Source organism: Triticum urartu, chromosome 2A (assembly GCF_056163025.1).
Source record: "Triticum urartu cultivar PI428250 chromosome 2A, HENAU_Tu73, whole genome shotgun sequence".
NCBI lineage: Eukaryota > Viridiplantae > Streptophyta > Magnoliopsida > Poales > Poaceae > Triticum > Triticum urartu.
The window spans coordinates 485,320,995-485,465,173 of NC_141874.1; the positions used below are offsets into that span (position 1 = coordinate 485,320,995).

At 46.5% G+C, this 144,179-nt stretch overlaps 1 pseudogene; it reads left to right on the plus strand.

Moving 5' to 3' along the window:
* The first annotated feature begins 12,814 nt into the window (after positions 1 to 12,814).
* LOC147985557 (uncharacterized) lies at positions 12,815 to 112,304 on the plus strand (annotated as a pseudogene).
* Positions 112,305 to 144,179: the final 31,875 nt, after the last annotated feature.

Consider the following 144,179-nt stretch of genomic DNA (forward strand, 5'->3'; position numbering starts at 1 on the left):
CTTGGGCCCTTGTGGGGGGGGGGGGCACACCAGCCCACCTGGGGCTGGTCCCCTCCCACACTTGGCCCATGCAGCCCTCCGGGGCTTGTGGCCCCACTTGGTGGACCCCCGGGACCCTCCCGGTGGTCCCGGTACATTACCGATAAAACCCGAAACTTTTACGGTGACCAAAACAGGACTTCCCATATATAAATCTTTACCTCCGGACCATTCCGGAACTCCTCGTGACATCCGGGATCTCATCCGGGACTCCGAACAACATTCGGTAACCGCGTACATACTTTCCCTATAACCCTAGCGTCATCGAACCTTAAGTGTGTAGACCCTACGGGTTCGGGAACCATGCAGACATGACCGAGAAGACTCTCCGGTCAATAACCAACAGCGGGATCTGGATACCCATGTTGGCTCCCACATGTTCCACGATGATCTCATCGGATGAACCACGATGTCAAGGACTTAATCAATCCCGTATACAATTCGCTTTGTCTAGCGGTACGATACTTGCCCGAGATTCGATCGTCGGTATCCCGATACCTTGTTCAATCTCGTTACTGGCAAGTCTCTTTTACTCGTTCCGTAACACATCATCCCGTGATCAACTCCTTGATCACATTGTGCACATTATGATGATGTCCTACCGAGTGGGCCCAGAGATACCTCTCCGTTTACACGGAGTGACAAATCCCAGTCTCGATTCGTGCCAACCCAACAGACACTTTCGGAGATACCCGTAGTGTACCTTTATAGCCACCCAGTTACGTTGTGACGTTTGGCACACCCAAAGCACTCCTACGGTATCCGGGAGTTGCACAATCTCATGGTCTGAGGAAATGATACTTGACATTAGAAAAGCTTTAGCATACGAACTACATGATCTTGTGCTAGGCTTAGGATTGGGTCTTGTCCATCACATCATTCTCCCAATGATGTGATCCCGTTATCAATGACATCCAATGTCCATGGTCAGGAAACCATAACCATCTATTGATCAACGAGCTAGTCAACTAGAGGCTTACTAGGGACATGGTGTTGTCTATGTATCCACACATGTATCTGAGTTTCCTATCAATACAATTCTAGCATGGATAATAAACGATTATCATGAACAAGGAAATATAATAATAACTAATTTATTATTGCCTCTAGGGCATATTTCCAACAAAAAATCCGTGGCTCTAAGTGGGCAGCCATCCCAGCCTTCAGATTCGGACCCCCGCTAAGGCTCACATCCTGGATCGACAAGGGTCCGGACTGGGGGTCGGTCAACGAGGTGGTACTGCTGCAGAGGCGCATCCAAGGCATGATAGCGAAGGACATTACCCTCGCTGATGTGATCCAAGTGATGCTGATCCACCGAGCACTTCCCTGCCAGCGGCGGTCCCTCAGGATGTGGGAATTCAATCCAGAAGGGTCGTGGACCCTACAACGGTTCTACAACACAGCACATAAGGGGACCTGGAAGCTGCTTTTCAAGAAGTAGAAGTCATGGCGAAAGTCATCGGACGACACCGACCTCGACTGCAATCATCCTGCCTCCGAGGTAAATTCTAAAACCTCCGAACACCAATTGGTGCATCCATCCTAGGGAGAAGTATTGAGTAGTCTATCTCCAAACAGGTGTGGACCAAAAGGGCGGAGCATATAAGAAGATCCTCCCCACAAGGGGAAGAAGAGGGCGGCCTCCGAAGACCTGGAGGCCGAAGCATCCAAGAGGGACAAGATTACCCTCTCCGATGACTCGGAATCAGATGACGAGGCCATCCCGACGCACCGCCGCCGGACCAAGCCCCAAGCCGACTCGTAGGTAGTCCATGATTTTTCCACATACATCAATCTCTATGGACTGTGATGATAACTCTTAAGTTCTATCTTTTGTTAGTCCGGCCCACAGTCTCCCCCAGCAATCCTCATCCTCGGAGGATCTACCGCCAAAGATGATGGAGAGCGAATCGCCTCCCCTAGCTTCCACGCTGCCTAGGGCGGATGACACCGAGCTTTCATCGCATAGGCCCTCCCCGGGCCTCGAAGAGATGCGGGGGGCAACTTAACGGCGCCGGAGGGCAACACCTCGGCTGCCGAAGGGCTGGGGGTACGGCCCCCACGAAGACCGGTGATGGGGGCCCCGGTCAATCCGACCCAAAGCCGCATACTACTCCGGAGACCCATACGGCTCTGGAGTCTAGTGAGCGACCCCCTGCAGGGGAAGGGGGAGCGGCGTCCTTTGTTAATCTGGAGGTACCGAATACCACGGCAGACGCACTGTAAAGTGCATCCATCCTGGATGAGCACCGCATCCTGATGGGAACGGTGGCTGAGAAGATTCGGTCCGCCAAGAGCGGGCTGAACGAAGCCTTCTCCAGCCTGCTAGAAGGCTTCGAGGTACGCAATGTAATCTTTTTGATCATTTTTACGAGAAATATGCCTGTATATAGACAGTAGCCCCTGAGACTCTGTTCGGTTCTTTGAAAGAAAAGCGAGCAGAGGATCAATAGTCAGTTGTCAGGTGGTAACATGCTATTTTATTTGGATTAAAACAGGCCTCCCTGTTAGCAGCGACTGCCCAGTCAGCGAAAATTTCCAAACTCAAACGGAAACTAGAGCGAGCTGATGAGGATCTAGTCCTTGTCAACAAACGGCTCGACCAGCCGCAAGGTATGAGATACTCTTATTTTATTCCTGTTTATGTCCGTATTCTATGGGATTTCCAGAGCTGCAATGTGTGTGTTTGTGCAGATGGTGCTGCCGCGATTGAAACCCTCAGGGTTGAGCTTACCCAAGCCAAGGAGCAAGCTAGGGTAAGCAAGGCGGTCGCTGCTAAAGCAGCTGCGGACTTAACGGCCGAACAGGCCGCTCGGCGCCGTTTTGAGGAACGGGTGACCGAGGCGGAGCAGAATCTCAAGGAAACCGCCCGCAAGTGCGAGTCCTTAGAAGAGGAAAATAAGGCGAAGGGGACCGAACTCGCCAAGGCCCTACAAGATGCCAAGGAGGCATGGTCCGAATCCCACACGATGCGCAAGGAAATCCGTCAAGCCGGACCGATAGCGGCTGGTAAGCCCTTTCCGTTAGAGGCTAAATTTGAGAATCGGGGGTATGCATTGCTTAATCGACTATGGAGTTCTCCAGACACATATGCGGATCTGCCAAAGAGTGCTGCGGATGCCGCCCAATTCTTCCGGGCCCAGAAGTGGTACACAACAGAGAAGCTTTTCTGGTCGCAGTTTGCGGGGCAGGAGCGTCCCGCACTTCTAAATGACCAGATGGCACAATGGGCGGAGCTGCATAAGATGTCTAGCGCGGCCATGAGGGACGTCATAGTTCGGTTGTGGCCGACCGAAGCCATTCCGGACAGCTACTTCAGCCTTGTGCGGCGTCTTATCGATGTGCTTCCCTAAATTGACGCTGTCAAGAAGTGGTCCTACACAGAAGGAGCGCGAATGGCCTTCGCCCGTGTTAAAATGCACTGGGCAAAGATGAAGGCCGAAAAGGTGGCGGTTGAGGGCCCGCCTGAAAGCAAGGACCATCGCACACCGGAGCGCTATTTCGAGGACGTACTAAATGGTGCTCGCCTTGTAGAAGGCCAATGCTCGAAGGATGTAGTGTTCGAGTAAACGAGTCCGAACTATTCGAGAGTTTGTATTATGAACTAAGGCTTTTGTAATATATTCATGTCTTTATGAAGGGTCTTATCCTCTTGTGTGGCCGTTTTTATATCTGAGAGTTCCCAATCGTCGGCTTCAACCCCCATGTAGATACTATTGGGGTATTCGGAATTGCGCATGACTACACTTATCCCAACGTCTTGGTCCATGAAGGAGGTGTCAGCACGGTGAACCAGGCAATCAGACCATGCGGTTTTATTGCTCTCACTTAGCCATTGGAGCTTAAAGATGGGTCTACAAAGTAGCCCCTGGTGTGTACGCGGCTATCCCAATGCAGATGCGTTGCATGTGTGACCAGAAAACAGTCCTTCGTGTAATACGGAAAAAATCACTAAAAAATCTAAATAAGTCGCCGAGTGGCTGACCAGCTCTCGCCGCATCATGACAGTCAGTTTTCGGCTTTCTCTACTGAGATGCTTAATCGAACGAACCGAAAACACAATCGTAGTAGTTCTCCCTTTACTACCCAAGACGATCAGACGGAACGTAAGGTAGAAAACACAAGAGCCGGGCAACCCAGCTATTGACCAAAGACATGGTTCGGAGCCGATGCATATAGTGCCGAGCTCGGGACGCCGATTTGTGCTATAAAGCTGTTCGGACTTGTTGTTTGGCAACACATGTGTTGCCGTATAGAGCCCCTGGCAATTTCTGCCGAGGTGTGTGCGTGAGACAACTAAAGAGATGGGATAAAGTCTATAAATAAAGACGATACCGAAGAAAATTTTGGTTTACTAGAATCTGTTTGATACGTCAAAATGTAATCTTATAGAGGGTACATAATCACCAAGGTCATTTTACATGTCGGGGGTCTAAGGCGAAGGAAAAAAAAGCTCTACACAGGTTCTTGAGTGAAGTTGTGGTCTACAAAGTCCTTTGCACCTTCCTGCCGCATGTCTGCCGCTTTCACCTGAGTAAGAAAAATTCCTTGAGAGGAACGGTTTTCAACTATTTGTACGGAACCGGGCTTGGAGAGAGTCCTTATGAGTCCGCAGGATGAGCAGGTTTTGGTGCACCTATGGTAAAAGAGAAAAAAATTAAAGAAAAGGGGAAGGTCGTATAGGGTCGAGCCGTACTATTGGCATGTCCATATTGTGCCTCCGCTGATGCCCAAGGTATTTTGAGTGCGTAATTATGCACACGCGGTACAGCTTTCGCGGATATACACGGCGATCGACGGAGGCAAAGCTGTTAATCTAGCTCTAGAGTTGTCGAGCTGTTAGTATGCGGAATTGGCCGACCTTGTGTCCGGCGGCTTAATAGCCGATGAGGTGTGCGGCTTGAAAGGGTCGCTTTGTACTTCGGCCTCAATGGCCACGGTATGCTCCTTAGTAGATAGGGAGCGTTCCGTGTTCCCGTTGATTGTAATGACGCCACATGGACGCATATTAAGCTTTAGATAGGCGTAATGCGGGACCGCGTTAAAGCGGGCGAACGCGGTTCGTCCAAGCAGCGTGTGATAGCCATTGCGAAACAGGACGATATCGAAGGCCAAGTCTTCGCTTCGGAAGTTGTCCGGTGAACCAAAGACGACTTCCAGCATGATTGAGCCCGTGTAGCGGGCCTCTACACTAGGTATTACTCCTTTAAAGGTAGTTTTAGTGGGCTTGATTCTTGATGGATCTATGCCCATTTTGCGTACAGTGTCTTGATAAAGTAGATTGAGACTACTGCCGCCGTCCATGAGGATTCGTGTGAGATGGAATCCATCGATGATTGGATCGAGGACCAGAGCTGTCGAACCTCCATGATAGATACTGGTTGGGTGGTCCTTTTGATCGAAGGTGATCGGGCAAGCCGACCATGGGTTGAATTTTGGGGCGACCGGCTCTGTGGCGTAGACATCCCGTAATGCGCGCTTGCGCTCCCTCTTAGGGATATGTGTGACATATATCATATTCACTATTTTTACCTCGGGGGGAAATTGCTTTTGTCCCCCCGTGTTTGGTTGACGAGGCTCTTGGTCATCGTCGTCACTGGGCGACCCTTTTCCCTTGTGTTCGGCGTTGATTTTGCCGGCCTGTTTAAAGACCCAACAATTTCTGTTGGTGTGATTGGGGGGTTTATCGGGGGTGCCATGAATCTGGCAAGGCCGATCAAGTATTCGGTCTAAAATGGATGGGCCATCTCTGTTTGCCTTGAATGGCTTCTTCCGTTGACCGGGTTTGGAGCCACTGAATTCGGCGTTGACCGTCGTGTCTTGGGTTCCTTCGTTATTATTTCGACGCTTGTGCTTGTTGCGTCATGGCTTGTCATTGCCGTCCCTAGGTTCGGAGGTGCCAAGGACACTGGTGCTATTGCTTCTACGAGCAAGCCAGCTATCCTCTCCCACGCAAAAGCGGGTCATAAGTGCGGTAAGGGCTGCCATGGACTTCGGCTTTTCTTGGCCGAGGTGTCGGGCGAGCCACTCATCTCGGACGCTATGTTTGAAGGCCGCGAGGGCTTCAACATCCGGACAATCCATGATCTGGTTCTTTTTGATTAAGAACCTGGTCCAGAGCTGCCGGGTTGATTCTCCGGGTTGCTGGATTATGTGACTAAGATCATCAGCATCTGGGGATCGAACATAGGTACCTTGGAAGTTGTCTCTGAATGCTTCCTCCAAGTATTCCGAGCTACCAATAGAGTTTTCAGGTAGGTTGTTCAGCCTGTGCCGTGCTGGCCCCTTGAGTTTTAGGGGGAGGTACTTGATGGCATGTAGATCATCACCACGTGCCATGTGAATGTGGAGAAGAAAATCTTCAATCCATGCTGTAGGATCTGTTGTGCCATCGTATGATTCGATGTTCACGGGTTTAAACCCTTCTGGGAACTAGTGCTCCATTACCTCATCGGTGAAGCATAGGGGGTGTGCGGCGCCTCTGTATCGGGCAACGCCATGACGCGGTTCAGATGAAGTCCGTATGCGGTTTTCGGCCCTGGTAGGGTTGTGTTTGTCGCGCCAGGCCTGATGGCCGTCTTCTTGCGCTTAGGCATGCCCCCTTGATCCGTAGATTGACCTGGTCTGGACGGCTCTATTGTCCAGGTCCTGACGTAGGTCATAGGTGTATCCTCGAGCTGTTTTTTCTCTGCTTTTACTGCGAGGTGGCGCAGGCTGGTGTTCGGCTTGGGTTGCCGTTCTGTCCCGGCCGCGTGGTGGTCGGTCAGGTCCGTCAGCGACGTTAAGCGCGGGTGGTATGGGCTCCAGCCCCTCATCGTCGAATTGGGGTAGCAATTTACGCTTTGGGTAACTCTTTGTTGGGCGTTCGAGGCCATATTCTTCGGCTGCCAGGACATTAGTCCATCTATCGTTGAGCAGATCTTGGTCAGCTTGAAGCTGCTGCTGCTTTTTCTTTAGGCTTCTTGAAGTCGCTATTAGCCGGCGCTTAAAGCGCTCTTGTTCGAGGGGTTCCTCTGGCACGATGAAATCTTCGTCGCCGAGGCTCACGTCATCCTCGGAGAGTGGTAGATAGTTGCTATCCTCCAAGTCTTCCTTCCCTGCTTGATCGTCAGGGTCAATTTGCCCGTCCTCCCGATCACCCTTTTCGGATGTTGGTTCGATGGGGTCTTTCTGGTTTTCGGCGTTCTCCGGACTGTCATCGTCTCCAGTGCCGGTATTTCTGTCTTTTCCATGACGCGATTTAGAGCGGCACCACTGACATCGGCGCTTTGGTGGTATCTCACACTACAACAAAGACACATCCGTGACATTTTGGGCCGAACGAAAAAAAGTCTATCATACTTATGACACTTCTATAACGATAATTGTGACAAAACCCGGTATCATCATAGATGTGGTGGGGTCCTACTTCTATGACAAAAATTCATGACAGAAAAATGGGCTTTTCATCCTGGGCAGGCTGGAGACGCAGTTGCATGACATTCTTTGGGCCATCCATGACTGAAAAACCATGGTAGAAGCGAGGGCGAGGAAAATATCAGGGACTTCCCGGTTACGGTGGGTGGTCGGGGGCCAAGCGATGCGCGTTTCTCTCGTATGTACGCGCATGTGTGCGAGGTGTTGGGCTCTAACTGAACCCAAGCGAGGCGTTGGGCTCTAATTGGACCCAAGCGATTGCACTGCAGGTGCGTTACTGAACCCGAGCGATCGATCGATCCCTTGTTGTTAAGTGAACCCGAGTGGTTCCTTCGCTACTGCTGCTAACTGAAGCCGACCGATGCTGCCTCTGGATGAACAGTGAGCATTGTTGGGCGGGTTTGGATGAACAGTTCCCGGTGGGGGTTGGATGAACATGACCCCGTAGTAGTAGAGGCCGTTGCCGCTCGAAGAACAGTACCCCGATCGATCGAGCCGGTGGATGAACAGGACCCCGTGGAGGGCTGGATGAACAGGACGCCATGGAGGGCTGGATGAACAGGACCCCGTGGAGGGCTGGATGAACAGTAGCCGGTGGAGGGCTGGATGAACAGGACCCCGTGGAGGGCTGGATGAACAGTAGCCTGTGGAGGGGTGGTTGAACAGGACCCCGTGGAGAGGGCTGGTTGAAAAGTAGCCAGTGGAGGAGCGCGCAGTGGAGGCTGGATGAACAGGAGCCCGTGGATGAACAGACGCAGGTGGAGGCTGGAGGAGGTCGATGGTGGATGAACAGTAGCCCGTGGAGGCAGTCGACGGTGGAGATGAACAGTATCTCGTGGAGTCCCGTTTTACGGTACGCCACACTCGTCCTGATGAACAGGACCCCTGTTTCGATCGTAGCGCTCCAACACAAGTCCGTTTCCTCCGTTTTGCGGTACACCACACACCTCCCGATCAAGAGGACCCCGTTTCCACCGTAGGAGGTTCGTTTCCTCTGTTTTGCGGTATGCCAGACCCCTCCCGATGAACAAGATCCCGTTTCGACCGTGGCCGGTCGAACACAAGGCCGTTTTCTCCGTTCTGTGGTACGCCAGGCCTCATTTCCATCGGTTGGTCCGTCCAAGCCAGTTGGCTTCCGATGAACAACACACATTCTGTTGCCTCCCGATGAACACGACGCATTTCGTTGCCTCCCTGTGAACACGATGATGGTGCAGCTTCTCCGTTCCGACCCAGCCATGTACACGAGCCCTGGTCATACGTATGCGCGAGTAGGCATTCGAAACCCCGCTCGTATGTTCGTACGTGGCTGTATTTTTTGGCGTGTGGATGTATGTATGTGTACACGGTTTAGACAGGGCAGCCTGAACTGCTACGTGGGGGGCTCTACTATGACATGTGCCGCTACTTACTCGGCCATGGTTCATACTTGCAGAGAGACCGATCAACCAGTATGTACGTACACGTTCCGACAAGAGAGACAACGGTACGTACGCTTCGACCAGGTGGGTCCCAACTGTCACGGAGGATAAGGACGCACTTCCTTGCGTGTGAAGATATAGCTGCTGGGTCCCAGATGTCAGGGGGGATGTTTTTTGCCCGTAATAAGGACGCACTTCCTTGCGTGCGAAGATGTAGCTAGTGGGTCCTAGCAGTCAGTGGGAGAAAACATTATTTTTCAGGGTAAAAAGGATGCAGTTGCATGCATGCGTCCATGGGCGTGGTGCGTGTCCACTGTCAGCCTCTCACGTACAGTCATCTTCCGATGACTCTCGGTTGTTGACCACATTGACCACACCATGCCGAGCGCACCAAGGCCGATGGACGACGGCGAGGCCCCAGACTGGAATGACCCGGAGATGGGGAAGACACGACAGTGGAGTCACGGATGGAGAGGAGTGGGAAACTTGACTGGTTCGGGTGCGCGGCAGCACTGCCGCCCACGGGAGGCAGGAGCAAGAACAGAGGTTGAAGAAGGAGCACGACTATTGGATTAACATCCAACGGTCCAGCTGCTAGAATCATTTGTTGATTAAGTTGATAAAGCCCTACGTACACGTCTGCTTAGTAGGCCCACAAGTTAGCCACCAAATCTGCCGGGTCCCAGCTATCATCGGGAGGAATGGTTTTTTCGCATAACAAGGAGGCACTTCCTTCCATGCGAAGATACAACCGGTAGGTCCCAGCTGTCAGGGGGAGGAAACAGGTTACTAAGGAGGAACTTTCCTTGTGTGCGAGCATGGACCTCGTGGGTCCCAGCCGTCAGGCTCTCCACGTACAGTCCTCTTCTGATGACTCTCGTTTGTTGACCACGCCGCGCTCAGCGCAGCGAGGCGGTGGACGACGGCGAGGCCCCAGACTGGAACGACCCAGAGATGGGGAAGACACGACAGTGGAGTCGCATACGAAGAGGAGTGGGAAACTTGACTGGTTCGGGTGCGGGGTGGGCCTACACTCGACAGAGAATAACAGGAGGTGCGGAGTGGAGGGATGTCCTGGCCGTCGGCAGGGTAGCGTTTTGCTGAGGCGCACAAAACAACACTGCTGGATGCGGAGGCTGGAGCAGGCGGTCCCGGCAGCGCTGGGTGAAGAAGACGAGAGATTGAAGAAGAATGCCGGCCGTTGGATGTAAATCCAAAGCCTTGCTTAGGCTTCGACCTAATGGCCCACATATTAGCCAGTCCATTTGTTTTTTAGTCTACTTGGTGGGCTGGGTGAAACAATGAGGTAGCATCTATGCAACCCGTTTATATATATGATATAATTTAAAGCCCATTTGCATTTTTCTCGAAATCCGCGAACTTGCTGGGCCGGGTGAAAATATCATGTTGGGCTGGATGGAGAAATGTTATAAAAACATAAACACATGATTGCACGTCTATTACTGCATTGGTCAGTAAAATCTTTGCAAGCTTATGTACGCAATCATTAGGAGTTAACTTGTAAAGTTATATATAAACAATTATTATTATTATTTTGTAAGAACTTTCAATTTATGAAATAAAATATCATTTTAATTTGATGAGTTAATAGGACGTTTGGTATTATTGTTATTAGGCTAGACGTGGGACAGTTGAGTTGGTTCTAGGGAAAAGTACTGGGAGAAAAATCAATTTACATCGAAAAAGAAAATGGGAGAAAATTCAGATATAGGAATAATGAAAACAAAAAATAAAGAAAGTGGGAAGGTCTATAAAATGGTTGGACGAACGACAGGTTTAACGGAACCTTATGTTGATTCTATTATATATATGTAATAAAATAAGATATAAATATAGGTTTAGTTTTGTAAGTGCATCTAGTGCCCCTTAGTGATTTTGGTGTATTGAAGACTTATAGGTTAAGGGACTAATGTGTTTTGGAGTTTATACAGGTCTATAAGTCTATGAGGAGTTTGATATTTACAGAAAAAGTCGACCCCTAAAAATGAAGTTCTTTGACTGAAGACTTTCTGAAGACTTTGAAAGTGAAGAAATTGGTGTGACCTTTGAAGACTTGGCATTCATTCGAGGAACATGAAGAGTGAAGACTTTTGTTTTCGTAATTTCATTTTCTCTTTCTTGAGTCATAGGAAACACCGTACTATTAAAGGGGGTCGAGGAAATACTAAGGAAAAATTTCCATGTGATGCTCAACTCAAAACCCTACACCTACCAATCCCTTTGAGTGAAGCCATTGGAAATCTCATACAGTTCAGTCATATTCTTCAATGACAGAGAAGAAGTTCTTCTGGTCCCTAAGGATTTGTTCTGACTGAGGAGTTAGGAATTCACTAGTGCGGATTGCCTACACAGTGAGGAACATGATAGCCCTGAGGATTTTGCTACTCAAAATTCCGATCGTTGCTGTGTTATGCGCCAGCTGTCCCAAAATATCTACCCACCTAACGGTCATATCATTGAAGGGCATTTATGTCTTATCATGTCGGGCTGCTCCCTAGGCTATAAATAGCCGCCCCCTACAACCACTAGCTGGTTGGCTGCTCCGAGAGAAACTAACACTTGTCATTTAAGAGCATCCCATCCTCCGAGGACTTTGAGCGAAAATCATCAAGTGAGGAAAACCCAAAACCAAACACCTACAAACCACAAGTGATTGAGCATCACTAAAAGATTGATCCTGCGTGGATCCGACACTTATTAACTTTGAAGATTGTGTTTCTTCCAGACGGTTAGGCGTCAAGGTCTAGAGCATCCAAGAGGAATTGTGGGTCGCCGAGTGACCAAGTTTGTGAAGGTTCGGAAGTCACCTGAAGACTTACCACGAGTGATTGGGTGAGGTCTGTGTGACCTTAGCTCAAGGAGAATATGGTGAGGACTGTGTGTCCAGGATTGTGTGTCCTCAGGTTTAAATACCTAGCCGCTCCAGCCAGATGTACAACTGAGACAGCAGTTGGAACTGGTCTACCAAATCATTGTCTTCACCAAGCTCACTGGTTCTGTTTCCTCAACTCTTTCATTTCCTCATAACTGTGTTGAGTGCTTGTTCGTATCTGTGTTTGAAGACTTTGACTGAAGACTTTCTCAATTTCCTCAGTTCAATTTCTCCATCCTGTGTTATCATGTGTTTACGCTTTCTGTACTCTGTGCTTGTCTTCATTTCATCATGATGACTATGCTTGTGTTCCGGTATGTTTACTTTTGAGTACTTATTCTGCTGCTAGTAGTTCTTCACTAAGGAATTTCCTCACCTGCAAATTTCTCAGTGAAGAATTCATAAAAATCGCCTATTCACCCCCCCTCTAGTCGATATAACGCACTTTCAATTGGTATCAGAGCAAGGTACTCCCTTGTTCTGTGTGATTTTGGTTTAACCGCTTGGAGTTTTAGTTATGACGACCGCAGGTATGATCAAGGTCTCTGCTGGGTGTCCTACCTTCGATGGGACGGACTACCCCTACTGGAAGAATAAGATGTGAATGCATCTTGAGGCAATTGATAACGATCTCTAGTATGTTGTGGAAAATGGTGTTCCCTCAGTCACACCTTCTCTGAATGCTGCTGATGTGAAGAGATTCAGGCAACTCGACTCTCAAGCGAAGAATATCATATGTGGCCATCTGAGCAAAGGACAGTATGGAAGAGTGAGTGCGTTGGAAACTGCTAAACTTATCTGGGATAGGCTGTCCAAGGTCAATGAAGGAGTCTCAGCACAGCGTGACTCTCGAGTTGATGTTCTTCGCAATCTCTTCAATCACTTCAAAAGAGTCGAAAATGAAAATGTTCAACAAACCTTCGGTCGCCTCACTGACATCTCAAATGAGCTTCAAGCACTTGGTTCCACTGACATCACCGACCATGAGGTGGTGAAGAAATTGCTGAGATCGCTTGATTCCTCATTTGATACTCTAGCATTGATGATACAAGAACGTGCTGATTACAAGTCACTTGATCCCGCCGATATCCTCGAGAGGCTAAATACTCATGAGTTCCAGCTTGCTGAGAAGAGAGATCTCTATGGTTCAAGCTATGGTAGATCACGTGCCCTGAAGGCCAAGGTAGTGTCTGAATCTGAAGATGAAGATTCTGGTAGCAGCCTTGGTGATCCTGAAGAACTGAGCCATGAGCTAGCACTGCTCGTGAAAAAATTCCAGAAGTTCTCAAGACGTGGTTGCTTTGGAAAATCCTCAAGGAGCAATGATTCCTCATCTAGTGACTACAGGAAGAGGCTTTGTCACAAATGCAAGAAACCTGGACACTACATTCAAGATTGTCCTCAGTGGGAAAAGGAATCAAAGAAGAAGAAATACAAGGATTACAGTTCTGATGATGCGAAGAAAAAGAAGAAATCCTCAAAATCTTCATCATCAAAATCCTCGAAGTGTTCATCTTACAGGAAGAGCAGCTCCAAGAAGGCTCGGGCATTCATTGGCAAGGAAATGGACTCTGAGGCTGAATCCGAGGAACATGAGGAAGAGGAGGCATCTGAGGAGTCTGAGTCTGGTGTGGCGAGCCTGGCTCTCGCTACTGCTTTTGTCAGCAAGTCCATCTTCAACTCTGAAGAAAATGGCTTCACCAACATGGCTGATGGAAACAATGATGACTACGCTCCCACCTATTGCTTCATGGCAAAAGGTGCCAAGGTACTCAAATACCCCCCTCTGAATCAAGTGAGAATGAATCTGATGAAAACCTCAAACCCAGCTACTCCAAACTTGCTAAGATTGCTGTAAAACAACAAAAGGCTTTTGATAAGGTTCAAAGCATGCTAGACAAAAGTGATGATATGTTGGGTGAAGAAATGGATCACACTAAAACCTTGACTGAAAATATTCAGAGACTTCAGTCTAGGTTTGACAACCTTCAAGGTCATCATAACACTCTCTTATCTGATCATGAGAAGCTTTCATATGAATTTCTTCAAAGAAAGCAAGATGTTGAAAAGCTAAGAGTGAGTTATGAAGATCTTCAGAAGGAGCGCGATTCATTACTTGCTCAACAAATCAGCGCTTCTCAGGAAGAATTTGTTTGTCCATGCTTGAAGTGCATTGAACGTAAATCTGCTAGTTCTTCACCTGAATGTTCAAATGCTGCTAATGTTTCAAATTCTTCCCCTGCCTCTGCTATCACTAATTCCTCATCCGAGGACATTGCTAGTATCACTGAAGATGCAGGGCTGAAGGAATTGTACATGACAGGCATGTACAAAATCCTCAAAGGGCATCAGACTCTTTGTGATGTGCTTAAAAAGCAGATCCTCAATAGGAACCCTAGGAAAGAGGGTATTGCCTTTGAGAGGAAACTCAATGCTGATGGTACATATTGGAAGCCTGAGCAGTACCCCCAAACCTCATGGGTTGCTGCAAAGAGACCTCCAGTTGATCCATCTAACTTATCTGGCTTTGCATGTGAATCTCCTCGTTCTGATGATGAGTCATTTGACTCCAACTATAAACTGTTCAAAAATCAGAATGGTGAAATATTTGCTAGATATGTTGACACTAACTACATGAACGGTCCTCATATGAAGAAAATCTGGGTTCCCAAAAGGTGCCTTGAAAGTCTTCAGGTGAATGTCCTCAGGACACCACCTGTGAAGAATAGGAACCCTAGATCAAATTCTTCATATGGACCAAATTCCTCAAAAGGATCAAAGTCCTCATATGAATATCATCGTGCTAACAACTCTATTTCGCAGGGAAGAGCTAAGGGCTATGAATATGAGCATTATTCTTCTAATCATTATGTTCATAAGTCCTCGAAGAATTTCTCTGCTTATTCTTATGCTTATCCTAACTCTTCTTATGTGAAACGAAATGGACTGACATCTATGCCACCTTTCTCGTATGGAGCTCGCAGAGTGATGAACTCTCTGCCACCCCTTCAGATGTGGGTGGTGAAGAAAAAGAACTAATCTATTCTGCAGGGTCAGGTCTCCAGACGTACGTAATCATCTGAAGAATTTGCTGGAGACCTGAGTGTGCCTGAAAGGACGCAGGCTAATCATGAAGAAATGAACTTTCATTTCTCATGTCCTCATACTGCTTTATCTGTTCTGTTGCTTGATGAAATTGATCTGATGAATTGATGTCATATTCTTCACTGATGAAGTATATGAGTTCGTAAGTTGCACTAATTCATCTGCAGGATGACCAACCCAAAGCCACTTAGTGGGTCCTTGATAGTGGATGTACCAATCACATGACTGGTGACAGGAATCTATTGTTGGATGCTCCCTTATCACCATCGCATCTAAAGCATATCATCTTCGCTGACAAAGGCAAAAGTCAGGTATTGGGTCTAGGTAAGGTTGCGATCACAAAGGATCAACACATGGACAAAGTCATGCTTGTCGAGTCCTTAGGATACAAACTCATGTCTGTCTCAATGCTTTGCAATCTTGATATGGTTGTTGTCTTTGGCAAGTACCGTTGTGTTGTGGTTATGGAAGCTGAAAATTCTAAAGTCTTCGAAGGCTTTAGGAGAGGAGACCTGTATATTGTTGATTTCTCTACAGGACCGCAACCAGCCGTGTGTCTACTTGCAAAAGCTTCAGAAGGCTGGCTCTGGCATCGACGACTTTGTCATGCAAGCATGAGGAATTTGCACACGCTTGCGAAGAAGAAGGATGTCATTGGCATCGAGAATGTAAAATTCCTCAAGGATCACTTATGTGGAGCCTGTGAAGCTGGGAAGATGACAAAGGCTAAGCATCCAGCAAAGACTATCATGGCCACCACTCGTCCATTTGAATTGCTTCACATGGATCTCTTCGGTCCTAACCATTATTCTGCAGTCTCAAATGATGCGTCTCAGTATGGCTTTGTTATTGTTGATGATTACTCTCGATACACATGGGTACACATTGTTAGTTACAAACATGAAGTGCAGGAAGTCTTCAAATGATTTTCCTCGAGGGCTTCAACCAACTTTGGTGTGAAGATCAAGCACATCAGAAGTGACAATGGAACTGAGTTCAAGAATTCTGGTCTTGATGACTACCTTGATGAACTTGGTATTACTCATGAGTTATCTGCTCCTTATACTCCTTAGCAGAATGGCGTCGTGGAGTGCAAGAACAGGACTCTTGCTGTGATGGCCCGCACTATGGTTGATGAATACAAAATGCCTCGTCGTTTCTGGATTGAGGCAATTGATACTGCGTGCCACATCATCAATAGAGTATATCTTCACAAATTCTTCAAGAAGACTGTCTATGAACTCCTCACTGATAAGAAACCCAATGTAAGTTATTTCAAAGTCTTTGGTGCTAAATGTTGGATTAGAGATCCTCATCACAACTCAAAATTTGCACCGAAAGCACATGAAGGTTTTATGCTTGGTTGCGGAAAGGACTCGCACACCTACAGAGTTTTCGACAACGTTCTTCACAAGGGTGTTGGAACTGTAGATGTGCGATTTGATGAAACTAATGGCTCGCAAAGAGAGTACCTACCTTCTGTGATAGATGAACCAGCACATGAGGAAACTATCAAGTTCAAGGCTACTGAGGATGTCATTCCTACTGAAGAATCTGCTAAAGAATTCATTCCAGAACATGAAGAACGTCGAGCTAATGCACCTGAAGAAAATACTGAAGAAAATGGTGCTGAAGAAAATGCTGATCAAATTCCTCAACAACAACCAGCTCATCCTTGCGTTGCAAAAGAAGTGCAAGTTGAAAAGATCATCGATGACATTAAAGCGCTAGGTCCTCTCACACGCTCAAAAGCTTCACATTTATCTAACTTTTGTGGGCACTATGCTTTTGTCTCTATCACAGAGCCCACTAAGGTAGATGAAGCATTTCTGGAGCCTGAATGGATTCAGGCCATGCAAGAAGAATTACATCAGTTCAAGCTCAACAATGTCTGTGAACTGGTCAAACGTCCAGATCCTCGCAAGCACAATGTCATTGGTACAAAATGGATCTATCGCAACAAGCAAGACGAAAATGGCCTTGTGGTAAGGAATAAGACACGGCTTGTAGCTCAAGGCTACACACAGGTTGAAGGAATTGATTTGATGAAACTTTTGCACCTGTTGCCAGACTTGAGGCTATTCGCATATTACTTGTTTATGCTAACCATCATGATATCACTCTATATCAAATGGATGTGAAAAGTGCATTCCTCAATGGTAAGCTTGAGGAAGAAGTATATGTTGCTCAACCCCCAGGTTTTGAAGATCCAAAGCATCCTGGCAAAGTCTTCAGACTCAATAAGGCCCTCTATGGCCTCAAGCAGGCCCCACGGGCGTGGTATGATACTTTGAAGGAATTCCTTATGAAGAAAGGCTTCAAACCCGGTTCACTCGACCCTACTCTTTTCACTAAATCTTATGATGGTGAATTGTTTGTGTGCCAAATATATGTTGATGATATTACCTTTGGCTGTACTGACCAACATTATAGTGATGAATTTGCCTATATGATGAGTGAATAATATCAAATGTCTATGATGGGAGAATTGAAATTCTTTTTAGGTCTTCAAATTCGTCAACAATGCAATGGCATATTCATATCTCAGGAGAAATACCTCAAGGATGTACTGAGGAAATTCGGCATGCACGATTGCAAAGGCGTCAAAATTCCTATGCCCACAAATGGCCATCTGTGCACTGATGAAAATGGTAACGACTTCGATCATAAGGTATATCGCTCCATGATTGGTTCTTTATTGTACTTATGTGCATCTAGGCCAGATATTATGCTTAGTGTTTGCATGTGTGCCCGATTTCAAGCTACACCGAAGGAATCACACCATAAGGCTGTGAAGCATATTCTTCGATATCTAGCTCACACACCAACACTTGGATTATGGTACCCCAAGGGCTCGGCTTTTGATCTCATTGGATATTCTGACTCTGACTATGCTGGTGATCGTGTGGACCGCAAGTCAACATCTGGTACATGTCATTTCATCGGATGATCTTTGGTCTGTTGGTCCTCGAAGAAACAGAACTGCGTATCACTATCTACTGCTGAAGCTGAGTACATTGCCGCTGGTTCTTGCTGTGCTCAATTGCTATGGATGAAGCAAACTCTCAAGGACTACGACGTCAACATGAAGAATGTGCCTCTCTTCTGTGACAATGAGAGTGCCATCAAGATTGCTCACAACCCAGTTCAGCACTCGAAGACAAAGCACATTCAGATTCATCATCATTTTCTTTGTGATCATGTGTTGAAGGGCGACATTTCTATTGAGCATGTGAAGACTGAATAACAGCTAGACGATATCTTCACAAAGCCCTTGGATGACAAGAGATTTTGCAAGTTGCGGCGTGAGCTAAATATCTTAGAATTCGAATGTTCTTTGAAAAGGACACTCATCCTAACACTTATGCAAAATTGATGACTTAGATGTGCAACACATGAAGAAACATTTTTTCTTCAATCAATGAAGAATAACACTCTAAGTGTGAAGAAATTAATGAAGAATTTGATTCTCAGAACCCTATGACAATTGTACGTGGTGTCTGAAATCATCATTCTTATATGGTGGGTCACGCCACCACCAAAAGTTGAAAATCCTCAATTTGAGTTTTTTTGTGTTGAAATTCCTCAGTTGTTCAAATTCTTCAACTTTGCATTGTCTTCACTGTTTCCGTCGTTTTTGAGTTTATGTCCTCTACAGCATTCACTTATGGCTATTTCTTCAAGTTGGTTTTTCTGCTAAGTGAATGTGATCGGATCCTTCCCCCTCTATGCTATACTCAACCCAATATGTTCACAAATTCTTCATGTGCGTTCTATTTGAAACTCGTTCAAAATCTTCACTGTGTCCTTGTCAGCTGAAGAAATTGCGAGCGGAACTTTAAAACCTATCTTATCTAAATTTTTGGCTTTGCCGCTCAAACCGTTCCGCATCCCATGATATACTTATCTATTCACCCATGATCGCACACGATCTCCACTTCTCAGTACGTGGGTGACACATGTCAAGCGAATGAGAAGGGTCGGGGGCACGTTCGTCCAAATTCTTCGGGCGAACAGTTTTTCACCGTGGCTATAAATACCCCCTTCCCCTTCCTCACTTCCTTTACTCCACTTGACCTCTCTCCAGCTCGAGCTTCTCAAACCCTTGTGCCGCCGCTACATCATTGTCGCCGGTGAGGAAAAGCTTCACTGCCTCGACCTCATCGCCGTCGTACTCGCGCCGGTCGCGGAAATCTTCACTCTGCCGCCGCCGTAGCTGTTTTCCTCCACCAAGTTAGGGCGTGGAAGATCTGCACTGACGAACTTCACATCTCCACATACCAGTTCATCGTGTTCTTCGTCCAGGGTAATTAAAAGTTACTTTTGCTGCCCTCTTTGATTCAAATGATTTCTACAAAATCCTCAAAGGTTTTTTTCTTCATATCTTCACACACTAAAACACCTCACATGTCATCTGTTCTTGATTCGTTTCTCTAAGCTATGTTTTTCTTCAAGATTCCTCAAATGTGTGGATTTTCGATCTATACACATCCTCAACCTAAGACAAAGAACGCTTAGTGAAATTCTTCAAGACTCATCTGGTCAAATTCATCAAACTTGTTCTTTATAAAAAAACCTTCTGAGAACGCATATGACCTCTCCAAATTCCTCGCAACTACACTCTGTTCACAGGTACTCATGTCAGCTGCTGAATCACTAGGTTCTCATCAACTTAACTCATTTGCAGCGTTCCTCGAAGAAAAGTTGCATACCTCTTCAGAATTCAATTGTTCAAATTCCTCAACTGAAGAAAATGGCTGATGGTAAGAAGCCACAGAAAGGAGAAAAGAGGCCTTAGGTCAACACTGCCTTTGAAATACCTGAGGACATATATGCTGGGTACTGCACACCCCCTGAGGAAGATAAAAATCAGCGCAAGGTGCGCATTCAAAAGATTGAGAGGAGATGGGCAAGAGAGTGGAGGGAGTACAAATATGTTACTCCCAAATATATGAAGAAATTTGCACTAAATCCTCCATGCCCAAGACCTCCGTTGGCACATGGTCAAATAGTTGATCCCACCAGCCTCAAGCGTGGTGAGGATTATCCTGATGAATGGGCCAAGCGCCAGGCCAAGTTGTCCAAACAAGCAAAAGATGTAGTGAGGAAATTTAACGAAGACTCTGCTGCTGCCGCTGCTGTTGAGGCCTCTGTAAAGCCGAAGAAGGCCATGCCAAAGAAGCCTCCTCACAAGCCCAGTGCTTCACCAGCAATGCCCTCATGGCCAAGTTCCTCAGCTGCTCCCACTCTTCTGAAGAAGAAGACCACTGCTGGACGAGGTCCTCGACCAAGTCCTCACAAGAAACAAGTTGCTTTCCAAGTGCCCTCTGATGATGGCGAAGCTGATGATGAAGAACTTGCTGAAATCATCAGGGACAGGCAACTCAGGGCCGCTAGAGCCAAAGGCAGTAATGTGCCATAAATGCTGGATCTGAAGTTGATCCTAGACTTCATTGACTTGTGGCACAAGGACCCCAACACACCTCTGCCTGAGCTAAACCTCACTCCTGGTCAAAGTCATGTACTGACTCACTTCATTGATGAAGAGAAATGGAAATTTGAACAGGGAAGGAGGGTGAAGAAAGCACAGTACAAGAAAGAGCGCTTTCTGAAGCAAAACGTTCTGAAGCTTTCACCTGAAGAACTTGTTGCTCTTCAATTTGATCGCTATTATGCTGACTGGCTAGGAGCCAAAGTCAGATTTGTAAAGATAACTGAACAGTTCACTTCCAATGTTGCAGCCCCAATGCAACAGGAAATTCCTCACGCTGAAGCATCTGCTCAGCCGACTGAAGAAAATGCCCGCACCTCTGATGACAATCAGGTTGCTGAAGAAAATGTGAGTTCCAGGGCTAATGACTGTATTCCAGCTGCTGATGAAATTGCCAGGGAATCCACTAGTGGTGCGCCTGAAGAAAATGAAGAAGTCAGGGCAATTGCATCAGTTGTGCCTGAAGAAATACAACTTAATTCCTCTGCTCCTGCGCCCACACCAACTCTGATCCTTCCATCTGCATCAGATGTGAAGAAGACCAAGGCTGCAGAGCATGCAGCAGTGAAGAAAAGGAAGGCATCAACTACATCAGATTCTTCAGCTCAGAAGAAGATGAAGCCATTGACTAGCTCGTTGGCAAACCCCATTGATGCTGTTCCTATCTCAACCATGCCATCAAAGGACGATGTTCCTTTTGATGAAGAATATGTGATTCCAAGCAAATCTGATGAAGAGGATCCCTCTACTGCTTCGTCATAGCAGATGGATGAAGAAATTGAAGTGGATACAATCCCTTCAACACCAGTTGTCTCCTCGCCTATGCCTCAGTTTACTGCTGAAGAGGCCGGTGTTGAAGAAATGGGAGATGAAGATGTGGACATTGGCTGTACCACACCCGTGCTAAGTGATGAATTTTGGTAAAGTCAGAACCCCAAATCTCCACTCTTCACACCATTGCAACAAATTCCTCAGTCCCCAGTAACTACTGTACAAATGGGATCTGATGAACCACATGCCACACCATTTGTCCATGAAGAAATTCCAGCCACTAGTGCTGAAGATTATGTAGATGAAGAATTGAAGTCCCAGGCTGCCACTGAAGCAGCACTTGAAATTCCTCAGCCCGTGGAACCTGAGATCGAGATCCCGGAGGTTGTGATGCAATTGACTGACACTCCTCACCCCAAGCCAAAGGATCCATTCTCAAAGAAGTAGAAATTCAAGGCCGATGATTTCTTCGGCGAGCATGTGTTCTTCACTAACTACAATCCCTATGACTCTGCTCGTCTAAGGAGGAAGCGTTTCTGGACTGCAAGCCATGCCAACTTCTATTCTTCATTGCTTTCCAACAAAGACAAAATCTTCTACCATGAGCATATTCCTCACGTGGACATGGAATCATTACCTTGCTTCTCTCCTGTGCTCAGTGTTCTTCATGATGCAGGCCTCCTCAACTTTTGCTCTGACATTGTTGATTGGAATGAAGAGCTTATTCTTCAGTTCTACGCTACATTGCATATCACAGGTCATCCTGAAGATATCAACACCTGAGTCTTGGACTGGATGACCGAAAATACTCACTATAAGACACCGGCCTCTGAATTGCTTCATGCCCTGCCCATCGTCCACCCAGTGAAGGAGCTCGCTGCCTGTATCATGAACCAGAACTCACAGCTCATTACATGCAAGTGTCAATGAAGCCTTTGAAGCCCGGTCAAGCCCCAAGGACCAAATTCCTCGTGAAGGATTTACTCTATGTGCCAGAACCGTCTATCGCATTCTGACGAGGACAATGAGTCCCATCAAAGGCCACGACTCATCTGATGAGGAAATAGTTGGCATCATGAAGAATCTACTATTCAACATCATTCATAGCATTCCTATCAACTATCACGATTTCTTCATGAGGACTCTGGCAAATGCTGCACTTTCTCCGTTTGAGCTGAAGCCTTATGCACCTTGGATTATGAGATTCCTCAGGACAAGGTCTTCACTCAACTACAAGGCTGATTTTCAGAATCATCTTAGCTATCTACCCCCGATTGAAGTCCTCAAGCAGGCTTTTACTTCAACTGATGAAAAGGGCAAGGCTCCTGCAGTCATTGATGAAGGCATTCGTCCATTGAATGGTCAGTTTCGCAAAGCTGCATCTTATTCCACCAATGATGACTCTGCCACACATGACTCTGCTGCCAATGCACCCAAGTCTACTCCTCAAGCCACTACTCCTCGTGTGATGACTGACCGTGAGCTTCTGCTTAGTCTTCACCAGAAGGTGGATCAAAACCATAAATGGGTTAAGCGTCAGTTTGGTTCATTTCTTCACAACATGACTGCTACACACAATGCAGTGAAGAAAAACCATTACTACCTCCATGAAGTCTTCGGTTGCACCTGGGCCATTCTATCACATCTGTATGGTGAAAAAGATCTCCAGAAAATGGGTCTCAAGGAAGATTTTGACTGGTCTGCACCTCTACCAAAGAAATTCAAGAAGGTCAAGGTTCCTTCTTTGGTGTCCAGCTCATATTCTTCATCACGCGATACCGACGAGTACGAAGACTTGGACAACACTGCAGCAGGCCCTTCCACGATAAACGACCCCAACAATGCTGGCGCTCCTTCATCAACTTGATATTCTTCAGGGGCGTTAGTCCTCATTTTCGATCCTTTTGGTCATTCGATGACAAAGGGGGAGAATTTTGAGTTAGTCTTCAAGAAGGTCTGTCTATATGGGTGTTTTTTTGCTAAGTTACAACTCTCGTTCTTCTGAAACTTTATTGATCGAGTTGTAAACTTAAACCCGATGGTGCTCTGATACGTTTATTGTGTTTTTCTGCATGCTTATTCCTCATATATGTTAATGCACGCATGCTGAATTACATCAGTCACCATATTTCATCATGCATTTCAAATTCCTCATTATGATATGTCAAATGCGTGTATGAATTACAAGATATAGGGGGAGATCTCCATGATTCTACTCTTCAAGTGTGCAATGCTTCAAAAGCAAATTCCTCATCATGCACATCTTCAGGGGGAGTTCTTCTATATCTTGCAATCAAATTCCTCAATATCAGTATTTAAAATTCATATGTTTATCCCCGTTGAAAACTTAACCTATATTGTCATCAATCACCAAAAAGGGGGAGCTTGTAAGTGCATCTAGTGCCCCTTAGTGATTTTGGTGTATTGAAGACTTATAGGTTAAGAGACTAATGTGTTTTTGAGTGTACACAGGTCTATAAGTCTATGAGGAGTTTGATATTTACAGAAAAAGTCGGCCCCTAAAAATGAAGTTCTTTGACTGAAGACTTTGAATTTCTGAAGACTTTTTGAAGACTTTGAAAGTGAAGAAATTGGTGTGACCTTTGAAAACTTGGCATTCATTCGAGGAACATGAAGCGTGAAGACTTTTGTTTTCGTAGTTTCATTTTCTCTTTCTTGAGTCATAGGAAACACCGTACTGTTAAAGGGGGTCGAGGAAATACTAAGGAAAAATTTCCATGTGATGCTCAACTCAAAATTCTACACCTACCAATCCCTTCGAGTGAAGCCATTGGAAATCTCATACAGTTCAGTCATATTCTTCAGTGACAGAGACGAAGTTCTTCTGGTCTCTGAGGAATTTGTTCTGACTGAGGAGTTAGGAATTCGCCAGTGCGGATTACCTACACAGTGAGGAACATGATAGCCCTGAGGATTTTGCTACTCAAAATTCCGATCGTTGCTATGCTATGCGCCAGCTGTCCCAAAATATCTACCCACCTAACGGTCATATCATTGAAGGGCATTTATGTCTTATCATGTCGGGCTGCTCCCTAGGCTATAAATAGCCGCCCCCTACAACCACTAGCTGGTTGGCTGCTCCGAGAGAAACTGACACTTGTCATTTGAGAGCATCGCATCCTTCGAGGACTTTGAGCGAAAATCATCAAGTGAGGAAAACCCAAAACCAAACACCTACAAACCCCAAGTGATTGAGCATCGCTGAAGAGATTGATCCTGCGTGGATTCGACGCTTATTACCTTTGAAGACTGTGCTTCTTCCACACGGTTAGGCGTCAAGGTCTAGAGCATCCAAGAGGAATTATGGATCGCTGAGTGACCAAGTTTGTGAAGGTTCGGAAGTCACCTGAAGACTTACCACGAGTGATTGGGCGAGGTCTATGTGACCTTAGCTCAAGGAGAATACGGTGAGGACTGTGTGTCCGGGACTGTGTGTCCTCAAGTTTAAATACCTAGCCACTCCAACCAGATGTACAACTGAGACAACAGTTGGAACTGGTCTACCAAATCATTGTCTTCACCAAGCTCACTGGTTCTATTTCCTCAACTATTTCATTTCCTCATAACTGTGTTGAGTGCTTGTTCGTATCTGTGTTTGAAGACTTTGACTGAAGACTTTCTCAATTTCCTTAGTTCAATTTCTTCAGTCTGTCTTCATCCTGTGTTATCCTATGTTTACGCTTTCTGTACTCTGTGCTTGTCTTCATTTCATCATGATGATTATGCTTGTGTTCCGTTATGTTTACTTTTGAGTACTTATTCAGCTGCTAGTAGTTCTTCATATGGAATTTCCTCACCTACAAATTCCTCAGTGAAGAATTCATAAAAATCACCTATTCACCCCCCTCTAGTCGATATAACGCACTTTCAAGTTTTGCGTTATTATGGAAAACATAGGTTCGGTTTTGCATTTTTATAGAAAAATAGAACTGAGCTGTGCGTCGTCTTGAAAAAACAAACATAACTTGGGCTGCTGATGTTATAGACAAGCTAGGTTGGGAGGCCCGGAGGCCGCTTGATACCCGCTGGATCCAAAAAATGTTGAAACGTGTCGTGGGTTGCCCATGTTAAACAAGAAAACCTAGGCCATGGACCTGGTGAGCCCGGGACTGTCAGCTTCTCGACGAATAGTTGTCTCCCGATTCCTCTTGTTTTGCTGACCATGTTGGGAACGATAGACGGCGGCGCCACGGCGAGAGAACCAAGGCGGAGGACGACGTCGAGACCTCGATCCGAACAAACCAGAGCGGAGGAAGACGCAGGCGGAGGGGAGTACGAGGGTCGACTTGTTCGGGTGCAGGGTGGACCGGTGGAGCCGCCGCCGCCGGACAATGTGTGGGACTAGAAGGATGGCCTGGCCAACACCATAGGCTATGATGGCCAGCCGTTGTATAGGAAGAGAACGAAAGATTGGAGAAAATAAAGAAATACAAATGGATAGGTGGTTGGTCCCATATGTGTGTGTACGAGACGTGCTGGGTCCACCTGAGAAGGGGAATATGTTTTGAGGAAGGAGATTCAAAGCACGGCAGCCGAGTGAACTAGTTTTTTTTGAGAAGAACGAGTGAACTAGTTACATACATAAGCAAATAGCCACTAAAAAGCAAATAGGTTAATGGGTTCTTAAAAGAAATATTTCGGACAAAATAGATAATTACGACACATAGGCTAACACTAGTACAGCGAGCTCCTAAACAAACGGTTTTAACCCCTTTCCACGACGGCATTTGGAACCATCGCCAAGTGAGTGTAGGCGATAGGGGGGTCCTTCCCACATGACTCGGAAACCATTGGGGATATGCCCTCCTGGCACATAAGTTCGGCAAAATGAGGTCGTGTGCGACCGGCGAGCGCTCAAATACGGAAATTTGTACAATAGAGCTAAAAAATACAATTATATGGCAAAATTGTTTCCGGTCACAAGTACATCCCACACTGCTAGTCCCCGCTAAATGTTTCCGCTCGTATGTACATCCCATACAGTCGCTCCAAGGAAAATATTTCTGTTCACAGGTACATCACACACAATTTTTCCTGTTAAATCGCTTGCGTTATAGAATATATCACACATGGTCCGTGGAAAAAACTGTGTGGCAAAGGTTGTCCATCACACATAGTTTTCATGTGGTAAACATTTGCGCAAGGTGGCCTAACGCAAATAGCTTTTAAGAGAAAGTCATGCGTGATTGTTCATTGATCCAACACGGTTTATTCCTAGAAACTGTGTGCGTTGCCTGAGGTCATCACCCATGGTATTTTTCAACAACCGTTTGCAATAGCAAAACCCAATTAGCAGGCTAATTATCTGATTATTCATAATCCATTTATTAATCTAATTGACAGTTCATATTAAGCACACAATATATTTCATTTTCATAATTGAAATACATCACAGTACAACATCATATAGCTTCAGCACTCAACTACCCCATTACACAACTACACCAGGACCAAGTTTCACATGCAACATCTATAACCTTTCGAAATTAGCATCATAGACAGTACATAGACAGATGTATCTCATCTGGAAAACTGCTGAAGCAGAAGACAAATATTGAGCCTTCATTGATGTTGAAGGTCTTTGTAACTTTAGGCCAGTGCCTGTGGATGATTGACCATCCATCCTTCGTCCTCTTCAGGAACATTTCAATATTGAACCGTCGGTGTTGTATGAATACCTTCCTCGCCTCCTGACCATACATGTGGTTTGAGAGGTAATCATCAGTGAACTGCTTTGGAAAGGCCTGAAAACAAGGATGTGCATAAATATCTTCACTATATTGGAAATGGGGCAAAGGAATAAAAAAGGCAAGGTATAATAGTTAGTATCATCCTGTAGTGAACTGATGTCTTCTTCATTGTGCAGACAAAGATCTTGTTGTTTTTTGTCGCTAATTTCTTTATCCTAACAATCTTTCTGAGTTTCTTGACTTGACTGATATTCATGGACAACTCATTTCCCCATATGCAAAAAGGGTCGAACAGTGGGTCAAAATCTCCGACAGCAGGACCTACAAGTGCAAGACCAAATTGTTAAAAACCTAAATATTAGAATGGTTCATGCAATTGCACAATAATGTGCTATTAGACAACGGACCATGCACGTGCTAACCTTGATTGTAATCCTCAGTGCTTCTCATTGTTTCCCTGCAACATATATAAGGTAGTTAGTCAGGTTAAGTAAGGGTTCGCATGGTATCAGTAAAATATGTCGATGAAAAATAATCACATTGCAGATTCATCAGATTAATTGAAGTCACACAGAAAACCCATTTATCCAAACCAAGCATGATTAAGAACTATGAAATATAGCACTTGTATATGTTTCTCATGTATTAAGTGCAGCCAAATTCGATTTATTCCTCACGTGCACAACAATACAAAATTCTACCCACGACAATTGGACATCACATTGCAGAATTGAACCAAGCAGTTAACTAAACACCACAACAAATGAACCAAACATTAACTGAGCACCACATTGCACAATATAACATACTCCTAATAGAAGATCAGATAGTTAACCAAACAGTTAACTACAGCCAATTGTAGCAATTGTATTTGTTTCTCATGTATTTAGTACAGCCAAATTCAATTTATTCCTCACATGGTATACAATAACAGAATGCACCCACAATTTTGTAAAGATAAATTCGATTTATTTCTCAGATGGAAGAAAATACAAAATTGCAGCCTAAAGAATTGAACATCACATTTGCTGAATTAAACCAAACAGTTAACTAAAGACGACAACTAATTAACAAATCAGTTAATAAGTGAGCACCACATTGCACGACATATAGAACATATACACTAGAGCAACAGAGTTCATGGTAAAATTAGATAGCTCAATTCACTAGAATTTGTGAAGGAAAGGTAGGAGCAGCACACGCAACGGGTAAACCAAGCATGCTTAACCGGCGTAGCTAGCAAATGGCAAGGTGCTCCTTCAAGATCTGGGGGTCGGCACGAATTGCAGCCATCGCGACCTCATCCGCGCGTGCAGCCACGATTTGCTTCTCCGTTGCCAAATGCTCCTTGAGGTGCTGGCTATACTGCGTGCACCATGGCTTAGGCCGGCGCTTATTTGGTGGAGGGGTCGGTGATTTGGGTGGAAGGTGTCGCGCTCGCGCGGCGGTAGGGGCATGTGGGATGTGGAAGGAGGAGGAGGATCACCGGAGAGGAGGCGGCGGCACTGCAAGCAACGAGTGAAGGTTTCAACTTGGAAAGGAAGGTGGAAAGAGGGGAAATGTGGATTTTGGTAAGGGGGAGGGGCAGGAAGGTAGATATTTCTGCGGAAGTCGACAATTTGGAATCACTTCAGCCAAAAAACTAGCGCGCAAAGTGTCATTAGACACGGTCCCTTATTCAGAATTGTGTATGATATATGAACATCACAAACGATTCAGATAGCTTAACCCGTGTGTGTTGAGTTTGAATGTCAAAAATTTTGGTTCGAATTTCCCTGGTTACAGTGGTCATCCACGTCATTGCGTAATTTGGGTACACATAGGAGACTAACTTAATCGAGCAAGTTCAGCAATTAAACAGAGCTAGCTGACCTAAACATTACTCTAACAAATTAAAGACCGGCGCTCTTAATTTAACAAAACAAACAGTACTACTACGGCTGGTGCTCGACAATCTCCGCCACCGCCTGCATGTCCAGCTCGCGCCCGACGGTCTCCTGGGGAAGGGGCTCTGTGGGAGTCCTGGATTAGGGGGTCTCCAGACAGCCGGACTATATCCTTTGGCCAGACTGTTGGACTATGAAGATACAAGATTGAAGACTTCGTCTCGTGTCCGGATGGGACTCTACTTGGCGTGGAAGGCAAGCTAGGCAATACGGATATGTATATCTCCTCCTTTGTAACCGACCTTGTGTAACCCTAGCCCCCTCCGGTGTCTATATAAACCGGAGGGTTTTAGTCCGTAGGACAACATACAATCATACCATAGGCTAGCTTCTAGGGTTTAGCCTCTCCGATCTCGTGGTAGATCAACTCTTGTAATACTCATATCATCAAGAATAAATCAAGCAGGACATAGGGTTTTACCTCCATCAAGAGGGCCCGAACCTGGGTAAAACATCGTGTCCCGTGCCTCCTGTTACCATCCGCCTTAGACGCATAGTTCGGGACCCCCTACCCAAGATCCGCCGGTTTTGACACCGACATTGGTGCTTTCATTGAGAGTTCCTTTGTGTCTTCGCCGTTAGGATTGATGGCTCCTACGATCATCGATAGCGATGCAGTCTAGGGGAAGACTTTTCCCCCCGGACAGATCTTTGTGTTCGGCGGCTTCGCACTGCAGGCCAACTCGCTTGGCCATCTGGAGCAGATCGAAAGTTACGCCCCTGGCCACCAGGTCAGGTTTGGAAGCTTAAACAACACGGCCGATATCCGCGGAGACTTGATCTTCGACGGATTCGAGCCCCTTCCTTGTGCGCCACGCGGTCACGATGAGTACGATTTAGCTGTACCATCGGACCGTATTCAGGAGATCGCACCGGCAGCCGCTCCGAGCGTCAATTCGGAGCCAGTTGCGCCATCCATGGACGGGTGGATAGACCCCGTCACGGAGGCTGTATCCTCATCGGCGATCGAGTCGAATATCGACCTTACCCTCCACGAGAGACGTGTTGCCAAACTACCGGATCCTTCTCCGGCCACGGACTCCGAACCGCCTGCGCTCGTTCCTGTCGAATCCGATTGGGCGCCGATCATGGAGTTTACCTCCGCGCATATTTTTCAGCACTCGCCCTTTGGCGACATACTGAAATCATTAAGGTCTCTCTCCTTGTCAGGAGAGTCCAGGCCGAACTACGTCCGACAGGACTGGGATGCGGATGACGAAGAAATTCGCCACCCACCCACCACCCACTTAGTAGCCACTGTCGATGACTTAACCGACATGCTCGACTTCGACTCCGAAGGCATCAACATTATGGACGACGATGTGGGAGGCGAAGAGGAACAACTGCCCACATGGCACTGGACGCTCACTTCGTCACATGACGTATACATGGTGGACACACCCAAAGAAAACAACGACGAGGAACGGAAGGACACAACGAAGGGTTGTTCCCTCGAGAAGCAGTCAAAGCGGCGGCGTAAACGCCGCTCCAAATCCTGCCTCGGCAGAAATAACGATCATATAGACCCAGCGATAGAGCAGGGTGAACCATCGCCCGACCAGGGCAACACGGGGAATCAAACCAAACAACCCGACTCCGTCGAAGATAACAGTCCAGACGACACCACACCGGACAGGCGCCAGGAGCTACATAGCGCCCACCAAAGGCTTGTTGCCACGGCGAGGAGCCTGAAAAAACAGAAGCAAAGGCTCAAGACTGCACAATACACACTCAAAATCAAATGGAGCGAAGTACTCAACACTGCAGCGAAGTACGGCAGTAATCGCCACACCAAGAGCTATCCGAAGCGAAAGTTGCTACCTGAATTTGATGAGGAGGCCTTAGATCCTCCACAACTAAATAATAAAATGGCCATCCGGTCAGATAGACGACCTCATAGCCAACATAAAGCGGCAAACGACGCCGCACATAAACCAGTACGTGATCCGCGTAAGGGCTCACTTCAAAAGGACGGCGCAACCAGATCCATCTATGGACCACGCAAGCGCGCTCCAACATACAATGCAACACAACAAACATCCGAACACCACGGTACAACCAAATACAGGGGTGCCGCACACCCTCTATGTTTCACCGACGAGGTGCTGGATCATGAATTTCCAGAGGGATTCAAACCCGTAAACATAGAGGCGTACGACGGAATAATAGACCCTGGGGTCTGGATTGAGGATTACATCCTCCACATCCATATGTCTCGAGGAGACGATCTCCACGCCATCAAGTACTTACCCCTCAAGCTCAAAGGGCCAGCTCGGCACTGGATTAAAAGCCTCCCCGAAAACTCCATCAGAAGCTGGGAAGAGCTCGAAGATGCCTTTCGGGCAAATTTTCAAGGGACATATGTTCGACCACCGGATGCAGACGATTTAAGTCATATAACTCAACAGCCCGGTGAGTCAGCCCGAAAACTTTGGAACAGGTTCCTCACTAAAAAGAACCAAATAGTTGACTGTCTGGACGCCAAAGCCTTAGTAGCTTTCAAGCATAGCGTTCAAGATGAATGGCTTGCCAGACACCTCGGTCAAGAAAAGCCGAGAACAATGGCAGCATTAACAAGCCTCATGACCCGTTTTTGCGCGGGCGAGGACAGCTGGTTAGCCCGATGCAGCACCAGCGACCCAAGTACATCCGAAGTCAGGGATGGAAATGGGAAATCACGACACAAGAAGAATAAGCGCCGGAATAAAGAAGACAGCCCGAAGAGCACGGCGGTAAACGCCGGATTTAGAAGCTCTCGGCCAGGGCAGCAGAAGGCGCCCTCTAAAGGCAACAGAGACGAAGTGTCCAGCCTAAACAAAATTCTTGACCAAATATGTCAGATACATAGCACCCCGGATAAACCTGCAAATCATACCCACAGAGAATGTTGGGTATTCAAACAGTCCAGCAAGCTCAACGTCGAACACAAGGGGCAGGATACACCAAGTGAAGATGAGGACAAGCCTCACAAGCAAAGCACAGGGGAGCAGAAGAAATTCCCACCAGAAGTCAAAACAGTCAACGTGTTACACGTGATAAAAGGGAGAAACAAAGCGGCACCTTTAGAGGAACACGCTCCAGGGACTATCACCGCGGAGCTCCGCCACTGGTCGTCCCAACCGATCACCTTCGACCATCGGGATTACTCGGCAAGTATCCGGCGTGCAGGATGGGCTGCCTTGGTATTAGATCCAATAATTGACGGATACCGCTTCACCCGAGTCCTGATGGACGGCGGCAGCAGTTTAAATCTGATATATCAGGACACAGTCCGCAAAATGGGGATAGACCCAACAAAAATTTGCCGCAGCAATGCTACCTTTAAAGGAGTAACGCCATGCCCGGAGGCTCACTGCAGGGGCTCCTTGCTACTAGAGGTTATATCCGGCTTCCCCGATAACTTCCGCAGCGAAAATTTAACTTTCCACGTCGCTCTGTTCTAAAGTGGCTATCAAGCACTACTCGAACGCGAAGCTTTCGCTCGCTTCAACGCAATACCGCATTACGCTTCCCTCAAGCTCAAGATGCCCGGTCCATGCGGCATCATTACAGTAAATGGAAATATTGAGCGCTCCTTGCGCGCTGAAGACGGTGCGGCCGCCTTGGCTGCCACACACTAAACGGCCTCACCAACTCAAGCATTTGACAGGTCGTTAAGACCACGGACACGGCTGGACGAGTCCGGCTCAGCTATATGTAATTAATACAGGTTTGATGGCTATACCCCTATTACAATACAAGGGGCTCAACGCACGCGCAAAAGTGGCAATAAGGCTCACCTTTACTCATTTTCAACTATATATTGTTTAGTATAACTTAACTTTTGCACGACAACTTTTCAATTAAGTTCCTCTCTTTTTCAGACGACCGTCGTGCTACACCCGTCCAGGATATGGCACAACGGAGACACAGGCGCAGACGTGCAGCAGGGACCCGTTCCAAGGATTCTTTGTAGATTAAGACCCTGCGTAAACCTTTTTTACTGTCTCTTGTTGATTTACATCCCTCGGATTCTCAATACAACCGAGAAGGATGCTGACGTCTTGGCATGTGGCCACGCCAGAATAATGCATGTACCTGGACACCAGGGGCTTATTACAAAGGGTCCTGTTTAGACCCGGTTTACACCATAAAGACCGAATACCTTAGGGAGTGTTCGGCGTCGCGAGTTTGGCCTTATATGCATCAGCTCCGAATCATGTCTTTGGTCAACTGTTGGGTTTGCCCGGCTCCTGTGTTTTGCTGCCTTATGTTCCGCTCTATCGGCTAAGGCGGCACCAGGAGAACTATTGCGACTGTGCCCTGGTTCATCCGGACGAGCACCTCAGTAGAGAAAGTCGAAAACTGACTGTCATGATATAGCGTGAGACTGGTCAACCACTCGATGACCTACTGGAATCTTCGGGATTCCTCCGCATTAACGAAGGGCCGTTTCTCGGCCAGGCATGTACGCACCCCGAATCCGGACGAGTGCGGAGCCACCAGGGGCTATCTAGTAGCCCCACTGTCAAACTCCTCTGGCTAAGTGAAAGGGTTAAAGCATCATAGTCCGGTTGCCTAGTTCGCTGCGCTATCACCTCCTTAATAGGACCAAGACGTTGGATTAAGTGTGAATACGTGTCTTCTGCGAACACGCCCGCATTATATGCGTGGGGGCTAAAGGCGACGACTGCAATCTTTCAGGTTGTATACATGTATACATAAACGGCCACACAGGAGGCATCACAATACTTTCGGGAAAAAGTAGAAATACAACCTTGATAAATTCAATAAAACGTTGTTTTTACAATTGGAATACATGTCACTCAAACATAACATTCTTCGAGCACTGGGCCTCTATTGAACGAGCACCCTCAAGAACTTCTTCAAAATAGTGCTCGGCAGCCACACGGCCTATGGCCGAACCTTGCGCCACGACAGTGGTGGCATCCATCTCCGCCCAGTATGTTTTGACACGGGCAAGGGCCATCCGCGAGCCTTCTATGCACGCCGACCTCTTCATCGCATTGATGCGTGGCACCGCACGAAGGAACTGCTGCACCAAGCTAAAATAGTTGTTCGGCTTCGGCCTTTCCGGCCACAGATGATCCACGACTGACCTCATGGCGAGTCCGGACAATCTATTGAGTTCGGCCCATTCGGCAAGCTGATCAGTCAATGGAAGCAGACGCTCTGGAAAGTTGAATTGCGACCAGAACAGCTTGTCCACTTCATGATTTATTTGATCTAGGAAGTATTCGGCCGCATCGACAGCGCTCTCCGCTAAGTCCATATATGCGTCGGCTGAACTCCACAGCCGATCCAGAGGGGCATACCGCGGATCGCCGAACTTCCTCCGCAGCATAAAGGGCTTCCCAGCCACAATGTCACCGGCTCCACGCAGTTCCTCCTTCTTTGCTCTCATTGCAGAGCGGGTGTCTTTGGTCGCCATTGTGGACTTTTCGAGGTCCGTAGCCTTCGCCCGGTTTTCTTCCTCAAGAAACTGGCAGCGGTCGGCAGTGTCTTTTAACTTCACAGACATTTTGGCCATTTTTTCTTTGCTCTCGCTATGCACGGACTTCTCGGCTCTCAACTCTTCTGCCGCCTTCAAAGCGGCCGCATTACTACTCCTTGCTTGCTCCTTGGCTCAGGCAAGCTCCGCCAGCAAGGCCTCCACGGTGGCAGCTCCATATGCAGTCACAATATATTAAAGATACTGACATCACGCTACTCTTACTATGTGACATTCACTATAAATATCACCTACCATGTGCCTCGTCAAGCCGCTTGTTAACAAGCTCGATGTCGGCATCCGCTGCATCCAGTCGCCGTTTTAGTTCGGCAACCCCATCAGTCCAGCTAGCCACTGGAGCTTCAGACACCTGCACATAACGGCAGTCTGGTTATTACCTGGGACTACGATCCTCTGTTCGCCGCCATTCTCGACGACAACCAAAGTCTCAGGGGCTACTATCTACACAGGGCACACCTAAAATTTGTGGTACCATCACAAATGTATATCATTTCACGTACCTCAAAGCCCGTCAGTAGACTCATAAAGGCTTCATGCAACCCGTTTTCGGCGGACGAAATCCTTTCAATCACCGTACACATTAATGTACGGTGCTCTTCTGAGATAGTCGCTCACTCTAGCAGACCCTTCAATAGATGGTGCCGGACTCTTTTGATTGCTCTCTTCAAGAGCCAGATACTGAGGGCTTCGGGTGACCATGGGATTACCTTATGGCCTTGCCGGATCCGGAGAAACTCTCCGTGATGACACTTCAAGGTCGCCCGCTTCTTGAGCCAGGGAGTCCGGGGGAGGCGTTTCGCTCTCCATCATCTTCGGAAGAAGATCCCCCGAAGACGAGCTCTGCTGAGAAGGGCTTAGATCCGAACTGCAAGATAGATGCTTTGGTTACCTTCCTCAGAAGTAAGGTAGTATATCTTCACTATTAAGTACTTTTTGATTACTTACAACTCGTTAGAGGGCTGATCCCCGCACGGACTTTGTGCGGCAAGAGCACCCTCCGAGGCGGGACCCTCTGGTGGAGTTTTCTTCTCCCGTTTGGAAACCTGGGTTTTCGGATCATCAGAGGTAGTCCCCTTCCTCCCCCGAGGCGAGGGAATGTCAGATTCCTTCCCTTGGTTATCCTCCCTCATGAAGGCGCTCGTTCCCTTAGTTGGAATAGGGAGCGGTGGGGGCACCGGGCAAGGTGCTGGCTCGAGCATCTTTTCCAGCACCGGATTGTCCAAGCCTTCGGGAAGGGGGGCCGAACACCGGGTCATCTTCGCCTTTGTTATCCAGTCCTGGTCAAAAGGCGATTCTTTAGAATGACGTCATGATAAATGAAAGATAGTGTGTTCGGTTAGAGGATTACTTACTTGGGCCACGGTGCAGTTGCTGCTCAGGCCCACGTCCTCGGAGGTGTCCGAACACTCTATTTGGGGTCCGAAGAACGACTTGTACATCTCCTCGTGCGTCAGGCCGAGGAAATTCTGAATAGCTTGCGGTCCTTCTGGGTTGAATTCCCACAAGCGGAGGGGCCGGCGTTTGCAAGGCTGGACTCGATGAACCAGCATGACTTGCACTACCATAACCAAACTAAAATCTCCCTCGAAGAGATCTCGGATGCGGCTCTGCAGTATGGGCGCATCCTTGGCTGGACCCCAGCTCAGCCCCTGCTGATCCATGACATTAGTTATGGTGGAGGGCCCGAGTGAAAGGCGGGGGAAGCTACCCACTTGGCACTTCTGGGAGCGGTGACGTAGAACCACTCCCGTTGCCATAATCCGGACATCTCTGGAAAGGAACCCTTTGGACATGGAGCTCCAGTGATCTTGCTTATTAATGCCCCTCCGCACGCTGCATGCTGCCCCTCAACCGTCTTCGTTTCACATCAAAGGTCTTGAGCCACAGGCCGAAGTGAGGGGTAATGCGGAGGAAGGCCTCACATACGACAATAAATGCCGAGATGTGGAGAAAGGAATCCGGGGCTAGATCGTGGAAATCAAGCCCGTAATAGAACATCAAACCCCTTACAAAGGGATCCAGAGTGAGGCCTAGTCCTCGGAGGAAGTGGGAGATAAACACGACGTCTTCGTTGGGTTCAGGAGTAGGGACGACCTGCCCTCGGGCAGGCAGCCGATGCGAGACTTTGTCGGTCAAGTATCTTGCCTCCCTCAACTTCTTGATATCCTCTTCCGTGACGGAGGAGGGCATCCACCGGACTTGGAGGCTGGATCCGGACATGATTGAAGGTCCGAAGCACCTGACCTGGGCTTTGGGTGTTAGAACTCGAGGTGGGGGAAGGATTCGATTGAGCACGGGAGGAAAAAAGTAAAAGCCTTGACCCTTTATAAAGAGGGTGAATATCAAGCATCTTCCTCGTGGCCGTTTGGGACTTGCCTAAAATCTAGGAGTCCTAGGCGCGGTTGGGTTACCCACGACCGTATTGATGAGAATCCCGTAATAAGAGGGACACGATCTCTGCTTTGACAAGACATGTCAAGAAACTGCCTCGCATTATGTGCGGGGCTAGTTAAAGAAAAACGGTTCGAACAATCACCGAGCCATGGCATGATGTCATGTTGTGAAAACATGTCAGCAGATTAGATTTTTGGCAATATTATTCTCTGTACGGTGGTATGTGGAACTTATTTTGCAGGGTCGGACACTATCCTTTTATTCGAACTCTTTTGTGGTGTATCCGGAGGAGGAACCGCCTTGCAATGCCGAAGACAATACTGCGCGTCGGACTCATCGTCATTGAAGCCTAGTTCAAGGGCTAGTGAGGGAGTCCTGGATTAGGGAGACTATATCCTTTGGCCGGACTGTTGGATTATGAAGATACATGATTGAAGACTTCGTCTCGTGTCCGGATGGGACTCTACTTGGCGTGGAAGGCAAGCTAGGAAATACGGATATGTATATCTCCTCCTTTGTAACCGACCTTGTGTAACCCTAACCCCCTCCGGTGTCTATATAAACCGGAGGGTTTTAGTCCGTAGGACAACATACAATCATACCATAGGCTAGCTTCTAGGGTTTAGCCTCTCCGATCTCGTGGTAGATCAACTCTTGTAATACTCATATCATCAAGAATAAATCAAGCAGGACGTAGGGTTTTACCTCCATCAAGAGGGCCCAAACCTGGGTAAAACATCGTGTCCCCTGCCTCCTGATACCATCCGCCTTAGACGCACAGTTCGGGACCCCCTACCAGAGATCCGCCGGTTTTGACACCAACAGGCTCCATGGCATCAATTGCACCATACTCGGCAAGCATCTCGCCATCCGCGTCCGCCATATCTTTAGAATAGGCCACCATGAGCTGGGCATGGGCAGCCGTGATATGGGCTCTGGCATGCTCCGTCATGGCATGGTATGCCGTACAGGAACGGACGGCTGCTCGAAATCTCTCGGCGATTGCCAGCTCTTCGGCCGTGGGTTGCCGACCGTTGCCGGAGAAGCTTCTTTCGATTTGTGCGGTGACCACCACGAGCTGGGCGTGGATGGCCTCAACATGGTAGTGGGTGGCCTCCAGCAGGGCTAAGGCCGCCACTACGGAACGATCAGCTGTTGTGCCGCTCTCGCCTGTTGCTATCCCCGAGGTAGATGCTACTGCCGCCGCCTGAGAAGCAACAGCGGTCGCTTGGGCTGCCTTGGCCGCCCGGACGCAGACTGCGGTCGCCCTCACGAAGCTTGTTAGCACACGCCTGGCGACTGCGGCCGCGCTCTCGCCGGAGTGGGCCGCCGAAGTTGCCCTCATGACTTGGGTCCACATCCCCATCTTTCACCGCCGACGAATGAACAGTGAAATGATATTTGGGGAGTGAGCTAGTGTGCTTAACACGCCGGTTGTGGACTGTAGCCGATGCACCTTCTCTCGTAAGCCATGGGCATACTATACACCGACGGTGCTCCAAGATATTTTGTGATGCATCTCACACGGTTGGTGATAATAAACTGTGTGCGATCTACTTGATTTATCGTCTTGATCATTTGAATTACATAATGGGGTCACAGCTACAAAGGATGATGTTTGTATTGTTAGAAATTTTATCTGCAGTGAACATGCAACTATAGGTGTGTCGTCAAAAAAATTGGAATTATTCAGGGTTCGTTTGTACATTTTTATACATTAACTGGGTTTTCCAGGCATTTTATGCGCATAATTCAAATTTGAACAACATGCACATGCTCCAGTGCATATAAACTTATTGAAAAATCAAATATGTGTCCTTGGTTGCATGCTTAGGTCCCATGCAAGAAATGGGAATAAATTTCAAACACCCTGCCACCGTCACTCGGCCGCAAACATTGAGATACCTGGTTTTTAAATTCTAGTAAATCCAAAACTCACCTGAAACTCATGAAACTTGGCATGCTATCATGTAGCGGTATCAACATGTCGTGGTAAAATTTTTGTCCCATTTGGGGCAGGTTTGGGTATAAGCCCCTAAATACTACTACTACCACGGAGGGGCTTTGTGCTACTTCCGGCAGCCTCTCCTCTGCCGAGCGCGCTCAGTAAGAGGCAGAGGAGGAGGAGGAGCCTACCAACAAGATGGACAAATGCAATACGGTGCCTGCCGCTGCTGCACGTTCAGCGACGCTCGCCAGCTTGAACGCCCACTGCCGCTCCAGACGATCCCTCTCGAAGCGGCCGGACTACTCGTAGATCTCTTGATTCCTCACCTCTGCATCGGCGTGTGCTGCGGCCATGGTGGAGGTAAGGCTCTTTGCGTGCTCGATGAGGCGCTCCTCCTCCTCCTGCAAGAACTCGATGTAGCGCGCAAGGTCACTGACGCACGTGCGGGCCTCCACCTCCGCCTCCCTCCTTCGGTCGGTGGTGGTGGAGCGGATGATGATCCCGTCGGTCACCGGTGGGCTGGCGGCCACGACCACCACCTCCCGCCTTCAGGCCGCGGTGGCGGAGCGGGTGATGGCCACGGTGGCCAGCAGTGGGGTGGCGGCCACGACGGCCACCTTCCGCCTTCGGGCCGTGGAGGCGGAGCGGGAGATGGCCCTGGCTTTCAATGGTGGTGTGGCGGCAACGGCGGCTGGCAACAGCTGCCGATGGGCAGCAGCGGCTCAGCGTGTGGTGGGTGTTCCATGCACACCCAACAGGGACGCCACGCGCACTACACTACACCGGGTACTGAGCCGCCGCCGCGGTGTAGCCTCCCAGCTGGAGCTTCCTCTGATGACGGCAGAGTGGCTGAGCGACGACGACGGACCGGTGCCATTGTCGATTGTGGGAGAAGCAGACGAGATAAGCTACAGGGAGGGAGGGGAAAATGCGACGCAGGACTCGCCGACCGTGAGGGCTTTTATAGCAGACCGGCAAGCATTGGGATTTTGGAGGATTTCATAGAGTCGGGCAGGAACCTTGTGCGGGAACGTGCGAGGTTGCGTGGGTACGGGCTCATCGATGATTCATTGGCGCCACCGTTTGGCCAAAAGAACACCCCCGCGCACTACGCAAGCTTGCGCTGTAAGCCGTATGCGGCAACAGGGTGACAAGACGTGCAAGAGGAGGACGAGAGGACACATACACATACAGTTAACAAAAAACATTTGCGATTTAATTACCTACTATACCCCCATCCTGGTTTATAAGTAGATTATGTCACCATAGATTATATCGTTGGAGTGGTATTTGAAAATAGTTTCCAGCTATACAATTTTTGTAACATGCATTAACACTTTTTTGGTTAAATTTAAGGTTATACACCTGCAAGCGTTTGCCCGCAACACACACGGCTTATTCCATCACAAACAGCTTTGATGGATCAATTGTCTGCCACGTATCGCACACGCAACTCTAATCTGATTCATGCTTGATGTTGATAATCCTCAAGTGCAGGGAATCATCGTAGCAATTCCCAAAGGTGGAAGTGATAAGTATGGAGTGTCGAACCCACAAGGAGCTAAATGTAAGATCAATATTCTCTCAAGCCCTATCTGCCACTGATACGACTCTACGTACACCGAACGTTTGCTTCCAACTAGAAACGAGAAATAAAACTACGTTGTGGGTATGAAGAGGATAACTTTGCATGATATCGGAGAGCTAAAATATGGAAGTAGGTGTTGTTTCATAAAGTTAGAATATATTACTAAATATTATGACAAGCGAGTGTGGAATAATGATGGGTCGGTGTGCGGAATTATCCTAGGCAATCGTTAACAAGACCGATAGTCGTCATTGTAATTTCATATGAGGGACAAGCATAAGCTAACATACTTTCTCTTCTTGGATCATATGCACTTATGATTGGAACTCTAGCAAGCATCCGCAACTACTAAAGATCATTAAGGTAAAATCCAACCATAGCATTAAAGCATCAAGTCCCCTTTATCCCATACGCAACAACCCCCTTACTCGGGTTTATGCTTCTGTCACTCAAGCAACCCACTATAAGCGAATCATGAACGTATTGCAACACCCTACAACGGGAATCCCTCACGCTTACGCGACACAGAGGGTGCAATAGCATAGCACCAAAACAAAACATACAACTCATACCAATCTAGATCACCAATCAACCAAATGACAAAGGATATCTACTCAAAACATCATATGATGGCAACACATCATTGGATCATAATATGTGGCATAAAGCACCATGTTCAAGTAGGGATTACAACGGGGTGCGGGAGAGTGGATCGCGTAAAAGATATGAGGATGGTGATGTTGATGAAGACGATCACCACGACGATGATTCCCCTCCCGATGGCACTCCGGCGCCACCGAGAAAGAGGAGGAGAGGTTCTCCCCCTTGTGCTTCCTCCTCCATGGCCTCCCCCTAGATTGGGAGAGGTTCTCCCTCTGGTCCTTGGCCTTCATGGTGATGATGGCCCCTCCGGGATCCTCCTCCATGCCCTTCGGTGATGATGGCCCCCTCCGGCAGGGTGCCAGAGAGGGCCTAGATTGATTTCTCATGGCTACAGAGGCTTGTGGTGGCGGAACTTCCTATCTAGGTTAATTTATGGAGGTTTGGGTATTTATAGGAGAGGTTGGTGTCGAGAACAAGTTAGGGGCCCCACGGGTAGTCCACGAGGCACAGGGGCTCGCCCAAGGGGGGTGGGCGGGCCCCCCACCCTTGTGGGGCCCACGGGACTCCCCTTCAGTAGATTCTTGTTCCAGTATTTCTTATATTTTTCAAAAAAATTCTCCGTTGATTTTCATCGCATTCTGAGAACTTTTATTTTTGCACAAAAACAACACCACGGTAGTTCTGCTGAAAACAACATCAGTTCGGGTTAGTTCTAATCAAATCATACTAAAATCATATAAAACTATTGTAAACATGGCATGAATAATTCGTAAATTATAGATACGTTGGAGACGTATCAGCATCCCCAAGCTTAATTTCTGCTCATCCTCGGGTAGGTAAATGATAAAAGAAATAATTTATGAAGTGTGAATGCTAGCAAGTGCTTTAAGTTTGATCAGTAATAGTTTCAATTACTTTTTATAGCATCATTATATATCATAATAGTAGCTCAACTCATAAAACTTCTCATGATCAAGTAACAAGCTATTCACATGTTAAAGTACAGATCATAAACTTTCTTGAAAACTAACAAATTGTGCTCTTAGTCATCAAACAATTGCAATTCATCTTATTTTCGGGAAGGGTCTATGTAAGAGCTTTGATTCAGCAAAATCCACATACTCAAATAGCATTTAATCTTTCACAATTGCTAACACTCATGCGATATTTATGGGTTGAAAGTTTTAATCGGACACAGAGAAAGATAGGGGCTTATAGTTTCGCCTCCCAACCTTTTACCTCAAGGGTAATGTCAACAATAATAGTTTATGAAAAACATACATCCAAGTGATATATATATCCGGACCGCTCCAACACAAAGTGCTTGCCAAAGGAAAAAGTGTAAAAAGGGAAAGGTGATGATCACCATGACTCTTGTATAAGGGTAGAAGATAAAACTAAAAGATAGGCCCTTCGCAGAGGGAAGCATAGGTTGTCATGCACTTTTATGGTTGGATGCACAAAATCTTAATGCAAAAGAACGTCACTTTATATTGCCGCTTGTGATAAAGACCTTTATTATGCAGTCCGTCGCTTTTATTTCTTCCCTATCACAAGTTTGTATAAAGCTTATTTTCTTCGCACTAATAGATCATACATATTTAGAGAGCAATTTTTATTGCATCCACCGATGACAACTTACTTGAAGGACTTTACTCAATCCATAGGTAGGTATGGTGGACTCTCATGACAAAACTGGTTTTAAGGATATTTGGAAGCACAAGTAGTATCTCTACTCGGTGCAAAGAATTTGGCTAGCATGAGGGGGAAAGGCAAACTCAACATGTTGGATGATCCATGACAATATACATTATTTCAGATGTAAGAAAACATAACCCATTTTGTTGTCTTCCTTGTCCAACATCAACATTTTATCATGTCATGTTTTAATGAGTGCTCACAATTGCAAAAGATGTCCAAGATAGTATATTTATATGTGAAATCTCTCTTCCTTCAATATTCTTTCATGAATTGTTCAAGTGAGCAATTCTGCGTTTGCTAACTTCCAATAATTTTACTACCTATACTTATTATGTGTGAAGTCATTACTCCCCATGTTGTAAGCATATGAAACGTATATAAATTCAGATTTATGATATTCAATTCATTCTACCATTTACTCATAGGATATATGTGAAGCACGTGAGTAAATGACAAACTACTCCAAAAAGATATAAGTGAAGAACACTGAGTATTCATACAATTAACTAGCCATGGGAGGATTCTTTTTCATTCAAGATTTCAGATCCAATGATTTTATTCAAACATCAAATAAAATTTGAAAATACGCTCCAAGTAAAACACATATCATGTGACGAATAAAAATATAGCTCCGAGGAAGGTATACCGATAGTTTTGAAGACGAAAGAGGGGATGCCTTCTGGGGAACCCCCAAGCCTAGGTGCTTGAGTCTTCCTTGAATATTACCTTGGGGTGCCTTGGGCATCCCCAAGCTTAGGGTCTTTCCACTCCTTATTCTCCTCATATCGATACCTCACCCAAAGCTGGAAAACTTCAATCACACAAAACTTAACAAAACTTCGTGAGATGGTTAGTATGATAAAGAGTAAACCATTCACTTTTGTACTGTCAAAGACAAGGTTCATAATTGTTCTCATACAATGCCTACTGTACCATATCATTTCTACAATTTATATAGAGAAATATAAGCCATATAAACTAGAAAACAAGCAAACTATGCAATGAAAACAGAATCTGTCAGAAACTGAAGAGTCTGTAATGATCTGAACACCAACCATAATTATGCTACTCCAAAATTATGAAATAAATTGGTGGACGTGAGGAATTTGTCTAATAATCTTCTGAAAAAAGAATCAACTCAATCGCACTCTTCTGTAAAAAATGATAGCTAATCTCGTGAGCGCTAAGTTTCTGGTTTTTACAGCAAGATCACATTAACTTTCACCCAGGTCTTCCCAAAGGTCTTACTTGGCATTTTATTGAAACAAAATATGTAATACATGATTACTACAATAGCTTAATCATGATAACACACAAAAACAGACATGGTAAATATTGGGTTGTCTCCCAACAAGCGCTTTTCTTTAATGCCTTTTAGCTTGGCATGATGGTTTCAATGATGTTCACATAAAAAATAAGAATTGAAACATAAAGAGAGCATCATGAAGAATATGACTAGCACATTTGAACGTAACCCACTTCCTATGCCTAGAGATTTTGTGAGCACACAATTTATGGGAACAAGAATCAACTAGCATAGGAAGGCAAAACAAGTATAACTTCAAAACTTTAAGCACATAGAGAGGAAACTTGATATTATTGCAACTCCTACAAGCATGTATTCCTCCCTCATAATAATTTCAGTAGCATCATGAATGATTTCAACAATATAACCAGCACATAAAGCATTATGTTCATGATCTACAAGCATACAAATTTTACTAGTTTTCACATAAGCAAAAAAAATCTCATTCGGAATAGTGGGAACAATCTTCTTCTAAATCCACTTTAGATGATAGTATTATTCATACTCCAAAAGATATAAGTGAAGTTCATGTAGCATTCTACAATTAATATAGACTAACCAATATCCAAGCTCAAAATATATAAGTGAAGCACACGAAGCATTCTAGAAAACCATACTCAAAAGATTTAAGTGAAGCACACAGAGCAATTCTATAAGATCATACTTAAAAGATATAAGTGAAGCACATGAAGTATTCTATAAATCAATAAAGGGATATCTCATACTAGCATGGTTCTTAAAGGAAAAACGAAAACACAAAGGACACAAATTATGTGAACAAAACAAAAACTGAGGGATACCGATAATTGTTGAAGAAGAAAGATGGGATGCCAACCGGGGCATCCCCAAGCTTAGATACTTGAGTATCCTTGAAATAATTACTTGGGGTGCCTTGGGCATCCCCAAGATTGAGCTCTTGCCTCTCTTCATTCTTCTCATGTTGATAGCTCCTCGATCTTCAAACACTTCATCCACACAAAACTTTAACAAAAACTTCGTGAGATCCGTTAGTGTAATAAAGCAAATCACTACCTTTAGGTACTGTTGCAAACTTATTCCAATTTCATATTAGAACTATATCTACTGTATTCCAACTTCACCATGGTTCATACCCCCCCATACTACCCATAGATTCATCAAAATAAGCGAACAACTCATAGAAAACAGAATCTGTCAAAAACAAGACAGTTTGTAGTAATCTGGAAGTTTAGTAAACTTCTGTAACTCCAAAAAATTCTAAAAAAAAATAAAAAATTTAAACAATTTGTATAGTAGTAATGTGCAAAATGTTTCAGACCCATTTGACTTTCCAGCAAAAATGTAAAATCACGCGCTACAGCCAATGTTTCTGTTTTTGTACTGCACAAAGTAAACAAGCAATCTAATCATCCTAAAACCAAGGCTTGGCACATTATTTTTATAATAGAATGGATATATACAAGGGGATAATTATTTTCAAAGAAGCTTTCATGAATTTTTTTACATTGTTTCCTTGAGCATGAACACAAGTGTTCAAGGTCGACCCTCAATTCTCCAATGCATAACCTTCCAATCACTTCACTTATTGAAAAACTTTTTAGGTAAGAGAGGCAAGTAATTTTTTTTGTATTTTCATTCTTTAATTTTTTTGTATGTTTCACCCACAACTAAACAGAAACAAAAAAGGAAAAACAAAATCTACTTAGTGAAGAAAGCAAACAAACACACACAAGAGTATCAACCCCACGCTATTGCTCCCCGACAAGGGCGCCAGAAAAGAGCTTGATAATCCCCAAGTGCAGGGAATCATCATAGAAATTCCCAAAGGTGGAAGTGATAAGTATGGAGTGTCGAACCCACAAGGAGATAAAGGTAAGATCAATATTCTCTCAAGCCCCATCTGCCACTGATACGACTCAAGGTTCAGCCCGATGGATTCAACTGTTTTCTTCTTAGCAGGTTTTTTGACAACCTTTGTCTTGGGACGAGGGGTCTTGGCCGGTTTATCCTTAGGTTTCTTCTTCCAAAATGGGTCGTCACCCTGTTAAAAGATTGACAAAGGTTATATGAAAAAGTTAAGAATATTAGGTACAAACAGGAGTTAGGCAATTCTTACAGCTGGCGGTTTATTCAAAACGCAGAAGGGACTTAGACCTGTCTTGCCGCAGACAGCTACCGATTCATCCAGTATCATTTTAACAGCTTTAGTGATTTCAGCGTCAGTTAACTGAATGTCAGTGTGCCGTTGAGGATCTTTCGAGTCCCCTGTGTACTCGCGCATTAAACCGGGGCAATGACTTAAAGGAAAAATACTCCAAGATATCCAGCAACGAAAAAGTCAATTCCTGTTAAACTGTTAGCCATAAAGGCTCTGAGCTTGGCAAGTTGTGGTGCATATTTTGCCCGTTCCTTTGTAGTCAACCTTTGCGAAAATGGATGTGTGTTGGTAAGACGGTGAGCACGATAACCCGGCAGAGGATTCTCATCGTCAGGGGAAGTATCCTTGCAATAGAACCAAGTCTAGTTCCAATCCTTAGGGTGACTATGATGCTTGGCGTGAGGGAAGCTGATGTCTTTCCTTTTCTGAATTGAAACACTGCCAAGTTCAGTATTGGGCCCATCTACAAATTTGGTACGGCGGTTTAAATAAAAAAAGTCACTGAACAGTTCAACGGTTGGTTCTTCTTGCAGATAAGCCTCGCAAAACACTTGAAAATTAAAAATATTGGACACAAAGCTAGGTCCAATATCTTGAGGGTGGATCTGGAAGCTAGCAAGCACATCACTAAAAAACTTTGATCCGGGAGGTTTAAAACCACGGTTCAGATGATCAACAAACAGAACTATCTCGCCATCCTTGGGCTCAGGAGGATTTTCTTGACCAGGGGCTCGCCAGTAGATTTCACTCTATTTTGGTAAAGCGCCGGTTATAACACAACCTTTCAGATATTCTTCCGTAACCTGGGATGGAACCCAGTTACAAGCATAAAAAGTCTTGGCCATTTCTTAGACAACCTGAAGGAAGGTTTGTGCCGGTTTAAGATTCGTGGTTGACAAGCATAAAGCGTTGCAGGTTAAGAGAGAAAAGGTTTTTAGGCATGCAAAAATTGTTAAACCGGAAGTTGATGCTATTATAAATGATAAAGCGATTGGCGATTTACAAGGGGACTAATGGTACATGGCAGGTTATTTTCAAAAGGATAAACCTCCTTCATAGACAATGAGAGTATAGATCTGAAGCCGAAAAATGACTAAGTGAGGAAGAACAAGTTTCACAGTTTCACATTAGAATTTCATATCTACCGCATGTTAGGAAAAGGAAAATATTTAGACCTAAATGTTGGTGCTTGATCAGTTCATGAAGTTCCAGATTGGGTTTTTATACACAAAAGAGATGATCTGATGGCAAAAGAAGGACTATCATTGCTACCGCACAAGAGTATATCAGGTTTGGAGTCTATCATATAGGCTCTAATGAAGAACAAAGGAAGAACACCACGAAGCTTCCATGAGCCCATGCGAACCCTAAACAGATCTATAAAGGAAAGGAAGAAGAACTCACCAAAACTGTTGAACAGTGGAGAGGCGTCGCGATTCTATGATACGTTCAGGGTGATGTAGCGGCCAAGGTTGGGGCAGAGGCGAAGGTCGACGGCGGCGGCAGCGCTTGATTACCGAGGCGACGCGAGGTGGAAGAAAGATGAAGAGGCAAGGGGAGAAAAGGAAAGGGACCCTCAGCCCTATTTATAAGACAAAGGGATAAGCGACAAGCGCGGGAATCGAGGAGCCCAAAAAATGGATATGTCACAGAGCTGTCGCCTCGATTTTCGGAAGCTCATTTATAAAAGTAAGGTATATACGGTTTTTAATGAACAGGTGACGTCGGGACGGTTTATTATAATCCTGGAAGATGACATCATGGTGGATTACAAGGTTTACTCGAAGGTGCTGAAGAAGAAATTTTCCTAAAGTTTTGAAGATTGACATGAACAGGTTCAAATCAATCTGGGCCTAATGTTGGGGACATAACTACTGAGTATAAACCGCCCAAGAGGGGCCGGGTTATACACATAAGGAGTTATCCATATTGAAGCCCGTGAAGACAAGGAGCATGGGGCTTTACTATAAGAGATCTAAAAGCCCAGGGCCCAAAGGCGGATTAGGACCCGTAGACATAAACCACCATAAAGTATGTAACTTGTGTTGTAAGATAGGAAAGGATAGAAACCGAGCCGGACACGTTTATGAGCCGGCCGGGATTCTGTAAACCGCCGGGCGTCAACCTGTGTATATAAAGGGACGACCGGGCGGCGGTTCAAGGACAAGAAACAACAACTCGAGAGCCAGGCAAAGCGTATTCGCTCCCTAGTCATCGAAACCCTAGCAATCCCATCATAACTGGAGTAGGCTTTACCTTCGCCGCAAGGGCCTGAACCAGTATAATTCCTTGCGTCCTTTGTCCGCTTTAACCCCTTTAATCTAAGTACGTTACGATGGCTCCATGACTAAGTCCTCACACGACATCTGCCGTGACAATCCCACGACAATCACCATGATCTTGCGTGTGCGTAGGATTTTTTTTTTGAAATTACTACGTTCCCAACAGTGGCATCCGAGCCAGGTTTATGCGTAGATGTCATATGCACGAGTAGAACACAAAGGAATTGTGGACGTGGGTATATACATATTGCTTGCCGTCACTAGTTGATTCTTGATTCAGCGGCATTGCTGGATGAAGCGGCCCAGACCGACGTTATGCGTACGCTTACACGAGTCTGGTTCTACCAACGTGCTTCGCACACAGGTGGCTATTGGGTGTCTATTTCTCCAGCTTTAGTTGAATCAGATTCAATGAATAGGGCTCTTTCTAAAGATCAAAAAGCAATCACTATACCGCGTTGTGGTTTTTGATGCGTAGTAAGGACGGTTCTTGCTCAGCCCGTAGCAGCCACGTAAAACTTGCAACAACAAAGTAAAGGACGTCTAACTTGTTTTTGTAGGGCATGTTGTGATGTGATATGGTGTAACGCCCTCGATGCGGCTATAGCTCCCACGTGTCGAGGCACGACTTAGAGACATAACCGCATTGAAAGCAATGTCGCAAGTTAGCCAATCTTCACAACATCCCATGTAATATAAATAATAAAAGGGGAGATACATAGTTGGCTTACACTCGCCACGTCAATCAAGTACATAAATAGCATTACAACATTCAAACACTCATGGCCCGACTACGGCGCCAAAATAAAAGAACAACCCAACATGCGACACGGTCCCGATCACCCCAACTGGGCACCACTACTGATCATCAGGGAAAGACACGTAGTATCGTTGAGAATCCTCGTCGAACTCCCACTTGAGCTCAAGCGCGTCATCTGGAGCGGAATCATCAGGCTCTGCATCTGGTTTGGAAGTAATCTGTGAGCCACAGGGATTCAGCAATCTCGCACCCTCGCGATCAAGACTATTTAAGCTTATGGGTAAGGTAAAAATATGAGGTGGAGCTGCAGCAAGCGACTAGCATATATGGTGGCTAACATACGCAAATGAGATCGAGAAGAGAAGGCAAAGCACGTTCGAGAAAGTATGATCAAGAAGTGACCCTAAAACAACCTACGTCAAGCATAACTCCAGCACCGTGTTCACTTCCCGGACTCCGCCGGAAAGAGACCATCACGGTTACACACGTGGTTGATGCATTTTAATTTAAGGTCAACTTCAGGTTTTCTACAACCGGACGTTAACAAATTCCCATCTGTCCATAAACGCGGGCACGGCTTTCGAAAGTTCAAATCCCTGCAGGGGTGTCCCAACTTAGCCCATCACAAGCTCTCACGGTCAATGAAGGATATTCCTTCTGGCGGGAAGACCCGATCAGACTCGGAATCCTGGTTACAAGACATTTCGACAATGGTAAAACTAAACCAGCAACACCGCCCGAATGTGCCGACAAATCCCGATAGGAGCTGCACATATCTCGTTCTCAGGGCACACTCAGATGAGCGCTCCATACAACTAAAACCAAACCTTGAGTTTCCCCGAGGGGGTGCTGCACAGGACTCTAGTTTGGACCAACACTCAGAGGAGCACTGGCCCGGGGGGGTAAAATAATGATGACCCTCAGGAGCGCGATTCCCAAGGGAAAAGAAAAGGCTAGGTGGCAAATGGTAAAACCAATGTTGGGCATTACTGGAGGAGTTTTACTCAAGGCGAACTGTCAAGGGGTTCCCATAATAGCCCAACCGCGTAAGGAACGCAAAATCCGGGAACATAACACCGATATGACGGAAACTAGGGCGGCAAGAGTGGAACAAAACACCAGGCATAAGGCCGAGCCTTCCACCCTTTACCAAGTATATAGATGCATTAATTAAATAAGATATATTGTGATATCCCAACAAGTAAAACATGTTCCAACAAGGAACAACATCTCCATGTTCCAACAAGGAACAAACTTCAATCTTCACCTGCAACTAACAACGCTATAAGAGGGGCTGAGCAAAGCGGTAACATAGCCAATCAACGGTTTGCTAGGACAAGGTGGGTTAGAGGCTTGGTTAAACAATATGGGAGGCATGATAAGCAAGTGGTAGGTATCGCAGCATAGGCATAGCAAAAGAGCGAGCATCTAGCAAAGCAAAGATAGAAGTGATTTCGAGGGTATGATCATCTTGCCTGAAATCCCGCAAGGAAGAAGAACGAGTCCATGAAGAAGACAAACGGACATAGTCGAACGGGTCCTCACAAACGCGATGTTACTGGAACCAACCCGAAGAAGCAAACACCGGAAAGAAGCACACAACATAGTAAACAACCAACACATGAACAAAGTATGATATGCGGGATGCGGTATGCGATGCATATGCATGATTTGACAAGGAATGATTGAACCTAGCATCAACTTGGAAATCCAAGTGTGCCACTGGAAAGGTGAGGTGAAATCGCTTGAAAACGATATAAAGATCACCGGAATCGGAGTTACGGTTTGGAAATGGCAAGCAATTCAAATATGGCATCGGTCTGCGATATACAGCAAGTAGCCATCTAAATGCAACAAGATGAACATGCTACAGCACTCAAACATGACAACAAAATACCTGGCAGGGATCCACTCAATATGCTTAACAAAAGATGAACACTGAGCTACGGCCAATTCAACCATTAACAGGTTCAAACAAGCATGGCAAAAGTGCATTTGGTAAATAGATTTCAGACTTAGTGAAATTAACACTTGTCTGGAATTTCAGATCAGATAGCACTCTTTGGAGCAAGAAAACAATATGCTACAGGATCTGAACATGGCAAAGTAAAGCATGGCATGGAGCTACTCAAAGAGATTAACAAAATTCCCTTAGTGACCTTGAGCCAAAAGGGATCAGAAAATACATTTGCAAGCATGTGAACATGGCAAAAACATAATCAGATCACAGACTTAGTGAAAACTGGAGCATGCTGAAACAGATATCAAGTAGGCATGTTTACGAGCTCGATGCACTCACTACAGAGCATGTCATGACAATCTAAGCATACACCCATCAAGAATACACAAAATACAAGCTAGACATGGCAAGAACAATAACATAGCATGCACGGATCAACTACAACATCCTCGGCAAAATCGCTAACAAGTAGACAATCTGCCCAGATTCACGAAATGACAAAAGTAGAGCTCGATTAACTCAAGCTAGGTTGCTCCATAATTGCAAACAAAGACATGGATGGATAGAGCACTACAAGATTAACAAAACATCCTTACTGATCATCCTCAAAAGAGGCACGGATCACTAGGAAACAACATGAACATATGGCATATTGAGATGAACAGATCAAGGACTTAGTGGAAATGCTAAGTCCCTGAAATCAGCATTAACGAATGCTCCACCTTGCAAGCTTGTGCTAGTCACCACAAACATCACAAAAATACATGGGTTGCACCACTGGATAGATAGCAAAACATATAACAAAACTCATGCAGAGCTCAGGGGCATATCATGCACACAATAATCATGGCAAAAATGAAAAATATCTAATTGGAGCAGCAGATCTGACAATTATCTCAAATAGCACTCTTCTAACAGCATTTTGGGCATCCAGATGAACTCAAATGAAAATGATGCAATGAGAAGAAATGATGTGCTCTCTGAGACGAACATTTTGATATGCTGTATGCGCAAAACAGAGCTACGGATGCAAAGTTATGGCATGATGAATATTGCAAAATAACTAGGGTTAGGGAGGCAAAAGTCAACCGTCTTCCAGATTTGGATCCGGGCGGGTGGCACTGTAGCAGGGGCATGCGTCCCGATGTTGGTCGGCCGGAGTTCATCGGGGGTGCGCCGGAGTTTGAGGGAGAGGGGTGGCCGGAAGGCGAGGTGGTGGTGCGGCCATGCGACGTAGGAGGTCGGCGAGGACTGGGCGGCGGCGACCCAGGCGGCGGAGCGGGGCGGCCACTGGCGCCGGTGAACGCTGACGGCGGCGGGGCGAGGTCCGGCGACCGGAGCAGGCGAAGATGGCGGCGGGGCGATGGCGCGGTCGGCACGCGGTGAGTAGGCGGCGGCCCGGTTGGCGACGGCGAGGGCCCGCCCTGGGCCGAACGGGCCTCAGCGGCGGCGGCGGTTGCTGTTCCACGTGGCGCAGCGCGATTGGCGCGGAGGCGGCGGCGCGCAGGTCGGACGTGTCCACCCGTTCGGATCTCGTCCGGCGGCACGAGGGGAGGGGAAAAATTAGGGTTTGCCCGTGAATTCCGGAGGGGGAGGTGTTTATATAGGTAGAGGGAGGTAGGAGAGTCCAAACGAGGTGCGGTTTTCGGCCACGCGATCGTGATCGAATGACCAAGATGATGGAGGAGGTTTAGGTGGGTTTTGGGCCAAAATGGAGGGGTGTTGGGTTGCAACACACACGAGGCCGTTTCGGTCCATCGGTTAACCGTTGGAGTATCAAACGAAGTCCAAATGGTACGAAACTTGACAGGCGGTCTATCGGTAGTAAACCAAGGCCGCTTGGCAAGTCTCGGTCCAATCTGGAAATGTTTAATCCCCACACATGAAAGAAAGGTAGAAATGACCACCGGAGGAGAACGGAGCACCGGAATGCAAAACGGACAACGGGAAAAATGCTCGGATGCATGAGACGAACATGTATGCAAATGAAATGCACATGATGACATGATATGCAATGCAAGACACGCAAGCAATGACAAGGCAACAGCAGCGAATAACTGGATGACACCTGGCACATCGGTCTCGGGGCGTTACAACACTCCACCACTACGAGAGGATCTCGTCCCGAGATCTAGAATGGCACCGGAGGGAAAAACGGAAGAGAAAGAGAAGAGGTAAAAACTAAGTTGCTCCTTTGACAAACGAATGAAACCAAAGAACCTTGCGAGGTTGAGCAAAAGGCAGAAAGAAAGCCACGGAGATGAACGAAGTTGAAAACACTCCGTTAGGAAAAAGGAACAAGGAAGAACAACTTTGGGCAGCACTCCGGTTGGAAAGATATGCAAGGCTTGATAAAATGGAAGAACTTGAGCAGCGACACACACTCCGGTTAAATGGACAAACATGATGAGGACAAGAAAAAGGTTTGAAGAGAGCAGCAACACAATTCCTCCGGGAGAGAGTACTAGAAGATAGATGATTAAAATAAAGAATGGAGAAGAAAATGCCAACTTCTGTCACAAAGAGTTTGAAAAGGCATCTTTAGGAGAAGGTTCGAACGGAGTTGTTGGAAAACCAACAATGAGAAGAATAAGCTTGATATGGTCTTATGAAATGCATCTCAAATTATGAGGTGACAACCTGCCACTCACGGGAAAAGAATTGGATTGGAATGAACAAGGAAACGAGAAACTTATCTCATCGGGAGGATAAATGAAGAACTTGGGTCATTATAAGCACCATAAATAGCAAAATCCTTAGGGAAAGCTTTAGGTGAAAAATAGACGAAGATAACTCCAATGACGAGATTGATGGATTTAAAATATCTCATTCTTGATACCTTTTGAATCATGAAACACGAAGGAAAATTATCAAAAATGACATAACACCACCTCAAAAGATAAGATAGAACGAATTGGACTTCGTATTACAAGATGAAGAAAACTTGAGCTCCTCTGAAAAAAATTCTCGATGAACACTTCGAGAAGGAATTATATCCTTGATGAACCATCATGTAGAACCTCCATGAAGAACTCCATTAAACAAAAGAATGATCAAACGGGAAGAAAGGGTAGTTGAAAACACAAGGTGAATCCTTGTACCGATTTAAATGAATCTCTGTGGTGAAATAATTGAAAAAGGTTGGAACTCCGGGAAAAAGATAAGATGAAACAATTGAAGCCGAGAATTTGATGAGCCTCCGGAATAAGGAATTGAATATACTCGATGAAACAAGAATAAGAATTACATTATGCTTATCCTTCACCAATTAAATTGATGACAATCAACGGATTTGACATATTACTTATTCTCGTAGAAAAGATTAAGAGAGATATAACATAAACTTGAGAAGGTCTTCAATGAACCACCGGTAGAATTGAAATAATGAACAAATTGATGAGGAAGAGAAGTCTTGAACGAACCACAGTAAGAATCAAAATGAACGAAGAAAAGATAAAGAAACACCGGAAAGAATTAGCAAATGAACGAAGAAGCTTGAGGGGATTTAGATACATCGGAACGAAGAGATCAAGAACTGATTAGAGGATATTTGACTGATGCACCGGCAAGATAGGAGAATGATAACTGACAGCTGAGAATGAATATACCTGAATTGAAGGACTCCGGATAACAAACTGAGAAGACTGTTGAATTACTCCGGATAGGTGAAAATAATTCTCACGATCAAAACAATTACGAGAGGATGGCAACAAGCTAGAATGACGAATCTTTGAGAGAATGGAGTAAGATATGGAGGAAAAATCTTCTTCGGTCTTCAAATACAGAGAAAGACGACGAGAAACACCACCAAGAATTATTTAGGCACTCCGTAAGAATCAAAACGAAGAGGTTGAGCCAAAGATGAAAAGAATTTGAAAGATCTTGGAGAAATACATTTGACTAATGATAATTCATTCTTACGTCAAACTTTGACAAGAATTTGAGGATATCTCCAGGAAATAAGAAGAGTCAGGTAAGATCCTGGGAATAGACCTGTGGGTTAGGGCCCACTGAAAAGAAAACACCGTTGAAATGATTTAAAAGAGAGGTTGCACCGGTTGAATTAAAAGGCTTGAATGAGATAACAACCTCGAAAGATCTTGAACGAATGCAGAGTGGAAAACATGAATCTTCGAGATATCTTGAGCACTCTGGAACAATAGAATAGCGAGCGGTGAAAGATTATGAAGTGCACCGGCATGAGAAGGTATTGCAACGAGGAAAGGATATAATTGGCAAAGCTTGAATTGAATTCATCGGATAAAAGAGAACGAAGAATGATGAACTAGAAGCTCCGTTAGCATCTTCCTGAGAATCACCGGATAAGAACATTGACGGAAAAGAATGGAGAGACTTCATATGAATAAAAGGATACTTGATTAAGAAATCCGGTTCCTTGAAGAAAAACAAAGGGAGGGAGGGTGGGAAAACAAAGGCACCTTGGGAAGGATGAAACAAACACCATTGAGAAGAACTGATACTTGATCAAGCGGATGTAGAAAACGAACGGATCCACTTGAAGAGAAGCACACCGGTGAAAAAAGGATAAACATGACAAACTCGATGATCAAGAAGGATTGCTATTCACATAGGAACATGAGAGCACCACTTGGAAAAGGTATGGAATCAACATTTGACTTCGAAGCAACTCGAATACCACAACTCGAAGCAAAGCAAAAGATTGGCTTGCAGAATAAGCCAGAACAAACATATGATAGAGATTTCATCCGAAGTTTTCGTGGTGGGGCCTACACGGGCTCGATCGTACAGCACCATCATGTACAAGGCAGTGCACATGACATACGAAGCGTCCCCGAGTCGGCATAGCCAAGGACTCTTTAAGACACAACGAGACCACTGTAAAACCGACCGTGAATAGGCGGACCACTAGACGTCGAACCCCAATTTCATATCATACATCTATTGGAAAGATATCCTAAGAGCTACTTGAATTTCCACCTATGAAACTCCCGAACCTTTCCGGTTATGCAATCCGGTGTGGGGGATATAGGGGAAGCATAATATCTCACCCAAAACTAGCAAATCCTACATCCAGCTGTATCCATCCTTCAACACATAACCAAGAAAAACTTCGGAAACCATCTACCTCAACCTTCGAAAAGCATCCGTTATACAAGTTATGGCGATACTCCCGAACTCCCGCCCCAGTACTGGGTGGCGTCGAGGTTATCTCACCAACAACTGCATAAAAGAGATTTTCGATGTCGGCGAAACTAATCTCGGGTATTCCAGAACTGCAACGATAAAATTGTGACGACAACACCTCGGAGCTCAACTCCCTGGGACACTGCCACAACCCCTAAAGACAGGAGGCACCAAGAACAATGTTCTCGTCACAAAACCATCGGAACGATTCCAAGATACCCGCGTGATCCTAATTTTTTTTAGTGAAATTTGAGAAGAGAAGAGTCAAAACTCTACGTCAGGATGCCTTACCAGAGCGATGAGGAGACTGGGGAGTAAAAAGAATTCCTAAACTCTCCGATATATAATTCCTAAATGACTCAAAACATTTTTCTAGACTCAACAACGACTGCTAAAAACGATCAATCAGTGGGGGCTCCTAAGGTCGGGGAAGGCTCTGATTACCAACTTGTAACGCCCTCGATGCGGCTATAGCTCCCACGTGTCGAGGCACGACTTAGAGACATAACCGCATTGAAAGCAATGTCGCAAGTTAGCCAATCTTCACAACATCCCATGTAATATAAATAATAAAAGGGGAGATACATAGTTGGCTTACACTCGCCACGTCAATCAAGTACATAAATAGCATTACAACATTCAAACACTCATGGCCCGACTACGGCGCCAAAATAAAAGAACAACCCAACATGCGACACGGTCCCGATCACCCCAACTGGGCACCACTACTGATCATCAGGGAAAGACACGTAGTATCGTTGAGAATCCTCGTCGAACTCCCACTTGAGCTCAAGCGCGTCATCTGGAGCGGAATCATCAGGCTCTGCATCTGGTTTGGAAGTAATCTGTGAGCCACAGGGATTCAGCAATCTCGCACCCTCGCGATCAAGACTATTTAAGCTTATGGGTAAGGTAAAAATATGAGGTGGAGCTGCAGCAAGCGACTAGCATATATGGTGGCTAACATACGCAAATGAGAGCGAGAAGAGAAGGCAAAGCACGTTCGAGAAAGTATGATCAAGAAGTGACCCTAAAACAACCTACGTCAAGCATAACTCCAGCACCGTGTTCACTTCCCGGACTCCGCCGGAAAGAGACCATCACGGTTACACACGTGGTTGATGCATTTTAATTTAAGGTCAACTTCAGGTTTTCTACAACCGGACGTTAACAAATTCCCATCTGTCCATAAACGCGGGCACGGCTTTCGAAAGTTCAAATCCCTGCAGGGGTGTCCCAACTTAGCCCATCACAAGCTCTCACGGTCAATGAAGGATATTCCTTCTGGCGGGAAGACCCGATCAGACTCGGAATCCTGGTTACAAGACATTTCGACAATGGTAAAACTAAACCAGCAACACCGCCCGAATGTGCCGACAAATCCCGATAGGAGCTGCACATATCTCGTTCTCAGGGCACACTCAGATGAGCGCTCCATACAACTAAAACCAAACCTTGAGTTTCCCCGAGGGGGTGCTGCACAGGACTCTAGTTTGGACCAACACTCAGAGGAGCACTGGCCCGGGGGGGTAAAATAATGATGACCCTCAGGAGCGCGATTCCCAAGGGAAAAGAAAAGGCTAGGTGGCAAATGGTAAAACCAATGTTGGGCATTACTGGAGGAGTTTTACTCAAGGCGAACTGTCAAGGGGTTCCCATAATAGCCCAACCGCGTAAGGAACGCAAAATCCGGGAACATAACACCGATATGACGGAAACTAGGGCGGCAAGAGTGGAACAAAACACCAGGCATAAGGCCGAGCCTTCCACCCTTTACCAAGTATATAGATGCATTAATTAAATAAGATATATTGTGATATCCCAACAAGTAAAACATGTTCCAACAAGGAACAACATCTCCATGTTCCAACAAGGAACAAACTTCAATCTTCACCTGCAACTAACAACGCTATAAGAGGGGCTGAGCAAAGCGGTAACATAGCCAATCAACGGTTTGCTAGGACAAGGTGGGTTAGAGGCTTGGTTAAACAATATGGGAGGCATGATAAGCAAGTGGTAGGTATCGCAGCATAGGCATAGCAAAAGAGCGAGCATCTAGCAAAGCAAAGATAGAAGTGATTTCGAGGGTATGATCATCTTGCCTGAAATCCCGCAAGGAAGAAGAACGAGTCCATGAAGAAGACAAACGGACATAGTCGAACGGGTCCTCACAAACGCGATGTTACTGGAACCAACCCGAAGAAGCAAACACCGGAAAGAAGCACACAACATAGTAAACAACCAACACATGAACAAAGTATGATATGCGGGATGCGGTATGCGATGCATATGCATGATTTGACAAGGAATGATTGAACCTAGCATCAACTTGGAAATCCAAGTGTGCCACTGGAAAGGTGAGGTGAAATCGCTTGAAAACGATATAAAGATCACCGGAATCGGAGTTACGGTTTGGAAATGGCAAGCAATTCAAATATGGCATCGGTCTGCGATATACAGCAAGTAGCCATCTAAATGCAACAAGATGAACATGCTACAGCACTCAAACATGACAACAAAATACCTGGCAGGGATCCACTCAATATGCTTAACAAAAGATGAACACTGAGCTACGGCCAATTCAACCATTAACAGGTTCAAACAAGCATGGCAAAAGTGCATTTGGTAAATAGATTTCAGACTTAGTGAAATTAACACTTGTCTGGAATTTCAGATCAGATAGCACTCTTTGGAGCAAGAAAACAATATGCTACAGGATCTGAACATGGCAAAGTAAAGCATGGCATGGAGCTACTCAAAGAGATTAACAAAATTCCCTTAGTGACCTTGAGCCAAAAGGGATCAGAAAATACATTTGCAAGCATGTGAACATGGCAAAAACATAATCAGATCACAGACTTAGTGAAAACTGGAGCATGCTGAAACAGATATCAAGTAGGCATGTTTACGAGCTCGATGCACTCACTACAGAGCATGTCATGACAATCTAAGCATACACCCATCAAGAATACACAAAATACAAGCTAGACATGGCAAGAACAATAACATAGCATGCACGGATCAACTACAACATCCTCGGCAAAATCGCTAACAAGTAGACAATCTGCCCAGATTCACGAAATGACAAAAGTAGAGCTCGATTAACTCAAGCTAGGTTGCTCCATAATTGCAAACAAAGACATGGATGGATAGAGCACTACAAGATTAACAAAACATCCTTACTGATCATCCTCAAAAGAGGCACGGATCACTAGGAAACAACATGAACATATGGCATATTGAGATGAACAGATCAAGGACTTAGTGGAAATGCTAAGTCCCTGAAATCAGCATTAACGAATGCTCCACTTTGCAAGCTTGTGCTAGTCACCACAAACATCACAAAAATACATGGGTTGCACCACTGGATAGATAGCAAAACATATAACAAAACTCATGCAGAGCTCAGGGGCATATCATGCACACAATAATCATGGCAAAAATGAAAAATATCTAATTGGAGCAGCAGATCTGACAATTATCTCAAATAGCACTCTTCTAACAGCATTTCGGGCATCCAGATGAACTCAAATGAAAATGATGCAATGAGAAGAAATGATGTGCTCTCTGAGACGAACATTTTGATATGCTGTATGCGCAAAAGAGAGCTACGGATGCAAAGTTATGGCATGATGAATATTGCAAAATAACTAGGGTTAGGGAGGCAAAAGTCAACCGTCTTCCAAATTTGGATCCGGGCGGGTGGCACTGTAGCAGGGGCACGCGTACCGATGTTGGTTGGCCGGAGTTCGTCGGGGGTGCGCCGGAGTTTGAGGGAGAGGGGTGGCCGGAAGGCGAGGTGGTGGTGCGGCTATGCGGCGGAGGAGGTCGGCGAGGACTGAGCGGCGGCGACCCAGGCGGCGGAGCGGGGCGGCCGCCGGCGCCGGTGAACGCTGACGGCGGCGGGGCGAGGTCCGGCTACCGGAGCAGGCGAAGATGGCGGCGGGGCGATGGCGCGGTCGTCGCGCGCGGTGAGTAGGCGGCGGCCCGGTTGGCGACGGCGAGGGCCCGCCCTGGGCCGAACGGGCCTCAGCGGCGGCGGCGGCTGCTGTGCCACGTGGCGCAGTGCGATTGGCGCAGAGGCGGCGGCGCGCAGGTCGGACGTGTCTGCCCGTTCGGATCTCGTCCGGCGACGCGAGGGGAGGGGAAAAATTAGGGTTTGCCCGTGAATTCCGGAGGGGGAGGTGTTTATATAGGTAGAGGGAGCTAGGAGAGTCTAAATGAGGTGCGGTTTTCGGCCACGCGATCGTGATCGAACGACCAAGATAATGGAGGAGGTTTAGGTGGGTTTTGGGCCAAAATGGAGGGGTGTTGGGCTGCAACACACACGAGGCCGTTTCGGTCCCTCGGTTAACCGTTGGAGTATCAAACGAAGTCCAAATGGTACGAAACTTGACAGGCAGTCTACCGGTAGTAAACCAAGGCCGCTTGGCAAGTCTCGGTCCAATCTGGAAATGTTTAATACCCACACATGAAAGAAAGGTAGAAATGACCACTGGAGGAGAACGGAGCACCGGAATGCAAAACGGACAACGGGAAAAATGCTCGGATGCATGAGACGAACATGTATGCAAATGAAATGCACATGATGACATGATATGCAATGCAAGACACGCAAGCAATGACAAGGCAACAGCAGCGAATAACTGGATGACCCCTGGCACATCGGTCTCGGGGCGTTACAACACTCCACCACTACGAGAGGATCTCGTCCCGAGATCTAGAATGGCACCGGAGGGAAAAAACGGAAGAGAAAGAGAAGAGGTAAAAACTAAGTTGCTCCTTTGACAAACGAATGAAACCAAAGAACCTTGCGAGGTTGAGCAAAAGGCAGAAAGAAAGCCACGGAGATGAACGAAGTTGAAAACACTCCGTTAGGAAAAAGGAACAAGGAAGAACAACTTTGGGCAGCACTCCGGTTGGAAAGATATGCAAGGCTTGATAAAATGGAAGAACTTGAGCAGCGACACACACTTCGGTTAAATGGACAAACATGATGAGGACAAGAAAAAGGTTTGAAGAGAGCATCAACACAATTCCTCCGGGAGAGAGTACTAGAAGATAGATGATTAAAATAAAGAATGGAGAAGAAAATGCCAACTTCTGTCACAAAGAGTTTGAAAAGGCATCTTTAGGAGAAGGTTCGAACGGAGTTGTTGGAAAACCAACAATGAGAAGAATAAGCTTGATATGGTCTTATGAAATGCATCTCAAATTATGAGGTGACAACCTGCCACTCACGGGAAAAGAATTGGATTGGAATGAACAAGGAGACGAGAAACTTATCTCATCGGGAGGATAAATGAAGAACTTGGGTCATTATAAGCACCATAAATAGCAAAATCCTTAGGGAAAGCTTTAGGTGAAAAATAGACGAAGATAAGTCCAATGACGAGATTGATGGATTTAAAATATCTCAGTCTTGATAACTTGTGAATCATGAAACATGAAGGAAAATTATCAAAAATGACATAACACCACCTCAAAAGATAAGATAGAACGAATTGGACTTCGTATTACAAGATGAAGAAAACTTGAGCTCCTCTGAAAAAAATTCTCGATGAACACTTCGAGTAGGAATTAAATCCTTGATGAACCATCATGTAGAACCTCCATGAAGAACTCCGTTAAACAAAAGAATGATCAAACGGGAAGAAAGAGTAGTTGAAAACACAAGGTGAATCCTTGTACCGATTTAAATGAATCTTTGTGGTGAAATAATTGAAAAAGGTTGGAACTCCGGGAAAAAGATAAGATGAAACAATTGAAGCCGAGAATCTGATGAGCCTCTGGAATAAGGAATTGAATATACTCGATGAAACAAGAATAAGAATTACATTATGCTTATCCTTCACCAATTAAATTGATGACAATCAACGGATTTGACATATTACTTATTGTCGTAGAAAAGATTAAGAGAGATATAACATAAACTTGAGAAGGTCTTCAACAAACCACCGGTAGAATTGAAATAACGAACAAATTGATGAGGAAGAGAAGTCTTGAACGAACCACCGTAAGAATCAAAATGAACGAAGAAAAGATAAAGAAACACCGGAAAGAATTAGCAAATGAACGAAGAAGCTTGAGGGGATTTAGATACATCAGAACAAAGAGATCAAGAACTGATAGAGGATATTTGATTGATGCACCGTCAAGATAGGAGAATGATAACTGACGTGTCCGCCCATTCGGATCTCGTCTGGCGGCGCGAGGGGAGGGTAAAAATTAGGGTTTGCCCATGAATTCCGGAGGGGGAGGTGTTTATATAGGTAGAGGGAGTTAGGAGAGTCCAAATGAGGTGCGGTTTTCGGCCACGCGATCGTGATCGAACGACCAAGATGATGGAGGAGGTTTAGGTGGGTTTTGGGCAAAAATGCAGGGGTGTTGGGCTGCAACACACACGAGGCCGTTTTGGTCCCCCGGTTAACCATTGGAGTATCAAACGAAGTCCAAATGGTACGAAACTTGACAGGCGGTCTACCGGTAGTAAACCAAGGCCGCTTGGCAAGTCTCGGTCCAATCTGGAAATGTTTAATCCCCACACATGAAAGAAAGGTAGAAATGACCACCGGAGGAGAACGGAGCACCGGAATGCAAAACGGACAACGGGAAAAATGCTCGGATGCATGAGACGAACATGTATGCAAATGAAATGCACATGATGACATGATATGCAATGCAATACACGCAAGCAATGACAAGGCAACAACAGCGAATAACTGGACGACACCTGGCACATCGGTCTCGGGGCGTTACATATGGTCAAGGCATGATGCTATATTTTATTGTATAAGATGACCATGTTTTGTAACGGAGTTATCGGCAACTGGCAGGAGCCATATGGTTGTCGCTTTATTGTATGAAATGCAATCGCCATGTAATTGCTTTACTTTATCACTAAGCGGTAGCGATAGTTGTAGAAGCAATAGTTGGCGAAACGACAACGATGCTACGATGGAGATCAAGGTGTTGCGCCGGTGACGATAGTTATCATGATGGTGCTTTGGAGATGGAGATCACGGGCACAAGATGATGATGGCCATATCATATCACTTATATTGATTGCATGTGATGTTTATCCTTTATGCATCTTATTCTGATTTGATTGACAGTAGCATTATAAGATGATCTCTCACTAAAAAAAATTCAAGGTACAAGTGTTCTCCCTGAGTATGCACCGTTGCAAAAGATCGTCATGCCGTGACACCACGTGATGATCGGGTGTGATAAGCTCAACGTTCTTATACAACTGGTGCAAGCTAGTTTTTGCACACGCAGAATACTCGGGTTGAACTTGACGAGCCTAGCATATGTAGATATGGCCTCGGAACACGGAGACCGAAAGGTCGAGCATGAATCATATAGTAGATATGATCAACATAGTGATGTTCACCATTGAAAACTACTCCATATCACTTGATGATCGGTTATGGTTTAGTTGATTTGGATCATGTGATCACTTAGATGATTAGAGGGATGTCTATCTAAGTGGGAGTTCTTAAAGTAATTTGATTAACTGAACTTAAATTTATCATGAACTTAGTACCTGATAGTATTTTGCTTGTCTATGTTGTTGTAGATAGATGGCCCGTGCTGTTGTTCCGTTCAATTTTAATGCGTTCCTTGAGAAAGCAAAGTTGAAAGATGATGGTAGGAATTACACGGACTAGGTCCATAACTTGAGGATTATCCTAATTGCTGCACAGAAGAATTACGTCCTGGAAGCACTGCCGGGTGCCAGGCCTGCTGCAGATGCTGCTGATGGCGTTAAGAACGTCTGGCAGCGCAAAGCTGATGACTACTCGATAGTTTAGTGCGCCATGCTTTATGGCTTAGAACCGGGACTTCAACGACGTTTTGAACGTCACGGAGCATATGAGATGTTCCAGGAGTTGAAGTTAATATTTCAAGCCAATGCCCGGATTGAGATATGAAGTCTCCAATAAGTTCTACAGCTGCAAGATGGAGGAGAATAGTTCTGTCAGTGAACATATGCTCAGAATGTCTGGGTACCATAACCACTTGACTCAATTGGGAGTTAATCTTCCTGTTGATAGTGTCATTGATAGAGTTCTTCAATCACTGCCACCAAGCTACAAGAGCTTCATGATGAACTACAATATGCAAGGGATGGATAAGACAATTCCCGAGCTCTTTGCAATGCTAAAGGTTGCGGAGGTAGAAATCAAGAAGGAGCATCAAGTGTTGATGGTCAACAAGACCACCAGTTTCAAGAAAAAGGGTAAAGGGAAGAAGAAGGGAAACTTCAAAAAGAACGGCAAACAAGTTGCTGCTCAGGAGAAGAAACCCAAGTCTGGACCTAATCCTGAGACTGAGTGCTTCTACTACAAACAGACTGGTCACTGGAAGCGGAACTGCTCCAAGTATTTGGCGGATAAGAAGGATGGCAAGGTGAACAAAGGTATATGTGATATACATGTTATTGATGTGTACCTTACTAGAGTTCACAGTAGCACTTGGGTATTTGATACTGGTTCTTTTGCTAATATTTGCAACTCAATACAGGGTCTAAGGTTTGAGCGAAGATTGGTAAGGACGAGGTGACGATGCGCGTGGGAAATGGTTCCAAAGTCGATGTGATCGTCGTCGGCACGCTACCACTACATCTACCTTCCGTATTAATTTTAGACCTGAATAATTGTTATTTGGTGCCAGCGTTAAGCATGAGCATTATATCTGGATCTTGTCTGATGTGAGACGGTTATTCATTTAAATCTGAGAATAATGGTTGTTCTATTTATATGAGTAATATCTTTTATGGTTATGCACCCTTGAAGAGTGGTCTATTTGTGTTTAATCTCGATAGTAGTTATACACATATTCATAATGTTGAAACCAGAAGATGCAGAGTTGATAATGATAGTGCAACTTATTTGTGGCACTGCCGTTTAGGTCATATTGGTGTAAAGCGCATCAAGAAACTCCATTTTGATGGACTTTTGGAATCACTTGATTATGAATCACTTGGTACTTGCGAACCATGCCTCATGGGAAAGATGACTAAAACGCCATTCTCCGAAACTATGGAGCGAGCAACAGATTTGTTGGAGATCATACATATTGATGTATGTGGTCCGATGAATATTGAGGCTCGCGGCGGGTATCATTATTTTCTCACCTTCACAGATGATTTGAGCAGATATGGGTATATCTACTTAATGAAACATAAGTCTGAAACATTTGAAAAGTTCAAAGAATTTCAGAGTGAAGTGGAAAATCATCGTAACATGAAAATCAAGTTCCTGCGATCTGATCATGGAGGTGAATATTTGAGTTATGAGTTTGGTCTACATTTGAAACTATGCGGAATAGTTTTGCAAGTCACGCCATCTGGAAGACCACAGCGTAATGGTGTGTCTGAACGCCGTAATCGTACTTTACTATATATGGTGCGATCTATGATGTCTCTTACTGATTTACCGCTATTGTTTTGGGGTTATGCTTTAGAGATGGCTACATTCACGTTAAATAGGGCACCATCAAAATCCATTGAAACCAATGCTGTCGTTTCTTAAAGTTTGGGGCTGCGATGCTTATGTGAAAAAGCTTCAACCTCATAAGCTCGAACCCAAATCGGAGAAATGTGTCTTCATAGGATACCCAAAAGAAACTATTGGGTACACCTTCTATCACATATCCGAAGGCAAGACATTTGTTGCTAAGAATGGATCCTTTCTAGAGAAGGAGTTTCTCTCGAAAGAAGTGAGTGGGAGGAAAGTAGAACTTGATGAGGTAATTGTACCTGCTCCCTTATTGGAAAGTAGTTCATCACAGAAACTGGTTCCCGTGACACCTACACCAATTAGTGAGGAAGATAATGATGATGATCATGAAACTTCAGATCAAGTTACTACCGAACCACGTAGGTCAACCAGAGTAAGATCTGCACCAGAGTGGTACGATAATCCTGATCTGGAAGTCATGTTACTGGACCATGATGAACCTACAAACTATGAAGAAGCGATGGTGAGTCCAGATTCCGCAAAATGGCTTGAGACCATGAAATCTGAGATGGGATCCATGTATGAGAACAAAGTGTGGACTTTGGTTGACTTTCCCGATGATCGGCAAGCCATCGAGAATAAATTGATCTTCAAGAAGAAGACTGCCACTGATGGTAATATTACTGTCTACAAAGCTCGACTTGTTGCAAAACGTTTTTGACAAGTTCAAGGGGTTGACTACGATGAGACTTTCTCACCCGTAGCGATGCTTAAGTCTGTCCAAATCATGTTAGCAATTGCCGCATTTTATGATTATGAAATTTGGCAAATGGATGTCAAAACTGCATTCCTGGATGGATTTCTGGAAGAAGAGTTGTATATGATGCAACCAGAAGGTTTTGTCGATCCAAAGGGTGCTAACAAAGTGTGCAAGCTCCAGCGATCCATTTATGGACTGGTGCAAGCCTCTCGGAGTTGGAATAAACGTTTTGATAGTGTGATCAAAGCATATGGTTTTATATAGACTTTTGGAGAAGCCTGTATTTACTAGAAAGTGAGGGGGAGCTTTGTAGCTTTTCAAATATTATATGTGGATGACATATTGTTGATTGGAAATGATATAGAATTTCTGGATAGCATAAAAGGATACTTGAATAAGAGTTTTTCAATGAAAGACCCCGGAGAAGTTGCTTATATATTGGGCATCAAGATCTATAGAGATAGATCAAAACGCTTAATTGGACTTTCACAAAGCACATAGCTTGATAAAGTTTTGAAGAAGTTCAAAATGGATCAAGCAAAGAAAGGGTTCTTGCCTGTGTTACAAGGTGTGAAGTTGAGTAAGACTCAATGCCCGACCACTGCAGAAGATAGAGAGAAAATGAAAAGTGTTCCCTATGCTTCAGCCATAGGCTCTATCATGTATGCAATGCTGTGTACCAGACCTGATGTGTGCCTTCACTACAAAAAAAAGACACATCCGTGACATTTTGGGCCGAATGAAATTTTTTTATGTCATACATATGACACTTCTATGACGATAATTGTGACAAAACCCGGTATCATCATAGATGTGGTGGGCTCCTACTTCTATGACAAAAAATCATGACAGAAAATGGGCTTTTTGTCCTGGGCGGGCCGGAGACGTAGCTGCATGACATTCTTTGGGCCGTCCATGACGGAAAAAACCGTGGCTGAAGCGAGGGCAAGGAAAATTTCGGGGAGTTCCCGGTTACGGTGGGTGGTCGGGGGCCGAGCGATGCGCGCTTCTCTCGTACACGTACGTGCGTGTGTGCGAGGCGTTGGCTCTAACTGAACCCGAGCGAGGTGTTGGGCTGTAACTGAACCCGAGCGATTGCACTACAGGCTACGCGTTACTGAACCCGAGCGATCGATCGATGGCTGTTAACTGAACCTGATCGATCGATCGATGGCTGTTAACTAAACCCGATCGAGCAATTCCTTCGCTATTGCTGCTAACTGAAGCCGATCGATGCTGCCTCTGGATGAACAGTGAGCGTTGCAGGGGGGTTTGGATGAACAGTTCCCGGTGGGGGTGGATGAACAGGACCCCGTGGTGTTGCCTCTGGATGAATAGGACCCCTATCGATTGAGTCGGTTGGGGCTGGATGAACAGGACCCCGTGGAGGGCTGGATGAACAGGACCACCCCGTGGAGGGCAGGATGAATAGTAGACGGTGGAGGGCAGGATGAACAGTAGCCCGTGGAGGGGTGGTTGAACAGGAGCCCGTGGAGAGGGCTGGTTGAATAGTAGCCGGTGGAGTAGCGCGCGGCGGAGGCTGGATGAACAGGAGCCCGTGGATGAACAGTCGCAGGTGGAGGCTGGAGGAGGTCGAGTGGATGAACAATAGCTCGTGGAGGCTGGAGGGGGTCGACGGTGGAGATGAACGGTATCCCGTGGAGTCCCGTTTTGCGGTACGCCACACCCCTCCCGATGAACAGGACCCCCTTTTCGACCGTAGCGCTCCAACACAAGTCTGTTTCGTCCGTTTTGCGGTACGCCACACCCGTCCCGATCAACAGGACCCCTGTTTCGACCGTAGGAGGTCCGTTTCCTCCGTTTTCCGGTATGCCAGACCCCTCCCGATGAACAGGATCCTGTTTTGAACGTGGCCGGTCGAACACAAGGCCGTTTCCTCCGTTCTGCGGTACGCCAGGCCTCGTTTCCATTGCTTGTTTCATCCAAGCCCTCCCGATGAACACGACGCATTATGTTGCCTCCCCATGAACATGACGCATTACGTTGCCTCCCCATGAACATGACGCATTCCGTTGCCTCCCCATGAACACGACGACGATGATGTTTCTCCGTTCCGACCCAGCCATGTACACGAGCCCTGGCCGTACGTATGCGTGAGTAGGCGTTCGAGATCCCACCCGTATGTACACATACATGGCCTATTTTCTTTCTTGCACCCTGGCCGCCTCTACTACGACACGTGCGCGCCTCTACATCCACCAGTATATATTTACGTATACGTTTGCGACCAGAATGACAACGCTACGTACGCTTCGACCAGGTGGGTCCCGACTATCAGGCACTTCCTTGCGTGCGAAGATGTAGCTGGTGGGTCCCAGCAGTCAGGGGGGCAAAATACGGTGGCCCGTCCAGTGGTTCCCTATTTTGGGTAGAGGAATAATTATTTTGCACGTAATAAGGAGGCACTTCCTTGCTGCGGCCGTGGACCCAGCTGTCAGCCTCTCCACGTACAGTCCACGTCCGATGGAAGCCATTCCTTGACCATGTTGACCACGCCGCGCCGAGAGCACCAGGGTGGTGGACGACGGCGAGGCCTAGGAAGGGGACGACGCGGAGCCGGGGAAGACACGGCAGTGGATGCCCACGCGTAGAGGAGTACGAGGGTTCACTGGTTCGCTGCGGTGTGAGGCTGCCATTGCCGCAGAATAACAGGGGGTGTGGGTGAATAGAGGGATGGCCTGGCCAGCGGTGGGAGTAGTAGGGGGCGGTGAGGCCTCCGTCGCATCGCAGCCGGCCACGGGAGGCAGGACCATGAGGCATGACCGGTGCTGGTTTGGGCGGCTGGAGCAAGAAGACCAGAGGTTGAAGAAGCACTACGGCCGTTGGATGGACATCGTACGGTCACTGGAGCTAGAATCGTGCATATTGACTAAGTTGATAAAGCTCTCCGTCCTCGTCAACTTAGTAGGCCCACAAGTCAGCCTGCCACTATACTGGGTCCCAACTAATAGGGGGAGTATTCATTTTTTGTGCGTAATAAGAAGGCACTTCGTTGCGTGCGAAGATATAGCTGGTGGGTCCGAGCTGTCAGCGACGGTAACATTTTTTTTTCGTGAAATACAGAGGACCTTCCGGTGGGTCCCTGATGTCAGGTGGATGAATCATTATTTTGCGCGTAATAAGGAGGCATTTCCTTGCGTGCGGCCGTGGACCCAACTGTCGGCCTCTCCACGTAAAGTCCACTTCAAATGCATGTCGATCGCTGACCATGTTGACCAGGCCGCGCCGAGAGCAACAGGGCGGTGGACGACGGTGAGGCCTAGGAAGGGAACGACACGGAGGCAGGGAAGACTCGGCGGTTGTTTCCCACGCAGAGGGGAGTACGACTGTACGAGGGTTTACTGGTTTGTATGCCGTCGCCGGAGAATAACAACAGGTGTGGGTGAGTAGAGGGATGGCCAGGCCAGCGATGGGAGTACGGTGGGGCGGTGAGGCCTGCGCGGCAGCAGAGCCGGCTGCGGGGAGGAGGGAGCAGGCAGTCCCGCCGGTGCCTGTTTGAGCGGCTGGAGCAGGAAGAGCAGAGATTGAAGAAGCACGACGGTCGTTGGATGGCCATCCAACAGTCACTGCTTGTGCGTCAACCTTTTTTAGGAAAGCCTCAAATCTATGGAAAACAGCATACAACCCATCTGCCATTATTTCTAATAATTTACAGCCCATTTGCTAATTATTCAGGGTTTTTTGGAGCCCATATTCTTTTTGTTAGCATTATAGCCCATATTGTGGCCACGGTTAAAAAATTATACGAAATTTTGCATATTTCGGTGCGGTCCGAACTATTTTTAATCCCAAAATTTTGACTCACATTCAAACTGATTTTAAAAATAAATGTATATCAATATAAAATCCAACAAATTCTCCACGCATAAAAATTAATGTAATTTCAAATCTCGAATTAAACAAAAGATATTTGAAACTAATTGTCGGTTTGATGTGTTTTAAAAATGTACAGCTCATTTCTCATTATTGATGGGCCATTTTCTCGGCCAGCCGAATGAAAGCTCTCCTCGTCTTGAAAGATTTGCAGCCCAACAGGCCTGACAAAGCGACTTACTTGGCAAATCACAAAAAAACTGGGCTGTGGCCGTGGACCCAGCTGTCAGCCACTCCATGTACATTACTCTTCCGATGGAATGTCGTTGACCACGTTGACCACGCTGCGCCAAGACCACCAAGGCGGTGGACGACAGCGAGGCCTAGGAAGGGGACGACGCGGAGCCGGGGAAGACGCGGAAGTGGATGCCCATACGGAGAAGAGTATGAGGGTTCACTGGTTCGGCTGCGGTGTGAGGCTGCCGTCGCTGCAGGGCCTAGCTAGCGGTGGGAGTAGAAGGGGGCGATGAGGCCTCATCGACAGTACAGCCGGCCACTGGAGGCAGGAGCAGGCGGTCTCCCCAGCGCTGGTTTGGGCGGCTGGTGCAAGAAGAGCAGCGATTGAAGAAGTAACAGGACCGTTCGATTCAAATCCAACATTTACTGCTGCTAGAATCGTTTGTTGACTAAGTTGACAAGCCCTGCGTACGCGTCAACTTAGTAGGCCCATAGGTCAGCCTCCCAACCGGTGCGCCCCAGATGTCAGTGGGAGGAATCATTTTTTCGCGTAATAAGGAGGCAGTTGATTGCGTGCGGCCAGGCCAGCGGAGGGAGTAGGGTGGGCCGAGGAAGCCTGCGCGGCATCGCCAGCGGTCCACAAGAGGAGGGAGCAGGCAGTCCCGCCGGCGCTAGTTTAGGCGGCTGGAACAGGAAGATCGGAGATTGAAGAAGCATGTCGGCCATTGGATGGACATCCAACACTTACTGCTGCTAGAATCATGTGTTCACTGACAAAGCCTTGCGTAAACAAGTCAGCCTCGAAATCTGTGGCGTGTACAGCCCATTTTCTATTATTTTTATAATTTTTACTCATTTTCTAATTCATATGGAATTTATTGCAGCCCGTTTTCCATTTTTAGAATTCCTGGCCATTTTCTGGTTAGTACCAGGGTCAAAAAATTAACTAAATATGTGGGAAATTTTGAAAATTCGCAATTTTTTGCTGGGGAACGAAATATTCTTAATCCAAAAATTAATAGCCATACTAAAAGAAATATAAAAATAAATTAGTACTATGTCATGTTAAATCCAATGAAATACGTATAAGATATCAGTGAAGAACAAAAACCAAAAAAGAAACTTATATCTCATTCGCTATAATTTTTTTGGAATTTTCAACCCCTTTTGATATTACTTTTAACAGACATTGACCATACTCTTAAGCCAGGCCAGAATGCATCCCTCCTCGTCTTGAAAGATTTGCAGCCCAGTAATTCGGAGAAAACAAATAGACCTAGCTTGGGTATTCTTCAAAAAGAAATACTGGGCTACCTATTTTCCCAAAGAACTGGTGCATGAGCATTTAGCTTTATTTATTTACTTATTTATGTTTAGGGGACCATGAGCATGTATTTGGGCCGGATTCATGTGAGAGCCTCCCTTCCAGTTAATTATGGGCTTCTCTATTGGGCCTTCATCAGTGGGTTGCATGTTATCAACAAGTGGAATATGTGTTCCGAGTTTCAAAAAAAAATGTGTTCCGTACGATAAATAGTATGTGCTACGTACGGTACGGGGCACTAAAGGATCGAACCGTGCAACGACTTCCAAAACATTGTGTTTGTCGTTCTAACAACACATTTATTCAACCAATGGACGAAATATACTACTATTGTACATTGAAAACAGCAGCAGCAGCAACCAGGGCTGGGGGTGCAACAAAAGCAGTAAGCAGGCCAGAACAGTGAAGACGCAGCTCTCTCTTCCAAACCAATCATCAGCCATCATTACAAAAGGGCTATCAAAAAAGAACAAGTGTATGCATCAAACTAAATAAAGATCCTACTACACCAAGTGTACGCATCTAACTAACTGCCTCAGTTAGATGTTACTATTTTTTTCAAAACGGAGGCAAAAGAATTGCCTCGTCGATTAATTAAGAAGAAGAGAATTGCCTGGTTAATCTATGAAAAACCGGGCTAAAACCAAAGACGTTGCTATTTATTAAGCTGCAGTGGAGTCGCACATGGAGAGGAGTGGGAAACTTCACTGGTTCGGGTGCGCGGCAGCACAGCCGCGGTGCCGCCCACGGGAGACTGGAGCAAGAACAGAGGTTGAAGAAGGAGCATGGCTGTTGGATTAACATCCAACGGTCCATCTGCTAGAATCATTTGTTGATTAAGTTGACAAAGTTGTGCGTACACGTCCTCTTAGTAGGCCCATAAGTCAGTCACCAAATCTGACGGGTCCCAGCTGTCAGTGGGATGAATAATTTTTTCGCAAAACAAGGAGGCACTTCCTTCCATGCGAAGATACAGCCGGTGGGTCCCAGCTGTCAGGTGGAGGAAACATTTTTTCAGCTTAGTAAGGAGGAACTTTACTTGCGTGCGACCATGGACCTCGTGGGTCCTAGCCGTCAGGCTATCCATGTAAAGTCCTCTTCCGATGACTCTCGTTTGTTGATCATGATGCACCGAACGCAGCGAGGCGGTGGACGACAGCGAGGCCCCGGACGGGAACGACTCGGAGATGGGAAAACGCGGCAGTGGAGTCGCAGATTGAGAGGAGGAGAAGGGTTATAACTGGTTCTGTTGCGGCGTGGGGCTGTAGTCTGTGGAGAATAACAGGAGGTGTCAAGGGGTGGAGGGATAGCCTGGCTGGTGGTGGGGTAGCGCTTTGCAGCGATGCGTGCTAAGCAGAGTCGCTAGCCACCGGAGGCCGGACCAGGCGGTCCCGGTGACGCTGGAGGAAGAAGACGAGAGATTGAAGGTGCATGTCGGTCGTTGGATATAAATCCAATGGCTGTGGAGGCCACAATCATTTGTTGACCAAGTTGACAACGCCCTGCGTAGGCTTCGACCTATTGGCCCACATGTCAGCCTACAAAAATGTGGCATATATTTAACCCATGTTTTCTAGAATGTACAGTCCATTTGCTGGGCTGGGTGAACAAATAATTTCGCATCAATCAGGCCCATTTATATTTTCTAAGAAATCCCAGCCCATTTGCACTTCCTTGAAATACACGTATTAGGTGGGCTCGTTATATATACTCCGTCCGTCCGGAAATACTTGTCATCAAAATGGATAAAAGGGATGTATCTAGATGTATTTTAGTTTTAGATTCATCCCTTTTTGTCCATTTTGATGACAAGTATTTTCTGACGGAGGGAGTATAATGTTATGTTAGAAGGAGCAACTAATATCAAAGAATAAACCAGAGAGGCACATTTTTTATATATGTAATTAAGAAATTAGCGAGTTATTGCTCAAAATAAAAATGAGCGTGTTATTATTAAATTGGTCCTTAAAATCTTCGCAAGCTTTTGTACGCAATCACCAGGATTTTCCTTGCCTGTGAGTCAAAAACAACCAGGATTTTCCTTGCCAACTTCCGTTAAACATTTACTTTTATAAGTTGGGATGTTTTTATAATGTATATATAAGTCTCTATAAAATATACGATATAGTAATAATATAAATATATATAATGTGGTTAGAAGGGAAAACATAAATTGGACACAACATTACTTTTATAAGGGACCTGCGTTTTATACCCCACAGTAGGCATACTAACAAGTTCACACACAAATACAACAGAAAAGGTAAACATTCATATCAAAATCAGGTTCACAAGACACGTTCATATCCATAGCCAACATTCACAATCAACAACTCAAAAGATTCATATATACACAAGCTCAGCATATCTATGCATCCAAATGATTGATAGATCACCCGACAATATTCATACATAATTTACAAAAAGATTCAGATATACACATGTTTAGTATGTTTATGCATTCAAATGATTGAGATCAAAGCCAATATGATCCATGGACGAACTTTAATTACCTAGGGTACAGACTGGTAAATGGTGTTCAATCGGAGGTACTTCTTGCTAAAAGTAGTTCTTGTACGAGTAAACTTTCGAGTACATAAGAGGCAGCACAGACAATCTGAACTTTGCTTGTAGGTTTATCCTCAAATAGTGGCCTCGTGCCGAGGAAGGCTTGAGCAACTTGGCCACTACTTTCATCCAACCAGTTTACTGGGTCATCTTGGTCCTGTATCTCGCCAAAATTCTACATTGAAGACGAGAAAGGAGGCGGTTGAGAAAATGAACCACCCAAATTTTTTGTGCAGTTCAACTGAAATGGAGCATCCTTGGCATGCAGACTGATTAAGTGCCAGATGAATATACGCGTCAACCAACTTGTCCGGAATCTTTAGACTCCATGCCATATAGTTTGCTACCATATGTGCCGATAACCAAAAGGCACAAGTTGGGACCGAAGACTAGACTACGTTTTTCTGGGCTATGCACCAAGCAATATTTCTGGCGTTCACTCTCCTAACACTTGGAGTTTGACAATTGGTTGACGCCGGTTGATACTCGAATGAATATAGGCACTTCTTGTCAACATCGATGCTTGTCTGAGTGAACTTTGGAGTACATAGCAGCAGCATAAGTACCTGTCCATCTGATCATTTTGTGCAGTTTGTCGGTGTACAAAAAGAGGGGTACACTTTTTGTACCCCTATATCTGTGCACGGGCAGTCTGAGCCACGGGCACCACCACACCAAGCAAGGCAAGGGAGGTGAGCCAGGGTAAGACCGAGGCTCAAGAGAACTAGAACAACGCCAAGGCCAAGACCATGAAGAGCAAAGGGGACGAAGCGGACTCCCCCGGCAAGATCCTTGCCGGGAGACAGTTCTAGCAGCCCCGGCAAGACCCTTGCCGCGGCGACTCGTCCCGCGCCTACCGAGCAAATCACCCTTGAGTCCACTGCCCCCAAGGGGCAAGGATTCGGGAGACATCCCTGTGGCGGCATGCAGATCTTTGTGAAGACATTCAAGATCAGATACGCACTAAGGAGACGACAACCCTTGGCGGGATCCCAGCCGAGGAAGACCACAAGGCCCCCGGCAAGCGCCTTGCCGGGGATGACAGCAGGCGCCCCGGCAAGGCCCTTGCCGAGGACGCCCGCAGGGCCACCATCAGGCCCACGCCGACTAAACCTCCACCACCGCATGCATGCAGCCGCCGACCCATCAGCTGGGCAGGCACCTGCGTGGCAGCATGCAGATCTTCGTGAAGACCACCACTGCGCCACCTCAGTTGCCTGCCTACCTACGTGGCATTGCAGGCGTCGCTGGCCAGGGCGCGTGTCGAAACAAGAAGGAGCAGCGACGGACAAGACAGGTTTCTCCCCCGTCCCCGATAAAGCAAGGACACCTAAGCAAGACGCATTAAATGTGCCTTGTCATGTAATGCGAGGGATAACCTCACATCACTGTACCCTTTCCACCTCCTGTGTGCCACTGTGGCAACCCCTTTTTCTATAAAAGGAGGCCCGAGGCGACCAGAGGGGGGATTCGGCTTTTGGGAGCTCCTCACGCCCCATAGCTAGCTCAAGAACACAGATATACAATCCACCAAAGCAGGAATAGGGTTTTACGCATCCTCGCGGCTCGAACCTGGATAAACGAACCGTGTGCTACCTGTTAGATCCGCTCTTCTCACGACCCCGCGCCCCGCTAACCACAGTAGGGATTCTTGTGATCCCATAGGTGTCGTTCCCGCCGACACAGTTCTACTGAAATCACCCGATGTAACGATTTGCCTGCGAGTTCAGGCTCCAAATTACTCCTTTATGAAATCGGCAAACAGTAGCACAATACCAAATTACCAATATATATGATAGGCACAATAATCAGGATAAAGACCAGTACCAACCTGTGTGAGGTAGCATATCCATTACTATTACCTTTGACTGGAAGCCGAGATAAGCCAAGCGACTGACAGCAAAGGAAGAAAGCATGCGGAGTTTAGCGACTGACAGGAAAGGACGGAAGCTATGGAGGCAATGAAGCACCCAAAGTTTTTGTGCAGTTCCACCAAAATCGAGCATCCCTATTGGCACATATATTGAGAGAGTGAGATTACTGTAATAGTGGGACTAGTTTATGAAACATACACTAACAAATAGAAGCACCCTCATTATCTTAATGGGTAAAGTTAGCAACATAGTAGTCTTGCTTAAAGAGAGGTATTCGTTTATTTAATCAGTGCCAATTAGCTCAACTCAACACTCAAAGCATTGCCATTTATCATAGGTTGCAAAACTTTAACGTGCTAAGATAAAGGAGTTTCTCATGACAGTAGCACGATACAAATAGAGATGACAGCAAACTAATATGGATGAAGGCCTTAGGCCCGTACCAATCTGAGAAAAAAGCTTATTCTTGTAGTCCCATAAGAGATGATAAAGCACTCACTGGAATCACACAATAGTATATATTTTTGTGCACTTCAAATGTATGGTTGAAATCACTCTTGTTTACCAGTGCTGAGATTATATCGAAAGATTATCAAGAACTTCCAGCAGAGTTAAAGCACTGGCTGGGATACAGTTCATTTTATAGTCTTGTGTAGTTCCATTTAATGTATGATTGGCACAACATGATCCCTGTTTGCACATGTAGGAACAAGGTGAAACCTTCATTAGCTTAGTGAGAAAGGATAGGAAGACATTAGCATATTACTCAACCAGTAGCATCAAATTCATGATGGACAATACGCAAAACATTGCCTCATTGAACCAATGGCAATAAATTGACATGCAAAACAATAGCACTATTATGTCATGACACTAATAATATTCCCTCCCTGCTCCACCACATGATTCACCTCCATAGACAAACATACACACGTACATGATTCAGCATAGGGTCCTATTAAAGATTTGTTTAACTCCAACAGGAAAATTAGGCAGTAATAAATTAGTGGTACTTAAGTACTCCTAATTAAGTAAGTGAGACAGCAGAAGTGGAAGGGCTCCCTAGAGGATCGTCTCACATGTAAGGTAGTCGTTGCCGGAGCCCTTGAATGGCCTCGACTGAGGACTCTGGCTTTAGCAAGATCGCCTTGGCAGTGTTTATTCTTCTTCTTCTTCCTCTTCATGCTCTATTTCTCTTTCTCCTCACCAGTTGGTGAAACCAAGTACATGATTGGCCTTCTAATTCAGAATTGGTTTTGTCAGTGAGGGAGTACAAGAGTACTAGTAAAAAAAACATTATTTTCTCATGGCAGTCAGAAAATAGAGATGAATACATGCATTAAATATCATTCTTACCTAAAGGAAGGTTATGGCGCCAATATGAATGATGAGGATTGGAACACAGATCTCCCTTTGTGCAGTTCCACCAAAATGAACCAACTGTTCCATTCTGACATTCCAGTTAAACAACACAAAAGTCACTTCTTTTAAGAAGAGTTCTATGGAGTGCACCAAAAGGTCACAACGGCAAGCAGGTGAATTGGATATCCCTGTTTGCACAAAAAGGCACAGAGGAAACAGTCAGAGTCTCAAACAATTATAGGCAAAACATTTGGCTAAACTTGTCATGGCTTATAACAGTGGGTGCACCAGCAGTCCAGCACCATGTACGTAAACAGGGGCATAAAGTGGTGATTCATAGTTTGTTGCCCCGAGAAACAAACATCCAAGAAACATATCTGGGTTGGTCCCATTTTTGTTCACTCTAGCCACCTACTCCTAAGTGTGGATAGCAAATCTAGTCCTGGTCATACCACTGTGTACAGCGTTACCCCTATATTTCCCTTTTCGACCAAGAGACCGGTTGGATGACCAGTCTGTACTACTTTCACCCCCTTTCCTTCCTGTTTGTACCAAGTCTGATGTACATACTAAATTCCCCCACCCCCAGTTTATTTCTTGTTTGAACCAAGTACTTCCTCCGTCCGGAATTACTTGTCATCAAAATGGATGTGTCTAGAACTAAAATACATCTAGATACATCCATTTGAATGACAAGTATTTTCGGACGGAGGGAGTATAAGATTCGACTCCATGAAGTAGCTTTACCTCTAACAATAGAAAAAAAATGTGACGTTGGACCATCCGATCGAGAGGGGCTGAGAGGTAGAAAATGATGCACATGCAGCGACGTAGCGAGCTGGGGAAGTAGAGCTAAGGCGGTTTTGAACGAAGATATACCTGAAGGTCGTCGGGATGTGGATAGGTGGGCGGCGGGAGGCCGGATCCGCCCACAGGCAACGACGAAGGGATCGGAGGATCTCCTGCACCGGCGCTCGGCCAGAGATAACGGTGCGGCCGGCAGTGGGTCTCCTCCCTCGCTGTCGACGACGGCCTAAACGCTGCCCATCCTCCCCTTCACCGGCGGAGGGGGATACGTCCGGATTTGTAACCAGCTGTGAGGATAGAAAGCCAGTGTTTTTTGAAGGGAGAAAGATAGTGTTACTACCCCTATCTTGTTTAAATCGGGAGAGGATGAGAGTGTGTGAATAGAGCAACCCTAGCAAGCAAGCGCGAAGGCTCCGGCCTATATATACGCAGTGAGCAACCCTAGCAAGCAAGCAACCCCTATCTTCGTCAACTTGTACAAGACCGAGAAATTTGATTACTACAACGCCCTCTCCATCGCGAACTGAGCTCCGGTGCCTTAACTGCACCTGCCTTTGGCTGCATGACAGGAGGGCCAACCACCTGTTGGGCCCACCTGTCATGGACGCAAAGGCAGGAGCAGTAAGTTGAAGCTTTCGCTATCCCTCCTGCACAAGGTGGACGGACATGCAGCAGTGGATTCGATACTGTAGAAGTAGGAGTAACATCATTATTGTTCATCTTCTCGAAGAGGCGAAGAGCCAAGCGCAACCCGAACATGGCAGTTGCGAACGCTCGCGTGGTCTGGTTCCTTGGAGTACTAGCCAGGCTCTTGCATGAGATAAAATTGCTATTGTTTAACAATTAAACTCCATTATCCATTGGTTGATACTCATTCTGCATAGGTCCACGCGGTTAGCACCATTTCCTCCTGGGGTCACCAATGTTTATTTGATAATTAATAGCATTGCATGCAATGAACTAGCCATTGCAAGTCATTAAAAGCATGCTCACCTCTCATCTCTTATTGGTTGATATGTCAAGAAACAAGGTAGAAGTTAATGCACCACGCCTAAGTGTTTTGGGACTATTTGGTTTTCGTAAGATGACTTACACACCTAGACGGAGGGAGTAGTATAGCCCTGTAAACTAGAAAGGAGTATTTGCCTTTCTAGAGATTTCAACAAGTGACTAGACTACACCGTGTGTAGTACTCCCTCCCTTCCGGTTTATAGGGCTCAAATCTCAAATCTCATGAACCAAGGCATTCTGCGATTGGAGGAATGTATCTCGTACTTTACAAAACTACCCTAATTAAACTCATGCATTAATTACGTAGTTCTCTTGTTTTCCTCTCCGCCTTGGTCGCGGTGCATAATATTGAGCACTCCTATATGACTAGCCGCTCTATCTGCATGCAGGACATTTCAAAGCATCCAGGCCCGCGTGCCATCCACCAAATCACAGCGAGGTGCTACAGTCGAGACTCACCTGTAACCCCGGTGTGGCCGTCATGACCCGTCATATCACAAAACCCACACCTTTACCAGCAGTGGTAAGGTGGCCTCCAAGTTGGACTGGACGAAGCAACCATCATTTCACTGGAACGCTCGTTCAAGCCCTTTCTTCCCTTTCTTGAAGAAAACCTCACTCCAAGCTACTCACTTCTACCATTTTTCTTCTGTACCGACGAAGGAAAGGTGGGCGAATCAGTTAAGCTGCTATATTTTCATTCCAAGAATCTTCTTTTTGCGAAGCACCGACCGGTTCTCACATCCTATTCTTTTCCCGTTTTCATTGTGATTGTGGTTTCCTTTCGATTGCTTTTTGTTTGTCAGTTCATTGATGTATCCTGGAGCACTAGGCAAAGAGTTGCCAGCGGAGAACCCACTAGAGACAACGATCTCTAGGAAGCGAGCACCGACCAACGAGTTGACCATGTTGGCGGGCCAACCCATGGAGACGAAGAACTCCAAGAAACAAGCATTGGCCAAAGAGTTGAGGGCGTTGGCGGACGAACTCCTCAAAGGAAGTTGGAAGAACAGCAAGGGCTCCACCGGCCTACCCCAGGAACTCTGATTGCCACCTATGTGAGGCTCAAGACCGAGTTTGAGGAGATAGTCGCCGTTGAGAAGCAGTATTCCCCTGGCAAGGTGATGGCCCCCATCGAGGACGAGGAGATGGCCCCCGGAGGGATGAGATCCCCCGGTGAGCTGCAAAAGGTAAAAAATAATGGCTTATTACCATAGTTGTGGTTTTTGATTATTTGCAATGTTCTTGCTAATATGTTAGGGTTGTGCAGGTGCCGGTGGACGTCCTTAATGATTCCGATGTCGTGGCCCGTCCTGTTGGCATCGCCCTGGAGATCGATTCCAATGCCGCTGTCCATCCTATGGACATCGCCCCAGAGATTGATTCCGATGTCGCGGTCAGTCCTGCGGACAACGCCCCAGAAATCGATTCCCATGCCGCTGTCCGTGCTGTGGTCATTACCCGAGAGATCGATGGCAAGAAATAGTTGGTCGCGCTAATCCTTCAGGGTAGTTTGCATTGCCCTGTGTTTAATTACCAGAACGATGCGTGTTATCAAACCATCTTAGGGCTAGTGCACTGTCTTGTGTGGGCGGATCTTGCTACTTTTGTTTGATAGTGAATCATGCGATGAATCATGCGAACCCTATCCAAGTTATGGAAACAGATGTATCCTCACCAGCTTTTGATGTAATATATGGCATGATTAGATGTAAGTTTGAACTGTTTATCATATCAGCAGGGCTTGTTTGATGATTCTTGGTGTTAGTAGGCTAGCTACTATGCGAGCTATAGTACTTGCAAAACACTCACCGAAGAGAAATGTTGGGGCTGATGAGCTCGTGGTACGCTTATACTTATCCCTCGTCGATCGACCAATAGCCCTAGCTTCTAAAATTGTAGGCTTAGTGATCGATGACCTAGGCGGGCTAGTTTGGCCTAGTGGGTTTCAGTGATATGACGTGCAACACAAAATCATAGCAGTGCAGAGACGTACTCCCTCTGTTCCAAAATAGATGACCTAGGCGCGCTAGTTTGCCCTAGTGGGTTTCAGTGATATGACGTGGTACAGTGTCTTCCAGTCTTCGTGTGTCGCCAACAAAGCCAGGAAGGAGAACGACGGCGTCTGGCCAGCATGTGAGAAGTAGTAGTACTAGTAGTTAGTGTGTGTGTGTGTGTGTGTGCGACACGGATGATGGGGTCGCCGGTGCCGCACGGAGGGGCACCCGACACCTAGTCGGACCCGTCATCCTGCCGCCTACTACCCTCGTCGTCGCTGGCGCTGTCCTCCTCGTCACTCCCGCCCGAGGAGGAGTCTTCACTATCAGAAGAGCTCTCCACGCAGCACCTTGCACGGGTCCCAAAGCACCCGAAGACCTTGATGGAGAGAAGGCCACCCTCCATCAGCTTAAAATAGAGAATGAGCCCCTCCGTCAAGCGGTGGATATGAGCAAACGTCTTCCATCCCCGACAAAGATACATCACGTGAGGGGCGGGGAAGTCGACGTGGACCCGCGTGCCACTGATCCCGCAGCCCCTCATGTGCAGCCGCAACGATTCCGGTGGATCCAGCTCCATCTCCCGCGCAAATGGAGTCGGGAGACAAAAGCGACGGCGCGGCGGCCGGCGCAGCCTGATGAAGAACTCACAAGGGTCATCCCCAACATGGCCCTCCATTGGAGGAGGAGCTGCTGGCGGAGGCAAGGCCGGCGCACCGCCCCGTCCTCCTCTTCCCTGAGTGCCCCGGCCTCGCCCACGGTCTCGCCCACTCCCCCTTCCCCTCGCGGCTGGCTCTGCCACCGCAGGCACAGGAGAAGGAGGGACGCGTGGTCGAGCGGCGACCCTCGCCGCCACTGTTGAAGGACCGGGATTCCCTCTCTCCATGACGGATGGAAGGGAGGAGCAGAAGCTGAAGGAAGAAGAAGATGAAAGAATGCGGGACGCCATCCCCCCTCCCGCTCTTTATAAAGGGTCGGGGTTGGGGCTCGGCCGCCCCGCTCGGACAATCAAGATACGGAAGGCGCAGGGAGCCAGGACCGACCCGCCGCCCCAACCAGCGACGGCCCGGTTTCCCGCCTCCACCGTTTGCCACCCCAGGTGCATGGGAGACACGTGGCGGACGTGCAGAACCGAGGGGGGAGGTGGGACAACCACTCCCCACCCCGTGATCGTGGGGAGTGGACGCCTTGAAGACCGCGCCTCGGCCCCATTTAGTAAATGGGCCGTGCCTCCACGCCTCCCTCCGTTTATGGGGAAGGCGCGAACCACCCCTTTACTATGATGTGACGCATGCCTGCGGGAACCAACCCCACGCAGGCCGCCCACATCACACGCGCCTCCCCACGCCGCGCCACGCGCGGGAGTCGTGGGAAGCGCAGCGCACGAAGAACCTTACCGCGGTAAAAACTGCCCCGCCTGCCCACGCACCGTTTTTGGGCCTAGCCCAACAACGCGTTGCGCTTATGTGTGGCCCAGGCCCGAGGGCTCCTGTCGGAGTACAAAAAGAGGGGTACACTTTTTGTACCCCTATAGCTGTGCACGGGCAGTCTGAGCCACGGGCACCACCACACCAAGCAAGGCAAGGGAGGTGAGCCAGGGTAAGACCGAAGCTCAAGAGAACTCGAACAACGCCAAGGCCAAGACCACGAAGAGCAAAGGGGACGAAGCGGACTCCCCCGGCAAGATCCTTGCCGGGAGACAGTTCTAGCAGCCCCGGCAAGACCCTTGCCGCGGCGACTCGTCCCGCGCCTACCGAGCAAATCACCCTTGAGTCCACTGCCCCCAAGGGGAAAGGATTCAGGAGACATCCCCGTGGCGGCATGCAGATCTTTGTGAAGACATTCAAGATCAGATACGCACTAAGGTGACGACAACCCTTGGCGGGATCCCAGCCGAGGAAGACCACAAGGCCCCCGGCAAGCGCCTTGCCGGGGATGACAGCAGGCGCCCCGGCAAGGCCCTTACCGAGGACGCCCGCAGGGCCACCATCAGGCCCACGCCGACTAAACCTCCACCACCGCATGCATGCAGCCGCCGACCCAATCAGCTGGGCAGGCACCTGCGTGGCGGCATGTAGATCTTCGTGAAGACCCACCACTGCGCCACCTCAGTTTCCTGCCTACCTACGTGGCATCGCAGGCGTCGCTGGCCAGGGCGCGTGTCGAAACAAGAAGGAGCAGCGACGGACGAGACAGGTTTCTCCCCCGTCCCCGATAAAGCAAGGACACCTAAGCAAGACGCATTAAATGTGCCTTGTCATGTAATGCGAGGGATAACCTCGCATCACTGTACCCTTTCCACCTCCTGTGTGCCACTGTGGCAACCCCTTTTTCTATAAAAGGAGGCCCGAGGCGACCAGAGGGGGGATTCGGCTTTTTGGAGCTCCTCACGCCCCATAGCTAGCTCAAGAACACAGATATACAATCCACCAAAGCAGGAATAGGGTTTTATGCATCCTCGCGGCTCGAACCTGGATAAACGAACCGTGTGCTACCTGTTAGATCTGCTCTTCTCACGACCCCGCGCCCCGCTAACCACAGTAGGGATTCTTGTGATCCCATAGGTGTCGTTCCTGCTAACACAGTTCTACTGAAGTCACCCGATGTAACGATTTGCCTGCGAGTTCAGGCTCCAAATTACTCCTTTATGAAATCGGCAAACAGTAGCACAATACCAAATTACCAATACATATGATAGGCACAATAATCAGGATAAAGACCAGTACCAACCTGTGTGAGGTAGCATATCCATTACTATTTCCTTTGACTGGAAGCCGAGATAAGCCAAGCGACTGACAGCAAAGGAAGAAAGCATGCGGAGTTTAGCGACTGACAGGAAAGGACGGAAGCTATGGAGGCAATGAAGCACCCAAAGTTTTTGTGCAGTTCCACCAAAATCGAGCATCCCTATTGGCACATATATTGAGAGAGTGAGATTACTGTAATAGTGGGACTAGTTTATGAAACATACACTAACAAATAGAAGCACCCTCATTATCTTAATGGGTAAAGTTAGCAACATAGTAGTCTTGCTTAAAGAGAGGTATTAGTTTATTTAATCAGTGCCAATTAGCTCAACTCAACACTCAAAGCATTGCCATTTATCATAGGTTGCAAAACTTTAACGTGCTAAGATAAAGGAGTTTCTCATGACAGTAGCACGATACAAATAGAGATGACAGCAAACTAATATGGATAAAGGCCTTAGGCCCGTACCAACCTGAGAAAAAACCTTATTCTTGTAGTCCCATAAGAGATGATAAAGCACTCACTGGAATCACACAATAGTATATATTTTTGTGCACTTCAAATGTATGGTTGAAATCACTCTTGTTTACCAGTGCTGAGATTATATCGAAAGATTATCAAGAACTTCCAGCAGAGTTAAAGCACTGGCTGGGATACAGTTCATTTTATAGTCTTGTGTAGTTCCATTTAATGTATGATTGGCACAACATGATCCCTGTTTGCACATGTAGGAACAAGGTGAAACCTTCATTAGCTTAGTGAGAAAGGATAGGAAGACATTAGCATATTACTCAACCAGTAGCATCAAATTCATGATGGACAATACGCAAAACATTGCCTCATTGAACCAATGGCAATAAATTGACATGCAAAACAATAGCACTATTATGTCATGACACTAATAATATTCCCTCCCTGCTCCACCACATGATTCACCTCCATAGACAAACATACACACGTACATGATTCAGCATAGGGTCCTACTAAAGATTTGTTTAACTCCAACAGGAAAATTAGGCAGTAATAAATTAGTGGTACTTAAGTACTCCTAATTAAGTAAGTGAGACAGCAGAAGTGGAAGGGCTCCCTAGAGGATCGTCTCACATGTAAGGTAGTCGTTGCCGGAGCCCTTGAATGGTCTTGACTGAGGACTCTGGCTTCAGCATGATCGCCTTGGCACTGTTTATTCTTCTTCTTCTTCCTCTTCATGCTCTGTTTCTCTTTCTCCTCACCAGTTGGTGAAACCAAGTACATGATTGGGCTTCTAATTCAGAATTGGTTTTGTCAGTGAGGGAGTACAAGAGTACTAGTAAAAAACAACATTATTTTCTCATGGCAGTCAAAAAATAGAGATGAACACATGCATTAAATATCATTCTTACCTAAAGGAAGGTTATGGCGCCAATATGGATGATGAGGATTGGAACACAGATCTCCCTTTGTGCAGTTCCACCAAAATGAACCAACTGTTCCATTCTGACATTCCAGTTAAACAACACAAAAGTCACTTCTTTTAAGAAGAGTTCTATGGAGTGCACCAAAAGGTCACAACGGCAAGCAGGTGAATTGGATATCCCTGTTTGCACAAAAAGGCACAGAGGAAACAGTCAGAGTCTCAAACAATTATAGGCAAAAACATTTGGCTAAACTTGTCATGGCTTATAACAGTGGGTGCACCAGCAGTCCAGCACCATGTACGTAAACAGGGGCATAAAGTGGTGATTCATAGTTTGTTGCCCCGAGAAACAAACATCCAAGAAACATATCTGGGTTGGTCCCATTTTTGTTCACTCTAGCCACCTACTCCTATGTGTGGATAGCAAATCTAATCCTGGTCATACCACTGTGTACAGCGTTACCCCTATATTTCCCTTTTCGACCAAGAGACCGGTTGGATGACCAGTCTGTACTACTTTCACCCCCTTTCCTTCCTGTTTGTACCAAGTCTGATGTACATACTAAATTCCCCCACCCCCAGTTTATTTCTTGTTTGAACCAAGTACTTCCTCCGTCCGGAATTACTTGTCATCAAAATGGATGTGTCTAGAACTAAAATACATCTAGATACATCCATTTGAATGACAAGTATTTTCAGACGGAGGGAGTACAAGATTCGACTCCATGAAGTAGCTTTACCTCTAACAATAGAAAAAAAATGTGATGTTGGACCATCCGATCGAGAGGGGCTGAGAGGTAGAAAATGATGCACATGCAGCGACGTAGCGAGCTGGGGAAGTAGAGCTAAGGCGGTTTTGAACGAAGATATACCTGAAGGTCGTCGGGATGTGGATAGGTGGGCGGCGGGAGGCCGGATCCGCCCATAGGCAACGACGAAGGGATCGGAGGATCTCCTGCACCGGCGCTCGGCCAGAGATAACGGTGCGGCCGGCAGTGGGTCTCCTCCCTCGCTGTGGACGACGGCCTAAACGCTGCCCATCCTCCCCTTCACCGGCGGAGGGGGATACGTCTGGATCTGTATCCAGCTGTGAGGATAGAAAGCCAGTGTTTTTTGAAGGGAGAAAGATAGTGTTACTACCCCTATCTTGTTTAAATCGGGAGAGGATGAGAGTGTGTGAATAGAGCAACCCTAGCAAGCAAGCGTGAAGGCTCCGGCCTATATATACGTAGTGAGAAACCCTAGCAAGCAAGCTACCCCTATCTTCGTCAACTTGTACAAGACCGAGAAATTTGATTACTACAACGCCCTCTCCATCGCGAACTGAGCTCCGGTGCCTTAACTGCACCTGCCTTTGGCTGCATGACAGGAGGGCCAACCACCTGTTGGGCCCACCTGTCATGGACGCAAAGGCAGGAGTAGTAAGTTGAAGCTTTCGCTATCCCTCCTGCAAAAGGTGGACGAACATGCAGCAGTGGATTCGATACTGTAGAAGTAGGAGTAACATCATTATTGTTCATCTTCTCGAAGAGGCGAAGAGCCAAGCGCAACCCGAACATGGCAGTTGCCAACGCTCGCGTGGTCTGGTTCCTTGGAGTACTAGCCAGGCTCTTGCATGAGACAAAATTGCTATTGTTTAACAATTAAACTCCATTATCCATTGGTTGATACTCATTCTGCATAGGTCCACGCGGTTAGCACCATTTCCTCCTGGGGTCACCAATGTTTATTTGATAATTAATAGCATTGCATGCAATGAACTAGCCATTGCAAGTCATTAAAAGCATGCTCACCTCTCATCTCTTATTGGTTGATATGTCAAGAAACAAGGTAGAAGTTAATGCACCACGCCTAAGTGTTTTGGGACTATTTGGTTTTCGTAAGATGACTTACACACCTAGACGGAGGGAGTAGTATAGCCCTGTAAACTAGAAAGGAGTATTTGCCTTTCTAGAGATTTCAACAAGTGACTAGACTACACCGTGTGTAGTACTCCCTCCCTTCCGGTTTATAGGGCTCAAATCTCAAATCTCATGAACCAAGGCATTCTGCGATTGGAGGAATGTATCTCGTACTTTACAAAACTACCCTAATTAAACTCATGCATTAATTACGTAGTTCTCTTGTTTTCCTCTCCGCCTTGGTCGCGGTGCATAATATTGAGCACTCCTATATGACTAGCCGCTCTATCTACATGCGGGACATTTCAAAGCATCCAGGCCCGCGTGCCATCCACCAAATCACAGCGAGGTGCTACAGTCGAGACTCACCTGTAACCCCGGTGTGGCCATCATGACCCGTCATATCACAAAACCCACACCTTTACCAGCAGTGGTAAGGTGGCCTCCAAGTTGGACTGGACGAAGCAACCATCATTTCACTGGAACGCTCGTTCAAGCCCTTTCTTCCCTTTCTTGAAGAAAACCTCACTCCAAGCTACTCACTTCTACCATTTTTCTTCTGTACCGACGAAGGAAAGGTGGGCGAATCAGTTAAGCTGCTATATTTTCATTCCAAGAATCTTCTTTTTGCGAAGCACCGACCGATTCTCACATCCTATTCTTTTCCCGTTTTCATTGTGATTGTGGTTTCCTTTCGATTGCTTTTTGTTTGTCAGTTCATTGATGTATCCTGGAGCACTAGGCAAAGAGTTGCCAGCGGAGAACCCACTAGAGACAACGATCTCCAGGAAGCGAGCACCGACCAACGAGTTGACCATGTTGGCGGGCCAACCCATGGAGACGAAGTACTCCAAGAAACAAGCATTGGCCAAAGAGTTGAGGGCGTTGGCGGACGAACTCCTTAAAGGAAGTTGGAAGAACAGCAAGGGCTCCACCGGCCTACCCCAGGAACTCTGATTGCCACCTATGTGAGGCTCAAGACCGAGTTTGAGGAGATAGTCGCCGTTGAGAAGCAGTATTCCCCTGGCAAGGTGATGGCCCCCATCGAGGACGAGGAGATGGCCCCCGGAGGGATGAGATCCCCCGGTGAGCTGCAAAAGGTAAAAAATAATGGCTTATTACCATAGTTGTGGTTTTTGATTATTTGCAATGTTCTTGCTAATATGTTAGGGTTGTGCAGGTGCCGGTGGACGTCCTTGATGATTCCGATGTCGTGGCCCGTCCTGTTGGCATCGCCCTGGAGATCGATTCCAATGCCGCTGTCCATCCTATGGACATCGCCCCAGAGATTGATTCCGATGTCGCGGTCAGTCCTGCGGACAATGCCCTAGAAATCGATTCCCATGCCGCTGTCCGTGCTGTGGTCATTGCCCGAGAGATCGATGGCAAGAAATAGTTGGTCGCGCTAATCCTTTAGGGTAGTTTGCATTGCCTTGTGTTTAATTACCAGAACGATGCGTGTTATCAAACCATCTTAGGGCTAGTGCACTGTCTTGTGTGGGCGGATCTTGCTACTTTTGTTTGATAGTGAATCATGCGATGAATCATGCGAACCCTCTCCAAGTTATGGAAACAGATGTATCCTCACCAGCTTTTGATGTAATATATGGCATGATTAGATGTAAGTTTGAACTGTTTATCATATCAGCAGGGCTTGTTTGATGATTCTTGGTGTTAGTAGGCTAGCTACTATGCGAGCTATAGTACTTGCAAAACACTCACCGAAGAGAAATGTTGGGGCTGATGAGCTCGTGGTACGCTTATACTTATCCCTCGTCGATCGACCAATAGCCCTAGCTTCTAAAATTGTAGGCTTAGTGATCGATGACCTAGGCGGGCTAGTTTGGCCTAGTGGGTTTCAGTGATATGACGTGCAACACAAAATCATAGCAGTGCAGAGACGTACTCCCTCTGTTCCAAAATAGATGACCTAGGCGCGCTAGTTTGCCCTAGTGGGTTTCAGTGATATGACGTGGTACAGTGTCTTCCAGTCTTCGTGTGTCGCCGACAAAGCCGGGAAGGAGAACGACGGCGTCTGGCCAGCATGTGAGAAGTAGTAGTACTAGTAGTTAGTGTGTGTGTGTGTGTGTGTGTGTGTGTGTGTCTGAGTACGAGCATGTACCAGTACTACTAGTTACTACTGTAGTTTTTAGAGCAAATTACCAGTACATTAGCCTAGACTACATGGAAAAAATCCTATCCTAAGCATCAAATGGCATCTCTTTCTCTATAGGAATTGAAATGCATGTCATCTCACTTCCTACGATTTTCATATTCCTATCTTATGAACGAAAGGAGGCCTCGGTTGGAGTAACTACTGTAGCTAGCAGTACTGCTGGTACAGTAGTTTTCTTCAAGAAGCGGAATTCAACGAAGTCATGATAGTTCCTTCATCCAAGCAACTTCAAAGTGGGAAGTGGGCATGTGATTTGACGGCTCATTAGTCATTGTTACTGCGACGCGACTACCTGGGTGACTCCCTTGGAGTTCTGCGTGCATGGCAAGTGGACTAGGATGGTCGACGTCCCACATGTTGGCGAACGGAAGTATTCTTTCCGATATCGAGGAGCAAGGAAACCACATGGTACAGTATCACTGCTGATTGGTTCGAAAAAAAATAGTATCACTGCAGATTTATAATTATTTTTTATTTTTGATGAATGCTAGCGTTTCAACTCTTACGACGAAGGGTGCCAAACACGGCACGTGCTGGATGTCCCACACATTAGCGAAAGGAGTGGGACATGAATAGCGTGGTAGAGCCCAGCGTAAAAAAATAGTGTGGTAGAGCGTCTCCACTTGTTCCACTTCTGGGTCGGAGACCGCACGTAGTAGTACTTAGTGGTATGAACGATACAAAGTGCGGCCTGGAGACAAAGACACGTCTAGTTGGAAGGTCTCGGGGCACATACACGTAAACAAATATAAAAGTTAATATGTGCCTCCAACTAATATAGTAGTAGTAGAGTACTTAGGCATGTACTCCATAACATCACCGTGCATTGCACGTACAACATTTAGTGGTAGTACGTAGTAAGAGACAAATGCCGCCCAAGAGTTCCCTTCTCGACCTACTTTTGGGTGTTTAGTAGAGTGTATGGAGGGTGCATGAGTCCACACTAGTTTAGCACAAATACACTAGAAGCATGCTTGAAGAGAGCATGCATGAAGACGGGTGTTGAGTTGAGCATGCATGAAGAGGGAACAACTATGCTGAGACGAGAATGCAACCAAACACACCCTATATGCCACGCATGTTCATACCATTTGAGCCTTTCTAGTTCACTTACTGTGCTACATTACTCAGGTTCGTACGTCCACTCCTGGGTACATGTTCGTCTCGTAGTTCCAGTCCCACGTGTTCTTCATATAGATGGAACGATCCTTGCATAACACATGCACCTTGATGCTAGATGTCTCGCGTGTTCGCAAAAGGATGAAAAAGCTCACGTAAAAAAATAGAGTGGAAGAACATAGATTCCGGACGACCGAGAAGGAGCAAGGAACCTCATGGTGGAGCATCTGCACTCATAATATTTAATATTATTCAGTGATATAAAATTAACCAATCATCTCCACAGTGGACTGGAAGAGTACGAAACAAGGCAGCCCAGGGTAGTATCATACTAGTACATGGCTAACCCATGCTATCACCATATTTCTTGGCTTCCGTGCGACACCTATCTCTAGTACTCCAGCAGCCTGTATCGCTTCTCCCTCCTCGTCTCTATCAAAGTGTGGCGGGCTGGCGTTTCTGCCGTCTATTGAGGTCAGTTAACTATCACATGTTAGCGACATGCCAAGAGCATTCTAAAAAAATTTCCTTTCACGTTCCATTTTCAAAAAGAAAAAACATCCTTTCACGTACGAATTTGCATGTATGCTTTGAGCAACTTGCATGTCCTATACTTCTCCTGTTTGATACTCTAACTTAGCTAAAGGTTAGACTAACTCATGACTAACCCTGAACTAACTGTAGCCAAAGAGGTGTTTGGGTGACAGGGTTAGATTGACAATAAATGCACTTCATGGAGAGAGAAAAGTGATTTTTCAGTGGTCCCAATGACAACTATCTCCAGTTAACACCTCTTGGGTGGGATAGTTTTTTTTGGTGGGTTCAGTGCAACTTGCTCCAATTTAAACCCTCATGCTTGGATAGTTTAGGGCTATTTGAGCCCAACTAGCTCAAACTAACTCTAACCCATGGATCCAAATAGGGCCTATGGCCAGTCTCGACGCGGAGCAGTCGCGTGCACCGGGAAGCGGCGCTCTCTCGGCCGTCGCACCACTTCAAAGCCGACGCCAGTGAGAGGTCACCTCCGCTCTGGCCGGGCATTAATGTGGCACTGACTCTCCAGGGCGACGCTAACCGTTTCACGCGAGAAGCGCGCGCTGGCAAGGGAGTATAGGTTTTGAATCGTTTCAGGTGTAGTACTGGTAGTTTGCAAAACTACTCAATTATTGCACTCAGTTTCCTAAGAAATTGTGGTAAAAAACGTTACTCCACAGCCCGCTTCCCTTCTCCTTCCTCTTCCACCGCCCGCGCACGTCCACAGGAAGCGACCGGTCAACCCTTATATAGGAGTGCTAGCATAAAAAGATGCATGCATAACCACTAAAATTTCCATATTAAAGCGTCGCTCCGGTGGGAGTATGGCATGTGTTGTTACCTTTCGGCCGGCCCATGGCTACCGGGCGACGACGACCAGAGAAGAGGCGGTGGGAGGGGAATGAATGCAGCTACTGTTTGGGTTCGCCTTCCGGCTTAAATAAATGCGCAGCATCACGTGTACCCGTGGGTGCACAAATTGTAACATACGTGTCTGCTTAAGTGGGCGTCACGTAACTGGTGTGTGTGTGAGAGAGATTCTGAGAGACAGAGTGCGTGTGTGCGACTCTACTCTTCGGACATGTACTCACCCTTTTGCATCGGGATATAAGTATAATGGTATTTACTTTAGCTAGTGATTTACATGGCCATGTTAACATGGTTGTGTCAAAAAAATGTCACTTCCTGCTCGTGATTTGCGTTATATAATTACAAGCAAGATTCTCGTGCATTGCATGGAACATCAATATGCATTTTTTTTACAGAACACGTGTTGTGATTGACCCATGCAGGAGTAATCCCATGTGTAAAAACTAATGATATCTCAAGAATTTTATCGGAAAACTGGTATCTCGAGAATGTCATTGAAAAAATGAAAGATGGGAGATAAGGCGAGGAGGAGTGGAGCGTGGTGGTGACTGGTGGTCGGAATGGGCAGAGGCATGGGGATGGACGGCGCCGGCAGGCGGCAGCGGCCACCATGCATGCTAGATTGTTCTAGAGACTTATTCCTTTTTTAATTGCTGAGCAATGAGGTTCCGAGAGATAATGATGTGGAGAGGGGTGCCGGTATCTTTTGTAAAATTATCATAGTTTGCTTTCTATCCTCGGATATAGATCATGCGGTCTGTATTACAAGATGGCAGGCACACCATCACCACCAACTCGTTTTTTATAAGGGTACAGATGATAAGTTTGCTGACTACTAAAGTAAAGTGGAATTTATCCATGTTATGCAAGTAAATAAAGGTGATTGTTTACCATACGGGTAAGGTTGGATGAAGGGTGGTAGGAACAAATGCTCCGCCTATGGCATGTGTGTGTGAGATAGAGTCTTAGTGTGTGTGTGGGGTGTGTGTGTGAGAGAGAGAGAGGAGAGAGAGATGGAGTCTTAGTTTGTGTGTGTGAGAGAGAGGGAGAGAGGTGGAGTCTTAGTGTGTGTGGGGGGGGGGGGGGCGGGCGTGCGTGCTTGCGTGTGTGTGTGTGTGTGTTTGTGTGTGTGTGTGTGAGAGAGAGAGAGATGGAGTCTTAGTGTGTGTGTGTTGGGGGGGTGTGTGTGCGTGTGTGTGTGTCGCGGGGTCCTCTGTGGCGGATGTAATTTAAGTGTGCATGGCTTTCATCATAGAGAGGTGATGTGTATGGCAGAGGCCACCAACGATGGGGTGCGAGAGAGAAAATGCCCGTAGAGAGGGAAGAGAAGGTGTGTGCGCGTGAGAGGAGTCGACTTCGAGAGAACGTGTTTGTTCGAGAGACACCGAGGAAGACTACTATATATCGATGGTGCATGTAGGCGGGAATTAAACTAAGGGATGGTCTTGTTGGTTTCGGGGATATAGGGGAAGAGTGAGAGGCGGGGAGTATCTAGAAGGAGATTGTTAAGTGTGAGTGTGTGTTTTACCCATCCAGGCGGAAGTTATGTGCACAAAAGAGGAGAACGGTTTGATGTGGCGTTAGGATTGAGGGTAATTAACTACGTATGGAGACATAGAGACCTTGAACGTGCATGTGTGAGAGGTATACATGTATACGTGAGATGTGTGTGTGCACGCGTGCATGATCGAGATAAAAGAAAGAAGACATAAGTCATAAGATCAACGACATGGGAGAGACGAATCGGTATGACAATATGCATGCATGTGAGAATGCATGGAAGAAGTCCCGACAATTGAGCATGTGTTTTTGTCTTTAAGAGATAGTGGCGTGGCCTGGAGCATGCATCTATGGCGAGCAGAGGGAGTGAGGCGCAACGATTGTGCAAAAGAGACCAACCTATAAATGCATATGTATGGAGAGACATATATAGTGTGGGTGATAGGAAGCAAGACTCCGCGCGAGAAAGAAATTTTGACGGAGAAACTACAGATAGATACAGAGATGAAGATGCTAGCTAGAGGGACATCCGCTAGTTTGGGTGTTGGAGATGACCGTCGGGTGGTTCAAAGGGTGAAGTTATATATGTGTGTGAGAGGGCACTTGACTGCATGTAGATAGAAACATACAAACAGATATCAGAGAGAAATGAGATCCAGAGAGACGGAGTTTTGTGTCCGCGAGAGAGAAAGATATTTCACAACGAGAGTGATAGCTAGAGAGACATATGAGGGAACGCAAGATATCTCTAGGGAAAGAGGGTGTGTGTGAGCGACATACAAGAGAACAATGGAGAAATATGAGACCCTGGGAGACAGAGTTTGTGTTTGTGTGTGAGAAAGAGATATTGAATAGGAAGAGTCGTAGGTTCTCATATCTAAGGAGCGAAAGACATCTCTGTATGAGGGGTGTGCGAGTGGCACACATGGGAATAGTAGAGAGAAATGAGACCCCGGGAGACAAAGTTTTGTGTTTGTGTGAGAGAAAGAGATTCCACATGGAGAATCATAGTTAGAGACACATAGCAGGGAGCGAGATATACTTAGAGAGAGATAGAGTGATGAAGGTCGAGGGAGAGAGTACCGTCAGTGTGTTACGAAGATAAAAGATCATTGTCGACATACAAGTAGCACGAGAGATACCTGAGAGACGATGAACGCGTATAGGTCCAGAGAGATAGTCCTATATAAGCATGAGTGATAGCTATATGAGACGAATATCTGGATTAAAGGGGATTCAAATATTTAAACTGGAGATCACGACATCGATAATATCATAACGCAAATTGGTGTATCAAACATGCATATTTAATTGAATTTGGCCACACGTGTAATGTTATATAGTTTATCAATATTGCTGATCCATAGATTCTTCAATTACAAACAATGCATGGTTTATATGCAATTAATGTCTAAACGGCATTACACTCTATGTTGCGTGTGTGAAACACATTATACATGTTTGAGAAGTAAAAAAAACGGCATGAAACACATATTAATTGGAGACAGTTAGCGAGGAATGCATACATTGGATTTCAACATAAAGTGGTTTCAAATATTTGAAAATCCAAATTGATGGATACAACCTTATGAATCTGAGATCATGACATTTGTAAACCATATTTATGTATAAATGGTGTTGTGCTTTTGAAAGTATATATAAAAAATGATGTATATAGAATGTAATTCCAATTGAAAATGGATCCCGCCCGAAAAAAAATAGAATACAAACGGGATTCGAATTGAGTTAGCACGGTAAACGTGCACTCTGCAAAATTTGAACGAAGGGGGGAAAGTCGCAGTAACCGCCCGAAACCAAAATCTGCAAGATGGAAATCACTACTGCCTATCCCTGCCACGCAAAGCCTATATGCTGGATTTCTATAGGTTTCGATAGGGGTAGGTTTGTAATTTCACCCAAACATGACGTAACCGCCTCTCACCCGGATTCATACACGGTGGACGCAAAAACACAGTGTGTCCTCGGCCAAAATTGACTCCCTCCCCGATTCATATTCATACACGATGGGCGCCAAAAACAAACTCTCGTCGGCAAATATTCGGTGTATGCGAGATTACCGTCCTATCCCCAACCGACTAGTGTTGCCGTGATGTACTAGAAATTTGAAACGGGGGCTAAGTTTGTAAATTTCCTCGCATTTGAGACAAGCGCGCCCTGAATACATGGTTCCCCCCTTCCTCTCTACCTCCCTTTTCCCCATTCGTACTCCGTGGGCGCCAAAACACCCTCTCCACCCCACCCTCCTTCGTCCGCCGCCGTCCGCCACCCCATCCACCGCCGTCCTCCTCCACCATGTCGGAGCTGATACCCCGACGCCGCCGTCCATTACAAGAGATCGACCTGTCTCATCCACGGCTTCGGACCAAGATCCTTGCATCCCGTCCTCTCGCTTCATCCCCGCCGTCGTCCACCTTGCCGGCGCCGCTCCTACGACCGCCTCGTCCACCACGCCCCGCCGCCACCATCTACCCTCCTACATCTGCTTCCACGCCGCCGACATACATCGCTACCGCAACACTGTCAAATTCTTAGCAGATGCGTACACGGCGCTGCACCAGAGGCGGTACTCTTTCGTATCTGCTCAACTTATTTATCACAGCAAGAAAATAGATTGCCACTGCTTTACTCTGATTTCTTGTCTTGGTTGCGAAGTTGCCTTTGTCCGGTTTGCACCTTCAGATCCTCCATGGCACGCTCAACACCATACTCGCAATGCTTATGGTTTTCCCCTTTTATATTCCACACTATTTAAATCACGGTAGACTAAATTTCAAAATTGGGTCAGTCGATTTTTCAGAGCTCGCCGGAGTTCGCCGGTGCGATCGAAGGGGCTCGGGTGGGTATGGTGGTTGTGGGGGGCAGTGGTGGGGCCTCGTCGAACAAAGAAAACTCGACGCGGGTGGGGCGGGGTGGGGGTGGCGGAGGAACATAGGCGGTGGGGCCAGTGGTTTGGCCGGCGGCCCGTGCGGTGTTCTGTATGGAAAGCACAGTATGTTCCTTGTCAGGAAGGGGAGCAGGGACATCTGCAGTCAACAGCTGATAGAGCTGGCATGTACGTGATCGATAGGCTTTCAATTACTAGCGGCAATACAACACCGTAATTTCCATCCAGTTCCACTTTCCCGATTTATATATCCTGGTTATGGTGTACCCCTGTTATGTACACTATGGGCTGTTTGGTTTGTGACTAACTTTGCCAAAGATTGCCACACCTAAGGTTAGGCAAGTTTGACCAACTTAGGTGAGTTTTTGGTTCAAGCCACATCTTAGGCAAGCCACACTTGGACCCCACATGGCATACACACAAAAAGTGTGGCAAGATTCCCTTAGGCTTGCCAACTTGTGGCTCTCATTTTGATGAACTAACCTTAGTCAAGTTTGGCAAGAATGTGTGGCAAAGTGTGGCAATGCTAGTCCTAAAACCAAACAGCCCCTATGATCTGCGTAGTTGTTGTGTGCTCTTGTTGTCATGGTTTGGCAATAAACTCACTATAGAGTATATTCTTCTGGAGCCTATTTTTTGTGTACTTGTGCCAGATTATATAAATGAACGCACCATATTACAGCACACATGAGCTCTCTCATCAGAATCTAGTGATAGCACACAAGTGTTTACAGGGGCACCCCTATATTAGAATATCATCTGCATTACAAAGATAATCTCAAAACTATTTATGTTTTCATGGTTCTCGGATATTATACGCAATTACAGTGAATATCAGAATCCGCGCATTAGAAGAATATTGTGGAACACTGCAACGACTTACAAAATTGGCAGCAAGGCATTGAGTGCCATTCTAGAAGCAATGAAACTCGTACGCTCCCCACCTGTTAATTCTTGTTCAGAATATCATCCTAATGACTATTCTAACCTCGAGGAGTCAAAGGCAGATGGCATGTCCTGTTCACCCATCAAGGTGCCTGTTCGAATTTGGCAAGGTTTTATTGATTGCGCGTATCTTGCATATGTTGTCTTGCATTTCTTCTACTTTGTTGCACCGCCATCTACTTAGTTTACTCATCATATATGTCGAGATGCCATGCCCATCAATTATCAATACATATTCCATCTGTCATCATATCATGTTTTCCACTCAAATGTTGTTCTTGTGCATCATACATCAAAAAGGAAGAGGGTGATTGCCGAACCTGAAGGAGCACCAGCAAAGTCCTTGAAAAACGTGGTGGTGCCGGAGAAATCAGACAGCACCCCACTTATATTGGATGTACAACCAGTGACACAAAACGTAGGACCGACTCCAGCAGACTGTACCCATACTTCACTGGCCACACCACTAGCCCCACCACACAGGACCTGCACTCTAGCAAAAGGTATACCGATTTCATTTGCCATAGCACCAGCTGTACCATAGAAAAATCCCACTCTAGCAAAAAGTACAACAAGTCCACCGGCCAAAGACCTGTCCCAACTGCAGAGACGGCCAATTCCTGTAGATTGGAACCCCATTCCATTTATTCCCAGTTTAAAAGACAATGCTTTCAATGTTGTTAGGGACTACGTGCATATATTCCCACCATGGGAAGATTATTGTGAAGACAAACACCATTTTCACATCTTCCTGTCCAACTTACGTGTAAGTGCTATTATTCATGGTTATTATTTTCCTGTTTTCTGCTGATTGAACACATCAATGATTTACATTACATTGTTGTAACTAGGCGAGGGTCAATCTGGATAGTCACGACGAGCAAAGCTTGCTTGTGCTTTTCAAGAAAGCATTGCAGCAGTATCGGTGTTACCTGAGGAAATCACACTTTGATGGCAAGTCTATAAACGAATTTCCGGTGAAGTCTCCTGTGCTAAATTTAGAAGACATTGAATGGAAAAACCTTGTTATGCACTGGTCTCGTTCCCAGGATGAGGTACTATCTATGAAATCACATGACAATTTCAACTTCTACTTTTCGCATGTGCCTTACGGATCTTTTTTGCAGGACATCTGCTCGAAGAAGAATTCTGGTTTGACAAGAACGACAGCATATCGCAAATATGCTGCCCACTGCTTTGCTCTTGTTAGTACTTGTTATCTTGTATCACTGTACTTGCATACATACCTGGTTCATTATGTGACAGCAGTATGCATGATAGCTTGCTTATCAATTGTTCGCTCCAAATTATCTGATCTGTATGAATGGTTACATTAGTGTAGAATATATCCAATGCCAATGTTTTTTTAGCTCTGCATTGTTCTTGTAAGTACATGTTGTCCTTTATCAGTGTACTTATAATGACAGGTAGTTGTTCATGTACTATCACTCTGCATCTTATTTTCCTTTGCCCTCCATTTTCTACACATCAGATCTATATTTACTCTTACCATAAGGTTGGTACTGAAGAATTTTAGTTGTGCATTGCTCTTGGCTGTAACTTTTGCCTGTATCGCTGCACTTACATTTATAGCTACTTGGTTATGTAGCATCACTCTTCATCTTATCTTAAATATTCTCCATTTTTTCGTATATTATCACATCTATATTTACTATTAACAAAATGTAGAATAAAGGCAATGCTTTTGAAGAAGATTATGTGGTAAACTTCTTGAATAGCCCCCCCCCCATCAGCATGGACAAGGCCTTTATAGAGCATGTCTTCACCAATAATGCAAGTTTGTCCATCTCAAGCCTTCAAACTTAGTTGTATATATTTGGTTAGGCATGACTGCAACAGTTGTTTATTTTTGGTGTTTGCATCAAATTGCTTGTTTAATGTTTATTATATGTAGTTCATAAACAAAAGTTTGTCCTTTCTCAATTTAAGTTTTCAGTTGTACAACCAAGTTCCTTCTTCATACCATGTAAATTAAACTATACAGAGCAAGTGATCTTCTTTCGCACTGCATGTATGCTTCTGTTCTTCATCTGTGATCCAGTGGTGTGGTGAACCTACCCACTACAGCACAATGTCATATTCTGCAATGTCTTAACTATGAACAATGTCATATCATTCTACTATTATTTAAACTATCTCTTTATTTGCCAATCTGAAATGGTATAAATTGACAGCACACTAACCATTGATACTTATGAGTTCTAGATCTGTAATCCAGTGGTGTCGTGAAGCTGCCAACTCCTTCACAATGTCATTTCCTGCCATGTCTTGACCTGAACAATACCATATTGTGTTAATGCAAATTTAAAGTGTGTCACTTTATTCGTCGGTAAGAAATGTGATGAATTGTCAGCACTGATACTTTTATGTGCAAAACATGTCATCTGTCTGCTTGTTTATCTTTTAGAGTGAGGAAGATATAAATGTTGAACAAGCGCAGTCTCATCATCTTGCTCAGCTGCTTGCGCTGCAGCTCCCCAGCAGGGCTAACCTTTCCTGAACTCTATTGAAGTGCTGTTGGTTTTGTATATTATGCCCAGTGTATGTAATCTGTTGTCTGCTTGTGCTTTATTATCATAGTGGCGAACTTTGATGCCTAGTGAATGTAATATGCCATAATTTCTTTATTGTATAGTCTAGGTTTTTTCTTATTCACGATGTTGTAGTTATTTTACTGTATATATATATCTTGTCTTCGCAGTAAACCGGCCAAACCGTAAAATTACGGTACATAATCGGGCCGTCCTACAATCACGATGTAGGTTGGGCCTGAAACATGTCGAACAGCTCACGGGCCGGCAGCAGCCCGAAATGAACCCCGGCCCATGATTGTGCGAACCAAATCACGGGATTTTAACTGGCCAAAAAATTGTCTCGGTCCTTGTTTGGCCCAATCAGATATCGGCTGTGAGCAGGCCGGATGCAAACCGGGCCGTAGTTAGGCCCAACTATATGACGGGCTTTTAACAGGCTGAAATTAATATAGGGCCGAAATGTTAAACGGGCCCTTAACAGGGCAAAACTAATATCAGGCCGAATTACTAAGTGGGCCTTTAGCAAGTGGGCCCAAAAGCATAGTGTCCAGTTGACGGGCCGAATCTGATATGGGCCATGATTGAGCCCAAAGCCTCTTAAAGGGCCGGACCTAATCTGGGCCGTAATTTGGCCTAGAACGTGGTAGGCCTTTAACGGGCGGGGTCTCATATGGGCCACTATTAGGACCGGAGCGTGGCAGGCCAATAATGGACCAGATCAAATATGGGCCGGCATTTGGCCCAAAACATGGCAGGCAGTTAATGGGATGGCCTACTAGGGTCCTCCAAATCTTGTGGGCCTACAGCTGGGCCGGCCCATTAATTTCGGCGAAATCTCGTGGGCCTTTAGCTGGGTCGGCCCATTATAATCCGCAAGAATCTTGTGGGCCTTTACCTGGGCCGGCCCATTATGGCACACAAAAATCTTGTGGGCCTTTACCTAGGCCGGCCCATTATGGCCCGCAAAATCTTGTGGGCCTTTAGCTGGGCCAGCCCATTATGGTCCGCAAAATCTCGTGGGCCTTTAGCTGGGCCGGCCCATTATGGTCCACAAAATCTTGTGGGCCTTTAATTGGGCCGGCCCATTTAAACTTGTTGGGCCGTGCCATGTGTCGACGTATCATAGGCGCCTTCTGTCCAGTGAGTGGATGACATCTGTCCCGACGATGAGCCGACACGTGTTTCCTCTAGCCAATGATGATTTTACACGTGGAAAATCCCCATTGGTCGGGGCTGTTAACGGGTTATCGGATCCAAAACCTGACCCGATAGCTTAACGGCGTTCCGTTACGGTGGATGCCATGTGTCAGTCACCCTTGACGAAAGCACTTCTGTGACGCGCGATCTATCGTCATGGAATTGGACACTTCCGTGATGATAATTTTGGTAATGTCATGGAACACTTCTACGACAGCACAGGTATGACTATCTTGATTCTGTCATAAATTTTTCATGGATGTACCTGCATGACAAAAAAGCGACCTACTGTGACAAACACGTATCATCACGGAAGTGTATTTTTTTGTAGTACTTGCTATTAGTTTAGCAGGGAGGTACCAAAGTGATCCAGGAGTGGATCACTGGACATCGGTCAAGAACATCCTGAAATACCTGAAAAGGACTAAGGATATGTTTCTCATTTATGGAGGTGACAAAGAGCTCGTCATAAATGGTTACGTCGATGCAAGCTTTGACACTGATCCGGACGATTCTAAATTGCAAACCGGGTACGTGTTTATATTGAACGGTGGAGCTGTTAGTTGGAGCAGTTCTAAACAAAGCGTCGTGGCAGGATCTACGTGTGAAGTGGAGTACATAGCTGCTTCGGAAGCAGCAAATGAAGGAGTCTCGATGAAGGAGTTCATATCCGATCTAGGTGTCATACCTAGTGCATCGGGTCCAATGAAAATCTTTTGTGACAATACTGGTGCAATTGCCTCGGCAAAGGAATCCAGATTTCACAAGAGAACCAAGCACATCAAGAGACGCTTCAATTCCACCTGGGATCAAGTCCAGGTGGGAGACATAGAGATTTGCAAGATACATACGGATCTGAATGTTGCAGACCTGTTGACTAAGCCTCTTCCACGAGCAAAACATAATCAGCATGAAGACTCCATGGGTGTTAGAATCATTACCGTGTAATCTAGATTATTGACTCTAGTGCAAATGGGAGACTGAAAGAAATATGCCCTAGAGGCAATAATAAAGTTATTATTTATTTCCTCATATCATGATAAATGTTTATTGTTCATGCTAGAATTGTATTAACCGGAAACATAATACATGTGTGAATACATAGACAAACATAGTGTCACTAGTATGCCTCTACTTGACTAGCTCGTTGATCAAAGTTGGTTATGTTTCCTAACCATAGACATGAGTTATCATTTGATAAACGGTATCACATCATTAGGAGAATGATGTGATTGACTTGACTCATTCCGTTAGCTTAGCACTTGATCGGTTTAGTTTACTGCTATTGCTTTCTTCATGACTTATACATGTTCCTATGACTATGAGATTATGCAACTCCCGATTGCCGGAGGAACACTTTGTGTGCTACCAAACGTCACAACATAACTGGGTGATTATAAAGGTGCTCTACAGGTGTCTCCAATGGTACTTGTTGAGTTGGCATAGATCGAGATTAGGATTTGTCACTCCGATTGTCGAAGAGGTATCTGTGGGCCCTCTCGGTAATGCACATCACTATAAGCCTTGCAAGCAATGTAACTAATGAGTTAGTTGCGGGACGATGCATTACGGAACGAGTAAAGAGACTTGCCGGTAACAAGATTGAACTAGGTATTGAGATACCGACGATCGAATCTCGGGCAAGTAACACACCAATGACAGAGGGAACAACGTATGTTGTTATGCGGTTCGACCGATAAAGATCTTCGTAGAATATGTAGAAGCCAATATGGGCATCCAGGTTCCGTTATTGTTTATTGACCAGAGAAGTGTCTCGGTCATGTCTACATAGTTCTCGAACCCATAGGCTCCGCACGCTTAACGTTCGTTGATGATATAGTATTTATGAGTTATGTATGTTGGTAACCGAATGTTGTTCGGAGTTCCGGATAAGATCACGGACATGACGAGGAACTCTGGGATGGTCCGGAGATAAAGTTTGATATATGGGATAATAGTGTTTGGTCTCCGGAAGGGGTTCCGGATGTTTCCTGAAATGTTTGGGTACGAGAACACTTTATTTGGGCCAAAGGGGAAAGCCCACAATGTTTTTGGAAAGCGCAAAAGGAAGTTTTGCGTAGTCCAGGGGCCAGACGCCAGGGTCCCTGGCGTCTGGGTCCAGACGCCAGGAACCCTGGCGTCTGGCCCTGGAGTCCGAGAAGGACTCTTGCCTTTTGGATGAAACCGACTTTGTGGAGGCTTTTACTCCAAGTTTCGACCCCAAGGCTCAACATATAAATAGAGGGGTAGGGCTAGCACCCAAGACACATCAAGAAACACCAAGCCGTGTGCCGGCAACCCCGTCCCCTCTAGTTTATCCTCCGTAATAGTTTTCGTAGTGCTGATGCAAAGCCCTGCGGAGATTGTTCTTCACCAACACCGTCACCACGGCGTCGTGCTGCCAGAACTCATCTACTACTTCACCCCTCTTGCTGGATCAAGAAGGTGAGGACGTCATCGAGCTGAACATGTGCTGAACGCGGAGGTGCCGTACATTCAGTACTTGATCGAGACGGATCGTGAAGGTGTACGACTACATCAACCGCGTTGATAAACGCTTCCTCTTTCGGTCTACGAGGGTACGTAGACATATTCTCCCCTCTCGTTGCTATGCATCACCATGATCTTGCATGTGCGTAGGAAATTTTTTGAAATTACTACGTTCCCCAACAGAACCATGGTTGTGCTGGCCCACAAATTAGCCCCAACACACACAATCGAGACTCTTCCAGATTGCACACTTACACCGTTGGGCAGAGAACCAGCTACAAGCCATCTAACCCCAACCCCAGCGGATAGTAACTCACTTCTAGTTGACAAAGCACCATGTCCACCACAGAGTACCCCCACACGAGCAGTTTGTAAAGCAACTGCAGTGCCCAAAGCATGAAGACCACCACAACAAACCCAAACTCCACGTTTAAAGCAGAAGAGCAACTATTCTCAGGTCAGATTCCGTAGCTATGGTCCATACTCCTTTGTTGTTGCGTCACTGTATTTACTCATACCAACTACTTTCGAATTTTAAGGATCCAGTTGAAACTCCAATGGCGCAACAAGTATGCTTTAAACCTATTTCTTTAACTGGATTGTTGTTCTAACTTCTTGCTCTATGTCGATTTCAGTTTCAGTTGTATAAACAGTTATGTTCTCATGTGATGCACATTACAAGTGTTGCCAATGTTGTGTAGTTTCTCACACTTATATTCTTTCTATGCCGTCGTGTCTTAAAAATATATGACTTGAACTGTGTCTCTATCTTGATTTGGCAACATAAAATAGAATGATATGGACAATACAGTGACCATACTACATAGATATATGTTTATTTCATGCTATTATCCTGTCCATCTTACTACTGAACCGGTTTACCAAAATGAGTTTCGTATACTAAATGCTAAACTTGTGATGTGTCTGCTTGTTTCTCTTGTAGTATGCGAACAGAATATTGGAGAAGAGCACCCCACTATGAAATGGTAGAGAAAGTAATGCAGATAAGGTTCAAGATAGTGAGACAGCCCTGTTGGTCTCCAAGAAAGGTGATAAAAATGATCTTGTTGACAGTGAGAAAACCCCACAGTCCTGCGTTGATGTAGTGTTCGAGTACTAGCCAGTACCGCTGGCACAAGCTCTTCGAACTCGCTGCCTAAATCACTTCGGCTTCTTTAGTCTCATCTACAAGCTGAAAGGCATCAGTCAGCTGTGCTGCGACAAGAAGCCGAAGGACTGAGGAAGTCCCGGCAGAATTCAGATGCATACTTTCTTGTGCAATAGCAAGTGCTGCAGGATTTAAGCGTCAAACAAGAGAAAGTTAATAAGCTTGCTAAGCATCTTCCCAGCATTATGGGTACCCAGGATATTGTTTCTTGAGCTCTTCTGAAGTGGTTTCAGTTCTGGACTTGTTTTGCTGCGGTGTTTATTTGCACTGGTCGCCAAGTTTGACAACCAGTGTATATGATATGCGACTTTGTTCCCTATATTTGCACTGGTGGCGAACTTTGATGCCCAGTGGATGTAATATGTATAATAGGCGTGATAGCCTAGCGTAAGTTGCTTGCTTATTTGTTTCCTTGTTGTCTTGTTTATTTGTTTTCTTATAGTCAGTGCAGTTCTTTTTCCGCGGTTTGCTAGTGGCCGCAATAACCTATTTTTAAAACTAGTCCACAATAACCATGGGCTACATATTTACTGTAGTTACCATGGGCCTCCTACGGGCCGTAGAAACAATGGGCCTTCTAAGGGTCGTCGAAATGATGGGCCTTCTACGGGCCGTAGCATCAATGGGCCTTCTACGAACCGATTGATCGATCGGCCAAACATGGGCCAATAACAGATCGCATTATGGGCCATAAATGGGCTAGATTTGGAATCGTCCATTCATGGGCTGGCCATAATGGGTCGTCGTTAATCTGCCGTATTTGATGATGCTACAAAAACGGCCGAATGGATTAACGGGCCGTAAATGGGCCGATTGTAACCACGGGCTGAATTTGGCCCACAAGCAGAAAAGGCCAGTAACGGGCCATAAGTAACCGAATGCTGGAAATATGCCCTAGAATAAATGGGCCCTTAGAAGGCCGAAAGATAACACAGGTTGGAAATGGCCCAATCGAATAATGGGCCATTAATGGGTATAAAGCGGTACACTGTTCATTACGGGCCAGATTCACCACAGGCCATTAATGGGCCAAGAGTTACAAATGGCCTCGTATGGGCCGAAAGACATCAGGGGCCATATATGGGCTGGAAGTTACAACGGGCTGGAATCATATTGGACGACCCAGATGAAGCTACTGGGCTTAATTCCGGTAGGCCATAACGGGTCGTGAGTTAGCGGGCCGTAAATGGGCTATATACGAATCGGCCGTTAATAGGCTTTCCGTGGGCCGGCCCGTTACCGTTTGACCGAAATGGGCCTCTGTTGGGCCATGCCACGTGTTGACGTATCATAGGCGCCTCCAGTCCAATGAATGGATGACATCTGTCCCAACAGTGAGCCAACACGTGTTTCCTTTGGCCAATGACAATTTTACACGTGGAAAATCCTCATTGGTCCGGGTTGTTAGCGGGTTATCGGATCCAAAACCGGGCCCGATAGCTTATCGGCGACCCGTTACGGTGGATGCCACGTGTCAGTCACCCTTGAGCAAAGCACTTCCATGATGCGCGATTTATCGTCATGGAAGTGGACAGTTCCGTGATGATAATTTTGGTAATGTCATGGAACACTTCTATGACAGCACAGGTATGACTATCTTGATTCTGTCATAAAATTGTCATGGATGTACATGCATGACAGAAAACATGACCTACTGTGACAAACACGTATCACCATAGAAGTGTCTTTTTTTGTAGTGTCAGGAGGTTCGTCCTCGACTGGATCCTTTTCATCATCGCCGTCGCCTTCTTTAGGTGTGCTCACCATATATACGTCGTATGAGGAAGTGGCCGTCCAGCGCCTGGTGAACGGCGGGTTTTGGACCTGCTCCCTGATACGTCTCCAACGTATCTATAATTTTTGATTGTTCCATGCTATTATATTATTTGTTTTTGATGTTTAATGGGCTTTAATATGCTCTTTTATATTATTTATGGGACTAACCTATTAACCAGAGGCCCACTGCCAGTTTCTGTTTTTTTGCCTATTCTAGAGTTTCGCAGAAAAGGAATACCAAACGGAATGAAACCTTTGCGATGATCTTTCTTGGACCCAAAGCAATCTAGAAGACTTGGAGTCGAAGTCTGGAACTCCGCGAGGCGGCCACAAGGCAGGAGGGCGCGCCCAGGGGGGTAGGCACGCCCCCACCCTCGTGGGCCCCTCGTATCTCCACCGACGTACTTCTTTCGCCTATATGTACTCTTATACCCTAGATCGATCACAGAGAGCCACGAAACCACTTTTCCACCACCGCAACATTTTGTACCCATGATATCCTATCTTGGGGCCTCTTCCAGCGATCTGCCTGTCGTGGTTCTAAGTCTGACAGTAGAATGGGGGTAGGAATGTAGAGGCAAGATCCTAGCTATGGAGGAGTTGTACATGCGAGTTTTACGAGTTCAGGCCCTTCTCGGAGGAAGTAACAGCCCTACGTCTCGGAGCCCGGAGGCGGTCGACTGGATTATATGCGTGTGTGTTACAGAGGGTGCGAACCCTTCTCCCTGAGGAGGGGGTGGCTTATATAGAGTTCGCCAGACCCCTCCCGCCCTCAGTTACAAAGGGTTTAAGGTACATAAAGATGGAGACGTTACTGGTAACGCCTTCAATAAAGATACACAATGACCATTAAAGCTATGACTTAATTCTCGACCGTTGCAGAGTGGAGTGGCTCTAGATCTTCTGGTAGTCGAGTGATTATCTATACGGTCGAATGTCTTCAAGAATGTCGAGTGGAACATAACTTCATGGTCGAGTGGATGATGTTTTTTCTTCGAATGCTCCCGGTTCCTTTAGAGATGTCCTTGGGGAGGGTATCTTGGACAGATCCATGACCCTACCCTAGGTACATAGCTTCATTATTAGCCCCGAATGGATCAGGGTTTGAGTGAGGAAGGAGTTGAGAACACTTCTGACTCATTTTTCGTGCTATGAGTATATCTTGTTCTGGATCAATGAACTGAGGGGATGATACCAACTTCTTTTTCAGTCGCCTTGGTCCATTCTTAGCTTTTGTCGAGTGAACTTTTACTGAAGAGTTTTGAGTGATGATGTGGAGGATGTCTTCCGTCTGATAAGCTGTTCCGCTGTCCGCGGATTTCGCGGGATTCGAATTTTGGGAAGCGCGCCGGACGGGTGAGGCCGTGGTAATCGGGACGGATTAGGCAGGTCGCCTTGATTCCGCGCCACCTTTTTTGCCATGTATCACGCGCGCGACTGCTGCGGGATTTGATAAGATCGTCCGGGCCTACAAGTCAGTCACTCGGAAGTGTCCTTATAAAAGGCACCAGACCGGGCTTTTGAACAGTGTGTCCTCATTCTCCGTCTTCTTCCTCAGATTTCTCCGTTCCGCCTGCTTCCGCTCTCGGCGTCATAGCCCCGCTCGGACTCGATTCGCTGCCATGGGGAAGGAGAAGACGGTGGCGTTGGAGCGCGCAAAGAAGGCGACAACGAAGGCGAAAGGAAAGAGGACCAGCCAGGGTGGATCCTCGTCAAGGTCCGGCCTGCCGCCGGGCTAGATGCAGGGCGACTGGATCCGCTCGACGATCAGCCAAGACGACCTCGACGATCTCATTGAGGGGGGACTGATCCCCATGAATCAGCGCGGCTCCCAGGGAACGAGACCGAGCCGCGGACGCAGGAGGGTGAGTGCGTCCTCCTCGCCACTCATGTCGATCGCAGGTTTTCTTTGCCTCCCCACCCTTTCTTTTGTGGTTTTTTGAACTTCTTCGGGGCTCAACTCCACCACTTTACTCCAAACACCATCGTGTACCTTGCTGCCTTTGTGTCAATGTGTGAAAATTTCTTGGGTTGCTGACCGCACTGGGGTCTCTTCAAGCACATATTCACATGTCGCTCCCAGTCGGTCAAGAAGGCCAACCCGAGTGACGAGAGGACGCACGTGATACAGATGTGCGGGGGCCTTGGAATTCAAATGAGGAACAAGAGTACCTTCCCAGCTATGATCCTTCCCGACTCATTCCGGGGCTGGCAGTCGACCTGGTTTTACTGCAAGGATCAGCTGACCCCGGGTCAGTCGACTGGACTTCCCCCCTTTTCCCTGGCTCGAGTGGAGAAGCCCTCCTCCTTGAGGGTGATCCTAGAAGAGAAGGCGCAGGTGAAGGTGTTGGTCGAGTGGGTCGTCCACCTTGTCCGCGACGGAGTGACTGGTATGGACCTGCTGGAGGTCTTCCTCAGTCGACGCATCCAACCACTCCAAGCCCGTGACCATCCGATGTGGATGTACTCGGGACTCGAGGATTCCACTCGGATCCACCCGGAGGACGTCAGTGAGGACACGGTGGAGAAGTGGCTGAGAGGGATCACCGACAACAAAGATAATCCCCGGGGGTCTAGGAGGGTGATTCCATTCGAGCATTCGCGCCAGCCGGAACAGGTATGACTCTGCATTGTCGAGCGTCTTCTTAATTCACTATGTAAAGTCTTGTTGACGGTCGACCGTATTTCTTTTGTTCATTATCTTTTCAGGCTCTTATTGATATGTACTCGATGCCCAATGGAGTGCAGGAGCAAAATGTCGAGGAGGGGGCGAGTAGGGGCGAAAGTGGCGAGTGGCACTCGGATGTAGAGGAGGAGGAGGAGAGCGACGACTCGAGTGATGAAGAAGAGGTCGACTCGCCCCCTAGCAGGGAGAGGAGGTCCAAGCACGCTCACGACCCGGTGAGCACCCCTGACCTGGCGGCCGCACCGACTGGGCCATCTTCGAAGCACCCTCAGACATCTTCCCCGACGTCGACTCAGAAGGTATCGAAACAACTCAAGATTGCCTCCTATGCCGAAAGCTTTGAAGGCTACCTCCTCCAAACCACCGAAGGCTTTGCTCAGAATCAAAGTGACCATCCCCACCATCTCCGGGTAATCATCTGACCTGATCTTTTGGTCGACTCGAGCAACAGAACATAATCGACTGAATGTTGACATTTGTAGTGCTGCTACATCTGGAACTTCTTCCTACCAATACCGAGACGAGGACATGGAAGACGCAGTTACCTCCAACCCAGGTAAAGCTCTCATGATCTTGTTCTTGATTATTGGGTTGATTAAATTCTGGCGATTCACTTGGGGTCGACTGATTTATCTGCAGCCCCACCCAACATCATCGATCTTCCGGATGATGATGAAGATGTGGCCCCTAGGCCTAGCAAGAACAAAAAAGTAGCAGCTGGCAAGACGTCTCAGGAGGGACCGATGACAACACCAACCGTCCGGCAATCTGAAGACGCAGGTGGGGCCTCTGTAACTTTCGCTGCCCCATTGTTGAGTGAGCGCCCTACACCGTCGATTGTATCGGTGTTTTCTTCAGTCGTCCAACCTCACACTTCGGAGCTCCAAGCTGCCGCACCTGGATCGTCTGCCCCCTTCTTCACCAACTACCATGTTCCGGAAAGTCAGTCGGATGCGGCTGCGGAGGCCATCCATCAGGCTAACGTGATGATGGAGCGGATGAATACAATGCACGAGAACAGCCAGGCTGCTTACGATGCCAGCGCAGCTCTCCGGGCCAATGTCCAGGTAAGTAGGCTTTCGACTGACCTTGTTCTATTAGGATATGCTACCTGAAATATTTTCTTTCATACAAGCTCTTATTGTTTGCGTCGAATCTGTACACCCACTGGGTGTTTTATTGTCTTTGGTATTTGCGCTCTTCCACTCGGCCTGGGCGAGTGGGATCTGAACCGGTGGGGGCACGCTAAGTGCACCCGCTGGGTGTAGTCCCCGAGACCGCAGTCGACTGCGGGCAGTCGACTGGGGTCTGAGTACTTTTTACTTTATTTTCTTACACTCGACCCGGGCGGACCGGTCGAATGGGATCTGAACCAGTGGGGGCACGTCAAGTGCACCCACTAGGTGTAGTCCCCGGGACCGCGGTCGACTGCTGGCAGTCGGCCGGGGTCTGAATAGTTCTTTTCTCTCTTTTTTTTACTCGACCCGGGCATACCGATCGAGTTGGGTCTGAATCAGTGGGGGCACGCCAAGTGCACCCGCTGGGTGTAGTCCCCAAGACCGCAGTCGACTGCGGGCAGTCAAATGGGGTCTGAGTAAACTTTTAAGTTTTATTCACTCAGAAGTAAATAATCTTTGATCTTGTCGATTAACACGTCTTTTACCTTCTGCAGAAATCTTGTACTCTCATTTCTAAGTTTGCCGAATTTGAGGAGAAGCAGAGGCAACTCAACGTCGACTTGGAGCTGGCCCAACAAAAGTTGAAGAAAGCTCAAGATGAAGCTGCTGGTATGGAAGGTAACTGCCTGTCGACTGTTCACGTCGATCGTCTTTTAAGATATTTCTTCGATCTCTTGTTTGATCCGATTGCTTCTTTTGTAGAGAAAATGAGGTTGGCTCTGGAGAAGAAGGACTCGGACCTTGCAGTTGTGCAGAAGGAAGCTCAAGATAAGACTGCCCTTGCAGACCAGAAGCTGGCTTCGGTCGGAGCGTTGGAAGGAGAGGTGAACAAGCTGAAGTCCTGTCTCAATGAGTCCAACCAAGAGGTAACTCGTCTGAAGAAGGATAAGATTGCTCTGAATGAGAAGCTGGAGTGCGCGGTCCATAAGAGAAATGACACGGAAGCCTATCTGAGAACTCTTGCTAAGAAGCTCTATCTTATGCTGGAAGGTACTCCTTTTAATCCGACTGCTTTACTGCTTGCAAGTTAATCCTGTCCGGTCGACTCACTAATTCTTTGACTGTAGAATTCTGCCAAAACGTTGACGAGGAAACTGGAAGGATCGAGACGGGTTTAGACCCTATCATTTCTCCGGTCGGCGACGAAGCTGCCATGAACGTGCTTCGACTGGAATCCCGTGTCTCCAGTGTCACAAGTTACCTCGCTCGTGTGAAGGTGGCAGTTTCACGGATCGACTCATCAGTCTGGCCAAGGGCAACGCTTCAAATTGACCTCGAATCTCTGATGGCTCGGCTCAACGAGATTCCTGGTCGAGTGCAAGAGTGGAAGAAGTCCTCTGCCCGGTATGGTGCTGACGTGGCGTTGTCCTTGGTAAGGGTCCATTGCAAGGAAGCTCGTGAAGACAAGCTGGCGGCGATCAAGGTCGCCAACACCAAAAGGCACGAATTCCAGTCCTTTATGGAGACTTTCATCGCTGCTGCCACTCGGATCGCAGATGGAATCGACTTGGACGAATTCGTCGAACCCGCCAGCCCTCCTCCTGCCGAGTGAACAAACTATGAGATTTAAACCTGTCTTAAATTTGCCTTGGAATGCCGAGTGGTTGCTGTAATCATTAAACTCCTTTGGGCTTGATGCTCGAATACTTTTGATTTGTTGCTTGGAACTTTAGGATTTATCCGAACTGCTTCTGAATATGCTTGTGATTGCTTTTGGAATCTGCTCCCTATTTGGAGTGACCTTCGTGTTTGATATGCATCCTTGAAACGGAGACTTCAATCGAACTACGCCTTGTCGTCCTTGCGGACAAGGATGGAGCGCATGTTGTATTTGTGGTGTAGCTCGAAGGAGAAGGTTGCAGTCGACCTGCGCCTCGTCGTCCTTGCAGACAAGGATGGAGCGCACATTGTATTTGTGGCGTAGCTCGAAGGAGGAGGTTGCAGTCGACCTGCGCCTCATCGTCCTTGCGGACAAGGATGAAGCGCATGTTGTATTTGTGGCGTAGCTCGAAGGAGGAGGTTGCAGTCGACCTGCGCCTCGTCGTCCTTGCGGACAAGGATGGAGCACACGTTCTATTTGTGGCACAGCTCCAAAGGAGAAGGACGGCTCACCACTCGGTAGGTTTTTACATACTTAGGCGAGTACTGGACCGCAGCTAAGCCTCCGAGTGGGAGGATTACTCACCACTCAGTAGGATTTTACAAACTTAGGCGAGTACTGGACTACAGCTAAGCCCCTGAGTGGGACGATTGCACAGCACTCGGTAGGATTTTACAAACTTAGGCGAGTACTGGACTGCAGCTAAGCCCCCGAGTGGGAGGATTGCTCACCACTCGGTAGGATTTTATGAACTTAGGCGAGTACTGGACTGCAGCTAAGCCTCCGAGTGGGAGGATTGCTCATCACTCAGTAGGATTTTACAAATTTAGGCGAGTACTGGACTGCAGCTAAGACTCTGAGTGGGAGGATTGCTCACCACTCGGTAGGATTTTACAAACTTAGGCGAGTACTGGACTGCAGCTAAGCCTCCGAGTGGGAGGATTGCTCACCACTCGGTAGGATTTTACAAACTTAGGCGAGTACTGGACTGCAACTAAGCCCCTGAGTGGGAGGCTGGCTCACCACTCGGTAGGATTTTACAAACTTAGGCGAGTACTAGACTGCAGCTAAGCCCCCGAGTGGGAGGATTGCTCACCACTCGGTAGGATTTTACAAACTTAGGCGAGTACTGGACTGCAGCTAAGCCCCCGAGTGGGAGGATTGCTCACCACTCGATAGGATTTTACAAACTTAGGCGAGTACTGGACTGCAGCTAAGACCCCGAGTGGGAGGAAGGATTGCTCACCACTCGGTAGGATTTTACAAACTTAGGCGAGTACTGGACTGCAGCTAAGCCCCCGAGTGGGAGGATTGCTCACCACTCGATAGGATTTTACAAACTTAGGCGAGTACTGGACTGCAGCTAAGCCCCCGAGTGGGAGGCTGGCTCACCACTCGGTAGGATTTTACAAACTTAGGCGAGTACTGGACTGCAGCTAAGCCCCCGAGTGGGAGGCTGGCTCACCACTCAGTAGGATTTTACAAACTTAGGCGAGTACTGGACTGCAGCTAAGCCCCCGAGTGGGATGCTGGCTCACCACTCGATAGGATTTTCTTTCGAACTTAGGCGAAACGGATTCGCGGCTAAGTCACCCACTGGGGGTTTCCAGACGTAAATAAAAGCAACAACAATCGTTCGAGAGGACTGTAAAGCTCTTGTCTTTGATGAACAAACTACAAAGGTATTTCTTATTACATTTTATTCGAACGAGTACTTAAGTAAAAAGGGGCGGAGCAGCTCCGCAATCCAAGCCCGTGGCTCGTCCTTCTTATGCTCGACACTGTGAAGGTGGTATGCTCCATTGTGGAGAACTCAGGTGACAATGAAGGTACCCTCCCAAGCTGGGGCGAGCTTGTGTGGTTTCTGCTGATCTAGTCGAAGAACCAAGTCTCCCTCTTGAAAGGCTCGACCCTTCACGTGTCTAGCGTGGAATCGACGCAAGTCTTGCTGATAAATGGTCGACCGGATCTAGGCCATCTCTCTTTCCTCCTCTAGGAGGTCGACTGTGTCCTGCCGAGCTTGTTCTGCTTCATCTTCAGAGAAGAGCTCAACTCGTGGTGCATTATGAAGCAAGTCACTCGGTAGAAGAGCTTCGGCCCCATAGACCAAGAAGAATGGAGTTCGGCCAGTCGACCGATTGGGAGTTATCCTCAATCCCCAGAGAACTAATGGAAGTTCATCAACCCAGGCGCCCGCTGCATGCTTGAGATCTCGCATCAGTCGAGGTTTCAGTCCTTTGAGAATCAGGCCATTTGCTCTTTCTGCTTGTCCATTCGACTGGGGATGGGCGACTGAAGCGTAGTTGACTCGTGTGCCTTGTGAGGCGCAGAAGGTTCTGAAATCATCAGAATCGAAGTTCGATCCGTTGTCAGTGATTATGCTGTGCGGAACCCCATATCTGAAAATCAACTCTCTGATGAAGCTGACAGCAGTACTAGCTTCAAGATTCTTAATAGGCTTGGCTTCGATCCATTTGGTAAACTTGTCGACTGCTACAAGCACATGAGTGAAGCCGCTCCTACCAGTCCTCAGTGGACCAACCATGTTCAATCCCCAAACAGCAAAAGGCCAGACGAGTGGGATGGTCTTCAGGGCTGATGCAGGTTTGTGCGACATATTGGAGTAGATCTGGCAGCCTTCACATCTGTTGACTATATCTTTCGCCATTTCATTTGCTCGCGGCCAATAAAATCCAGCTCGGTATGCTTTAGCCACAATGGTCTGAGAGGACGCATGGTGACCGCAGGTCCCCGAATGGATGTCGTGGAGGATCACTCGGCCTTCTTCTGGTGTTATACATTTTTGGCTGACCCCAGTTGCACTTTCTCTAAACAGTTGTCCTCTTATTACAGTAAAGGCCTTGGATCGACGGACGATCTGTCGAGCCTCTTCTTCATCCTCTGGGAGCTCTTTCCTAAGGATATATGCAATGTATGGCACTGTCCAGTCGGGAGTGATGACCAATACCTCCGTGACCAAGTCGACCATGGCTGGGATGTAAAGCCCATGATGCGGCTATATCTTCCATGTGTCGAAGTACGACTTAAAGGCATAACCGCATTGGAAGCAATGTCGCAAGTGGGGTAATCTTTACACAACCCATGTACTGAATAAGAAAAGAGGTACATAGTTGGCTTACAATCGCCACGTCACACAATAGCATAAATATAACATTACATTCATCCAGATACAATCATGGTCCGACTACGGAACCAAAATAAAGACAACCCCAAATGCATAATGTCCCCGATCGTCCCAACTGGGCTCCACTACTGATCGTCTGGAAAGGAAATGTAGTATCGTCCTGAGTCCTCATCGAACTCCCACTTGAGCTCAGTCAAATCTCCTGGAGCGGTATCATCGGTCCCTGCATCGGGTTTTGAAGGAATCTATGAGTCACGGGGACTCAGCAATCTCACACCCTCGCGATCAAGACTATTTAAGTTTTTAGGTAGGGAAAAGGTATGAGGTGGAGCCGCAGCAAGCACTAGCATGTATGGTGGCTAACATATGCAAATGAGAGCGAGGAGAGAAGGCAAAGGCATGATCGATCAACTATGATCAAGAAGTGATCCTAGAACAACCTACGTTCAAGCATAACACGAGACCGTGTTCTCTTCCCGGACTCCACCGAAAAGAGACCATCACGGCCACACACTCTGTTGATTCCTTTTAATTAAGTTAAGTTTCAGGTTTTCTACAACCGGACATTAACAAATTCCCATCTGCCCATAACCGCGGGCACGGATTTCGAAAGTTCAAATCCCTGCAGGGGTGTCCCAACTTAGCCCATCACAAGCTCTCACGGTCAACGAAGGATATTCCTTCTCCCAAGACAATCCGATCAGACTCGGAATCCCGGTTACAAGACATCTCGACAATGGTAAAACTAAACCAGCAAAGCCACCCGAATGTGTCGACAAATCCCGATAGGAGCTGCACATATCTCGTTCTTAGGGCACACCGGATGAGCGCTCCGTACAACTAAAACCAAACCTCGAGTTTCCCCGAGGGGGCGCTGCAAAGGGCTCTAGTTTGGACCAACACTCAGAGGAGCACTGGCCCGGGGGTTTAAAATAAAGATGAGCCTTGAGTCTGCGGAACCCAAAGGAAAAGAGGCTAGGTGGAAAATGGTAAAAACAAAGGTTGGGCCTTGCTGGAGGAGTTTTATTCAAGGCGAACTATCAAGGGGTTCCCATTATAACCCAACCGTGTAAGGAACGCAAAATCAAGGAACATAACACCGGTATGACGGAAACTAGGGCGGCAAGAGTGGAACAAAACACCAGGCATAAGGCCGAGCCTTCCACCCTTTACCAAGTATATAGATGCATTAAGATAGACAAGATATAATAATGATATCCCAATAATAAACATGTTCCAACAAGGAACAAACTCCAATCTTCACCTGCAACTAGCAATGCTATAAGAGGGGCTAAGCAAAGCGGTAACATAGGTAGACAACGGTTTGCTAGGACAAGGTGGGTTAGAGGTTTGACATGGCAATACGGGAGGCATTATAAGCAAGTGGTAGGTATCGTAGCATAGGCATAGCAAAAGAGCGAGCATCTAGCAAGCAAAGATAGAAGTGATTTCGAGGGTATGGTCATCTTGCCTACAAAGTTCTCCGAGTTGACGTTAGCTTGATCCTCGTAAGCGTACTCAACGGGTTCCTCGATCACGTACTCGTCTCCTGGCTCTACCCAAAGCAAGAACACAAGCAAAGACACAATCAACCACGATGCAATCCGCAAGCAACATGATGCAAAACATGTCATGATATGCGGGATGTGATATGCGATGCATATGCATGTTTCGGAAAGGAAAGATTGAACCTGGCCTCAACTTGGAAAACCAAGAGTGCCACTGGAAACATGAGTTGACTTCAGTCGAAATCTATATAAAGGTCACCGGAATCGGATGCACGGTTTGCAAATGGCAAGAAAAACAAATATGGCACTGATCTGCGATTAACAGCAAGAGGCCATCTAAATGCATCAAGAACAACAAGCTACTGCACTCTAACATAGCAACAAATCACATGGCAGGGACCCACTCAAGATGCTTGACAAAAGATGAACACTGAGCTACGGCTAATTCACACAATAGCAGGTTCAAACAAACATGACAAAAGCGCAAAAAATATCAGGTTACAGACTTAGTGAAAAATTACAACATGTCAGGAATTTAACATTAGAAAGCAATGTTTAGAGCAAGATAACAACATGCTACAGGAACATATCATGGCAAAGCAAGGCATTGCATGAAGCTACTCAAAGCATACAACAAAAGTCCCTTACTGACCATAAGCCAAAAGGGATCAGAAAATACAATGGCAACCATGTGAACATAGCAACTTTCGTTAACAGATTCAGACTTAACAGAAAACTGGAACATGGCAAAACAGATTCACGTAGGCATGTTTGCGAGCTCGATGCACTCACCACAAGGCATTGCAAGACAAGCTAAGCATACACCCAGGAAGTAGACATGTCATAGAAGCTAAACATGGCAAGAAAAACCTCATAGCATGCAAGGATAAACTATAACAACCTCGGCAAAAATGCTTAACATGTAAACATTCTGCCAGGAACATTTTATAGCAAAAGTAGAGCTCGATTGAGTCAAGCTAGGGTGCTCCATAATTGCAAACAAAGACATGGATGGATAGATCATAACAATATCTCCAAAACATCCTTACTGAACATGCTCAAAAGAGGCATGGCTCACTCTGTAGCAACAAGAATACATCGCATAAAAATATTATCAGGGAAAAGACTTCGAAGATTTCTAAGTCCCTGAAATCAGCAACATTACGAGAGCTAATTTGCATGCTTGTGCTAGTCACCACAAAGATCACAAAAATACATGGCATACACCCCTGTAAAGACGGCATGGCATACCTCAAAACACATGTAGGGCTCAAGTTCATAGGAGGCACACATTAAACATGGCAAAAATGACAAATGTCCAATTACTGATAAGAATCTGAAACTAACATTGCGTAGCACTCTTGCTAAAGCATTTTGGGCATCAATATGAACTCAAATGAACATGGTGCAACGGAATGAAATGAATTACTCATCGAGACGAACAATTTGACATGCTACACGCCCAAAACGGAGCCACAGATGCAAAGTTATGATGCGATGAAAAATGCTAAAAATTACTGGGACTTTGGCCAAAAATTTGGTCAACCTCCCAGATCTAGATCGGGGCGGCGCGGAAACCAAGGTCCACCGGAGATGGAGACCGCCGGAGTTGGAGGGGTTCGTCGGACGAAGGTCACCAGAGGTCGGGGCGGCGAGATCCGGGCTGCTCCTGCCCGGATCCGGCCGGAACAGGCGCCGGCGACGGCGGGGAACGGCGGGGAGCGACGAGGGGCGGCGGAGCTGGTGCGGCGGTGCGGCGGCGGCAGAGCAGCGGCGAGGCAGCGACTAGCCGGCGCGGCAAGGCGTGCGAGGCGGCCGCGGCGCGGTTGAGGCGGAGCGGGGCGGCGCGGGCGAGGGAGCCGGGCGGCGCGGCGAGGGAGTCGGGTGGCGGCGAGGCGGCCGGGAGGGCCTGCCCTGGGCCTGGACGGGCCGGCAAAGTGGGGCGCGCGGGCGACGAGTGGGGAGGCGACACGTGGCGGTGCGGGATCATGTCCGGCGGCTGGCGGACGCGTTCGGCCGTGCGGAGGTGAGGGGAGCTAGGGTTAGGGGTGGTTTGATCCGGGATTTTCGGGGGGAGTTGCCTTTTATAGGTAGAGGGAGCTAGGAGGCTCCAAATTGAGCACGGTTTGCAGCCACGCGATCGTGATCGAACGACCGAGATGATGGAGGGGGTTTAGGTGGGTTTGGGGCCACTTTGGAGAGGTGTTGGGCTGCAACACACACGAGGCCTTTTCGGTTCCTCGGTTAACCGTTGGAGTATCAAACGAAGTCCAAATGGCACGAAACTTGACATGCGGTCTACCGGTAGTGAACCAAGGCCGCATGACAAGTCTCGGTCCAATCCGAAAACGTTTAACATCCACACACGAAAAGAGGTAAAAGGGGATACCGGAGGACATAGGAGTGCCGAAATGCAAAACGGATAATGGGGAAAATGATCGGATGCATGAGACGAACACATATGCAAATGCGATGCAAATGATGACATGATATGAGATGCATGACAAAGACAAAAGCAACACGAAGACAAAAACCCAACAACGAGGAAATAATATCATAACTTAGTGCCGAAAATGGCAAGAGTTGGAATACGAATATGGCAGGTTACATACGGGGTGTTACAACACTCCACCACTACGAAAGGATCTCATCCCGATATCTAGGACTGGAAAAACTCCGGATATTCGGAACGGAGGTGGTCCTCGCGTTCCCAGGTGGCTTCACAGTCGGAATGATGTGACCACTTCACTTTAAGGAATTTGATAGACTTGTTGCGAGTCTTGCGCACAATTTTTCAAGAATAGCAACGGGGTGCTCATGATAAGACAGGTCTTCTTGGAGATCAATCTCTTCGAAGTTGACGGTGCGGTCAGGAGTCTTGAAACACTTGCGGAGCTGAGACATGTGAAACACGTCGTGCACATTTGCAAAGTTGGATGGAAGCTCAAGTTGATAGGCGAGATCGCCTCTTTTGCCAATGATCTTGAAAGGACCCACGTATCTAGGGGCAAGCTTCCCTTTGATACCGAAGCGATGAGTACCTTTCATTGGAGAGACGCGGAGGTAGACATGGTCTTCGATCTCGAAAGCCAAGTCACGATGCTTGCTATCATAGTAACTCTTCTGGCGCGATTGCGCGGCTTTGAGATTTTCACGAATGACTTTGCACATTTCTTTAGCCTCTGTGATCAAGTCATTGCCAAGACGTTGGCGTTCACCAGTCTCTGACCAATTAAGAGGAGTACGACACTTTCTGCCATAGAGAATCTCGAATGGTGCCTTGCCCGAACTCGCTTGGAAGCTGTTGTTGTAGGAGAACTCGGCATATGGAAGACAATCTTTCCACTTCATACCAAAAGAAATGACACAAGCCCTGAGCATATCTTCAAGAATTTGATTGACTCGCTCGACTTGGCCACTAGTTTGAGGATGAAAAGCTGTGCTGAAGCGGATGTTGGTGCCCATGGCCTTCTGAAAAGAATCCCAAAACTTGGAGGTGAAATGCTACCACGATCTGAAGATATCAACTGCGGAATGCCGTGCAGGGAGACAATCCTGGAGGTATATAACTCTGCCAACTGAGCTGTTGTGATAAATTCTTTGATAGGAAGAAAATGAGCCACTTTAGTGAGCTTGTCGATGACAACGAAGATAGCATCATTGCCACGCTTGGACTTTGGAAATCCAGTCACGAAGTCCATCTCAATATGGTCAAACTTCCATTCTGGAATGGCAAGAGGTTGGAGGAGACCAGCTGGTCGTTGGTGTTCTGCCTTCACTCTTCTACAGACATCACATTCGTTCACGAACTGAGCAATCTCGCGCTTCATTCGAGTCCACCAATACGACTTCTTGAGGTCCTGGTACATATTTGTACTTCCAGGGTGAATAGAGAGGAGTGAATTGTGAGCCTCATTCATAATGCCTTTACGAAGGTCACCCTTAGGAACAACAATGCGATCCTCGAAGAATAGAGTATCCTTGTCATCAAGACGATAGCACTTGTACTTGGTTGACTCTTGGCAATCCCAATCTTCACCTTCTTCACCATAGCATCAAGAAGTTGAGCCTCGCGAATCTGATCTTCCAAAGTAGGAGAGACTTGGAGGTTGGCAAGGAATCCTTGAGGAACAACTTGGATATTAAGTTTGCGGAAAGCTTCACAAAGCTCTGGTTGGTAGGGCTTGATAATCAAACTATTGCAGTAAGCCTTCCTGCTCAATGCGTCAGCAATTACATTGGCCTTAGGTGGAGTATATTCAATACTCGGATTATACTCTTGAATCATTTCGACCCAACGAGTCTGCCTGAGGTTGAGGTTGGGCTGAGTGAAGATGTACTTGAGACTCTTATGATCAGTGAAGATGTCCACTTTCCTTCCCAACAAGAGATGTCTCCATGTTAAAAGAGCATGGACAACTGCCGCCAACTCAAGGTCATGAGTGGGGTAGTTCTTCTCGTTGGGCTTCAACTGGCGAGAGGTATAGGCCACAACTTTCTTCTCTTGCATCAACACTGCACTGAGACCTTGAAGGGAAGCATCACAGAAAACCTCAAATGGTTTGGATTCATCAGGAGGAGTCAAAACTGGAGCAGTAACTAACTTCTCTTCTAGGGTGTTGAAAGCGATGTCACATTCAGGCGACCAGACGTACTTCACATGCTTCTGGAGAAGGTTGGAAAGAGGCTTCGCGATCTTAGAGAAGTTCTCAACGAACCTTCGACAATAGCTTGCGAGCCCAAGGAAGTTGCGGAGTTGCTTCACGTTCTGAGGCGGTTCCCAATTCACAATTGCAGACACCTTCTCAGGATTAATAGCTATACCCTTGGTGGAGATGATATGCCCAAGGTAGAGAACCTCATCGAGCCAAAACTCGCACTTTGAAAATTTCGCATAGAACTGTTGTTCTCTGAGTTTATCCAGCACCAATCTCAAGTGCTTGGCATGATCCTCCTTGTTCTTGGAAAAGACCAAAATGTCATCGAGGTAGACAAAGATGAAGTCATTTGTGTAGGCATTCAAGATGAAGTTCATCATGCGAGAGAATGTTGGAGGAGCGTTGACAAGGCTGAAAGACATGACAGTGTATTCATATGAACCATAGCTTGTTCTGAATGATGTCTTGGGGATATCCTCTTCACGAATGCGAATCTGATGATAGCCCATATGGAGTTCAAGCTTAGAGAATACTTGAGCACATTTGAGTTGTTCGAAAAGCTCATTGATGTTGGGAAGTGGGTACTTGTTCTTTATGGTCTTCTTGTTCAATGGACGGTAGTCGACACAAAGTCGTTCCGTTCCATCCTTCTTCTTGATGAAAAGAACACCACAACCCCATGGAGAAGAACTTGGTCGAATCAGACCCATACGCTCTTGAATATAGAGTTGTTTCTTCAGCTCCTTCAACTCTTCAGGTCCAAGCTTGTAAGGACGTTTGCAAACAGGTTCCGTGCCAGGCTCAAGATCGATGACGAATTCAACTGGCCGGTGTGGAGGCATCCCTGGAAGCTCTTCTGGAAAGACGTCTTGATATTCGCAAACGACTGGAATCTGAGAGATGGTATCCAGCTCGCCCTTCTCATTGAGGGAAAACAGTCGAATGGTATTATCCTGAGCGGCAAAGACGATTACATCCTCAGACGAATGTGTCAATTGAATCTGCCTGGCAACACAATCAAGGTGAGCCTTGTGCTTAGAAAGCCAATCCATTCCGAGAATAAGATCAATATCCGAGTCACCAAGAACAATAGGAGAAGCTAGAAATTTGTAGTCGCCCAACGTGATAGTAACATCCGGGACACGGATATTAGCTATCATTTGCTTGCCCGGGGACCCAATTGATAAAGTTCTTGGAAAATGTTGATAATCGCACTCATACTTTGATGCAAAAGGTTTAGAAATGAAACAATGCGATGCACCAGTGTCAAAAAGAACTTTTGCAGGAACATCGTTAACAGGAAGGTTACCCATGATCACATCTGACGAGTCCTCTGCCTGAGCTGTGTTCATCATGTTGACCTTTGCAAACTTGGGATTATGCTTGACCACTTCGGTGCTAGAAGATCTCACAGGAGGAGGAGGAGGAATACGCCTCTGATTGAAGCATTTGTTGGCATAGTGACCCTTCTGCTGACACTTGTTGCACGTGACCTCTGAAAGCAGACGGTGATACGGAGCAATTGATCTTGGAGCATGAGACGAAGTCTTGTTCTGAAAGCCTGGGTTGGGTGGGTGGGAAGATCCATTGCCACCTTTGCTCTTCTGCTGATAAAACTGACGGAACAGAGGAGGAGGAGGCAACCAATACTTTTGCTGCTTAGTTGCCACTTGAGTTGAGGAAGAAGGAGTTGCATCCCTGACTCGCTTCTTGGAAGCATCACACTTGAGTTGAGCAGTCTCTTGTTTCAGTGTCATGTTGTAAAACTCATCGTACTTCTTCGGCGCGCGAGAGCTAGTTGGAGATCTTCTCTGAGACCACCTCTGAACTGATAAATCATGATCTTCTCGTCAGGGGCATCTTGCTTAGTGAAACAAGTGAGCTTCTGGAACATGATGTTATACTGGTAAACAGACAAGCTGCCTTGCTTCAGATTGCGGAACTCCTCATGCTTGCTCTCAACAACACTCTAAGGAATGTGGTGAGCTTTGAAGTCTTGACGGAATTCATCCCAGATAATCACACGACCTCCTCTCGAATCTTTGTATTGCTGATACCACTCTGCAGCTTGGTCTTTGAGTTGGAACGAGGCAAACTTGACAAAGTCCTCAGGCCTGACGTTGCTGCACTCGAAATGCTTGCAGATATCCATGAGCCAATCATCAGCGCCTGTTGCCTCGACACAGTTACTGAAGGTCTTTGGCTGGTTTGCGAGGAACTGGTTGAGTGTAGAAAACAGATTCTGAAAGTTGCCATGGCCTTGATTTCCTTGGTTGCGCTCTTGCAAGAGTTACATAAGTATCAACGTGTTTGCATTGGTAGCGGCCATCATAGCTTGCCATGCCTCTGGAGGTGGAGGTGGTGGCGGCGGTTCAGGATTCTAACGCGTTGGAGGAGCCATCCTGAAGAGGGTGACATCTGTTAGCATCTTGACAGACATATATTCAAGCTGAATCAAATGGATCGAAATTGCAACATATAGTCTTAACATCCGAACAAGAATGAACGAATGCATTCCAATTGAAATGGTCACACTTCCATAAATTGAGAATCCACTTAGATAGAGGTAGATGAATAAAACAACAAGGTACGTGTAAGTGCATCTAGTGCCACCCCTAGTTGGTTTTGGAGTATTGACGACAAACCTAGTTGAGGGACTAATGTGTTTGTGAGAATTGCAGGATAACACAGGTAGAAGTCCCTCATTGATTCGGTGTTCCTCCCAGAGATGACCCCTAAAAATGTATGAAGACATTGAAGTCAAAGGTGGTATATGAAGATATTCACATTGAAGACTATGACAAGAGAAGACACCACATGAAGCCTATGGAGCTCGAAGACTTAGATATTTCGTAGTTCTCTTTTCTTCTGTGTTGAGTCATATGAACCACCGTACTGTTAAGTGGGGTCCAAGAGAACCAGTCAGAATGACTAAAGTGATGCCTAACCAAAACCTATGTCTTCGAGTGAAGACTTTGAGAGCGAATCTTGTCCAGAGTCGGACAAGTCAGCTTTGCTTGTAGCCCAAGTAAAGTTGCCGTGTGAGTTTGAAATCTGACCGTTGGAACACGTGTCAGTTCCTTAGTGACCCAGGCTCATTTCGGACAAATCAGGCCGGGTTGCCAAGTGGCTATAAATAGCCCACCCCCTACAACCATAAACGGTTGGCTGCTCAGATTCAGAGTACGGCTTTTGTCGTTTGAGAGCAACCCACCTTGAAGCCTTTGAGAGAGAATTCCTTGCGAGGATAAAACCCTAACCACCCAGAGCCAAAGAGAATTAGGCATCACTTAAGTCTTCTTGTCTGTGTGATCTGAAGACTTATTACACTTGAGGACTGTGCATCCTCCAGCCGGTTAGGCGTCGCGTTCTGAGCATCCAAGAGACATTGTGGATTGCCGGTGAACGAAGTCTGTGAAGGTTTGGGAGTCTACCTTGAAGACTTACCAGAGTGATTGGGCAAGGTCTGTGTGACCTTAGCTCAAGGGGAATACGGTGAGGACTGGGTGTCCTGAGCTGCGTGTTCAGGACTGGGTGTCCGGGACTGTGTGTCCTAAGGTTTAAATACCTAGCCGCCCTAACCAGACGTACAGTTGTCACAGCAACTGGAACTGGTCCAACAAATCATTGTCTTCAGCGAGTCACTGGTTTCATCTTCCCTTCCCTTTACTTACTGTTACTCCTTGTGAAGTCATTGTATGTTCGCTTTATCTTTTGTCTTCACTGAGTGACTGTGTGTTCTGTGTGGCTTCACAATATCTTCCTACCTGATCCTTACTACATTGCTGCTATTAGTCATTGTGCTTTCACTCTATTGAATACTTGACTATGGCTTGCCTAGTGTAGTCTACCTTCCGCTGTAGGGTAATAGCTTTATTTCTATTGTTTGTCTTCATAACTTCCACGTTTTGAAGACTTTCATAAAAATCGCCTATTCACCCCCCCCCCTCTAGTCGATATAACGCACTTTCAATTGGTATCAGAGCAAGGTGCTCCCTTGTTCTGTGTGATTCGGTTTAACCACCTGGAGTTTTAGCTATGTCAACTGCAGGGATAATTAAAGTCTCCGCTGCGTGCCCCGTTTTCGATGGAACTGAATATCCCTACTGGAAGAATAAGATGCGCATGCATCTTGAAGCCATTGACGTCGACCTATGGTATGTCATCATGAACGATGTTCCCAAGGCTGGAGAAGGTGTCACTGCTGCTGATGTCAAGAAGTTCATTCAACTGGACTCTACTGCCAAGAATATCATCTGTGGTCATCTGACCAAAGGACAGTATGGCCGTGTGAGTGCTTTGGAAACATCTAAGTTGGTCTGGGACTAGCTCCCCAAGGTCAATGAAGGCGTCTCAACCCAGAGAGATCAGAGAATCAGTGTCCTTCGCAACCTCTTCAACCGCTTCAAGCGAAATGACAATGAGAATGTCCAGCTCACATTTGACCGACTCACTGTCATCACAAATGAGCTTCAAGCCCTCGGCGCTACTGAGATCACCAAGCATGAAGTCGTCAAGACACTACTGAGATCACTTGACAGTTTGTTTGACACCCTAGCCCTGATGAGATTCAAGAATGTCCTGATTTCAAGACACTCGAGCCGTCTGACATACTTGAGAGGCTCAACACACATGAGTTTCAGCTTTCTGAGAAAAGAGATATCTATGGTCCAAACTATGGGCGAACTCGTGCCTTGAAGGCAAAAGTTGTCTCCTCATCTGAAGAAGAATCTGACAGCAGTTCTGATGATCCTGAAGACATTGGAAGGGAACTTGCTATGCTTGTCAAGAAGTTCCAAAAATTCACCAAGAAGAAAGGCTTCAGAAATTCTTCCCGATCAAGCTCAAGGAATGATGAAGCTTCTTCTCATGACTACAAGAAGAAAACATGTCACAAGTGCAAGAAACCTGGCCACTTCATCTCTGAGTGTCCATAGTGGGACAATGAGAACAAAAAGAAGAAGAAGAGCAAGGAATATGACTCTGACGACAAGAAGAAGAAGAAATACTCAAAGTCTTCCTCAAAGTCTTCATCACACAAGAAGAGCTCATCTGGCAAGGCACGTGCGTTTGTTGGCAAGGAAATGGATTCAGAGGAGGAGTCCGCTTCTGAGGAGGCGGAGGTGGAGTCTGAGGAGGAGTCCAATTCAGGCGTCGCAAGTCTGGCTACAGCATACGTTGCCAAGTCCATCTTCAACTCTGAAGACAATGACTTCATCACCGACACCGATGCAAATGACAAGGACTACTCCGCTTCTACCTACTGCTTCATGGCATGCGGTGCCAAGGTAAACACACGCACTACTCACTATCAAACATCTAGTGACGATGACTCTGATTGTGGTTCAAAACCCAGCTACAAAACACTTGCTAAAATTGCAACTGAATAACAGAAAGCTATGGAACATATTCAAAAACTGTTAGACAGAAACGATGATCTGTTAGGTGCTGAAATGACTCCTTAATTGAAGACATAAAAAATCTTCACGTTAAGTATCAGGAACTTCAAAGTCGTCATGAAACTCTCTCAACAACTCATGAAAAGCTTTCCTATGATTATCTTCAAAGGAAGCAAGATCTTGAGAACTTGAGAGCGGCTCATGAAGATCTTCAAAAGGAAAATGAGTCACTTCGCGCCAAACATATCAGTTCCGCTCAGGAAGGATTTGAACCACCATGTCTTAAATGCATTGAGCGTGACAATGCTACTTCTGTTGTTGAATGTTCTACTGCTATTACTGTTGCAATATCTTCAACTGTTGATGTGGTAACTAACCCCTCTGCTGAGGATACCACTGCTATTGCTGATGAGAATGCTAGGTTGAAGACATTGCTTGAAACAGGGATGTACAAAAGTCTTAAAGGGCATCAGACACTATGTGATGTCCTCAAAAAGCAGATTCTGAATCGAAACCCGAGGAAAGAGGGTGTTGGGTTCGTAAGGAAAATGAATGCTGATGGCTCTTACTGGAAACCTGAGCAGTACCCCAAAACCACGTGGGTTGCTGCAAAGGAACCTTCAGCAGATCCATCCAATCTATCTGGCTTCACTTGTGCTAACCCCATTATCATTGATGAATCCCTTGATGCAAACTATAAACTGTTTAAGAATCAGAATGGTGAAGTGTTTGCCAGGTACATTGGTACTAACTGCAGGAATGGACCGCCTATGAAGAAAATCTGGGTTCCGAAAAGGTGTCTGGAGAATCTTCCTGTGAATGTCATCATGACACCTCACGTGAAGAAGACAAACCTCAGACCAAAGGCTTCATACGATCCAAAGGCTTCATACAGACAGAGGACTCACCTGAGTCGCACTAACGCAAATGTTTTGCAGGGAAACCATACTCAGGCATATGAATATGAGAGCGGTTCATCAAACCGCCATGTTCATAAGACCAAGAACTATTCTGCTTATTCTTATGAGTACTATTGTCCGCCTGCAAGACTGTTTGCTAGGGCTCCAAAGCCAAAGTTCTCAGATGCTGCACTTAGACTTATTGCTTCTAAGCCACCCTTGAAGATGTGGGTGGCTAAGAAAGCTTAACTCTCTTTTGCAGGGAAAGGTCTCCAGCAAAAAACCAAAATCGTCTGACGCTAGTGCTGGGGACCTTAAACATCTTGTAGGGCGCAAGATCAAATGCCCGAATGGTCTTACTATGTACTTCGTTCCTGAATCGCTTGCTACTCTCCCTATTAGTCCTAATCTGGATCTAAGCTTTCATAACCCACTGGTTCGTCAAATGTTTTTGCTTCACAATGCTCTTGGTGAAGCCTATCCCCTAACTGCACTGTAGGGTACGACACCAGTGTCTTCAGAATGGATTATTGATAGTGGGTGTACAAATCACATGACTGGCAAAAGAAGCCTTCTTATGGACTCAACCTTACGTCCATCCGACAAGAGCCACATCACATTTGCTGACACTGGTAAAAGTAAGGTATTGGGTCTAGGTAGAGTTGCAATCTCAAGGGATCAACACATGGATAAAGTCATGCTTGTTGAATCCCTTGGCTTCAACTTAATGTCTGTCTCAATGCTTTGCGATTTAAACATGATCGTAATATTTGGAAAATATCGTTGCCTTGTTCTAATGGAATCTGACAAGTCTCTAGTATTTGAAGGGTATCGAAAAGATGTTTTGTACGTGGTAGATTTCTTAGCAGGACCACAGCTTGCCGTATGTCTCCTAGCAAAAGCTTCAGAATGCTGGCTCTGGCATCGGAGGCTTGGGCATGCTGGCATGAGGAACCTCCACACCCTGGCAAAGAAGAAGCATGTCATAGGCATCGAGGGCATCAAGTTCAAGAAAGATCACTTATGCGGTGCCTATGAGGCAGGAAAGATGACGAGGGCCAAACATCCCTCGAAGACAATCATGACCACTACTCGACCCTTCGAACTGCTTCACATGGATCTTTTCGGTCCCACTCATTACTCAACTCTCACTACTACTGCTTGTCTCTATGGCTTTGTCATTGTTGATGATTATTCTAGATATACTTGGGTGCACATAATCCTTTACAAGACTGAAGTGTAGGATGTCTTCACACGCTTTGCCAATCGAGCAATGAACAACTATGGCGCCAAGATAAAGCATATCAGAAGTGACAATGGCACTGAATTCAAGAACACTGGCCTTGATACATATCTTGATACCTTGGGCATCACACATGAATTCTCAGCCCCGTACACACCATAGCAGAATGGGGTCGTCGAACGCAAGAACAGAACACTCATTGAGATGGCCAGAACGATGCTAGATGAATACAAGACTCCAAGAAAATTCTAGCCTGAAGCCATTGATACCGCATGCCATACAATCAATCGTGTTTATCTTCACAAGCTTCTGAACAAGACATCTTATGAGCTCCTTACTGGCAAGAAGCCAAATGTCAGTTACTTTAGAGTATTTGGCGCCAGGTGCTGGATCAAGGACCCACATCACACCTCAAAGTTTGCACCAAAAGCACATGAGGGTTTTATGCTTGGATATGGAAAGTATTCGCACTCCTACAGAGTCTTCAATCTCTTTCATTACAAAGTGGTTGAAACAGTGGATGTGCGGTTCGATGAGACCAACGGTTCACAAAGAGAGCAACTGCCAAATGTGTTAGATGAAGTTCCATCCAGTGAATCAATCAAGCTAATGGGAACTGGAGAAATTATACCTTCTGAAGCTCATCCTGAAGAAGAACTTATCATCTCAGCACCTGATCAACATGAAGACAATGCTCAGCCTGAAGACATTCCTTCTAACAACGACAATGATCAGCTAGAGCAAAATCTTCGCCCTGTACATCCTCGTGTTGCCAATGAAGTGCAGATTGAAAGAATAATTGATAGCATCAATGCACCCGGTCCACTCACTCGTTCAAGGGCAACTCAGCTAGCAAATTTCTGTGGGCACTTCGCATTCGTCTCAATAACAGAACCCAAGAAAGTTGAAGAAGCCTTCATGGAACCTGAATGGATTCAAGCTATGCAAGACGAGCTTCAACAGTTTGAGCTGAATAATGTATGGGAACTGGTCAAGCGTCCCGATCCTCGGAAGCACAACATAATAGGCACCAAATGGATATACCGCAACAAGCAAGATGAGCATGGTCAAGTTGTCAGAAACAAAGCTCGTCTCGTTGCTCAAGGATATACTCAAGTGGAAGGCATTGACTTTGATGAAACATTTGCTCCTGTGGCTAGACTTGAAGCCATATGCATACTGCTGGCCGATGCAAATCATCATAACATACTTCTATATCAAATGGATGTGAAGAGTGCTTTTCTCAATGGCCAGATTGAAGAAGAAGTGTATGTTGCACAACCGCCTGGCTTTGAAGATCCAAAACATCCTGACATGGTATACAAGCTCAACAAGGCACTGTATGGCCTCAAACAAGCCCCTCAGGCTTGGTATGACACACTCAAATACTTCCTGAAGAGCAAAGGCTTCATACCTGGTTCCCTCGACCCCACTCTCTTCACGAAGACATATGATGGTGAACTGTTTGTGTGCCAAATATATGTGGATGACATTATCTTCGGCTGCACCAATCATAAGTACAGTGAAGAGTTTGGATATATGATGCAAGAGCAATATCAAATGTCTATGATGGGAGAGCTGAAGTTCTTTTTCGGTCTTCAAATACGACAGCAACGCAACGGCATCTTCATATCTTAAGAGAAGTATCTCAAAGATTGCCTGAAGAAGTTCGGTATGCAAGACTGCAAAGGCTTCACGACGCCAATGCCAGCCAAACATCATCTGGGTCCTGACGACAATGGTAAAGAGTTCGATCAAAAGGTATACCGCTCCATGATTGGTTCTTTACTTTATCTATGTGCATCTAGGCCAGATATTATATTTAGTGTTTGCATGTGTGCTCGATTTCAAGCGGCACCAAAGGAGTCGCATCACTTAGCTGTGAAGCGAATTCTTCGATATTTGGCTCACACCCCAACTCTAGGATTATGGTATCCAAAGGGCTCAGAGTTTGATCTGGTTGGATTCTCGGATGCTAATTATGCTGGTGACAAAGTTGATCGCAAGTCTACATCAGGCACATGTCACTTTCTGGGACGATCACTTGTATGTTGGTCTTCAAAGAAGCAGAACTGTGTATCTCTCTCCACTGCTGAATCTGAATACATTGCTGCTGGATCTTGCTGCGCTCAGCTTCTGTGGATGAAGCAAACGCTCAAAGACTATGGCATTCATCTAAAGCAAGTTCCACTCTACTGCGACAACGAAAGCGCCATCAAGATTGCCAACAACCCAGTTCAGCACTCGAAGACAAAGCACATTGAAATTCGTGATCACTTTCTCAGAGATCATGTTGTGAAGGAAGATATTGATATCATACACATCAACACTGAAGAGCAATTGGCAGATATCTTCACCAAGCCCTTGGATGAGAAGAGATTTTGCAAGTTACGGTGTGAGCTAAATATCCTGGAATCCTCAAATGTCCTGTGATCAGGCACACATCCTAACCCTTATGCATATTGATGACTTGGATGTGCAACACCCGAAGTAAAGTATATCTTCAATCAATGAAGACATACATTCTAAGTGTGAATACATTAATGTGGAATTTAACTTCGGAGCGCCACGATAATTGTGCGCCGTGTCTGGGTCTAATACTTCCTATACGGTGGGTAACGCCACCACCAAATGTTCTATTTTGAAGTGTTTCACTCATGGCGTTACCTTGCTATGTCTTCACATTTGGTTTGGCTTCAATCTCAACATGTCTTCATGATTATCTTCACTATGTTGATTATATATATATACTAGTGTTCTGTCCTCTACAACATTCACTTATAGCTATGTCTTCTTGTTGAATCTTTTGAACTAAGTGAATGTGATCGGACCCTAACCTCTCTATGCTTTCTATCTCAAATTCTATCTCTCCAAATCATATGCATTCTATTGAAACTGTCGAATGTCTTCTCTGCGTCCTTGTCAGCAGAAGATACAGAGACAACCTTTAAGTCCGTTTTCAATGCTCATTCCTCCACATGAAACCCGGAGAAGTAGGAACGACCACCCGAGAATCCAGGCGTGCGTGGGACGTGGAACAAACCCCAAAATTCCGCATAATGGCCACGTGTTCCTCAGATGCGAATTGCCAGGGGCACCTGTGTAATAACGCAGTGCCGCCCCTGTACCTATAAATACACACTTCACAGCGGTCATTATCTCTTCTTCCACTCTCGCACGAACCCTAGCGCCACCGCTAGCCCTCGACGACGCCGGCGACGAAGCGCTTCGCTGCCGCAACCTCTCTGACGCCGTCTTCACGCCGACTGCGGACATCGTCCTCTCCGCTGTCGCCGAAGGTGTCCTCCGTCGCCAAGTTAGGGCACGGAAGATCGAACTAATCGGACTCATCTTCCACTCCGTCTAGCAGTTCTTAGTGTGGTAAATAAAACTTCCTTTTTACGGCACCGTTGATCCTATGGCTTTGTCACTTTCTACCACAAGCAGTTTCTATTCACACAAGTTAGATCTCTCTCATACTGCATCTCATAACATGCCTAGTATATTCACTTATGCTTCACAAAGTAGTTAGATTCCTCACTTGTACTGATCTCTGGATTCGTACAAATCTGGAACCAACTCCTTATCTTGAGTGAATGTCTTCGCACGATGAGGTCAATGTCTTCTAAACTGTTTTATATTCAAAATCTTCTGAGAATGCATATGACCTCTTCCCCTTCCCTCGCACCTTAATGCTGTCACAGGTACATGTCCGTGGGAGAATCCCTTGGTTCTCATAGTCTGCATTCATTTGCAGAATTCTTACAGCATCACATAAATTCTCCCGAAGCCAGTTCCTGTTTGTCTAGCAAGCGAAAACCTTTGAAGCCTTTGAACGTGTTGAAGCCTTTCAGTTTAAAGTTCATGGCTTTAGAGAAATCAGCAAGGAAGGGTGGCAGAAAGCGTCGTGGAGAAACATCTAGAGATCTGCCAGATGACCTCTCAGAACTGTACAAGACAGATCCTGAAGAGGATTACAATCAGCGCAAGACCCGAATCCAATGGATTCGAAGATATTGGGCAGAACAATGGTTCAAATACCGATTGTAACCCAGGAATATGCTGAGAAAAATGCCATCAAGAGACCGTGGGGAGACATCCTATACAAGAATCTTCAACCCAGGTCCAGAGATGAAGCCATTGAACAAGGCTTCTATCCCTGCATGGTCTGTGGGCCACAGCCTGTTGATGCACACCCATCGTCACTACTATGGTGTCGTGACGACAATCTGTTTAAGCGCAACTTCCAGTTTGCCCAGAACTCAGCGAAGCAGAACAAGAAGACTTTGGGTTAGATTTCAACCCTGGTCCCTCTGCTCCCCGTGCCAATGGAACTCGCGAAGCAGAACCCAATGTCGTCGGTCCTTTATACAACCTTGAAGGCCTCATCACCCATATCTTGGTTCAAGGGACTGCAGTGAATGAGCCTGCAACTGACGCTGAATCAGATGAAGCGCCTGCAGCGCCGAAGCCAAAGAAGTTGAAGAAGCCTAAAGCTTCAAAGCCTGCCCCTTCACCAAAAATCTCACGGGCGAAGCCACTGGCAACTGCACCTCCTGAAGACAGTGTGCAGTCTGAAGATTTATCACGCATCTCCAAGCCCCAGAAGGTCAAGATGCCTCTGCCACACACCGGCCAAGAGCTAACAGCTGCTGCCATTCTGCGCAATGATGCCATTGATCTGTCAAGTGATGAAGATCTTGCAGATGACGCTCTTGAGCAACTCATCAAGAGCAAAGAAGAAGCAGAAATCTTTAATGATCTGCCTCTCTTTGATGTAACCATCATCCACAACTTCATTGACGAGTGGTTTGACACGCCAAACATCAGCTTTGAAGATCTGCAACTACCCATTGGCCTCAGTGTCGCCTTCCAAGGCGCCATTGCTTCAGAGCTAGCTATCGCCCAGCGCATTATTGAACTGAAGCAAAAGATTGACTATGAAAAGGCTCAGTTCAAGAAGGATATGGCCAAGCTCAGCGTGCAAGAGGTGAAGAACTTCAAGATTATGTTGCACGAGCTCAAGGAAGCCTTTCTCAAGAAACGTCCAGAAGCTCAGGGTTCGCGTGAGTGCATGAAGGTTCTGGCTGACAGATGTGTGCAAGCCTAAAATGAGGCTGAGAAGCGCAAGGCCCTTGGGCGTCCTGGCATCGACCCCAAGAAGCAGAAGAAGCCCGCTACGGCTGAACCTGACACACCAAGGCAGGAAGCAGATCCCATTGTCTTCCCAACTAGAATGACTGGCTCGAAGCCAAAAAGCCGGTCAACCGCCTCAGAACTCAAGAAGACGAGGACTGCTGAGGCTGAAGCCAGGAAGAGGAAACATCCTGAAGGTTCTCCTACTGCCCCCTCCAAGAAGAAGAGGAAGACCAAGAAAGATCGGGCTGCTCCCACAGAGCCTTTGATTGTTGAACCCATTTCTATGTTTCGTCCTGACGCTGAAAGCCAACTGACAATCCATGAGCCTGCTTTCACAGAGGCTCATGAAGCTGAAGACTTTCCAGTAGCTGATCCCATCGCTGCTGAAGACATTGGTCACCATGACCATGTAGAAGATGGTGCAGTCCTTCCTCAGCTCGAGAACAGCGAACTCATCAGCATTGGTCGTCCTCTGACGCCAATCGCTCAGGATGCTTCATGGGCTGATCGCCCACAAGAGGAAGATGACTTTGAGGCCCAGCCAACTACAACTCCACAAGCGTCGCCAGCGTTACACAGGCTTCGCAAAGGACCAAGGCCTCCAGTCTCTGAGTCTGAAGCTAAAGCTGTTGAAGACATTCCGGCTGCATCAGCCGATGAAGAAGAAGTCCCACAAGTTGCCACTCCCCTATCCCATCAAGAAGCAGTTCTCGAGGAGAACGTGATTGAAAATCTTGCGGCTGCCACCACCACCAATGAAGCCACTGACGCTGTCATGGCTGAAGCAAATGTGGAGCCCTCACCAACAAAAGCACCAGAAGTCGGCGAAGCCACTGATCCCGCTGCTTCTGTTCCTGCATCTGCTGCCGGTCCCCAATTCGACTATCATGTTGAGCACAGACCTCAGGTACAGAAGCCAATCCCAAGATTGCCAAGGTTCCCAGGTCCTGCATCAGCACCTAGCTCCTTCAATATCAATGGCTTCAGAGCAGACAACACATTCTTCAATAGTTCCAGAAACCCCTACTCAAGGGAAAGGATATCATCTGATCGGTTCTAGAGCTATCCGCAGCGAAGCTATTACTCCTGCATTCTATACAATCAAGGTCGCATCTTCCCACACAAGCGCCTTGACATTGAAGCTATAGCTGGTCTGCCCTGTCTGAAAGAAGCTCTGGATTGCTTCAAAGAAGTTGGACTGCTGCCGTTCGTCACTGACCAAGAGCATTGGAATGAAGAGTTGCTGCTCCAATTCTATGCCACACTTCACATCCGCGGGTATAGCAGAGATCCGAAGACTTGGGTCCTGGAGTGGATGACAGGAAACGTTCATCACAAAGCCAAAGCCTTTGACATCATTGAGCTCACTGGTTTGCCCACTCCTGGCAATCTCTACGAGCATGGCTGTCAGCTTCACAGTGAAGCTATTGAGAGCATCTTTCAGAAGACTGAACCTAATATGAGTCAGATGCTCAGTATGATGAAGCCATTGCCCCAAGATGCTGCTTATCCCACGGAGTTCTTCGTTGAAGACCTTGAGTATCTGCCAAGAACCATTTATCACATCATAAGGCGAACTCTCTGGCCAATCAAAGGACACTCGCCACATGCCAAGCTTGAAGGTGCAATGAAGACTTTGGTCTTCTATATTCTTCATGGAAAATGCTTCAATGCACAGGACTTCTTCATTCGCCAACTTGCTGCATCAGGCTCTGATCTGTTTGGCTTGAAGTTCTACGCCCCATGGGTAATGCGGCTAATCAAACTTCACTCCGCTATCTCATATCAGCCATCTGCTCGCAATCATTGGATTTTTCTGCCTGATGTGGATATGTCTATTAAAGCCATCTATCCTGAGCCTGCCAAGGAACCTCTAAGTCTTCAGAATGCAGAGCATCAAAGTTTTTCTCAGAACATTGAAGGAGTTGAAGTAGTCACTCGTGTGTATCCTTTGGCTGGCACTACACGAGCACTGCATCCTGCTCTCACTGAAGCCACTGACAGTACAACTGCCCCACGACCCAAGAAGCGCACTCGTGTTCTCAACGACCGAGAGCTTCTTGTGGCTTTTCATCAGAAACAGGATAGGCATCATGACTGGCTGAAGCGTCAGATGCAAAGCCTCTTTGTGGATGTTAATCGCATTCGCAATCTTGCCACCAAGAATGCTTTTGTTGCCCATGAAACCTCTCGCCACACCTAGAAAGGGCTAATGCTGATGTGTTCTGAAGATGATCTTCAAGAGGATGGCTTCACTGAGCGATTCAAGTTTGACTCCACACCTCCTCGAAGGGCAGTGCTACGATGAACTCCATCCCTTGAAGACTCTGAGTTCTCTTCCTCTGCTGCAACTGTGACTACCAGAGTGATCGAGGATGAAGACGATGCTACTTCACCGCCACCTCATTTAGCACGCTTCGACTCTGCTCCAAGCTCTTCAGCACCGCCAAAAACCACCAACGACCCTACTTCTTCACCTACTCCTCATGGGAACGAGTAGATGCTCTATGTCTTCAAACCTTTTTGGTCCTTACTGACAAAAGGGGGAGAAGCATATGAGGTTGATAGTCTTCAAGCGGGTCCATATGGGCGGGTGCTTTATATTTTGCTTCGTGCTTACAACTCTCGTTTTGCTACATTTGCTTCTTTGAGTTGTAACACTTAAACTCGATGGTCGTCTGCTACTTGTCTGCCACCTTGTGTTGCGATGATAAATTCCGCATTTAGATCATTCTGCAGACGACCATTTTCCATTATGCATGTCATTATCTTCATATACTTTCACATGCATAGTGGATTGTCATCATAAGTTGAAGTGGATCTCCACAAGTACAACCTGCCATGTGCATTTGCATTCCAAAAGCAAATTACTTATATGCACATCTTCAGGGGGAGCCCTTGCAACTTATGAAGACAATTCCTTATCCTTTATAATTTCACAGATTATATTCCCCGTTGAAAACTTCAACTAGTTTGTCATCAATCACCAAAAAGGGGGAGATTGTAAGTGCATCTAGTGCCACCCCTAGTTGGTTTTGGAGTATTGACGACAAACCTAGTTGAGGGACTAATGTGTTTGTGAGAATTGCAGGATAACACAGGTAGAAGTCCCTCATTGATTCGGTTTTCCTACCAGAGATGTCCCCTAAAAATGTATGAAGACATTGAAGTCAAAGGTGGTATATGAAGATATTCACATTAAAGACTATGACAAGAGAAGACACCACATGAAGCCTATGGAGCTCGAAGACTTAGATCTTTCGTAGTTCTCTTTTCTTCTATGTTGAGTTATAGGAACCACCGTACTGTTAAGTGGGGTCCAAGAGAACCAGTCAGAATGACTAAAGTGATGCCTAACCAAAACCTATGTCTTCGAGTGAAGACTTTGAGAGTGAATCTTGTCCAGAGTCAGACAAGTCATCTTTGCTTGTAGCCCAAGTAAAGTTGCCGTGTGAGTTTGAAATCTGACCGTTGGAACATGTGTCAGTTCCTTAGTGACCCAGGGTCATTTCAGACAAATCAGGTCGGGTTGCCAAGTGGCTATAAATAGCCCACCCCCTACAACCATAAACAGTTGGCTGCTCAGATTCAGAGTACGGCTTTTGTTGTTTGAGAGCAACCCACCTTGAAGCCTTTGAGAGAGAATTCCTTGCGAGGATAAAGCCCTAACCACCCAGAGCCAAAGAGAATTAGGCATCACTTAAGTCTTCTTGTTTGTGTGATCTAAAGACTTATTACACTTGAGGACCGTGCATCCTCCAGCCAATTAGGCGTCGCGTTCTGAGCATCCAAGAGACATTGTGGATTGCCGGTGAACGAAGTCTGTGAAGGTTTGGGAGTCTACCTTGAGGACTTACCAGAGTGATTGGGCGAGGTCTGTGTGACCTTAGCTCAAGGGGAATACGGTGAGGACTGGGTGTCCTGAGCTGCGTGTTCAGGACTGGGTGTCCGGGACTGTGTGTCCTAAGGTTTAAATACCTAGCCGCCCTAACCAGACGTACAGTTGTCACAGCAACTGGAACTGGTCCAACAAATCATTGTCTTCAGCGAGTCACTGGTTTCATCTTCCCTTCCCTTTACTTACTGTTACTCCTTGTGAAGTCATTGTATGTTCGCTTTATCTTTTGTCTTCACTGAGTGACTGCGTGTTCTGTGTGGCTTCACAATATCTTCCTACCTGATCCTTACTACATTGCTGCTATTAGTCATTGTGCTTTCACTCTATTGAATACTTGACTATGGCTTGCCTAGTGTAGTCTACCTTCCGCTGCAGGGTAATAGGTTTATTTCTATTGTTTGTCTTCATAACTTCCATGTTTTGAAGACTTTCATAAAAATCGCCTATTCACCCCCCCTCTAGTCGATATAACACACTTTCAGTACGGACAAGAAAAAAAATACTTGGTGAGGATTACCCAATCAAAAACCAAATATTCGCGGAAGAAATACTAGAGCTACATGAATTCCCACCTATGAAACTCCCGAAATTTTCCCGGTTATGCAATCAGGTGTTGGGGATACAGGGGAAGCATAATATCTCACCCAAAGCTAGCAAATCCTACATCCAGGTGTATCCATCCTTCAACACATAACCAAGAAACCTTCGGAAATCATTTACCTCAACCTTCGAAAAGCATCCGTTATACGAGTTATGGCAATACTCCCGAACTCCCGCCCCAGTACTGGGTGGCGTCGAGGTTATCTCACCAACAACTACATAAAAGAGATTTTCGATGTCGGCGAAACTCAGGTATTCCAGAATTGCAATGATAAAATTGTGACGACAACACCTCAGAGCTCAACTCCCCGAGACACTGCCACAACCCCTAAATGTCAGGAGGCACCAAGAATAATGTTCTTGTCACAAAAAAATCGGAACGATTCCAAGATACCAGCGTGATCCTAATATTTTTTTTGTGAAATTTGAGAAGAGAAGAGTCAAAACTCTACGTGAGGATGCCTCACCAGAGCGACGAAGGGACTGAGGAGTAAAAAAGAATCCTACTCTCCGATATATATAATCCTAAAAGACTCAAAACATTTTTCTAGACTCAACAACGCCAACGATTCAATCAACCAAGGGGCTCCTAAATCGGGGAAGGCTCTGATTACCAACTTGTAACACCCACGATGCGGCTATATCTCCCACGTGTCGAAGCATGACTTAGAGGCATAACCGCATTGGAAGCAATGTCGCAAGTGGGGTAATCTTTACACAACCCATGTACTGAATAAGAAAAGAGGTACATAGTTGGCTTACAATCGCCACGTCAAACAATAGCATAAATATAACATTACATTCATCCAGATCAATCAAGGTCCGACTACGGAACGAAAATAAAGACAACCCCAAATGCATAATGTCCCCGATCGTCCCAACTGGGCTCCACTACTGATCGTCTAGAAAGGAAACGTAGTATCATCCTGAGTCCTCATCGAACTCCCACTTGAGCTCAGTCGAATCTCCTGGAGCGGTATCATCGGTCCCTGCATCTGGTTATGAAGGAATCTGTGAGTCACGGGGACTCAGCAATCTCACACCCTCGTGATCAAGACTATTTAAGCTTTTAGGTAGGGAAAAGGTATGAGGTGGAGCTGCAGCAAGCACTAGCATGTATGGTGGCTAACATACGCAAATGAGAGTGAGAAGAGAAGGCAAAGGCATGATCGATCAACTATGATCAAGAAGTGATCCTAGAACAACCTACGTTCAAGCATAACACGAGACTGTGTTCTCTTCCCGGACTCCACCGAAAAGAGACCATCACGGCCACACACTCTGTTGATTCCTTTTAATTATGTTAAGTTTCAGGTTTTCTACAACCGGACATTAACAAATTCCCATCTACCCGTAACCGCGGGCACGGCTTTCGAAAGTTCAAATACCTGTAGGGGTGTCCCAACTTAGCCCATCACAAGCTCTCACGATCAACGAAGGATATTCCTTCTCCCAAGACAATCCGATCAGACTCGGAATCCCGGTTACAAGACATCTCGACAATGGTAAAACTAAACCAGCAAAGCCACCCGAATGTGCCGACAAATCCCGATAGGAGCTGCACATATCTCGTTCTCAGGGCACACCGGATGAGCACTCCATACAACTAAAACCAAACCTCGAGTTTCCCCGAGGGGGCGCTGCAAAGGGCTCTAGTTTGGACCAACACTCAGAGGAGCACTGGCCCGGGGGTTTAAAATAAAGATGACCCTTGAGTCCGCGGAACCCAAGGGAAAAGAGGCTAGGTGGCAAATGGTAAAACTAAGGTTGAGCCTTGCTGGAGGAGTTTTATTCAAGGCGAATTGTCAAGGGGTTCCCATTATAACCCAACCGTGTAAGGAACGCAAAATCAAGTAACATAACACCGGTATGACAGAAACTAGGGCGGCAAGAGTGGAACAAAACACCAGGCATAAGGTCGAGCCTTCCACCCTTTACCAAGTATATAGATGCATTAAAATAGACAAGATATAATAATGATATCCCAACAATAAACATGTTCCAACAAGGAACAAACTCCAATCTTCACCTACAACTAGCAACGCTATAAGAGGGGCTGAGCAAAGCGGTAACATAGCCAGACAGCGGTTTGCTAGGACAAGGTGGGTTAGAGGTTTGACATGGAAATATGGGAGGCATTATAAGCAAGTGGTAGGTATCGTAGCATAGGCATAGCAAAAGAGCGAGCATCTAGCAAGCAAAGATAGAAGTGATTTCGAGGGCATGGTCATCTTGCCTGCAAAGTTCTTCGAGTTGACGTTAGCTTGATCCTCGTAAGCATACTCAACGGGTTCCTCGATCACGTACTCGTCTCCTGGCTCTACCCAAAGCAAGAACGCAAGCAAAGGGAGACACAATCAACCATAGTGCAATGCGCAAGCAACATGATGCAAAACATGTCATGATATGCGGGATGTGATATGCGATGCATATGCATGTTTCGGAAAGGAAAGATTGAACCTGGCCTCAACTTGGAAAACCAAGAGTGCCACTGGAAAGATGAGTTTATTTCGGTCGAAATCGATATAAAGATCATAAAAATACATGGCATACACCCCTGTAAAGACGGCATGGCATATTTCAAAAAACATGTAGGGCTCAAGTTCATAGGAGGCACACATTAAACATGGCAAAAATGACAAATGTCCAATTACTCATAAGAATCTGAAACTAACATTGCATAGCACTCTTGCAACAGCATTTTGGGCATCAAGATGAACTCAAATGAACATGGTGCAATGGAATGAAATGAAGTACTCATCGAGACGAAGAATTTGACATGCTACACGCCCAAAACGGAACCACGGATGCAGAGTTATGATGCGATGAAAAATACTAGAAATTACTGGGACTTAGGGCAAAAATTAGGTCAACCTCCCAGATCTAGATTGGGGCGGCGCGGAAATCGAGGTCCACCGAAGATGGAGGCCGCCGGAGTTGGAGGGGTTCGCCGGAGGAAGGTCGTCGGAGGTCGGGGCGGCGAGATCCGGGCTGCTCCGGCCCGGATCCGGCCGGAACAGGCGCCAGCGATGGCGGGGAATGGTGGGGAGCGATGAGGGGCGGCGGAGCTGGTGCGGTGGTGCGGCGGCGGCGGAGCAGCGGCAAGGCGGCGGCGGTGCGGTTGAGGCGGGACGGGGCGGCGCGGGCGGGCGAGGGAGCTACGTGGCGGCGAGGCGGGCCGGGAGGGCCTGCCCTGGGCCCGGACGGGCCGGTGAAGTGGGGCGCGCGTGCGACGAGTGGGGAGGAAACATGTGGCGGCGCGGGATCCTGTCCGGCGGCGGGCGGGCGCGTCCGGCCGCGCGGAAGTGAGGGGAGCTAGGGTTAGGGGTGGTTTGATCCGGGATTTTCGGGGGGAGTTGCCTTTTTATTGGTAGAGGGAGCTAGGAGGCTCCAAATTGAGCATGGTTTGCGGCCATGCGATCGTGATCGAACGACCGAGATGATGGAGGGGGTTTTGGTGGGTTTTGGGCCACTTTGGAGAGGTGTTGGGCTGCAACACACACGAGGCCTTTTCGGTTCCTCGGTTAACCGTTGGAGTATCAAACGAAGTCCAAATGGCACGAAATTTGACAGGCGGTCTACCGGTAGTGAACCAAGGCCTCATGAAAAGTCTCGGTCCAATCCGAAAACGTTTAACATCCACACATGAAAAGAGGTAAAAGGGGACCACGGAGGACATAGGAGCGTCGGAATGCAAAACGGACAACGGGGAAAATGCTCGGATGCATGAGACGAACACGTATGCAAATGCGATGCATATGATGACATGATATGAGATGCATGACAAAGACAAAAGCAACACGAAGACAAAAACCCGACAACGAGGAAATATCATAACTTAGTGCCGAAAATGACAAGAGTTGGAATACAAATATGGCAGGTTACATACGGGGTGTTACATGGGACCTCGACTTCAGTCAGATTTGTGGCACTCTTAGGCTGCAGGGGCTCTTCATTGAAGGGATATTCTTGAACTGAAGGTGCGTGAATATGCTCCAGGAACACATTACTGGGAATGGCTTCTCTCTTGGAGCCTATGTTTGCTAAATCATATGTTGCTTGATTTTTCAGTCGGGGTATATGATGGAGCTCTAACCCCTCAAACTTCTTTTCCAACTTCCTCACCGCGTTGCAGTAACCAGTCATGGCTGGACTTCTGACGTCCCACTCCTTCATCACTTGATTGACTACCAAATCTGAGTCGCCATAGACCATGAGGCGACGGACACCGAGTGAGATGGCCATACGCAACCCATACAGGAGTGCTTCATATTCTACTTCGTTATTGGAGGAATCAAAGTGAATCTAGAGGACATATCTGAGCTTGTCTCCTCAGGGGGATACCAGTACCACCCCAACACCAGAACCATTCAGCATCTTGGAACCATCAAAGAACATGGTCCAGTGCTCCGAGTGAACTTGAGTCGGCAGTTGTTGTTCAATCCACTCGGCGAAGAAATCTGCTATTGCTTGGGATTTAATAGCTTTCTTTGCCTCGAACTTGATATCTAAGGGAAGGAGTTCAATCGCCCACTTTGCCACTCGACCAGTTGCATCTCTATTGTTCAGAATCTCTGATAATGGAGCGTCGCTGACGACTGTAATGGAGTGATCAGAGAAGTAATGTGCAACCTTCTTCGTGGTCATATAGATCTCATAAACAAGCTTCTGATAATGTGGATATCTTTGCTTTGATGGAGTCAAAACTTCAGAGACATAGTATACTGGGCGCTAAACTTTGTAAGCTTTTCCTTCTTCTTCCCACTCGACCATAAGTACTGTACTGACGACTTGTCCAGTAGCTGCAATGTAAAGCAGTAAAGGCTCTTTGCTGATTGGAGCAGCAAGCACCGGCTGGGTGGAAAGCAGGGCTTTAATCTCTGCAAATGCTGCATCAGCTTCAGGAGTCCACTCGAACTTATCTGACTTCTTCACCAGTCAATAAAGAGGAAGTGTCTTTTCACCGAGGCGAGAAACGAATCGACTTAGGCCGGCCAAACAACCAGTAAGCTTCTGGACATCGTGCACACGCACAGGGTGTTTCATCCGGAGTATGGCACCCACTTTCTCTGGGTTAGCGTCGATCCCTCGTTCGGAAACGAGAAAATTGAGTAATTTTCCGCCTGGAACTCCAAACATGCACTTTGATGGATTAAGCTTGATATTATACTTTCTGAGGTTGGCAAAGGTTTCAGCAAGGTCAGCGAGTAGGTCGGAACCTTTACGTGACTTGACCACAATGTCATCCATGTATGCTTCCACATTCCGACTGATCTGAGTGAGCAAGCACTTCTGAATCATCCGCATGAATGTGGCTCCAGCGTTCTTCAAACCAAATGGCATAGTGACATAATAGAAGCACCCAAATGGGGTGATGAAAGCTGTTTTTATCTCATTGGGTCCGTACAGACGGATCTGATGATACCCGGAATAAGCGTCCAAAAAGGACAAACGCTCACACCCCGCAGTCGAGTCGACTATTTGGTCGATGTGAGGGAGAGGAAAGTGATCTTTCGGGCTGGCCCGATTGATATGTTTGAAGTCGATGCACA